General features: G+C 49.0%; 16 protein-coding genes and 1 long non-coding RNA gene across 21 annotated transcripts in view; 8 read left to right on the forward strand and 9 right to left on the reverse strand.

Annotated features, from left to right (window-relative positions):
• The window catches only part of LOC311509962 (protein disulfide-isomerase tmx3a-like), a gene marked incomplete at its 5' end in the record, with an annotated part of 19,592 nt that extends 11,192 nt beyond the window's left edge, over positions 1-8,400 (reverse strand). The window contains 12 exons of the mRNA XM_084575420.1: positions 2,948-3,001; positions 3,088-3,145; positions 3,334-3,432; positions 5,588-5,654; positions 6,501-6,578; positions 6,657-6,756; positions 6,841-6,921; positions 6,994-7,039; positions 7,111-7,234; positions 7,598-7,640; positions 7,777-7,834; positions 8,367-8,400. Of these exons, the coding sequence (XP_084431546.1) occupies positions 2,948-3,001; positions 3,088-3,145; positions 3,334-3,432; positions 5,588-5,654; positions 6,501-6,578; positions 6,657-6,756; positions 6,841-6,921; positions 6,994-7,039; positions 7,111-7,234; positions 7,598-7,640; positions 7,777-7,834; positions 8,367-8,400 (842 nt within the window). The remainder of the gene's footprint in view (positions 1-2,947; positions 3,002-3,087; positions 3,146-3,333; positions 3,433-5,587; positions 5,655-6,500; positions 6,579-6,656; positions 6,757-6,840; positions 6,922-6,993; positions 7,040-7,110; positions 7,235-7,597; positions 7,641-7,776; positions 7,835-8,366) is intronic.
• A 2,125-nt stretch (positions 8,401-10,525) lies between these two features.
• On the reverse strand, positions 10,526-11,919 carry opn4.1 (opsin 4.1; the record flags this gene model as incomplete). Its single annotated transcript, XM_084575407.1, has 1 exon — positions 10,526-11,919. One exon carries the CDS (start codon positions 11,917-11,919, stop codon positions 10,582-10,584), a length of 1,338 nt encoding a protein of 445 aa, XP_084431533.1. The 3' UTR covers positions 10,526-10,581.
• Positions 11,920-13,953: 2,034 nt separating this feature from the next.
• LOC311509956 (uncharacterized protein) lies at positions 13,954-21,217 on the reverse strand. Of its 3 annotated transcripts, none has more exons than XM_084575411.1 (8): positions 20,886-21,217; positions 17,029-17,556; positions 16,326-16,926; positions 16,196-16,256; positions 15,901-15,996; positions 15,620-15,753; positions 14,326-14,466; positions 13,954-14,240 (listed from the first exon to the last, which is right to left on the reverse strand). In XM_084575411.1, the coding sequence occupies exons 2-8, from the start codon at positions 17,521-17,523 to the stop codon at positions 14,044-14,046; spliced, it is 1,725 nt and encodes a 574-aa protein (XP_084431537.1). In that variant the 5' UTR covers positions 17,524-17,556; positions 20,886-21,217; the 3' UTR covers positions 13,954-14,043. The 3 variants fall into 3 exon arrangements, with proteins under 3 accessions (XP_084431537.1, XP_084431539.1, XP_084431538.1); XM_084575413.1 differs by having other exon boundaries at positions 14,326-14,449; positions 20,886-21,210; XM_084575412.1 differs by lacking the exon at positions 20,886-21,217 and having other exon boundaries at positions 17,029-17,845.
• Positions 21,218-23,371: 2,154 nt separating this feature from the next.
• ccr9a (chemokine (C-C motif) receptor 9a) lies at positions 23,372-27,264 on the forward strand. The gene is made up of 3 exons (XM_084575377.1): positions 23,372-24,357; positions 24,964-25,024; positions 25,631-27,264. Exons 2-3 carry the CDS (start codon positions 24,971-24,973, stop codon positions 26,690-26,692), a joined length of 1,116 nt encoding a protein of 371 aa, XP_084431503.1. The 5' UTR covers positions 23,372-24,357; positions 24,964-24,970; the 3' UTR covers positions 26,693-27,264.
• A 738-nt stretch (positions 27,265-28,002) lies between these two features.
• Positions 28,003-31,241, forward strand: bfsp2 (beaded filament structural protein 2, phakinin). The gene is made up of 7 exons (XM_084575414.1): positions 28,003-28,740; positions 29,023-29,105; positions 29,321-29,477; positions 29,558-29,719; positions 29,794-29,922; positions 30,133-30,374; positions 30,708-31,241. The coding sequence occupies exons 1-7, from the start codon at positions 28,309-28,311 to the stop codon at positions 30,793-30,795; spliced, it is 1,293 nt and encodes a 430-aa protein (XP_084431540.1). The 5' UTR covers positions 28,003-28,308; the 3' UTR covers positions 30,796-31,241.
• A 2,112-nt stretch (positions 31,242-33,353) lies between these two features.
• klhl18 (kelch-like family member 18) lies at positions 33,354-45,176 on the reverse strand. Its single transcript, XM_084575424.1, has 10 exons — positions 45,003-45,176; positions 43,758-43,888; positions 43,542-43,682; positions 43,257-43,455; positions 36,913-37,073; positions 36,670-36,806; positions 36,355-36,577; positions 36,025-36,129; positions 35,828-35,939; positions 33,354-34,787 (listed from the first exon to the last, which is right to left on the reverse strand). Exons 1-10 carry the CDS (start codon positions 45,129-45,131, stop codon positions 34,401-34,403), a joined length of 1,725 nt encoding a protein of 574 aa, XP_084431550.1. The 5' UTR covers positions 45,132-45,176; the 3' UTR covers positions 33,354-34,400.
• A 2,279-nt stretch (positions 45,177-47,455) lies between these two features.
• Positions 47,456-55,245, reverse strand: puf60a (poly-U binding splicing factor a; the record flags this gene model as incomplete). Its single annotated transcript, XM_084575410.1, is given in 12 exon segments — positions 47,456-47,762; positions 47,843-48,105; positions 50,735-50,849; positions 50,926-51,116; positions 54,098-54,311; positions 54,382-54,474; positions 54,551-54,712; positions 54,865-54,915; positions 54,995-55,022; positions 55,024-55,082; positions 55,158-55,184; positions 55,186-55,245. Coding segments are annotated over 12 exon segments (1,563 nt in total). The 3' UTR covers positions 47,456-47,462.
• Positions 55,246-59,579: 4,334 nt separating this feature from the next.
• On the reverse strand, positions 59,580-66,597 carry afg3l2 (AFG3-like AAA ATPase 2). 2 transcript variants are annotated; one of them, XM_084575396.1, is made up of 17 exons: positions 66,382-66,597; positions 66,009-66,108; positions 65,845-65,907; positions 65,039-65,253; positions 64,808-64,960; positions 64,650-64,724; positions 64,441-64,562; positions 64,078-64,351; positions 62,682-62,819; positions 62,443-62,596; positions 62,266-62,373; positions 62,053-62,178; positions 61,815-61,925; positions 61,538-61,653; positions 61,256-61,456; positions 60,163-60,357; positions 59,580-60,057 (listed from the first exon to the last, which is right to left on the reverse strand). In XM_084575396.1, exons 1-17 carry the CDS (start codon positions 66,463-66,465, stop codon positions 59,818-59,820), a joined length of 2,475 nt encoding a protein of 824 aa, XP_084431522.1. In that variant the 5' UTR covers positions 66,466-66,597; the 3' UTR covers positions 59,580-59,817. The 2 variants fall into 2 exon arrangements, with proteins under 2 accessions (XP_084431522.1, XP_084431521.1); XM_084575395.1 differs by having other exon boundaries at positions 64,441-64,565; positions 66,382-66,509.
• A 312-nt stretch (positions 66,598-66,909) lies between these two features.
• fastk (Fas-activated serine/threonine kinase) lies at positions 66,910-87,058 on the forward strand. The gene is made up of 11 exons (XM_084575394.1): positions 66,910-67,048; positions 69,331-70,129; positions 70,205-70,520; positions 70,592-70,779; positions 82,955-83,103; positions 83,170-83,386; positions 83,456-83,615; positions 85,334-85,425; positions 85,518-86,274; positions 86,349-86,463; positions 86,616-87,058. Exons 2-11 carry the CDS (start codon positions 69,373-69,375, stop codon positions 86,700-86,702), a joined length of 2,838 nt encoding a protein of 945 aa, XP_084431520.1. The 5' UTR covers positions 66,910-67,048; positions 69,331-69,372; the 3' UTR covers positions 86,703-87,058.
• Positions 87,059-87,516: 458 nt separating this feature from the next.
• ubtfl (upstream binding transcription factor, like) lies at positions 87,517-102,788 on the reverse strand. 2 transcript variants are annotated; one of them, XM_084575398.1, is made up of 20 exons: positions 102,462-102,788; positions 101,371-101,463; positions 96,313-96,488; positions 96,121-96,204; positions 95,884-96,039; positions 95,514-95,578; positions 95,326-95,446; positions 94,277-94,387; positions 93,952-94,079; positions 93,666-93,807; positions 93,557-93,598; positions 93,369-93,476; positions 93,133-93,285; positions 92,932-93,042; positions 90,046-90,125; positions 89,692-89,881; positions 89,562-89,609; positions 88,083-88,220; positions 87,884-87,985; positions 87,517-87,798 (listed from the first exon to the last, which is right to left on the reverse strand). In XM_084575398.1, exons 2-20 carry the CDS (start codon positions 101,429-101,431, stop codon positions 87,724-87,726), a joined length of 2,091 nt encoding a protein of 696 aa, XP_084431524.1. In that variant the 5' UTR covers positions 101,432-101,463; positions 102,462-102,788; the 3' UTR covers positions 87,517-87,723. The 2 variants fall into 2 exon arrangements, with proteins under 2 accessions (XP_084431524.1, XP_084431523.1); XM_084575397.1 differs by having other exon boundaries at positions 87,884-87,988; positions 102,462-102,787.
• Positions 102,789-110,342: 7,554 nt separating this feature from the next.
• On the forward strand, positions 110,343-112,631 carry tmub1 (transmembrane and ubiquitin-like domain containing 1). Its single transcript, XM_084575393.1, has 3 exons — positions 110,343-110,458; positions 110,910-111,401; positions 111,531-112,631. Exons 2-3 carry the CDS (start codon positions 110,950-110,952, stop codon positions 111,880-111,882), a joined length of 804 nt encoding a protein of 267 aa, XP_084431519.1. The 5' UTR covers positions 110,343-110,458; positions 110,910-110,949; the 3' UTR covers positions 111,883-112,631.
• A 130-nt stretch (positions 112,632-112,761) lies between these two features.
• LOC311509941 (dynein axonemal heavy chain 17-like) lies at positions 112,762-116,280 on the reverse strand. The gene is made up of 10 exons (XM_084575392.1): positions 116,254-116,280; positions 116,075-116,180; positions 115,886-115,989; positions 115,687-115,806; positions 115,473-115,616; positions 115,222-115,395; positions 114,901-115,137; positions 113,189-113,358; positions 112,917-113,052; positions 112,762-112,850 (listed from the first exon to the last, which is right to left on the reverse strand). The coding sequence occupies exons 1-10, from the start codon at positions 116,272-116,274 to the stop codon at positions 112,845-112,847; spliced, it is 1,218 nt and encodes a 405-aa protein (XP_084431518.1). The 5' UTR covers positions 116,275-116,280; the 3' UTR covers positions 112,762-112,844.
• A 1,774-nt stretch (positions 116,281-118,054) lies between these two features.
• Positions 118,055-121,386, reverse strand: LOC311509936 (dynein axonemal heavy chain 17-like). Its single transcript, XM_084575387.1, has 2 exons — positions 121,018-121,386; positions 118,055-118,711 (listed from the first exon to the last, which is right to left on the reverse strand). Exons 1-2 carry the CDS (start codon positions 121,317-121,319, stop codon positions 118,513-118,515), a joined length of 501 nt encoding a protein of 166 aa, XP_084431513.1. The 5' UTR covers positions 121,320-121,386; the 3' UTR covers positions 118,055-118,512.
• Positions 121,387-125,572: 4,186 nt separating this feature from the next.
• On the forward strand, positions 125,573-127,258 carry LOC311509935. Its single transcript, XR_014699880.1, has 3 exons — positions 125,573-125,823; positions 126,253-126,339; positions 127,106-127,258. It is a non-coding gene; the product is annotated as an uncharacterized lncRNA (long non-coding RNA).
• Positions 127,259-127,706: 448 nt separating this feature from the next.
• On the forward strand, positions 127,707-130,379 carry LOC311509934 (uncharacterized protein). The gene is made up of 3 exons (XM_084575386.1): positions 127,707-127,837; positions 128,408-128,555; positions 128,650-130,379. The coding sequence occupies exons 1-3, from the start codon at positions 127,769-127,771 to the stop codon at positions 129,984-129,986; spliced, it is 1,554 nt and encodes a 517-aa protein (XP_084431512.1). The 5' UTR covers positions 127,707-127,768; the 3' UTR covers positions 129,987-130,379.
• Positions 130,380-131,232: 853 nt separating this feature from the next.
• ttc19 (tetratricopeptide repeat domain 19) lies at positions 131,233-135,318 on the forward strand (the record flags this gene model as incomplete). The annotated part of the gene is given in 12 exon segments (XM_084575419.1): positions 131,233-131,306; positions 131,619-131,779; positions 131,856-131,947; positions 132,015-132,125; positions 132,197-132,265; positions 132,267-132,335; positions 132,338-132,403; positions 132,483-132,544; positions 132,628-132,722; positions 132,789-132,952; positions 134,639-134,801; positions 134,881-135,318. Coding segments are annotated over 12 exon segments (1,281 nt in total). The 3' UTR covers positions 135,036-135,318.
• Positions 135,319-137,281: 1,963 nt separating this feature from the next.
• Positions 137,282-139,459, forward strand: part of slc4a2a (solute carrier family 4 member 2a) — a gene marked incomplete at its 3' end in the record, with an annotated part of 12,270 nt that continues 10,092 nt past the window's right edge. The window contains exons 1-3 of the mRNA XM_084575380.1: positions 137,282-137,851; positions 138,264-138,427; positions 138,582-138,657. Of these exons, the coding sequence (XP_084431506.1) occupies positions 137,635-137,851; positions 138,264-138,427; positions 138,582-138,657 (457 nt within the window). The 5' untranslated portion in view covers positions 137,282-137,634. The remainder of the gene's footprint in view (positions 137,852-138,263; positions 138,428-138,581; positions 138,658-139,459) is intronic.

A 139,459-nucleotide genomic window follows, 5' to 3' on the forward strand; every position in this document is an offset into this window, starting at 1 on the left:
CACAGTTCCGCTGTTTAAAACAGGCAGTCCGAAAGCTAGAAAGAATTTGGCATTCCACTAATTCTGAAGAAGCTCACATAGCCTGGAAAGATAGTTTAACAACTTATAAAAAAGCTCTCAGTAATATTAGAACAGCATATTATTCATCATTAATAGAAGAAAACAAGAACAACCCCAGATTTCTTTTCAGCACTGTAGCCAGGCTGACAAAGAGCCACAGCTCTGTTGAGCCATCTATTCCTTTAGCCCTCAGTAGTAATGACTTCATCAGCTTCTTTACAAATAAAATTGTTGGCATTAGAGAAAATATTCAAGGAATCCTTCCAACAGCTGTTAAAGATGTAAGTACAGTGACATTAGAAACTTTTGTAAGACCTTATCAACATCTGGAATCCTTCTCCCCAGTAGATCTTCCTGAGCTCTCTTCAACAATTACAGCATCTAAACCATCAACCTGTCTTCTAGATCCAATCCCAACTAAATTGCTCAAAGAAGTTTTTCCATTAATTAACACCTCCATATTGAACCAGATAAATTTATCTTTATTAACAGGATATGTGCCTCAGTCTTTTAAGATTGCTGTAATTAAGCCCTTACTCAAGAAAGCCACTCTAGATCCAGATGTTTTAGCCAACTATAGACCAATCTCCAACCTTCCTTTTATTTCCAAAATTCCAGAAAAAGTTGTTGCTAATCAGTTGTGTGACCACTTAAACAAGAATGGTCTGTTTGAAGAGTTTCAGTCAGGTTTTAGAGTTCATCATAGTACAGAAACAGCTCTGGTTAAAGTTACCAATGATCTCCTCATGGCTTCAGACAGTGGACTTGTCTCTATACTTGTTCTGCTAGATCTTAGTGCCGCATTTGACACTATTGATCATAATATTTTACTACAGAGACTTGAAAGTGAGGTCAAGATTAAAGGAACTGCATTAGACTGGTTTGAATCCTATCTATCTGACAGATTCCAGTTTGTTCATGTCAATAATGATTCCTCTACTTATACAAAAGTAAGTTACGGAGTCCCTCAGGGTTCTGTGCTAGGACCAATACTCTTCACGTTATACATGTTGCCATTAGGCAAGATTATTAGAAAACATGGCATAAACTTTCATTGTTGTGCAGACGACACCCAACTATATTTATCTATGAAACCAGATGAAACTAATCAGCTGGTTAAACTCCAAGCATGCCTTAAAGACATAAAGGCTTGGATGACCTGTAATTTCCTACTCTTTAAACTCAGACAAAACAGAAGTTATTGTATTCGGTCCTAAACATCTCAGAGATTCATTATCTAATCACATGGTGTCTTTGGATGGCATTACCTTGGCCTCCAGTACTACTGTAAAAAACCTTGGTGTTATATTTGATGAGGATATGTCCTTTAAATGTCACATAAAGCAAGTGACCAGGACTGCCTTCTTTCACCTGCGTAATATCGTCAAAATTAGGAACATCCTGTCTCAGAGTGATGCTGAAAAACTAGTTCATGCATTTGTGTCGTCCAGACTGGATTACTGTAATTCATTACTGTCTGGCTCCAAATAGCTCTTTAAAAAGCCTCCAATTGATTCAAAATGCCGCAGCAAGAGCATTGACAGGAATTAGCAAGAGAGATCATATTACTCCAGTTTTAGCTTCTCTTCACTGGCTCCCTTTAAAGTCTAGAATAGAATTTAAAATCCTCCTCCTTACATACAAGGCCCTTAAAGGCCTAGCTCCATCGTATCTTAAAGACCTCATTGTACCATATCATCCCAACAGATCACTTCGGTCTGAAAGTGCAGGCCTACTTGTGGTTCCTAGAATTTCAAAAAGTAGAATGGGAGGCAGAGCTTTCAGCTATCAGGCTCCTCTCCTGTGGAACCAGCTCCCAGTTTGGGTTCGGGAGGCAGACACTCTCTCTATTTTTAAGGTCAGGCTTAAGACTTTCCTTTTTGATCAAGCTTATAGTTAGGGCTGGACTAAACCATCCCTTAGTTATGCTGCTATAGGCCTAGGCTGCTGGGGGACGATGCACCAAACACACATCCTCCACTTTCTTTTCTCTGGCACAGAGCTCTTGCCCTCTAATTTCCTATCTACTACTAGTCATACTATTCTGTGCTATTACTATGTAGAATGTTTACTGCTGTGTGTGTCCCACCCCCCTTCCCCCCCCTTCCCCCCTCTCCCCCCCTCCCCCCCCTTCCCCCCTCTCCCCCCCTCTTCTTGTGAGTATCTCTGGCCTGGAGTGGTGTGTTTCCCGTGGAGCTCTATACTACATCTGTTGTCGTGGTCTCATCATCCTGCCCAGTCTTCATGGAATCCTGCAGTTATCCACTCCTACCTGAATGAACAATTCTCCAACCTGCCTATGATTCCTCTTACATTTTCGAACTGTCATGTAACATCATCAGTTTGTATCATAAGATTTCACATGTACGCTTTAGTCAGATATGTGTATCTATGACAGATGTATGTTTATCTTGCTGTTCTCTTCTCTTCTCTCTTTGCTGTTCTCTTCTCTCTTTCTTCTGTCTGTACCCGGCTGGCCTTAGGCAGATGGGTCCCTCCATATGAGCTGGGTTCTGCTCGAGGTTTCTTCCTGTTAAAAGGGAGTTTTTCCTGCCACCGTTGCCTTCAGGCTGCTCTGGGGGTTTCAGGCCGGGTTTTTGTAAAGCGTCTTGAGACGATTTGTATTGTTATTGACGCTATATAAATAAAATTGAATTGAATTGAATCTCTATGTGTTCATGAAAACCTTTCTAGATGTTTCATCTCTATGTGTTCATCATGAAAACCTTTCTAGATGTTTCATCTGTATGCGTTCAACATGAAAACCTTTCTAGACGTTTCATTTCTGTGTTCATCATGAAAACCTTTCTAGATGCTTCATCTCTATTTCTAGATCATGTACATACACAGTATTCTAATGAGGAGCTTTTCAGAATAAAAGTCTGACCTGCTGTAAGTCTCTCTGTGAACTGTTGCCACCGTCTCCACCAGGGACTTACACCTGGACAGATAATAACATTCATACCTGATGAATGAATGAATGGATTAATGACAGTTGATGAATGGATGAACTGGGATGAGCATTACCTCACACTTCTTTCGCTATGGAGCTTCTCCTCCACCAGAGCCAATAAGACCAGTTTATCTGCAGGAGAGAGGCGGAGTCACTTCACCAGAACCAATGAGGAGCCTCATAGCTGCTCTCTGATGTTTGCTACATGCTGTTATGACGATAAGACGATGGCAGGGACATGTCTCTGGTTAACACGAGAACTGAACCATCAGGTGTAAACCAGCTGTCCTCTGTCCTCTCTGCCCCCTGTCTTGTCTTACCTGTCTCTCCCATGGCGTACAGACTGTAACTGTCGATATGAAAGAAGTTTGGGAACCGTTCTCTGCTAATCCATGACCTCAGGTCGCCATCATGTTCCTCTGAAACACAGAGGACGACATGAAACACTGAGGACAACATGAAACACTGAGGACGACATGAAACACTCAGGACAAGATGAAACACTGAAGCACTGAGGACGACATGAAACAATGAAACACAGAGGACGACATGAAACACTGAGGACGACATGAAACACTGAGGACGACATGAAACACTCAGGACAAGATGAAACACTGAAGCACTGAGGACGACATGAAACAACGAAACACTGAGGACGACATGAAACACTGAGGACGACATGAAACACTGAGGACGACATGAAACAATGAAACACTGAGGACATGAAACACTCAGGACAAGATGAAACACTGAAGCACTGAGGACGACATGAAACAACGAAACACTGAGGACGACATGAAACACTGAGGACGACATGAAACAATGAAACACAGAGGACGACATGAAACAACGAAACACTGAGGACGACATGAAACACTGAGGACGACATGAAACAATGAAACACTGAGGACGACATGAAACACTGAGGACGACATGAAACACTGAAGCACTGAGGACGACATGAAACACTGAGGACGACATGAAACACTGAAGCACTGAGGACGACATGAAACACTGAGGACGACATGAAACACTGAAGCACTGAGGACGACATGAAACACAGGACGACATGAAACACTGAGGACGACATGAAACAATGAAACACTGAGGACATGAAACACTGAGGACGACATGAAACAATGAAACACTGAGGACATGAAACACTGAGGACAAGATGAAACACTGAAGCACTGAGGACGACATGAAACAACGAAACACTGAGGACAACATGAAACACTGAGGACGACATGAAACACTGAGGACAACATGAAGCACTGAAGCACTGAGGACGATATGAAAAATGAAACACAGAGGACGACATGAAACACTGAGGACGACATGAAACACTGAGGACGACATGAAACAATGAAACACTGAGGACATGAAACACTCAGGACAAGATGAAACACTGAAGCACTGAGGACGACATGAAACAACGAAACACTTAGGACGACATGAAACACTGAGGACGACATGAAACAATGAAACACAGAGGATGACATGAAACAACGAAACACTGAGGAGGACATGAAACACTGAGGACGACATGAAACACTGAAGCACTGAGGACGACATGAAACTCTGAGGACGACATGAAACACTGAGGACGACATGAAACACTGAGGACGACATGAAACACTGAGGACGACATGAAACACTGAAGCACTGAGGACGACATGAAACACTGAGGACGACATGAAACACTGAGGACGACATGAAACAATGAAACACTGAGGACATGAAACACTGAGGACAAGATGAAACACTGAAGCACTGAGGACGACATGAAACAACGAAACACTGAGAACAACATGAAACACTGAGGACGACATGAAACACTGAGGACAACATGAAGCACTGAAGCACTGAGGACGACATGAAACAATGAAACACAGAGGACGACATGAAACACTGAGGACGACATGAAACACTGAGGACGACATGAAGCACTGAAGCACTGAGGACGACATGAAACAATGAAACACAGAGGACGACATGAAACACTGAGGACGACATGAAACACTGAGGACGACATGAAACAATGAAACACTGAGGACATGAAACACTCAGGACAAGATGAAACACTGAAGCACTGAGGACGACATGAAACAACGAAACACTGAGGACGACATGAAACACTGAGGACGACATGAAACAATGAAACACAGAGGACGACATGAAACAACGAAACACTGAGGACGACATGAAACACTGAGGACGACATGAAACACTGAGGACGACATGAAACACTGAAGCACTGAGGACGACATGAAACTCTGAGGACGACATGAAACACTTTGGACGACATGAAACACTGAAGCACTGAGGACGACATGAAACACTGAGGACGACATGAAACACTGAAGCACTGAGGACGACATGAAGCACTGAGGACGACATGAAACACTGAGGACATGAAACACTGAAGCACTGAGGACGATATGAAGCACTGAGGACGACATGAAACACTGAGGACGACATGAAACACTGAGGACGACATGAAACACTGAGGACGACATGAAACACTGAGGACATATTAACAAAAATAGCTGCTGAAAGAATTTAATGTCTCACCGTTGTAGGTTAAGTAAATTCCATCTTTAAAAACCACTACAGCAGGAAGAGAAGGAAGAGACACCGCCTGGAATACAGACACTGAGATTAACTACAGACTGAGATTGACTACAGAGATTAAATAAAGACACTGAGATTAACTACAGACACTGAGATTAACTACAGAGATTAAATACAGACACTGAGATTAACTACAGACTGAGATTAACTAGAGACACTGAGATTAACTAAAGACACTGAGATTAACTAGAGACACTTAGATTAACTACAGACACTGAGATTAACTACAGACACTGTAGTTAACTAGACACTGAGATTAACTAGACAGAGATTAACTAGAGACACTTAGATTAACTACAGACACTGAGATTAACTACAGACACTGTAGTTAACTAGACACTGAGATTAACTACAGACACTTAGATTAACTACAGACACTGAGATTAACTACAGACACTGTAGTTAACTAGACACTGAGATTAACTACAGACACTTAGATTAACTACAGACACTGAGATTAACTACAGACACTGTAGTTAACTAGACACTGAGATTAACTACAGACACTTAGATTAACTACAGACACTGAGATTAACTACAGACACTGTAGTTAACTAGACACTGAGATTAACTACAGACACTTAGATTAACTACAGACACTGAGATTAACTACAGACACTGTAGTTAACTAGACACTGAGATTAACTACAGACACTTAGATTAACTACAGACACTGAGATTAACTACAGACACTGTAGTTAACTAGACACTGAGATTAACTACAGACACTTAGATTAACTAAAGACACTGAGATTAACTACAGACACTTAGATTAACTACAGACTCTGTAGTAAACTACAGACACTGAGATTAACTACAGACACTGAGATTAACTGCAGACACTTAGATTAACCTTGGGAAGGACGTCTCTGGAGGCAGAGAAGAAGAATGTGTGAACAATCAGTTCCTCAGCAGCTGATGTGTAGTTTTCCTGAAAACAGAACACAGGTCACATGTATCTCCCGTCTGTGTTTCCTGTTTATGTCTGGTGTGTATTTCCTGTGTGTACCTTTAGTTGTGACGTGGCTCCTATGTAAACAAACATGACGTCATGGCGGCTCATGGCATGATGGAAGAGCTGCAGACTGTTCAGGGATCGAACCAGCGGCCTGAACAATACCACACAGACGGAGTGAGTACGACGTGAAGCTGCTGCTTTGAGTCTGTTCATGTTCTCATGTGTCTGAACTCACCCTCCGACCCGGTTAGCAAAGTCCAGAATTCCTTCTTTGGTTCTTGGCCCTGAATAATTATATTTCATATTTTTCTTCAACCTGCAAATAGAAAACAGCTGCTGATAATAAATAAAATAAAATAAAATAAAATAAAATAAAATGACGACTCACATGAGGATAGCTGGGTAACTTCTGACCCTGAACTCTTTGGCCAAACCTGCAGAGAGAAAACATCAGTCTAACGTCTGACAGCTTCACGTGGATGCTTTTATGTTGAAAGTCACCCACCTGTGCTGACAGTGGCGTCTGATTTGCCGACTTGGACCGGAGAACCGAGACTCCTGAGTTCAGATCCGATCTGATGCCATACAGGATCCAGTTGTTTACAGAGGGAACACCAGGGGGCGTAGAACTGGAGCGAGATGCAGACGGGTCAGTGAGGAGAACAAGAACAAGAAGAACTAGCGCTAGAACTAGAAGAACAAGAGCTAGAACAAGAACTAGAGCTAGAACAAGAATAACTTGAACTCGAACGAGACCTAGAACTACAACTAGGACAGGGACAATAAGAACTAGAACAAGAAGAACAATAACAAAAAGAACTAGAAAAGGGACTAGAACCAGAACAAGGACTAGAATAACTAGAACTACAACAGGAACTAGAAGTACAAGAACTAGAACATCTAGAGCTAGAACAATAACCAGAAAAACAAGAACAAGAACCCAATCTAGAACTAGAACACACAGTATGAGAACAGACTGGTCATAAACTAACCTCTATGAGCCAGATGTCGTCGTCTCCTTTTCTGTCCATGAAGCTGAAAACAGGATTATATGAATAATATTATAGAAAATATTATTCATATAATGTTATAAAACAATATTATATAATATTATAATATATTAATATAAAACTATAATATAATATTTAATAAATCAAATTAAAATCCTCACGAGTCATCGAGCTCCTCCACAAAGGCCGACGTTGACACCAGCGACACAAACAGCAGCGCTGACGGCAGAAAGACAGACAGTCAGTCAGTCAGTCAGTCAGTCAGACAGACAGACAGTCAGACAGACAGACAGACAGTCAGTCAGACAGACAGTCAGACAGACAGACAGACAGTCAAATAAACAGTCAGACAGTCAATCAGACAGACAGTCAGACAGACAGACAGTCAGACAGACAGACAGACAGACAGACAGTCAGTCAGTCAGACGTTTAGAAGCTCCTCCTCCTTCAGACACTGTTGAACATGAAGCTGCTCATGGAGCAGAGGTCTCACTACGATCATTTTCTTTGAGACAATGAACTGATTTGATAAAAAGTCACTTTTATTGATGTCATCAGGAACCAAACTGTCTCAGGAACCAGAACCAGAACCAGAACAGGAACCAGCTCAAACAGAGGAACCATCTGGTCTCAGATCAACATGTTCATCAGGTCAAATGTCAATTTGTTTATCTGAAGCTGATGATTAAATTAGGTTAAATTTAATATGAAATTAAATGAAATTAAAGACAGAGTGTGGTGGGGGACGTACCTGAGAGCAGGACAATGTTCCTCTGGTGCAACATGTTGAGTCTGGATTAACAGCCCTGAGCTAATCCACTAACTGCTAACGGACAGAAACACTAATCTGATGGATTAACAAGCTCCATTCAATCCACTCAAACTTTATTCACACATGCATCAAAGACAGGAGGTTAAAGCTGCAGGAAGAGACGGTACCAGCATGGGGGCTGGGGGATGGGGGCTGGGATGGGTGGGGGTTGGGGGCTGCAAAACACAAAACTGAGAAAAAACTCAGTACAGATCGATACAGTGGCAAGAAAAAGTATGTGAACCTTTTGGAATTTCATTGTTTTCTGAATAAATTTGTCATAAAATGTGATCTGATCTTCATCTAAGTCAAAGGCACTGACAAATAAAATGTGTCTAAAATAATAACACAAAAAAATTCTGATCTTTCATGTCTTTATTGAACACACTCATTCAACATTCAAAATGGCAGTGGAAAAAGTAATTGATGCCCCCCCCCCCCCATCAATAACCTCAACCAGGCGCTTCCTGTAGCTGTGGATCAGACCTGCACGACGTCGAGGAGGAATTTTAGCCCATTCTTCCTGGCAGAACTGCTTTAGCTCTGTCACATTCTTTGGACGTCTCATGTGTATGGCCCTCTTCAAGTCAATCCATAGCATCTCTATTGGGTTGAGGTCTGGGCTCTGACTTGGCCACTCCAAAAGGCAGATTTTGTTTTTCTGAAGCCATTCTGTTGTGGACTTGCTCCGGTGTTTTGGGTCGTTGTCCTGTTGCATCACCCACCTTCTACACAGTTTCAGCAGACGTAGACATTCTCACATTATCCTGAAGAATTGTCTGATATATTTGGGAATTCATCTTCCCCTCAATGATTCCAAGCTGGCCAGGCCCTGATGCAGCAAGGCAGGCCCAAATCATGATGTTTCCTCCACCATACTGGTTGGGATGATGTTTTCATGATGATATGCCGTGCCCTTTCTACACCAGATGTAGTGCTGTGTGTTTTTTCCAAATAGTTCAATCTTAGTTTCATCAGTCCACAAAACATTTTGCCAGTGTCAATGTGCTCTTTTGCAAACTTCAGGTGTGCATCAATGTTCTTTTTAGTAAGCAGGGGCTTCCTTCGTGGTGTCTTGCCGTGGATACCCTGCTTGTTCAGTGTTTTACTTATTGTAGACTCATGAACAGAGATATTAGCAAGTTCCAATGATGCTTTCAAATTTTTGGCTGTTTCTTTACCTCACTGATGAGTCTTCGTTGTGCTCTTGGTGTCTTTTTGACTGGGCGCCCACTTCTTGGTAGAGTAGCAACAGTCCCAAAGTGTCTCCATTTGTAGATTGTTTGCCTAACTGTAGACTGGTGAATTTCAGAATCAGAATCAGAATCAGCTTTAATGACCAAGTTTGTGCACATACAGGGAATTTGACTCTGGTAACTTTGCTCTCTTGTGCATAAACACACAAACTTATATAAGTGTGTTTCTAAAGTCTTTGAAATAAATTTGTAACCCTTGCCAGCTTTATGTAAATCAACAATTCTTGATCGTAGATCCTCTGAAAGCTCTTTTTGGCGAGGCATGGCTCACATAAGCTTTCTTCTTGTGCAGAGCACAAAAGTTTGAGGGGTTTTTATAAGTCAAAGTAGTTGTAGTCTACACCTCCAAACTTATTATCTTAACGAGACTCCAGGTGTGCTAAAACCTGACTCCAATTAAGTTTTTTTGAGGTCATTAACTCAAGGGTTCACATACTTTTTCCACAGGCACTATGAGTTTTTTTTGGTTGTTCTCAATAAAGACATGAAAGATAAAAAAAAAAAAAAATGTTGTGTTATTACTTTAGACACATTTTATTTGTCAGTACCATTGACTTAGATGAAGATCAGATCACATTTTATGACAAATTTATTCAGAAAACCATGAAATTCTATAATTTTTCTTGCCACTGTACATCTGAACATGAACTGATCAGATTCAGGTTCAAACACTTTGAACTTTATTCACAAATACAATCAATCAATCAATCAATCAATCACTGCTTGTAGATAATGAACTACAGCACAACATTCAGGATCTGCAGCATAACCATGGCAACTGAAAGCAGAGTGGTGATGTCATCGTGACATTTCTCATCAGAACCATTGATCGATCAGAAACCATCGGTCTCAGTCTTTGGCATCATTGTTGTGGGCGGAGCCACATCAGAGGGTGTCTGTCACAGCGCCCCCGTCGGGTAAGACGGTCGGTCGAGCTCGGGGACCTCTGTGGACGCCAGCTGGTTGAAGACATTGGACCCAGCGCTGGATCCATCGGCTTCGCTCTCCGTCCAACATGACTCACTGTCAGATGCAGAGGACAGACGGCTCCTCCCCTGGCGTCCATTGCTGTGGACGGCAGCAGCAAGCGGGACGGCCGGCGAGCTGGTGAGCGTCGTGCAGCGAGACGATGCAACGCTGGAGCTGACAGACGAGCGCAGGTCCTTCTCCTGCAGCCGCAGCATGCCGCTCAGCACCGGAACGTAGCGGCCGATGGCAGCCCGGTACTTGGGGTGCTTGATGGCATAGATGATGGGGTTGTGGATGGCAGAAGCCTTGGCGATGACGGCAGGGACTGAATTCATGTATGGAGTCAGCAGATGGGCGTAGCCAGCGGTGGCAGTCAGAGCGACGGCGGAGTACGGCGACCAGGACACGATGAACAGTACAATAACTCCCAGAGCTACTTTTGCCATTCGCCACTCGGTGCGCAGACGCTCGTACGCCTTGTTGGCCTCGCCGCAGCTCATCCGCTCCACCTCACGCCCTGCCCGCCGCACCGCCCGGAAGATAGCAAAGTAACAGCCGGCAATGACGGCCAGCGGGATGAAGAAGATGAAGGTGAAGAGCAGGATGGTGTAGGTGCGCACGGCGGCCGTGAAGCTCATGTAGTCCCAGCTGCAGGATGTCTGCAGACCCTCAGGGACGTAGGCGCTCCACCCGAAGAACGGCGGCAGACTCCAGGCCAGAGAGTACAGCCACACCCCTGCCACCACCGCTAACACCCGCCGCCGACTCAGCCCACCCAGAAGAGCCAGTGGCCGCGTGATGGCCAGGCAGCGGTCCACGGCGATGGCGGTCAGCGTCATCATGGAAGTGATGCCGAAGAGAGCGCCGCAGAAGGCATAGAGCTCACAGGCCTGCTCGCCAAACACCCAGCGGCGATGCAGGCTGGCCACAAAGAAGACGGGAGACTGCGTCAGAGACATCAGGAAGTCGGTGGCCGCCAGGTTGACCACCAGCAGGTTGCTAGGCGACTGTAGAGTCCGACTGCGGCAGAACACGTAGATGACCAGAGCGTTACCCAGCATACCCGTCACCCCCACCAACAGAATGACTGAGCCAATTATGTAGTGGGCGTGGTCAGGGACGTCTACGGTAGGAAACAAGTGAGGCTGCAGGATGGCGCCGACCGTGGGGGCGTGGCCAGATGTTCTGAGGTGGTGATGGTGGTCAGAGCAGTTGTTCCCCAGAGAGCAGAGAGACAAGGACGACCTGCCACTGTCAAGTCGACTCATCTCTGGTTGGTTGTTGATTGGAAGTCGTCTCAGAACCTGGCTGAACTCAATTCACCTGTCCTGGCTGGTTCCGAAGGTGTCTCCGTCGACTCCGTTGACTCTCAGTCGTCTCAGGCGCTGGAAGGACGCTGGCTGGTTCCTGTTGTCTCTCCGTCGGTTCTCAGACACCGGCAGGACGCTGGCTGGTTCCGGTGGTCTGTCCGTTGTCTCGCCGTCGGTTCTCAGACACCGGCAGGACGCTGGCTGGTTCCGGTGGTCTGTCCGTTGTCTCGCCGTCGGTTCTCAGACACCGGCAGGACGCTGGCTGGTTCCGGTGGTCTCTCCGTTGTCTCTCCGTCGGTTCTCAGACACCGGCAGGACGCTGGCTGGTTCCGGTGGTCTGTCCGTTGTCTCGCCGTCGGTTCTCAGACACCGGCAGGACGCTGGCTGGTTCCGGTGGTCTGTCCGTTGTCTCGCCGTCGGTTCTCAGACACCGGCAGGACGCTGGCTGGTTCCGGTGGTCTGTCCGTTGTCTCGCCGTCGGTTCTCAGACACCGGCAGGACGCTGGTTGGTTCTGGTGGTCTCTCCGTTGTCTCTCTGCAAGGACTCAGTCCGACGGCAGCTCTTATTGTGGGTGTGATCGATGGATGACGAAAGATTATTGAGTCGACCTCAAACTGATCCATTAACTCTGCACTCAGAGAACAAATCAACATCTGGACCAGATGTGACCTGATTGTTGGAGGTTAATGAGCTTTTAACTTCAGACTAAACCAGGTCACAGAAATAAACTGAACCAGGTCATTAGTCCAGAGGACACGCTGTCAACTACTACAAGACGGAGGACAAGGACCAGTATGGGCTTCTCTTCATTGTCTCAGAGACCTCATAGAACCATATCAGCCCAGTAAAGTTCTGTCCTCCTGGTGGTTCCTAAATAGCCTGGTCGTTACCATCCTACGTTTCCGCCCGAAATTAGATTTTGGTCTGCACGTTAGTCTGGCCCAATGTAATAGGAATCTGTCTCCGTAATGGGCGGATGCTTATTTTGAGGTTTAAAATCATTGGAGTTCCCTTAACCAATCAGCAACGTTTGGTAATGACGTATATTGTGCGCCGGAGTTCAGGCTCTTACGCTTACCACTTCCGCTTCCAGTTAAATAAATCAAACTTTTCCCAAAGCCAGTTGGAAGGAGAGCTACGACGTCCTTGCCATTTATAAAATTGACAAGACAAGCCTCTTGTTCTGGTTTTAATTCCGTGATGCTCTCGAGAGTTGAGACAACTTCGCGGATGGCTTCTAGCGTCTCTTCCTCCGTCGCCATTGTTGCTATTCTGTTGAACTACAAGCTTCGCTGGACTACAAGCAACTCGGCAGGCGAGTTCCGCTTCATCACTCAACTGTTCGCTGATTGGCTAAGACCGCGCGGTTACACGCAAACCGCAGAAGGGCAATTTGGCCAGACTCCGTGGCAGACCGAAATCAAATTTCGGGCGGAAACGTAGGATGGTAACGACCAGGCTAGTTCCTAGAGGTTCTAAAGTAGAATGTGAGGTAGAGCCTTCAGCCATCAGGCTCCTCTGCTGTGGAACCAGCTCCCAGTTTGGGTTCAGGAGGCAGACACTCTCTCTACTTAATGTTTCAGTTGATAGTGATGCTGCTATACGTCTGTTGGTCCTGTACTTAAACCAGCTCTGATCAGCTGGTTCAGACTGAGATCCTTCACCTCCTCTCCGACATGACTCGGTCCACCACGTCTGTCTCCTGTGTCCAGGTCAGGCACCAGGGGGCGGAGCCACTTTGCATCTGACGCAGTGGGCACAGACACACACTCAACAAGACGGTGAACAACAGGTAACAGAGTAAGGAGGTAGAACCAACCATGTGGCTTCCTGTTTGGGCGGAGCTTAACGTTTCCAGGAGTAAACAGCTGTTTCTACTGGTCCGTCTGAATCAGGTCAATAAATCAAAGTTTAAAGAGTCATGTGTGTCATTGATTCACTCATTCATCACTCTCCACCTTCATGTGTTCATCCAGACACAGAACACCTCAAAAGATTCATTGTTCATTTATTTATAGGTAAGAATCCACAAATAAAAACATTATAAACATGTGACATCATCAGCACACCTAGTGACATCATCAGACCACTCCACCCAACCCCGCCCACCAGCTTAGAGTCCAATCAGATCCCAGCGTGCTGGGAGGGGGTGTGGTGTCGGCGGACGTGTCTCTGCAGCAGCTGGCGGTCTGGACTCGAATAATCACACTGTTGGCATGGAAACGCCTCGCCAGTGTGATGCCGGCGAGCGTGGAGGTCCAGGCTCTTTTTCTGGATGCTAAGAGCAGACAGACACGTTACTATGACAACCAGCAGACAGGCTAACAGCCAATCACAGCGCAGATGTAGTTCAGGTGTGTTACCTGCGGTAGTCACAGTGTTGACAGCGGTACGGTTTCTCCTGACTGTGAGTCCTGATGTGTCGGAGCAGAGAACTACGATCAATGGACGCATAGAGACACTGGGTGCACCTGTAGGGCTTCTCACCTGGAGACACAACACACCTGTCTATTACTAACCTGTCTGTGTCTAACCTGTGTCTGTTACCTGTCTGTCTGTCTGTCTGTCTGTGTGTGTGTTACCTGTGTGTGTGTGTTACCTGTGTGTTACCTGTGTGTGTGTGTGTGTGTGTTACCTGTGTGTGTGTGTGTGTGTGTTACCTGTATGTGTGTGTGTGTTACCTGTGTGTGTGTGTTACCTGTATGTGTGTGTTACCTGTGTGTGTGTGTGTTACCTGTATGTGTGTGTTACCTGTATGTGTGTGTTACCTGTGTGTGTATATTACCTGTGTGTGTGTGTGTTACCTGTGTGTGTATATTACCTGTGTGTGTGTGTGTTACCTGTGTGTGTGTATATTACCTGTGTGTGTGTGTGTTACCTGTGTGTGTATGTTACCTGTGTGCGCTACTTGTGTATGTTACCTGTGTGTGTGTGTGTGTTACCTGTATGTGTGTGTTACCTGTGTGCGCTACTTGTGTGTGTTACCTGTGTGTGTATGTTACCTGTGTGTGTGTGTGTTACCTGTGTGTGTGTGTTACCTGTGTGCGCTACTTATGTGTGTTACCTGTATGTGTGTGTTACCTGTGTGTGTGTGTGTTACCTGTGTGCGCTACTTGTGTGTGTTACCTGTATGTGTGTGTTACCTGTGTGCGCTACTTGTGTATGTTACCTGTGTGTGTGTGTTACCTGTGTGCGCTACTTGTGTGTGTTACCTGTGTGTGTTACCTGTATGTGTGTGTTACCTGTGTGCGCTACTTGTGTGTGTTACCTGTGTGTGTGTGTATGTTACCTGTGCGTGTATGTTACCTGTGTGTGTGTGTTACCTGTGTGCGCTACTTGTTTATGTTACCTGTGTGTGTTACCTGTATGTGTGTGTTACCTGTGTGTGTTACCTGTATGTGTGTGTTACCTGTGTGCGCTACTTGTGTATGTTACCTGTGTGTGTATGTTACCTGTGTGTGTGTGTGTATGTTACCTGTGTGTGTGTGTGTATGTTACCTGTGTGTGTATGTTACCTGTGTGTGTGTGTTACCTGTGTGTGTGTGTTACCTGTGTGCGCTACTTGTGTGTGTTACCTGTGTGTGTTACCTGTGTGTGTTACCTGTGTGTGTGTGTTACCTGTGTGCGCTACTTGTGTGTGTTACCTGTGTGTGTTACCTGTGTGTGTCCTCAGGTGCTGCAGCAGCGAGGCCTTCAGTCTGCTGCTGTATGGACAGTGAGGACAGGTGAACGGTCTCTGTCCATCGTGGACGCCCAGGTGTCGTCTCAGAGTTAACTTGGAGGAGAACTTCCTGCAGAACCAATAAACCAATCACAGTCGTTCACCAGGTAACACACCAGGAGAACTGGGTCTTATGCTTCAGGTGCTCTGTCAGCTCCCACCTGTCCTCTCCTGTGATTGGTCAGAAGCAGCGTTGTAGGGATTGTGGGTAATTTACCTGTCACACAACAAACAGCAGAATCCTCCATGTGTCTCCTCCTCCTCTGGGTTCTCCTTTCTCCTGCTTCTCTTTCTGGTTCCTGGTTCCTGGTTCCTGGTTCAACACAGGAAACACACACACTGCGTTCTGATTGGCTGTTGATTAAAAGAACTCAGATTTCAGACGTTCTGTTGACTTCCTGTTTGGGAACGTTTCAGTAACTCGTTGATAATAAACAACACTCGTCATCATTTCCTTTGTATAACTTCTTTTCACATTAAAAGTCTGCCGTTAATTAGTTGTGTGTGTCTACCTGCCAGGCTGCTCCGTCTCCTCCCCGTCTGTCCGTCCAATCAGCTGCTCCCTCCATTCACCTGAGGGAACCAATCACCATCAGACGTGTTCTCGTTATAGATGACTGATGGTTTGTGGCTGATTCTGACCTGATGAATGTTTCTGAATGTTTTCTGACGCTGTGTTCCTCAACGGACTGTGACCGTCTGCAGCCGCCGTCTTCTTCTGCTTCTTCTTCTCCTGCTGCTCCACTTCTCCTCCTCCTCCTCCTCCTCCTCCTCCTCCTCCTCTCCTCCTCTTCCTCCTCCTCCTCCTGCTGCTGCTGTGACTCCTCCAGTGAGGCTCCAGCTCCTCCCAGCTGTCCACCGTCCAGCTGCAGCAGATGCAACTGAAGCCACCAGACGCTCGGTGAGACCTGACGTGGACATCCAGCAGCCGCCTGGTTGGCAGCGTCAGAGGACACAGGAGACACGGGAGGGGCGGTGTCCTCAATGGTCCTCCCCCCGTCCTGCTCTCCTTCAGGCCGCCCGGCTGGTCGTCAAACGGCGGAGTGTCCTGGACGGGTGAGGAGGAGGTGGGAGGAGGGGGAAGAGATTTGACGGCGGAGATACGACACAGACCCAGAGTCATAAGGTGAGCGGACTGCGCCATCTCCTCCTGGGAGGAGGGGGGGTCAATGGAACAGGACAGATCCACTGAACCCCCCTTCAGAGGGAAGATGGAGGACTCCTCTTCAAACAGAGTGCTGACCTGCAACCAACCAGTCGACCAGTCAGTCAGTGTGTCAGGTGTGTGTGTGTGTCAGGTGTGTGTGTGTGTGTGTGTGTGTCAGGTGTGTTTCAGGTGTGTCACCTCACAGGTGTGTGCAACCTGCAGCGCCCCCTCTGAACTGACGTCACAGGGGGCGGGGCTCATGTTGTCCAGCATGTTGTACAGCAGGAAGTCCTCGTCCTCGTCCTCGTCCTTGGACCCTCCGTTCAGATCCAGCTGATAGGGCGACGCCCCCCGCTGGAGTCCTGTCCCGTCCCCGCCATCAGCCCCCTCCCCCCGATCCGCCCCCCCAAGGTAAGTGAGGGCGGAGGGGCGGTGCCTGAGCAGCAGGTGGCTGCTGATGGAGGTCTTCAGGTCACAGGTGAACTGACAGAGTTTACAGCGATAGAGCTCCACAAGGAAGGACTCCACCAGTCCAGACAGACCCTCCACCTCCCCACAGTACAGACACGAGCTCACGGCCCCGCCCACCTGCAGGGTCACAGGGCTGATGTCATGGTAACGCTGCTTCAGCCACGAAGTCATCACTACATCACCATGACCAGGTGTGTCCTCTGACTGGGTGGTATCTGCCATCAGGTGGAGACATTGACCTCTGACCCCAGTGACCTGAACCAAGAACCAATGATCTTCTGGTTAATGTCAGAAATATATCAAATAATTATTATATAATAAATAACATCAAGAAATTACAATCATCTACTATGTAACATTAATTATATCCCATCACAACTTCAACACGTCAAAAACATTCAAACAAATGTCTCAAATAATCACAAAACATTAGCATTAGCTGAATTAACAGGCGGAGCTAACGGGGCTAATGTGAGCATGCTAGCACTGAGCTAACAGACAGAACTAATAGGTTTAAGTGAGCATGCTAGCACTGAGCTAACACCCAAAACTACCAGGTTTAAGTGAGCATGCTAGCACTGAGCTAACAGACAGAACTACCAGGTTTAAGTGAGCATGCTAGCACTGAGCTAACAGACAGAACTAACAGGTTTAAGTGAGCATGCTAGCACTGAGCTAACACCCAAAACTACCAGGTTTAAGTGACCATGCTAGCACTGAGCTAACACCCAAAACTACCAGGTTTAAGTGAGCATGCTAGCACTGAGCTAACAGACAGAACTACCAGGTTTAAGTGACCATGCTAGCACTGAGCTAACACCCAAAACTACCAGGTTTAAGTGAGCATGCTAGCACTGAGCTAACACCCAAAACTACCAGGTTTAAGTGAGCATGCTAGCACTGAGCTAACAGACAGAACTACCAGGTTTAAGTGAGCATGCTAACACTGAGCTAACACCCAAAACTACCAGGTTTAAGTGAGCATGCTAGCACTGAGCTAACACCCAAAACTACCAGGTTTAAGTGAGCATGCTAGCACTGAGCTAACACCCAAAACTACCAGGTTTAAGTGAGCATGCTAGCACTGAGCTAACAGACAGAACTACCAGGTTTAAGTGAGCATGCTAGCACTGAGCTAACAGACAGAACTAACAGGTTTAAGTGAGCATGCTAGCACTGAGCTAACAGACAGAACTAATAGGTTTAAGTGAGCATGCTAGCACTGAGCTAACAGACAGAACTAACAGGTTTAAGTGAGCATGCTAACACTGAGCTAACAGACAGAACTAACAGGTTTAAGTGAGCATGCTAGCACTGAGCTAACACCCAAAACTACCAGGTTTAAGTGAGCATGCTAGCACTGAGCTAACAGACAGAACTACCAGGTTTAAGTGAGCATGCTAGCACTGAGCTAACACCCAAAACTACCAGGTTTAAGTGAGCATGCTAGCACTGAGCTAACACCCAAAACTAACAGGTTTAAGTGAGCATGCTAGCACTGAGCTAACACCCAAAACTACCAGGTTTAAGTGAGCATGCTAGCACTGAGCTAACAGACAGAACTAACAGGTTTAAGTGAGCATGCTAGCACTGAGCTAACACCCAAAACTACCAGGTTTAAGTGAGCATGCTAGCACTGAGCTAACAGACAGAACTACCAGGTTTAAGTGAGCATGCTAACACTGAGCTAACACCCAAAACAACCAGGTTTAAGTGAGCATGCTAGCACTGAGCTAACACCCAAAACTACCAGGTTTAAGTGAGCATGCTAGCACTGAGCTAACAGACAGAACTAACAGGTTTAAGTGAGCATGCTAGCACTGAGCTAACAGACAGAACTAACAGGTTTAAGTGAGCATGCTAGCACTGAGCTAACAGACAGAACTAATAGGTTTAAGTGAGCATGCTAACACTGAGCTAACAGACAGAACTAATAGGTTTAAGTGAGCATGCTAACACTGAGCTAACAGACAGAACTAACAGGTTTAAGTGAGCATGCTAGCACTGAGCTAACAGACAGAACTAACAGGTTTAAGTGAGCATGCTAGCACTGAGCTAACAGACAGAACTACCAGGTTTAAGTGAGCATGCTAACACTGAGCTAACAGACAGAACTACCAGGTTTAAGTTAGCATGCTAACACTGAGCTAACAGACAGAACTAATAGGTTTAAGTGAGCATGCTAACACTGAGCTAACAGACAGAACTAACAGGTTTAAGTGAGCATGCTAACACTGAGCTAACAGACAGAACTAATAGGTTTAAGTGAGCATGCTAACACTGAGCTAACAGACAGAACTAATAGGTTTAAGTGAGCATGCTAAAACTGAGCTAACAGACAGAACTAATAAGTTTAAGTGAGCATGCTAGCACTGAGCTAACAGACAGAACTAATAGGTTTAAGTGAGCATGCTAACACTGAGCTAACACACAGAACTAATAGGTTTAAGTGAGCATGCTAACACTGAGCTAACACCCAAAACTACCAGGTTTAACTGAGCATGCTAACACTGAGCTAACAGACAGAACTAACAGGTTTAAGTGAGCATGCTAACACTGAGCTAACAGACAGAACTAATAGGTTTAAGTGAGCATGCTAGCACTGAGCTAACAGACAGAACTAACAGGTTTAAGTGAGCATGCTAGCACTGAGCTAACAGACAGAACTAACAGGTTTAAGTGAGCATGCTAGCACTGAGCTAACAGACAGAACTAACAGGTTTAAGTGAGCATGCTAACACTGAGCTAACAGACAGAACTAATAGGTTTAAGTGAGCATGCTAGCACTGAGCTAACAGACAGAACTAATAGGTTTAAGTGAGCATGCTAGCACTGAGCTAACAGACAGAACTAATAGGTTTAAGTGAGCAAATTTAACACTGAGCTAACAGACAGAACTAACAGGTTTAAGTGAGCATGCTAGCACTGAGCTAACAGACAGAACTAATAGGTTTAAGTGAGCATGCTAACACTGAGCTAACAGACAGAACTAACAGGTTTAAGTGAGCATGCTAGCACTGAGCTAACAGACAGAACTAACAGGTTTAAGTGAGCATGCTAACACTGAGCTAACAGACAGAACTAATAGGTTTAAGTGAGCATGCTAGCACTGAGCTAACAGACAGAACTAACAGGTTTAAGTGAGCATGCTAACACTGAGCTAACAGACAGAACTAACAGGTTTAAGTGAGCATGCTAACACTGAGCTCACAGACAGAACTAATAGGTTTAACTGAGCATGCTAACACTGAGCTAACAGACAGAACTAATAGGTTTAACTGAGCATGCTAACACTGAGCTAACAGACAGAACTAATAGGTTTAACTGAGCATGCTAACACTGAGCTAACAGACTATCAGAGCTGAGTATTTGTGACGTTGTCAAGAAGCTAACGTTGTTAGCAGAAGCTAATCAGACTGGACTGAGGGGTCGCTTCATGCCCAGATAATAAACAGAGATAAAGTAGAAGTTAAAGTCATCAGACTAATGAAGCCTTTAATAAACCGGAAGTGCTCTGACGGCGGTAACAGGTTTAATAAAAGCCTTAAAATGGGAAATAATCGAAATATCAAAGTGTGAACGACCTGCTGCTGTCTGGATGTTTACTTCCGCCTTCTTCTTCTTCTGTGGGTTTATTGGCGGCTGAATTCCGCCCCCTGCTGTTCAGAGGGTTGTTCTCCAGGTTCTAGGGATGAGTTTGGTTCTGGTTTCATCTCTAACGTTCTGTGGATGTTCATCAAATAGAAGACTTTCATTCAGACTAAAACTCTTTTTCTGATCAATAAGTTTATTCTTTCATCCTGATCAAACATGAACTGATCCAGCAGCAGCGCCTGAACGCACCATGTGGTGAGTTCACTGTCCAGTGATCATACGCTAAAGCTTTTATAAATCTAATAACGTTGATCAATACTGATCAGCTGCTTTATTAGAGTGGAGGATTCTGGGACATTGAGGGTCTACTCACATGTATGTATATATTTTATTTTATTTTATTTTATTCTTATAGTGCTTATAACAGGAGCTACCCACAAAAGTTCATTATGTTCTCACATAAAGACAATGCAGGGTTCTTGATTCATGATTCATGATTCATGTGATCATCAGTTATGTTTGTTGATCACACAGATACTTTCAAAATAAAAGCTCAAACCTCATTCCAGTTGTTTATACCATAATAATATGCCTCTAACCCACCAGTCATGAGCATGAGGGATTTAAACCTGTGACCCTCTGACCACAGGGCCACAGCTGATGGGGCAGATCAGAGGGCAAAGAACAAAAGTCAAAGGTCAGCAGGCCGAGAGAGAACAACAAGTGAAGTCACTTCCTGTCAGCTGTGTTGTCAGTCAGTGCTCAGTCATGTTCTTCTTTATGTTTCACCAACAGCCAATCAGCAACCGGCATCAGACTGCATCTGAGAAGAAGAAGAAGAAGAAGAAGAAGAAGGAGAAGGAGAAGAAGAAGAAGAAGAAGAAGGCGAAGAAGAAGGAGAAGAAGAAGAAGGAGAAGAAGAAGAAGAAGGAAATACCAGGTCACATGACCAGAGTGTTGTTTTCATTCTAACAGTGAGAGTGTGTGTGGTGTGTTAGTGTGTGTTAGTGTGTGTGTGGTTGTGTGTGTGGTGTGTTAGTGTGTGTTAGTGTGTGTGTGGTTGTGTGTGTGGTGTGTTAGTGTGTGTTAGTGTGTGTGTGGTTGTGTGTGTGGCTGTGTGTGTGGCTGTGTGTGTGGTGTGTTAGTGTGTGTGTGTTAGTGTGTGTGTTAGTGTGTGTTAAACCACATTGCGTGCCAATGTGTTCTCAGAAGCAACGTTGCGTGACAAGCTGCAACCACACACACGTAGTAGCTGTAACATGGTGACTTCAGTCTGTTCAAAGCAGAGACTCACTGATCAGAGACTCATTGATCAGAGGTCATTGATCAGAGGTCATTGATCAGAGGTCATTGATCAGAGGTCACTGATCAGAGGTTATTGATCAGAGACTCATTGATCAGAGGTTATTGATCAGAGGTCATTGATCAGAGGTTATTGATCAGAGGTCATTGATCAGAGGTTATTGATCAGAGGTCATTGATCAGAGGTTATTGATCAGAGGTTATTGATCAGAGGTCATTGATCAGAGGTTATTGATCAGAGGTTATTGATCAGAGGTCATTGATCAGAGGTTATTGATCAGAGGTTATTGATCAGAGGTTATTGATCAGAGGTCATTGATCAGAGGTTATTGATCAGAGGTTATTGATCAGAGGTCATTGATCAGAGGTTATTGATCAGAGGTTATTGATCAGAGGTCATTGATCAGAGGTCATTGATCAGAGGTCATTGATCAGAGGTTATTGATCAGAGACTCATTGATCAGAGACTCATTGATCAGAGACTCATTGATCAGAGGTTGGATCTGGTTAAGGTCGAGAATTTGTTTTCCATGTTTTGCTGGAGTTGAGTGAAGAACAAAGATGTGAATGTTGGAGTTTGAGTTCCAGGTGAACTGATCAACAACTGATCAACAACTGAGCAACAACTGATGAACAACTGAGCAACAACTAATCAACAACTGATCAACAACTGAGCAACAACTGATCAACAACTGATCAACAACTGAGCAACAACTGATGAACAACTGATGAACAACTGATCAACAACTGATCAAGAACTGATCAACAACTGAGCAACAACTGATGAATAACTGATGAACAACTGAGCAACAACTGATTAACAACTGATGAATAACTGATGAACAACTGATCAACAATTGAGCAACAACTGATCAACAACTGAGCAACAACTGATGAACAACTGATGAATAACTGATGAACAACTGATCAACAATTGAGCAACAACTGATCAACAACTGATCAACAACTGATGAATAACTGATCAACAACTGATCAACAATTGAGCAACAACTGAGCAACAACTGATCAACAACTGATGAACAACTGATGAACAACTGAGCAACAACTGAGCAACAACTGATGAACAACTGATCAACAACTGAGCAACAACTGATCAACAACTGATCAACAACTGATCAACAACTGAGCAACAACTGAGCAACAACTGATCAACAACTGAGCAACAACTGATCAACAACTGATGAACAACTGATCAACAACTGAGCAACAACTGATCAACAACTGATCAACAACTGAGCAACAACTGGTCAACTGCTGATCAACAACTGAGCAACAACTGATCAACTGCTGATCTCATCTTGTAATCAGTTTACTCAGAGTTGTTACAGCTGTGATTATTTCCAGGTAGAGACGCTCTGATACGAGACGGTTTCCTGTTTGAGCTTCAGCGGTTGCAGGTGTTTCACAGATTCAGGTCTGTGTTGACGTCACATCCTGTGTTGTCATGGAAACTGAGTGAACAGGATGCAGAGATAAACAGACAAGAACAAAATGTTCTGTGTTTGACCACAGACACCTCAGAACTACAAATACTACTACTAATACCAGACAGCACAGACACCACATCAGCCTGTCAGTCAATACTCAGGGCCAAAGCATCACAGATAGACAAATCGTTGTTGTCATGGTAACCGTCGTCAACAGACAGGTCGAGGTGAAAAGACAGAAAAACACTGAACTTTAACTTGATCCAGGTTCTGATCCAGGTTTGTGTGTATTAGTGTTAGTGTGTATTAGTGATCCAGAACCTGGTCCAGAACCTGATCCAGGTTCTGGTGACTCAGGCTCAGTGTTGGGGGGTTGGTGTTAGTAGTAGTTGGTGTTTCAGTTTGTTTTCTTGGCGCCTTCTCTGCAGCTCCTCCTCTTTGTGTAACTTCTGCTTTGACTCATCAGGTTGAGGTTTAACGGACACAGAGTGAGAAAGAACTCAGAGACGCTGCAGAGACAGAGAGACAGACAGAGACACGCTGTAGAGACAGAGACAGACACTCTGTAGAGACAGAGACGCTGCAGAGACAGAGATACAGTCGGAGACACGCTGTAGAGACAGAGACACTCTGTAGAGACGGACAGAGACACGCTGTAGAGACAGAGACAGACAGAGACACGCTGTAGAGACGGAGACACAAGCGTCTGACGGTGAGTGTCTGTCTTCATTGAGGACTCTTTATCATCTTGAATTAATTATTGTTCCTCTGGAGAGAGTTGGTTTGACTCAACAGCTACAAGTGAATTTATTATTTTATTATTCATCAGTAGAAGTTTGACGTGAGCAGCAACAGAACTGAAACAGTCTGTGACTTAATTCAGTTTTGCATGAAACCACAGAACCCTGAGACGACAGAGGAGGAGGTTAAAAAATAAATCAGTTTATTCACAGAACGAGTCAGTGATCAGTTTAAAGTAAAACCACAGACAAGAGCAATAACCTGATCAATAGAGACCAGTAGATATCAATAGAGACCAGGAGAGATCAACAGAGACCAGTAGAGATCAATAGACATCAATAGACATCAATAGACATCAACAGAGATCAATAGAGATCAGTCGAGATCAATAGACATCAATAGAGATCAATAGAGATCAATAGACATCAATAGACATCAATAGAGATCAATAGGGATCAATAGACATCAATAGAGATCAATAGAGATCAATAGACATCAATAGACATCAATAGACATCAATAGAGACCAGTAGAGACCAAAAGCTAGAGTTTTACAGTTTGTTTGTTTTGTTTTTCAGATTGAACATGAACATGAACATGACGTCCATAGACGACTTCATGGCACAAATGACCACAGAGGTAACACACTCACTTCCTCATAATGTGTGTTCAGATATAATCAGGTGTGTTCAGATATAATCAGGTGTGTTCAGGTGTGTTCAGGTGTGTTCAGGTATAATCAGGTGTGTTCAGATATAATCAGGTGTGTTCAGGTGTGTTCAGATATAATCAGGTGTGTTCAGGTATAATCAGGTATAATCAGGTATAATCAGGTGTGTTCAGGTATAATCAGGTGTGTTCAGGTATAATCAGGTGTGTTCAGGTATAATCAGGTGTGTTCAGGTGTGTTCAGATATAATCAGGTGTGTTCAGGTATAATCAGATGTGTTCAGGTATAATCAGGTGTGTTCAGGTATAATCAGATGTGTTCAGGTGTGTTCAGATATAATCAGGTGTGTTCAGGTATAATCAGATGTGTTCAGGTGTGTTCAGATATAATCAGGTGTGTTCAGGTATAATCAGGTGTGTTCAGGTATAATCAGATGTGTTCAGATATAATCAGGTGTGTTCAGATATAATCAGGTGTGTTCAGGTGTGTTCAGGTATAATCAGGTGTGTTCAGATATAATCAGGTGTGTTCAGGTATAATCAGGTGTACTCAGGTGTGTCATCTCTTCCTGTCAGGATCCGGCCTCGTTCAGCCCATCCCCCACAGGCGATGATGACTACTACGACTTTCCAGACCTCATGTGCGACCGGGAGCAGGTGCGGGTGTTCAGGAGTCACTACGAGCCACCGCTCTTCTGGTTGATTGCCATGGTGGGCGGAGCCGGGAACCTGGTCGTGGTGTGGATCTACCTGAACTTCCCGCGGCGTCTGAAAACGATGACGGATGTGTACCTGCTCAACCTGGCGGTGGCCGACCTACTGTTCCTGGTCACGCTGCCTTTTTGGGCGGCTGAGGCGTCGTACAGCTGGATCTTTGGCACCACCCTCTGTAAGCTGAACTCCGCCCTGTACAAGGTGAACCTCTTCAGCAGCATGCTGCTGCTCACCTGCATCAGCGTCGACCGCTACATCGTCATCGTGCAGACCACCAAAGCGCAGAACTCGCAGATGGAGCGCCGCCGCTGCAGCCGGCTGGTGTGTGGGGGGGTGTGGCTTCTGGCGCTGCTGCTCGCCATCCCTGAGTTTGTGTTTGCCAAGGTGGATGACCACGCCTACTGCAGGATGGTGTTCCCGCCTGACCTGGGGAACCGCACCAAGGTTCTGGTGCTGTCGCTGCAGGTGAGCATGGGCTTCTGCCTGCCCTTCGTGGTCATGGCGTTCTGCTACAGCGTCATCGTGGCCACACTACTAAAGACCCGCAACTTCCAGAAGCACAAGGCCATGCGTGTCATCCTGGTGGTGGTGGTGGTGTTCGTGGTGTCTCAGCTGCCCTACAATGCCATGCTGGTGATAGAGGCGGCGCAGGCTTCCAACATAACCATCACCGACTGTGAGGAGAGGAAGACCTACGACAAGGTGGAGCAGGTGCTGAAGAGCCTGGCTTACATGCACGCCTGCCTCAACCCCTTCCTCTACGTCTTCGTCGGCGTCCGCTTCCGTCGCGACGCTCTGCAGCTGCTGCGCCGCTGCCGACCTCCGACCTCCAAGGCTCAGCTGAGTAAATCGAGGAGTCCGCTGAGCTCCACCAGGATGTCCGTGATGTCCGACAGCGACACCTCGCAGGCTCTGTCACTGTAGACACTCCCACCGTTGCCACTTCCTGTTTGTGCCACGGCTGCGATGTCGACAGACGAGTAACGTCAACAGTTGGAGCTCCTCCTCTTTGTCTTTGAGCTGCTTCCTCTGAAAGTCAGAAGATGTCATCGCGGAGATAAAAAGTTTCATCTCCTCTTCTTCTGCTCTGATTACTTTTCTCAGGACTGAATGTGAAACTCTCTTTTCTACATAATGTGTGAATTAGCTGCTGTGTTTGGAGACTGGTTGGTCACGTGACCTGTGCTACCCACGATTCTCAAACTGAGCCAAATGAATACTTTGTTTTTTACTGTGACATCTCCACCACCGCTAACAGACAATGCTAACAGACAATGCTAACAGACAATGCTGTACAGTTTCCTGTGATTTGGTTGTGATGGTTAACAGATGCTAACAGACAATGCTAACAGATAATGCTGTACAGTCTCCTGTGTTCTTGTAAATACTGTTCTTGTCGGTCATGCTGAGAATTATTCATGAAAAATAAAGTTTGTTGTGTAAAACAAGGGGAAGTGAATCACACTCTTTTCTTCACATCCTTCCTCCTCTCTTCCTGTTTATGTTTTCACTGTTCTGTCAAAGATCGTCTGTTTGTTGCAGTCGTTTCTCTCTTTCATTAAACATATTAGTTTATTCAAATAGTGAAAACCTTGTTCAGATGTCACTCTAATTTAAATATAAAAATATGTTTCAACTGATGAATAATGAATTTAGAACCGTTCACTGGGTTTCATCTAATTTAACTAACACTGAATACTGTTCACGTGATCCAGGTAAAATGATCCCGATCGATTAAAATCATCTGCAGCTCTGGAAACTCAACGTCTGTTATTCTCTCAGAGTGGACATGCTAGACATGATTCATGTCTGAATCCAGAGAGATGGTTTCATAACGTCTGCAACAACAACACGAGGCAGAGAAAGAGGAACTTGACCTGAGATCAGTGTTGATGTTGGTGGTTTGATGTTTCCCGCAGGTCATGAGTTTTTATGACGAGAATAAAAACAACATGTGACCAAGAGAAATGAACCACAGAGACGGACATGACAGGGACACATGGAGGACACTGTCCATGTCTTCACCAGATGTCTCTAAGATGAATGTTTTTGATTCAGCTTTGATTGACGGACTCGTAGCGTCAGTGAAGCCAGGTTATGATCAGTGACCTCCTGTTGTTGTCAAATCTGTTGCAGCTGCGTTGGCGTCGACCACATCCAGAACTTCCTGCAGAGATTCAACCGAAACCATCCAAGCGTGTCAGTGACGTTAAAGCTGCACCTGAACACACCACACTGTTTCCACAGAAACACGGCCTGTTGTCATGGTGACATTAGGGACATTTGTTCGTAGAGAGTGAGCTCACCATCTAGAATCTGTTCATTGACTCAGTGTGTGTCAATGAACCCCCCCGGGTGCTGATGCAGCTAAATGTCCCGTGTGTCCCTGAGGACAAAGGCTCGGTCCAGGACAAAGGCTCGGTCCAGGACAAAGGCTCTGTCCAGGACAAAGGTGGCCATGTTTCCAGAAGTCCGTCCTCTCATAAATCACCGCGGGTCACGGCTCTGAGAGGTTTTGACTCTGGGAGCCGCTGAGCGTCATGCCTCTACCCCGACGTCGCTCATCCTTCCTGGGACAACCGTCCTCGGAGCGCCCGGTCTCCGCCTCCTGTGGGAGGGTGGGCTCCGCTGGCACCGCCGCCCCCCGTGGAGTCTTCGTGGGTTCAGCGCCCCCTCCGACATCTGGCCTGGGGACGCGGGTGTCCCGGAGAGCTCTGGGCATCAGCAGCGTCTTCCTCCAGGGAATGAGGAGCAGCGCGGCACCTGTGATGCCTCGGGAGCGGGCGGCGGGTCACCGAGCGGCGGCAGCGGGTCTGAACAGCAGCCTGATGGAGTACCGGGACAAAGTGAGAGCCCTGGAGCAACTGAACCAGCAACTGGAGCAACAGATCCGCCTCTGCCTCGACAGGAAGGCCGCTAGCGCTGGAGCCTGGGGGCCACTCCGGAGGGAGTGGGAGGAGGTCTACAGACAGGTGGGGTGGGCTGGAATGAATATTTAGAGAAAGTCATGACATTGTTGCACTGAGCAGTTGAAGTGGAAGAGAGTCTTAGTGTGAGTAAACTCTAAAACCATGACCTTTGACCTAAGGAAAAGGAGGAGCAGTGGAGTGGAGCCAACATGGAGGACATCTGTTTTAGTCTCTTAATGTTCCCGACACCTGATTCAGTCTAGCCTGGTACAATGACAGCTGTGTGTGTGTGTGCTGCCCCCTGCTGGCTGCTCTTAGTGTTGTGTTCTCCTACGCTCTCTGTAGGTCAGTGAAGCCATCCTGGACAACGCTCGGCTGATGCTGCAGACGGAGAACGTTCAGGCCAACGCTGAGGACTTCAAGGACAGGTCAGAGGTTAATAGCTCATCAATTAGTCATCAATTAGTCATCAATTAGTCATCAACAGATAGATAGGTAGATAGATAGATATACAACTTTACTGATCCCTTTGGGAGGTTCCCACAGGGAAATTGACAAATAGGTTTTCCCTCCAACCTCAGATGGAGGTGTAGTAATGTTCAGCAGAAGGAGGAGGCGTGTTAATGTGTAGCTCCTCCTGCAGGTTCGAGAGCGAGCAGCCTTTCCGGAGGGCGGTGGAGGAGGAGGTCAGTTCTCTGTACCGAGTCATCGAAGAGGCGAATGTAACGAAGGCAGAGCTTGAGGAGCAGATGGAGGCAATGAGGGCAGAGCTACAAAGCCTGGAGCAGAACCACGAGCAGGTTGCACCAATCAAAACGATCCACTGATCACATGACTGAGCGGTGAGGTCATGTGACCTGAGTACTTTCTTTATGTGCAGGACGTGCGAGGCCTCTATAGTCAGATGACGGGACGGGAGGTGGACGAACCCGATGCCCCCATTGAGACCAGTCTGGACCAGATCCTGGCCTACATCAGGAGCCACTGGGAGAAGGTGACCGAGAGGAACCGGGCCGAGGCCGACAGCTACCTGGACTGTAAGGTGAGAAAGCCTCACCTGCTCAGGTGTCCTCCAGGTGTAACTGGACAGGTGTATGACCTGTGGGTGTCCTGCAGGAGGCGCAGTGTGTGAGTAGAGGGCGGAGTCCAGAGGAAGAGCAGGTGGAGGCACTGAAGACCGAATGCAATGACACCGGCTGTAAGATACAGAGTCTCCAGGCTGAGACGGAGTCCATCAGAGCGCTGGTAAGACAAGCTGCCGATCAATTAACTGATCAATAACTGATCAATGACTGATCAATGACTGATCAATGACTGATCAATAACTGATCAATGACTGATCAGTTATTGATCAGTCATTGATCAGTTAATTGATCAGTTATTGATCAATGACTGATCAATGACTGATCAATTAACTGATCAATAACTGATCAATAACTGATCGATCACCTGTAGAAACGTGGTCTAGAGAGCTCTCTGAACGATGCCCTCCACTGGCGAGACATGGAGCAGCAGAATCTGGGCTCGGTGGTGTCTCGGTTGGAGGCGGAGCTAAACGACGTACGAGCCGAGATCGAACAACAGCGTCGTGACTACGACACATTGCTTAGCAACAAGCAGCACCTGGAGCAGGAGATCAATCTGTACCACGGCATCCTGGACGGAGAGGAGAGCCGCTTCCTGCAGACCGACCCGCCGTGAGTCACCGACCGACTCTGACACAACACGCCATGACAACAACATGCTAACTACATGCTAACTACAGAGCAACCGCATGACAACAACATGCTAACAACACGTCAACAACATAGCAACAATACAGCAATCACACTGACTAACTCGCCAACATCACTCCAACAACAAGCCAGCAACAAGCTAGCAACAAGCTAGCAACACGCAGTAACAACACTGACACAACACAGCAACAACAACACTAAGACTGTCAACAGTAACAGCAGTGCTTTGAACACACCTTCAGGTCATGTGACACCACCAACTAGAACTAGACCTTATATCCTTTACCTGTCCAGGTGTTCAGGTCAGACATCAGAGCAGGCGGGAGCTGCTCCAGAACCCATGACTGACCGTCCAGGACCTCCAGGACCTCCAGGGCCATGATGGAGGAGGATCTGGTCAGTCTGAAGCTCTGCAGAGGCTCTGGATCTTTGTGCTGGTTTAGACAGACGTGGACCGATCCAGACTGGGGAGGTTCTGCAGGAACCAGAACCAGAGAACACTCTAGTAAACTAACCTGTGATGTTTGATTCTGTCTAAATAAAAACTAATTCAAATCATCTCTGTCTGGGTTCTTGTTGGCGCTGCTCTGGAGGTTCTAGGTTCTGGTCCACACTGAATGTCCTCCAATGGTATCCATGACAACCATGGGTAAGACCAATTCCTCCTCCTGAAAGAGGCGTGGCCAGCAGCAGCTCATTTCCTTTAAAGCTACAGACACTAAAACCAGAGATGTCCTCCAACAATGATTCTTCCTCTCATACTGAAGTCAGACATGGGGTTCCTCAGGGTTCTGTTCTAGGACCTTTTATCAGGAAACACTGAGTTACTCTCCATCTAGATATATTCATCTAAAACTCTGACCTGGAACGTGGTACTTCTATTTGTCTCTAAATCGTAGTCATGGACGTGTCCTTTGATAAAACCAGAGACATGGACGTGTCCTTTAACAAAACCAGACATGGATGTGTCCTTTGATAAAACCAGAGACATGGGCGTGTCCTTTGACAAAACCAGAGACATGGACGTGTCCTTTGACAAAACCAGAGACATGGACGTGTCCTTTGATAAAACCAGAGACATGGACATGTCCTTTGACAAAACCAGGTACATGGACGTGTCCTTTAACAAAACCAGACATGGACGTGTCCTTTCATAAAACCAGAGACATGGGCGTGTCCTTTGACAAAACCAGAGACATGGAAATGTCCTTTGATAAAACCAGTGAAATGGACGTGTCCTTTGACAAAACCAGAGACTTGGACGTGTCTTTTGATAAAACCAGAGACATGGACGTGTCCTTTGACAAAACGAGAGACATGGAAATGTCCTTTGATAAAACCAGAGACATGGACGTGTCCTTTAACAAAACCAGACATGGACGTGTCCTTTGACAAAACCAGAGGCTTGGATGTGTCCTTTGATAAAACCAAAGACATGGACGTGTCCTTTAACAAAACCAGACATGGACGTGTCCTTTGATAAAACCAGAGACATGGACGTGTCCTTTAACAAAACCAGACATGGACGTGTCCTTTGATAAAATCAGAGACATGGACGTGTCCTTTAACAAAACCAGACATGGACGTGTCCTTTGATAAAACCAGAGACATGGATGTGTCCTTTGATAAAACCAGAGACATGGACGTGTCCTTTAACAAAACCAGATGGACGTGTCGTTTGATAAAACCAAAGACATGGACGTGTCGTTTGATAAAACCAAAGACATGGACGTATCCTTTGATAAAACCAGAGACATGGACGTGTCCTTTAACAAAACCACACATGGACGTGTCCTTTGATAAAACCAGAGACATGGACGTGTCCTTTGATAAAACCAGGGACATGGACGTGTCCTTTAACAAAACCAGACATGGATGTGTCCTTTAACAAAACCAGACATGGACGTGTCCTTTGATAAAATCAGGGACATGGACGTGTCCTTTGACAAAACCAGAGACATGGACGTGTCCTTTAACAAAACCAGACATGGACGTGTCGTTTGATAAAACCAGAGACATGGACGTGTCCTTTGATAAAACCAGAGACATGGACGTGTCCTTTAACAAAACCAGAGACATGGACGTGTCCTTTGATAAAACCAGACTTGGACGTGTCCTTTGATAAAACCAGACATGGACGTGTCCTTTGATAAAACCAGAGACATGGACGTGTCCTTTAACAAAACCAGAGACATGGACGTGTCCTTTGATAAAACCAGACTTGGACGTGTCCTTTAACAAAACCAGACATGGACGTGTCCTTTGATAAAATCAGAGACATGGACGTGTCCTTTAACAAAACCAGACATGGACGTGTCCTTTGATAAAACCAGAGACATGGATGTGTCCTTTGATAAAACCAGAGACATGGACGTGTCCTTTAACAAAACCAGATGGACGTGTCGTTTGATAAAACCAAAGACATGGACGTGTCGTTTGATAAAACCAAAGACATGGACGTATCCTTTGATAAAACCAGAGACATGGACGTGTCCTTTAACAAAACCACACATGGACGTGTCCTTTGATAAAACCAGAGACATGGACGTGTCCTTTGATAAAACCAGGGACATGGATGTGTCCTTTAACAAAACCAGACATGGACGTGTCGTTTAACAAAACCAGACATGGACGTGTCCTTTGATAAAATCAGGGACATGGACGTGTCCTTTGACAAAACCAGAGACATGGACGTGTCCTTTAACAAAACCAGACATGGACGTGTCGTTTGATAAAACCAGAGACATGGACGTGTCCTTTGATAAAACCAGAGACATGGACGTGTCCTTTAACAAAACCAGAGACATGGACGTGTCCTTTGATAAAACCAGACTTGGACGTGTCCTTTGATAAAACCAGACATGGACGTGTCCTTTGATAAAACCAGAGAGATGGACGTGTCCTCTGATAAAAAACCAGAGACATGGACGTGTCCTTTAACCCGGTCTCAGAGCTGATAACTAGTCCGGTCTGGGTCCATCAGGTTGATCCTATTAAGTCTCTGAAAAGACTCCAGCTGATTGGCTGCAGACAGAGCTCATGTGACGTACATATTTAATGTAAATAAAGACGTAGTGTTTGAACATCTGGATTTAATTAAAGGTTTGTTCTGATCAGATCTAATCAATAACACTCATCAAAGATCAACTGGAACATTTCATCTTTAATGATCCACAAAGACAGAAAACAAATAAATTAATCAATAAAAAGATCAAAGGTGATGATGAAGAGTTATCATATGTAAACATCAGCAGGTCACATGACTCAACACCTGCAGAGGAAGACAGGACACCTGACGGTTGAGAACCAATCACCTCAGACATACTGATCAATACTCTTCAATGAGGTGAACCATTAGTTAATGATCAATAACCTTAAGCCTCCATCTGAGTCAGCGCCTGGGAACCAATCAGAGAGCTCCACAGTCAGCTGACTCAGACGGTCCAATCAACAGACAATTGACTTAAATGTGACTCAGATGTGTTTGATTTGTAGACGGACAGAGATATTGATCAGCTCCAGCAGGATCCTGTTGAGATGAACAGGAAGTCATCAGACTGAGGAGGAGGTCCACTTCCTGTTTACATCTTTAAACAGTGAGATTAGATAAATGTGTCATGATGTCTGCAGTCAGCGGGTGGCGCCAGCTGCACAGACGTGTTGTTACTTCCTGTCTCTGAGAACCTGGTCCCAGAACATCAATCAGAGTGGTCATCCTGTTTCAGCAGCTTTGTTTGGGAGGAAGTGACTTCCTGTCGTGAATCAAGTAGAAATCAACATTGAACATGAATCAGTCCACACTCGTGCTAATAGCACAATGCTAGTAGCTAGCATTAGCAGCTAGCATTAGCAGCTAGCTCTACAGTCTGCGGTGAATCCCAGCGGTGTCGGTCTGAGCCCGACCGTCGTACCATCTTTGTACATCACCGGAGAGGGCGCTGTCTGCAGCGTCAGTAATGCAACAATCCTCGGCCGTGATTGGTCGGTTTAGGCGGGCTGCAGGGGGATGCAGCCGACACCGACCCCGCCCTCGTGGCTGACCATGGGGGCCATGAAGGTCCAGCGGTTGGTATCGGGGTTGTACATCTCCACTGAGCTGAGGTTGGACTGTCCGTCGTACCCCCCCACGGCATACAGGCGTCCCGACGTGGACACCAGTGACACTCGACTGCGCCGCGTGCTCATGGCCACCAGGAGGCTCCACTGTCCCGATGCCGAGCTGAACACCTCCGCCCCACTCAGGAACCCAGAGCCGTCATAGCCCCCGGCCACGTACATGTGGCTGCCCAGAGCCGCCGCCCCGTGACGACAGCGCTTGTTCAACATGGCCGCCGCCGGGTGCCAGCGGTTGGTGTGGTGGTTGTAGTACTCCACCTGTTGGGGGGACAGATTCATCAGTGTTTGGGCGGAGACACGGTTGGTCTGCTGATTGGTCTGCTGTTCGCCAATCAGAGAACCCCACACACTGTGTTACTGTTGCTAGGTGACACAAGGGTATTTCTAGCTCTGGACCTTACGCCATCACCTCACGTTCACCTTCACACAAATATATCCATGTGTCGCGGACCAAACAGGCTGTGATTGGTCCAAAGTGCACGTCCTTGATCACATGACATGATCCAGACAAACACAGGAAGTTGTTCTCTTTCTTCTGAGCTCCAGTGATTTCAGTGAAACTAACTGTTGAGCCACACTTATCTACTTCATCACCAACATGAGTCGCCACTGTGTGAAGTGCAGAGCTACACTCAGCTCACCTTAGCTCACCTTAGCTCACCTTAGCTCACCTGAGCTCACCTGAGTTCACCTTAGCTCACCTTAGCTCACCTTAGCTCAGCTTAGCTCAGCTTAGCTCACCTTAGCTCACCTTAGCTCAGCTTAGCTCACCTGAACACCTGACGCCTCCTAGTGGTTCAGTGGAGGAATTACAGAACAACACAGACAAAGCAGCTCAACCCCCCCACGCCATGGATAGGCCCTCAACGTGCAGCGGTACCGTCAGCAGTAAAACCGTGCTACACACAACAGGTGCGGGTAATGCTATGCTAATGCTAGCATTGTTGCTAACATTAGCGGTCTCATCTGTTACCTGTGAACTGTTATTACTGGTTCTCTTTGTGTTCCTAAAACATGGATACTGTAACCTAGCAACAGTAACACAGGAAGTGACTTGACAAAGGGGAGGAGCCCTGTGATTGGTGGACATCAGACCAATCAGAAGACAAACAAACTTAACAGTCCAGACCTTTACACTGCTGAGAAACAGGAAGTAGCTGGAGCTCAGTCACCTGATTATTTAAAGGCATCATGGGAAATTAGAATTTCAGTTATACTGTTATAAACAATAGAAACACAGGAAGTCTGACAGTTCCTATCAAAATAAAAGAAACCGGAAGTGTTTGTTGAAAACTCACCGTGTTAAAGATCTGGAGACCGTCATGGCCGCCAGAGACAAAGATCCGTCCGTCAAACACCGTCACGCCAGCGGCGCTGCGACTCACGCTCATCTCCGTCACCACCGTCCACCTGCAGAGACAGGAAGTGAGGTCAATGATTCTCCACCAGGTGAAGACGTGATGTCTCCAGGTGAGGACATGTGTCCAGGCCTCACCTGTCGGTCTCTGGAGAGTAACACTCGACAGAGTTCAGAGACGACTTTCCATCGTAGCCGCCACAGACATAGATGTGTCCGTCAATCACAACGGTTCCCATGGCGCTGAGGACGAGACACGTTACTGGTGGTTATTGATCAGAGTATTAATTATTAATCAAAGTATTAATTATTAATCAGAGTATTGATCAGAGTATTAATTATTGATCAGAGTATTGATCAGAGTATTAATTATTGATCAGAGTATTGATCAGAGTATTGATCAGAGTATTGATCAGAGTATTAATTATTAATCAGAGTATTGATCAGAGCATTGATCAGAGTACTGACCTGCGCTGGCTGTTCATGCTCGACACTCGTGTCCAGCTGTCTGTCTCCGGGTTGTAAACTTCCACCGTGCTCAGCCGTGATTGGCCGTCATATCCACCAATGGCGTACAGCAGCCCGTTAACCACAGCCACGCCCACCCTGCTCCGAGCTGTCCTCATTGGCTGACAGCGCTCCCAGAAGTTCCCGATTGGATCAAACACCTCAACCACGTTTAAGGAATCTCCTGCAGAAGACGAACCATCATGAGCTATGCTCAGTGTTTGTCCTCAGAGGACAGGTGAGTGTTTGTCCTCAGAGGACAGGTGAGCAGCGTACCTGAGCTGTTGAGTCCTCCCACAGCGTAGATGAGTCCTGTGATGGACGTACAACACCTCTGTCTGGTTTTGAAGGCGGGAAGATGAGGACGACGTTCAGGCATCAGGTGGAAATCTTTGGCTTCATCAACCAAATCTCTAAAGAACCAGAACCGATCAGGAAAGGGTCAATATCACCGTCAGCTACAGGAAGCCGCTCAGCGTCTTTACCTGAGGAACCAGAGGAGCGCTTGTTTCATCTCACCTGCACTTGTGGCAGCAGCGAACGAGATCATCCTGCTGAACTCGGTCTGACAGGAACTGAGGTCGACACAGAGGAAGTCGTATCTTTGACAGCAGCTCTGGAAGAAGAGTCTCCCTCCGGTCCCGGTCATGATGGACCCAGGCCAACACCGCCTCAAACACCTGCACAGGTACCACACAGTCAAGGTACCACACAATCCACACACCTGCACAGGTACCACACAGTCAAGGTACGACACAATCCACACACCTGCACAGGTACCACACAGTCAAGGTACGACACAATCCACACACCTGCACAGGCACCACACAGTCAAGGTACGACACAATGCACACACCTGCGCAGGTACCACACAGTCAAGGTACCACACAATCCACACACCTGCACAGGTACCACACAGTCAAGGTACGACACAATCCACACACCTGCACAGGCACCACACAGTCAAGGTACGACACAATCCACACACCTGCGCAGGTACCACACAGTCAAGGTACGACACAATCCACACACCTGCGCAGGTACCACACAGTCAAGGTACGACACAATCCACACACCTGCACAGGTACCACACAGTCAAGGACAGGTACCACACAGTCAAGGTACGACACAATGCACACACCTGCGCAGGTACCACACAGTCAAGGTACGACACAATCCACACACCTGCGCAGGTACCACACAGTCAAGGTACGACACAATCCACACACCTGCACAGGTACCACACAGTCAAGATACGACACAATCCACACACCTGCGCAGGTACCACACAGTCAAAGAACGACACAATGCACACACCTGCGCAGGTACCACACAGTCAAGGTACGACACAATGCACACACCTGCGCAGGTACCACACAGTCAAGGTACGACACAATGCACACACCTGCACAGGTACCACACAGTCAAAGAACGACACAATCCACACACCTGTACAGGTACCACACAGTCAAGGTACGACACAATCCACACCTGCGCAGGTACCACACAGTCAAGGTACGACACAATCCACACCTGCGCAGGTACCACACAGTCAACGTACGACACAATCCACACCTGCGCAGGTACCACACAGTCAAGGTACGACACAATGCACACACCTGCGCAGGTACCACACAGTCAAGGTACGACACAATGCACACACCTGCACAGGTACCACACAGTCAAGGTACGACACAATGCACACACCTGCGCAGGTACCACACAGTCAAGGTACGACACAATGCACACACCTGCACAGGTACCACACAGTCAAAGAACGACACAATCCACACACCTGTACAGGTACCACACAGTCAAAGAACGACACAATCCACACACCTGCACAGGTACCACACAGTCAAAGAACGACACAATCCACACACCTGCACAGGTACCACACAGTCAAAGAACGACACAATCCACACACATGTACAGGTACCACACAGTCAAGGTACGACACAATCCACACCTGCACAGGTACCACACAGTCAAAGAACGACACAATCCACACACATGTACAGGTACCACACAGTCAAGGTACGACACAATGCACACACCTGCGCAGGTACCACACAGTCAAAGAACGACACAATCCACACACCTGTACAGGTACCACACAGTCAAGATATGACACAATCCACACACCTGTACAGGTACCACACAGTCAAGGTACGACACAATGCACACACCTGCGCAGGTACCACACAGTCAAGGTACGACACAATTAGGGCTGAAACGATTCGTCGAGTTACTCGATTAACTCGATTACAAAAATTGCTCGAGGCAAAAACTCTGCCTCGAAGCCTCGTTAAATTCCTATGACGCGCACTATACGCGCAGGGATCTGATTGTTCCACACGGACCGTTGTTTTGGAAGCACCTATGCAAGCACACCACTAGCGCGAGATACATTTTGAATTTAGTTGGCGCGATGGCGGAGAGTAAAGATGCCCATAAACGGCAAAAAATGTCTAAAGTTTGGGATCATTACATTCTAAAAAAGGAAGAGAACAAAGTGCAGATACTGCAAAGTAGACCTGGCGTACCACAGCAGGACAAGCTCAAATGATCCAGCATCTAAACAGAAAACATCCACATGCTGTTTCACCAAGCGTCGCTGAAACAATAACGTAACCTAAACCTATACATTGATGTTCGCTGATTTTAATCGCATACTGTATGTAGCGATGTCATGATGCGGTTTGACTAGATATGATGTTTAGCTTCAGGGGCGGAGTGGCAATCGGGACGACCGGGCCGGCCGAAGGATTTACGCAGCGGATCACAAACTGAGCGGCCGCGAGGCGAACGCGACCGGCCTGAGTTTATCAGAATCATTGACGTTACTAAATTCTCTGCACCCTCATCTCTCTCACTCTTCCTCACGCACAGCACGCGTTCACAAACAAACACACAGGTTGCTAGGTTACCATAGCAAATAGGCTCACCCCAGAAATTATGTATTATTTGTTAGTAGCCTAATGGTAAATGCTGCAGGTGTAGAAATCTACATAAAACGGATATTTACTTTGATGTCAGGGCTAGATTACAACATGAAACTTGTTGTGCATATTAATAAATTAAATTGCTTTTTGTTTTGTTCGCTTAACTGTATTGTTATGTAATTGTTGGCACTGGCACTTTTAATGGGTAAATTGCAATACATGGGCTTAGTTTTGGAGCCAAATGTTGGAGTTGGAGTTCTCTGTTTTTTGGAGAAATAAAAGGCAAATGCTTGATCATTTTACAGTCACATAATTTTCGTTATGCATTATTTGTTTTGGTTGTTTAAAAACGTAAAAAAAATATCCGATTAATCGATTAATCGATCGATAAAGTGCTAGATTAATCGATTACAAAAAGAATCGATAGCTGCAGCCCTAGACACAATGCACACACCTGCACAGGTACCACACAGTCAAAGAACGACACAATCCACACACCTGTACAGGTACCACACAGTCAAGGTACGACACAATCCACACACCTGTACAGGTACCACACAGTCAAGGTACGACACAATCCACACCTGCGCAGGTACCACACAGTCAAGGTACAACACAATCCACACCTGCGCAGGTACCACACAGTCAAGGTACGACACAATGCACACACCTGCGCAGGTACTACACAGTCAAGGTACGACACAATCCACACACCTGCGCAGGTACCACACAGTCAAGGTACGACACAATGCACACACCTGTACAGGTACCACACAGTCAAGGTACGACACAATGCACACACCTGCGCAGGTACCACACAGTCAAGGACAGGTACCACACAGTCAAGGTACGACACAATGCACACACCTGCGCAGGTACCACACAGTCAAGGTACGACACAATGCACACACCTGCACAGGTACCACACAGTCAAAGAACGACACAATCCACACACCTGTACAGGTACCACACAGTCAAGGTACGACACAATCCACACACCTGTACAGGTACCACACAGTCAAGGTACGACACAATCCACACCTGCGCAGGTACCACACAGTCAAGGTACGACACAATGCACACACCTGTACAGGTACCACACAGTCAAGGTACGACACAATCCACACACCTGTACAGGTACCACACAGTCAAGGTACGACACAATCCACACCTGCACAGGTACCACACAGTCAAGGTACGACACAATCCACACCTGCGCAGGTACCACACAGTCAAGGTACGACACAATCCACACCTGCGCAGGTACCACACAGTCAAGGTACGACACAATCCACACCTGCGCAGGTACCACACAGTCAAGGTACGACACAATGCACACACCTGCGCAGGTACCACACAGTCAAGGTACGACACAATCCACACACCTGCGCAAGTACCACACAGTCAAGGTACGACACAATGCACACACCTGCACAGGTACCACACAGTCAAGGTACGACACAATGCACACACCTGCGCAGGTACCACACAGTCAAAGAACGACACAATCCACACACCTGTACAGGTACCACACAGTCAAGGTACGACACAATGCACACACCTGCACAGGTACCACACAGTCAAAGAACGACACAATCCACACACCTGTACAGGTACCACACAGTCAAGGTACGACACAATGCACACACCTGTACAGGTACCACACAGTCAAGGTACGACACAATGCACACACCTGTACAGGTACCACACAGTCAAGGTACGACACAATGCACACACCTGCACAGGTACCACACAGTCAAGGTACGACACAATGCACACACCTGTACAGGTACCACACAGTCAAGGTACGACACAATGCACACACCTGCACAGGTACCACACAGTCAAGGTACGACACAATGCACACACCTGCGCAGGTACCACACAGTCAAGGTACGACACAATGCACACACCTGCGCAGGTACCACACAGTCAAGGTACGACACAATGCACACACCTGCACAGGTACCACACAGTCAAAGAACGACACAATCCACACACCTGTACAGGTACCACACAGTCAAGGTACGACACAATCCACACCTGCGCAGGTACCACACAGTCAAGGTACGACACAATGCACACACCTGTACAGGTACCACACAGTCAAGGTACGACACAATGCACACACCTGCGCAGGTACCACACAGTCAAAGAACGACACAATCCACACACCTGTACAGGTACCACACAGTCAAGGTACGACACAATCCACACACCTGCGCAGGTACCACACAGTCAAGGTACGACACAATGCACACACCTGTACAGGTACCACACAGTCAAGGTACGACACAATGCACACACCTGCGCAGGTACCACACAGTCAAAGAACGACACAATCCACACACCTGTACAGGTACCACACAGTCAAGGTACGACACAATGCACACACCTGCACAGGTACCACACAGTCAAAGAACAACACAATCCACACACCTGTACAGGTACCACACAGTCAAGGTACGACACAATGCACACACCTGCACAGGTACCACACAGTCAAAGAACGACACAATCCACACACCTGTACAGGTACCACACAGTCAAGGTACGACACAATCCACACACCTGTACAGGTACCACACAGTCAAGGTACGACACAATCCACACCTGCGCAGGTACCACACAGTCAAGGTACGACACAATGCACACACCTGTACAGGTACCACACAGTCAAGGTACGACACAATCCACACACCTGTACAGGTACCACACAGTCAAGGTACGACACAATCCACACCTGCACAGGTACCACACAGTCAAGGTACGACACAATCCACACCTGCGCAGGTACCACACAGTCAAGGTACGACACAATGCACACACCTGCGCAGGTACCACACAGTCAAGGTACGACACAATCCACACACCTGCGCAGGTACCACACAGTCAAGGTACGACACAATGCACACACCTGTACAGGTACCACACAGTCAAGGTACGACACAATGCACACACCTGCGCAGGTACCACACAGTCAAAGAACGACACAATCCACACACCTGTACAGGTACCACACAGTCAAGGTACGACACAATCCACACCTGCGCAGGTACCACACAGTCAAGGTACGACACAATGCACACACCTGTACAGGTACCACACAGTCAAGGTACGACACAATGCACACACCTGCGCAGGTACCACACAGTCAAAGAACGACACAATCCACACACCTGTACAGGTACCACACAGTCAAGGTACGACACAATCCACACACCTGCGCAGGTACCACACAGTCAAGGTACGACACAATGCACACACCTGTACAGGTACCACACAGTCAAGGTACGACACAATGCACACACCTGCGCAGGTACCACACAGTCAAAGAACGACACAATCCACACACCTGTACAGGTACCACACAGTCAAGGTACGACACAATGCACACACCTGCACAGGTACCACACAGTCAAAGAACAACACAATCCACACACCTGTACAGGTACCACACAGTCAAGGTACGACACAATGCACACACCTGCACAGGTACCACACAGTCAAGGTACGACACAATGCACACACCTGCGCAGGTACCACACAGTCAAGGTACGACACAATCCACACACCTGTACAGGTACCACACAGTCAAGGTACGACACAATCCACACCTGCGCAGGTACCACACAGTCAAAGAACGACACAATCCACACACCTGTACAGGTACCACACAGTCAAGGTACGACACAATGCACACACCTGCACAGGTACCACACAGTCAAGGTACGACACAATGCACACACCTGCACAGGTACCACACAGTCAAGGTACGACACAATGCACACACCTGCACAGGTACCACACAGTCAAGGTACGACACAATCCACACCTGCGCAGGTACCACACAGTCAAGGTACGACACAATCCACACCTGTACAGGTACCACACAGTCAAGCGTGCGTGGCGTCTCACCTGCTCCTCGGCCTTCACGTTGAGCTCGTCACAGCCGACCAGCTCCAGGACCTCCTCCGTCCTCAGACTCAGGAACTCCTCAGACAAGGACACGTCCACAAAGTGCTGGTGGAGGAAGCTGTTGGCCGAGTCGTACAGCGTTGTGCACATCATCGTCTCAGCGAACTGTCGGACGCCGAGACAGTTCTTGGGATGTAACCTGAAGCCCGAAAGCAGAACCAGTTCCTTATTAATTAGGAGAAATAACCTGAGTGTACTGAGCATGTGCAGTGGCGGTGGACTAACCTCTCTTGCAGGAAGGAGCAGCAGGCGTCTTTAACATTCTGCAACTGCAGGAAGCTGGAGCCAATCAGGAGAGACTGGACGTTCTGCTGGTCGATGGCGACGTGGCCGCTGTAGGCGAAGTTGATCAGAGCCTCCAGAGCGCTGCAACACACAGGTGAGTCCAGGTAAACGGTTCTGGTGTTCATGTTAGACTGGGTCCAGTGGAGCAGGTCTTACCTCGGGTCCATGCCCTGCATCAGGATCTCGTCCTGTTTACACTCCACCATGTCGTTGGTGAACATGGCGTGGAAGTAAGGGATGGAGGCGGCCAGGACGATCCGGTGAGCACTGAACTTATGATCCCCGACCTGCACACAAGACCACGTTACTGAAGACATAGTCTGACTTGGACCCTGGCCTCAGCTGGACCCTGGCCTCAGATAGACCTTGTTCTCAGCTGGACCCTGGTGTCACCAGGACCCTGGCCTCAGACAGACCTTGTTCTCAGCTGGACCCTGGACTCAGCTGGACCCTGGCCTCAGCTGGACCCTGGCCTCAGCTGGACCCTGGTCTCAGACAGACCTTGTTCTCAGCTGGACCCTGGTGTCAGCTGGAGCCGAGTCTCAACTGGACCCTGGCCTCAGCTGGACCCTGGTCTCAGCTGGACCCTGGTCTCACCTGGACCTTGGTGTCACCTGGACCCTGGTCTCAGCTGGACCCTAGTCTCAGATGGACCCTGGTCTCAGCTGGACCCTGGCCTCACCTGGACCCTGGTCTCAGATAGACCCTAGTCTCACCTGGACCCTGGTGTCACCTGGACCCTGGTCTCAGATAGACCCTGGTCTCACCTGGACCCTGGTCTCACCTGGACCCTGGTCTCAGATGGACCCTGGTCTCACCTGGACCCTGGTCTCAGCTGAGACCCTGGTCTCACCTGGACCCTGGTCTCACCTGGACCCTGGTCTCAGATGGACCCTGGTCTCACCTGAGACCCTGGTCTCACCTGGACCCTGGCCTCACCTGGACCCTGGTATTAAGATGATTACAGTGGGACTCAACCAGACCAGCTGGAGTCACCTTCACTGACTCACAGACACACCTGTACAGGTAGGACAGAGACTAGAATCATCTAAACTGATAATTGATCATTAATCAGCTGATTCACGTTGTTGTTGTCCTGAGTGACCTGACCTCGGATCAGCTGATTATCTTACTGTGGCTCTCAGCTGTAACAAACACGTGACCCGCTGACTGATCAATAGACACAAACTGACAGCTGATCAGCTGATCGGTGGCTTTGCTGCCTTGCTACGGGGCTCCCCGGCAGGTCAAAGGTCATGCGCTAGCCGTGGTGAACCTGCTGATGCTAGCAGCCTGTCAGCTCTTGAGTATAATCCGTTGTTAGCCTGTTAGCATGTTGTTAGCAGCGGCTAGCTTCGTTAGCTAACAGCTAACTAAAGCCTCGAGCGCCGTCAGTTTTACCTTGAGCGTGACGTCACAGAGTTTCCCCTGACGTCGGATCTCCTCCATGACGACATAGCCTCGTGCCGGCAGGTCGTGCACTGAGAAATGAACCAAATCCTCGAGCTCTTCACAGAGAACGTCACCCATCGTCAGCAGGAGCGGAGCGCGACGCGGACTGAGCCCTCCGAGCCGCCGTACACCCACGGCGCAGGCGTCAAGACAGCCGCGAGAGACACGGACGTTTCCTGCCACCGCCTTCAAAATAAAACACTTCCGCTCTAATAAAGACCCTTCAAATTCTATTTCTATTCTATTCTATTAAAAACGTTGACTTAAAGAGATTGTTGTCGACTTCAGGAGAGGTGACCCCCCAGCGTCCCCCGCTGACCATCGAAGGTGCTGCCGAGGAGACGGTGAGCAGCTCCGGGGTCAGAAGACCTGGACTAACAACACATCACGGGTCTGGACTCAAAGCTCCTCTACTTTCTCCTAAACTGTGAAAGTCCCGCCCTCCATCATGTGTCCATAGGGCACCACTGAGAGTGTCCTAACTGTCTGCACTGTCTCCTGCTGAAGACCCTGCAACACACAGTGAACACAACCAGCTAGTTCATGATGCCCCCCCCCCCCCCCCTCTCAGAGCCATCAGCATTGACAGTGACCCTTCCTAACCCTTACATCCCCTCTTCAGTCTCCTGCCATCGGCAAGAAGGTACCGGAGCCTCAGGGCCCGCCCCACCAGACTGTTAACCAGACCCCCCAAAACCCCTCAAGGACTCTAACCTGACAGTTATCTTCACCTTACTGGGTAAATCCAATGTTGTACATAGACTGTTGATTCACTATATTTATATATATCACTGCCAAATTCCTTCACATGTCGTTTATTTAGGTTTTTGTTCTTATGAGAGAAACGTTTTTTAGGTTTCTCTGTGTTGAGACATTAACAATAAAGAAATCTTGAATCTTATTGACTGTCGAAGCTTCAGCTGAACAAACAGCTGATTAGATAAAGAAACTGTAAACAAACACGTTAATACAGTGAGACATTAAAACTGATTTTATTTATCAGGTGTTTATTGTTTTAGCTTCTATTAATGTTTTGGAGTTTGTCACGTTTCAGGTTTTATTTCTAGGTTCTAGGCTCTGGTGGCTCCTGTGGTGACTGGATGTAACTACTGATCCACAGTTACCTGTGTGACATCATTAGTCAGCTGGGCATTGGCTCCGCCCACATTCTCCACTGTCTCCACAGACACATGATTGACAGGTCCCTGATTGACAGCACTGTAGTAAGTTCATTCATGAACCAAAACATAAAAACCCTTTGTCAGAGGAACAGCTGATCAGTTGTTTGATTTCATCAGGAAGTAGAAACACCTTGTTTGGTTTTCTACGTTATCTTTTATTCTTCACATAAATAAACACACACAGGTAGAAAAAAACTAAAGTTTATTCACATATGTCCATGTTTGACTTTTAAACAACTAAACGTAGCGCGGGCCCTGAACGTAGCACGGGCCCTGAACATAGCACAGGCCCTGAACGTAGCACGGGCCCTGAACGTAGCGCGGGCCCTGAACGCAGCGGGGGCCCTGAACGTAGCGCGGGCCCTGAACGTAGCACGGGCCCTGACCGTAGCGTGGGCCCTGAACGTAGCGCGGGCCCTGAACGCAGCACAGGCCCTGAACGTAGCACGGGCCCTGAACGTAGCACGGGCCCTGACCATAGCGCGGGCCCTGAACGCAGCACGCCCTGAACGCAGCGCGGGCCCTGAACGCAGCGCGGGCCCTGAACGTAGCACGCCCTGAATGCAGCGCGGGCCCTGAACGTAGCACGCCCTGAACGCAGCGCGGGCCCTGAACGTAGTTCATCAGAGACGCTGTGACAGAACCTGGCATCAGGACGTCATGAACACAGGCGACAAACATCCAGATGTTTCTGCTGTTTGGTTGCAAAAACCTGAACATCTGGAACCAAGTCACATCTGGGCCACAGCTGTTAGAGTACCTGTTCCATCTCAAGCCTGGTTCTAACCTGCTTACCGGAGGGTCCCTGAATGCACCATGGAGATGGACCAGGATCAGCGCCAGAGCCAGGACCAGATCCAAGACTAAGACCACGACCACGCCAAGACCAAGACCAGAACCAGGATTTGCACTAGGAGTAGGACCAGGACCAGGACCAGGACTAGGACTGCTCATCTCATGATACAGAACTATTTTACTGATTCACTCTGATCCGGCTCTGGCTTGTTGGAACACCCAGACCATTAAGTGACTGAGGTCTGGTGGATGGACGGGTCAACAAAACACTTTTCCTGTTTCCACGTTTGATCCTGAAAAGTTTGTGTTTTAGAACCAGGACATCCACCTTGGAGGTCTGGAGGAGATTTCATATCAGATGTGTTGATGTGAGCAGGTCTGAATCTGGATCAGGATCAGGTCTGGAACTGGAGCTGAGGCCTCCGGTCTGTCCCTACGCCGAAAGGTCACTGCTCTCAAAGCGGTCCTGGTCGTAGACCTCCGCCGCCACCTTGCGTCCTCCGAACCAGCGGTGGTTGAGAGCGCCGATGGCTCGGTTCATCTCAGATACCTCTGAGAACTCTACGAAGATCTTGACGATGACCTCTGCATCGTCCTCCTCGCCCTGACGCTCCTGGTAGATGACGACTCGCTTCACACGGCCAAACTTCCCACACTCCTCCGTCACTTCAGCCTCCAGGTCGTCGTCGATATCCTCGGGACCGACCATGTTCCTCAGGACCATGACGGAGGACTGACGGGGACAGAACAGAACTTTAGAGTCATTTTACTTCCTGGTTGGTGACTTGCTCCACGGTAGGAGTTGAACCGTACCTCCTGCTTGCGCAGCAGTTTCCTCATCACCATGTGTCTGGCGCTGCTGCCACTGATGCTCATGTGCTCCTGATCGCTAAGTGGCTCCGCGGCTCCATCCAGCCGACGCTCCTCCTCCTCCTCCTCCTCCCTCTCCTCTTCCTCCTTCTTCTTCTTCTTCAGCTCAGCACCGTGGACGGCGGCAGCAGCGGCTGGCGGTGGTGTGGACAGAACTGGGTTCACCAGGCCCACGTGAGGCATGCAGGATCGAGCCGGGGTGACACCTGAAACAGAAAGGACGCAGGAAGGACAGAGGGGTCAGACGGGAGAGTCGCCCCCGGCTGAAGAAGAACCTCTACTGGACCGGGTCGACACCTGGTGCAACCACCGTGTCTGACTTCCACCCATCTGGACAGGAAGCAGTTAGACTCCACCCACACACACACACACACTCCACAAATCACACAGCAGACTCACTGGCCAATAGGGATGAGGGTATGTGCTTAAAGGGAGGGGCTAGAAACAGTCCTCTTCAGGGGTTGGTCAATGTGCAGAGAAAAGGGAAGGGGTGGGTAGAGGTGTGTGGGTGGGGGGGTAGAGGGGGTAGAGGGGGTAGGGGGTGGGGGCAGAAAGAGAGAAAAACAAAAATAAAAGAAAAACTCTATTAGTGAGGACGGTGCTTCAAACGAGGAAATACAGTCAACACCTGGAACAAACTACTTCCTGTTGGAGACAATGTCAGGTTCCTTTAGAGACACTCATCATTTAAAAGGTCTGAACAGGTAACAGTCTACAGGTGTGTCATCAGGACAGGTAACAGTCTACAAGTGTGTCATCAGGACAGGTAACAGTCTACAGGTGTGTCATCAAGACAGGTAACAGTCTACAGGTGTGTCATCAGGGCAGGTAACAGTCTACAGGTGTGTCATCAGGGCAGGTAACAGTCTACAGGTGTGTCATCAGGACAGGTAACAGTCTACAGGTGTGTCATCAGGACAGGTAACAGTCTACAGGACAGGTAACAGTCTACAGGTGTGTCATCAGGACAGGTAACAGTCTACAGGTGTGCCATCAAGACAGGTAACAGTCTACAGGTGTGTCATCGGGACAGGTAACAGTCTACATGTGTGTCATCAGGACAGGTAACAGTCTACAGGACAGGTAACAGTCTACAGGTGTGTCATGAGGACAGGTAACAGTCTACAGGTGTGTCATCAGGACAGGTAACAGTCTACAGGACAGGTAACAGTCTACAGGTGTGTCATGAGGACAGGTAACAGTCTACAGGTGTGTCATCAGGGCAGGTAACAGTCTACAGGTGTGTCATCAGTACAGGTAACAGTCTACAGGTGTGTCATCAGGGCAGGTAACAGTCTACAGGTGTGTCATCAGGACAGGTAACAGTCTACAGGACAGGTAACAGTCTACAGGTGTGTCATGAGGACAGGTAACAGTCTACAGGTGTGTCATCAGGACAGGTAACAGTCTACAGGACAGGTAACAGTCTACAGGTGTGTCATGAGGACAGGTAACAGTCTACAGGTGTGTCATCAGGGCAGGTAAGAGTCTACAGGTGTGTCATCAAGACAGGTAACAGTCTACAGGTGTGTCATCAGGACAGGTAACAGTCTACAAGTGTGCCATCAAGACAGGTAACAGTCTACAGGTGTGTCATCGGGACGGGTAACAGTCTACAGGTGTGTCATCAGGACAGGTAACAGTCTACAGGACAGGTAACAGTCTACAGGTGTGTCATCAGGACAGGTAACAGTCTACAGGTGTGCCATCAAGACAGGTAACAGTCTACAGGTGTGTCATCGGGACAGGTAACAGTCTACAGGTGTGTCATCAAGACAGGTAACAGTCTACAGGTGTGTCATCGGGACAGGTAACAGTCTACAGGTGTGTCATCAGGACAGGTAACAGTCTACAGGACAGATAACAGTCTACAGGTGTGTCATCAGGAAAGGTAACAGTCTACAGGTGTGTCATCAAGACAGGTAACAGTCTACAGGTGTGTCATCGGAACAGGTAACAGTCTACAGGTGTGTCATCACGACAGGTAACAGTCTACAGGACAGGTAACGGTCTACAGGTGTGTCATCAGGGCAGGTAACAGTCTACAGGTGTGTCATCAGGGCAGGTAACAGTCTACAGGTGTGTCATCAGGACAGGTAACAGTCTACAGGACAGGTAACAGTCTACAGGTGTGTCATGAGGACAGGTAACAGTCTACAGGTGTGTCATCAGGACAGGTAACAGTCTACAGGACAGGTAACAGTCTACAGGTGTGTCATGAGGACAGGTAACAGTCTACAGGTGTGTCATCAGGACAGGTAACAGTCTACAGGTGTGTCATCAGGGCAGGTAAGAGTCTACAGGTGTGTCATCAAGACAGGTAACAGTCTACAGGTGTGTCATTAGGACAGGTAACAGTCTACAAGTGTGCCATCAAGACAGGTAACAGTCTACAGGTGTGTCATCAGGACAGGTAACAGTCTACAGGACAGGTAACAGTCTACAGGTGTGTCATCAGGACAGGTAACAGTCTACAGGTGTGCCATCAAGACAGGTAACAGTCTACAGGTGTGTCATCGGGACAGGTAACAGTCTACAGGTGTGTCATCAGGACAGGTAACAGTCTACAGGACAGGTAACAGTCTACAGGTGTGTCATGAGGACAGGTAACAGTCTACAGGTGTGTCATCAGGACAGGTAACAGTCTACAGGTGTGTCATGAGGACAGGTAACAGTCTACAGGTGTGTCATCAGGACAGGTAACAGTCTACAGGTGTGTGGAGGACGTTGTGGGAGGGGCTGACTGGCTGCGTGCTGACAGTTCAGACAGGAGAGTCCTTGTTAACATGGTGGAGGGGCTTATATGTGTGTGGGCGGGGCTGTATATATTCCTACCTGTGATAACACCTGGAGCCTGGGCAGCCATCACGGCCTGAGGAAGTCCTCCCAACTGCTGAGAGAGGAGTGCTGGTCCAGCCAGAGCGCCAAGCACCGACGCTCCCACCGCTTCCTGAATGCACCACGAAAGAACCAGTAAATACAGAGGAAGCACAGCTGTTGTCAGGTGCCGTGGTCAGGTGCCTCACCTGAGCAGTAATCTTGGCGGTGGCAGCGGCGGCAGCCACAGCGGCGGCGGCAGGAAGTCCTCCGGGGGTCGTTGGTGTGAGTAGAGGCATGGGTGGAGTCACAGCCTTCCCCACCCGCAGGTACTGGCCCCCCAGGTCAAACAAGTTCATTGATGCCACAGCGTCCTGAGAAGACTGAGGCTTCTCGTACTCTGGAGACAAAACACCAACAGAACTTCCAGAGGATCACTGACTAAAGTAGAGGATCACTGACTAAAGTAGAGGATCACAGACTAAAGTAGAGGATCACAGACTGAAGTAGAGGATCACTGACTAAAGTAGAGGATCACAGACTAAAGTAGAGGATCACAGACTAAAGTAGAGGATCACAGACTGAAGTAGAGGATCACTGACTAAAGTAGAGGATCACAGACTAAAGTAGAGGATCACTGACTAAAGTAGAGGATCACTGACTACAGTAGAGGATCACAGACTGAAGTAGAGGATCACTGACTAAAGTAGAGGATCACAGACTAAAGTAGAGGATCACTGAGTAAAGTAGAGGATCACAGACTAAAGTAGAGGATCATTGACTAAAGTAGAGGATCACAGACTAAAGTAGAGGATCACAGACTAAAGTAGAGGATCACTGACTAAAGTAGAGGATCACTGACTACAGTAGAGGATCACAGACTACAGTAGAGGATCACAGACTGAAGTAGAGGATCACTGACTAAAGTAGAGGATCACAGACTAAAGTAGAGGATCACTGAGTAAAGTAGAGGATCACAGACTAAAGTAGAGGATCACTGACTACAGTAGAGGATCACAGACTACAGTAGAGGATCACAGACTGAAGTAGAGGATCACTGACTAAAGTAGAGGATCACAGACTAAAGTAGAGGATCACTGAGTAAAGTAGAGGATCACAGACTAAAGTAGAGGATCATTGACTAAAGTAGAGGATCACAGACTAAAGTAGAGGATCACAGACTAAGGGCGTATTCACACCAGGAAGGTCCGTTAGTTCACTTGCTTTGGTCCGGACCAATGTTTTTTTTCTTTTTTTTTTTTTTAGTGCGGTTCGCTTTCACACTGTGATTAATTGCAACCGGACCAGAATTTATAAACAAAAACACATGTGCTAAGGTCGTTCAGCCATTGGCTGGTAAACGTATAGGCGGGGTAAAGAAGGAAGCCAAATGTCCCACGTAAATAGGCTACAATGGAGACTTTGCGTACTGTAGGTCTACTTGTTATTATGCTAGCAATATGGTTTATAAACTGAGCGCTGGAATCCCCTCTCTCTCATTTGTTTACTAAAAATCTTATATACTTCTGCATTTTTATGTGTTTTCTCCAGCATTTGAGATATCTGGACATCTGCCCAGATATCTAGGAGGCAGCGTGTCTCCTCAGAGCTCGGTTAAGCCACGGCTCATCTCTACCTAACCTACCTGCGTTTGTTTGCTTCACGTGTCTCTCTCTGTTGTGTGTGTCACTGGGCTATCCTACATTTCCCATAACTAGTGCAGTGCCCGTCGGAAGTATGTATTCCTATAGTGGGAGCTGAAGAAGATTTTTCAGTTGTGACCATTGTCGTGACCCATGTCTCCTCCCCACATAGACACCTGCCCAGTTTCAAATCAGCGTGCCACAGACAGACAGACAGACACAAACTCACCAAATAAGTTAAAAGAAATTCTTGATTTATAGATAGATGATCAAATCACTCATGTTTTGTCTGTAAACTGTAAAATAACGTTGAGTCTCCGTTGCCATGGTTACCATCTAGCGTTTGAGCCAGCGCAATAATTTAGAACTGTCATCAGGCAACTGAAAATATTAGAGCGGAGAAAATCTATTTTACCGATATATTTTACATTTCTTATCCAAACAACGTCAAACTAACTTAGCAGTGCACATCTTCGTGCCCGTAGCGAGACACCTGCCCAGTTTCAAATCAATCGGGCCAACGGTTCGCGACATATGCGTGCCACAGACACACAGACACACAGACGCTTCTTGATAGATGCGCGAAAACTACGGGAGCTCGTCAAATCCAAAAAGGTAGATTTTTGCAACTTGGGTCGGATCGAGGTCGGGCTGCTTTCACACCATAGGTAGGAACCGCTCCGAGACCACCTCCTCAGCTGGGTCTCGGTCCGCTTGTTTGGTCCGCACCAGAGTTCGAGTGATTGTATTCACACCAGTCAAAAAGGTCCGAACCAAGCAAGGAAACGAACTTGAGTTCGTTTTAATCGAACTAAACAAGGCAGGTGTGAATACACCCTAAAGTAGAGGATCACAGACTACAGTAGAGGATCACTGACTAAAGTAGAGGATCACTGACTAAAGTAGAGAATCACAGACTACAGTAGAGGATCACTGACTAAAGTAGAGGATCACTGACTAAAGTAGAGGATCACGGACTAAAGTAGAGAATCACAGACTAAAGTAGAGGATCACTGACTAAAGTAGAGGATCACAAACTACAGTAGAGGATCACTGACTAAAGTAGAGGATCACTGACTAAAGTAGAGAATCACAGACTACAGTAGAGGATCACTGACTAAAGTAGAGGATCACTGACTAAAGTAGAGGATCATTGACTAAAGTAGAGGATCACTGACTAAAGTAGAGGATCACAGACTACAGTAGAGGATCACTGACTAAAGTAGAGGATCACTGACTAAAGTAGAGGATCATTGACTAAAGTAGAGGATCACTGACTAAAGTAGAGGATCACAGACTACAGTAGAGGATCACTGACTAAAGTAGAGGATCACTGACTAAAGTAGAGGATCACAGACTAAAGTAGAGGATCACTGAGTAAAGTAGAGGATCACAGACTAAAGTAGAGGATCACTGACTAAAGTAGAGGATCACAGACTAAAGTAGAGGATCATTGACTAAAGTAGAGGATCACAGACTAAAGTAGAGGATCACTGACTACAGTAGAGGATCACTGACTAAAGTAGAGGATCACAGACTAAAGTAGAGGATCACAGACTAAAGTAGAGGATCATTGACTAAAGTAGAGGATCACAGACTAAAGCAGAGGATCACAGACTAAAGTAGAGGATCATTGACTAAAGTAGAGGATCATTGACTAAAGTAGGGGATCACTGACTAAAGAATCTAGTGACATCATCAGACGTTGGGCTCCAGCCTCTGAGCCTTCGGCCCTCACCGATGAAGCCGTAGCCTTTGTGGCGACCCGTGGTCGGCTCTCGGGCCAACATGCAGGACTTGATTTTGCCGAAGGCCTCGAAGACGCTCTTGATGTCGCCGTCAGACAGATCCGGATGGACGGATGCCACGTAGATCCTGTTGAAGGCACGAGCTTCCTCCGCCAGCTGGTCAATGATTGGCTGAGCCTGGCCAATGTTACTGGGCCTCCCCACCTGTAAGACAATGAAAAGGAATGAGGCGACAGGTGAGTATGAATAGGTGAAGGGGAGGAGTCAGACTCACCTTGATGTTCCTTCCTCCCAGGACCACAGAGTTCATCTGCTCCAGCGCCAGCTGAGCCGCCTCAGGCATCTCATACTCCACGAAGGCAAAACCCTGCAGAGAAGATGGAGGTTGATCCTCTGAGACCAGGAACAGCTGCAGCGCCACCAGCTCACAGCTCATTGGTCACCTTGTGCTTCATGGTCACCGAGTCCCACGACATGTCGATGCTTTTGATTGGTCCAAAGGGGACAAAGGACTGTCTAATGGTGTCCTCCCCCAGTTCGTAGTAGATGGAGCCCACGTAGACACGACACATGATGGCCAGAGCTCTCTGCCGCTGAGCCGCCACCTGCACCACAGAAGAAGAAGCTGAGCGCCGCTGAGCACCGCTGGGCGCCGCTGGGCGCCCGGCTGAGCGCCCCGCTGGGCGCCGGCCTTGGCGCCGCTGGGCGCCCCGCTGAGCTGCGTTCACCGACAGAAGGTCATCAGAACGTCACTCACCGACTGTAGAGGAGACAGAGCATCGCCTAAACCCATCGTCAGGGACGCCATCTAAGACCACCACAGAAGAAAGACATGAGCAGGCTGTTCTTCATCATGAAAACAAATGTTCACAAGCATCATCACTTACCTGCAGGCTGCTGAGCTGCTGTTGTTGAGGCCAGAGTCTGTTTGACCAGGACGCTCTTGATGCTCTGCTCCATGGCGTACTTCTTCGCCTGAGGAACAACCAATCACAGCTCAGCTTTCAGTTTATGTGTGTGTGTGTGTGTGTGTGTGTGTGTGTGTGGTACCTTCTGCAGCGCCTCCTGCTGGTTGGGTGGTGAGCGGTGGCAGACCCAGCTTGGTGGTGCTCTGTCCATTCTCCATGGTGAGAGCCATGCCTCCCTGTAAACAGCAGCAGCACCAGGTGAATAAAACCAACACACCTGAGTGATCATACCACAGACAGCTGATCACTGATCAGTAACGTTTATTGATCAGAATCACAATCAGCTTTATTGGACAGGTTTGTTTGCTTGTTATGTTTTAACTGTGACACAGATGTTTAGTCTGGGGCGTCAGACTCAGAGTCAGCTCCTTCTCACGTCAGTAACGTTGCCCGTCTGCATATTTCCACCTACACAATATAAATGGTCTCCGCCCCTCCCTCCCTGAACCCTTCATCTCACCTCTTCATCACCTGAACCCTTCATCTCACCTCATCATCACCTGAACCCCTTCATCTCACCTCTCATCACCTGAACCCTTCATCTCACCTCATCATCACCTGAACCCTTCATCTCACCTCATCATCACCTGAACCCTTCATCTCACCTCATCATCACCTGAACCCTTCATCTCACCTCATCATCACCTGAACCCCTTCATCTCACCTCATCATCACCTGAACCCTTCATCTCACCTCTTCATCACCTGAACCCTTCATCTCACCCTCATCATCACCTGAACCCTTCATCTCACCTCATCATCACCTGAACCCTTCATCTCACCTCATCATCACCTGAACCCCTTCATCTCACCTCTTCATCACCTGAACCCTTCATCTCACCTCATCATCACCTGAACCCTTCATCTCACCTCTTCATCACCTGAACCCCTTCATCTCACCTCATCATCACCTGAACCCTTCATCTCACCTCATCATCACCTGAACCCTTCATCTCACCTCATCATCACCTGAACCCTTCATCTCACCTCATCATCACCTGAACCCTTCATCTCACCTCTTCATCACCTGAACCCTTCATCTCACCTCATCATCACCTGAACCCTTCATCTCACCTCATCATCACCTGAACCCTTCATCTCACCTCTTCATCACCTGAACCCTTCATCTCACCTCTTCATCACCTGAACCCTTCATCTCACCTCTTCATCACCTGAACCCTTCATCTCACCTCTTCATCACCTGAACCCTTCATCTCACCTCATCATCACCTGAACCCTTCATCTCACCTCTTCATCACCTGAACCCTTCATCTCACCTCTTCATCACCTGAACCCTTCATCTCACCTCTTCATCACCTGAACCCTTCATCTCACCTCATCATCACCTGAACCCTTCATCTCACCTCTTCATCACCTGAACCCTTCATCTCACCTCTTCATCACCTGAACCCTTCATCTCACCTCATCATCACCTGAACCCTTCATCTCACCTCATCATCACCTGAACCCTTCATCTCACCTCTTCATCACCTGAACCCTTCATCTCACCTCTTCATCACCTGAACCCTTCATCTCACCTCTTCATCACCTGAACCCCTTCATCTCACCTCATCATCACCTGAACCCTTCATCTCACCTCTTCATCACCTGAACCCTTCATCTCACCTCTTCATCACCTGAACCCCTTCATCTCACCTCATCATCACCTGAACCCTTCATCTCACCTCATCATCACCTGAACCCCTTCATCTCACCTCATCATCACCTGAACCCTTCATCTCACCTCATCATCACCTGAACCCTTCATCTCACCTCATCATCACCTGAACCCTTCATCTCACCTCATCATCACCTGAACCCTTCATCTCACCTCATCATCACCTGAACCCCTTCATCTCACCTCATCATCACCTGAACCCTTCATCTCACCTCATCATCACCTGAACCCCTTCATCTCACCTCTTCATCACCTGAACCCCTTCATCTCACCTCATCATCACCTGAACCCTTCATCTCACCTCTTCATCACCTGAACCCTTCATCTCACCTCATCATCACCTGAACCCCTTCATCTCACCTCATCATCACCTGAACCCTTCATCTCACCTCATCATCACCTGAACCCTTCATCTCACCTCATCATCACCTGAACCCTTCATCTCACCTCATCATCACCTGAACCCCTTCATCTCACCTCATCATCACCTGAACCCTTCATCTCACCTCATCATCACCTGAACCCTTCATCTCACCTCTTCATCACCTGAACCCCTTCATCTCACCTCATCATCACCTCTGTACCAGTCAAACTCAGGATTGACTTCAAGATTCTTCTCCACACCTTCAAGGCCATTCATAACCTGGCCCCTCCCCCTCCCTCAGATCCCCCTCCTCTATCCCCCCCTCAGATCCTCCCCCATGCCCCCCCCAGGATCCCCCTCCTCTATCCCCCTCTCTGTGCCCCCCCCTCAGATCCCCCTCCTCTACCCCCCTCTCTGTGCCCCCCCCCTCAGATCCCCCTCCTCTACCCCCCTCTCTGTCCCCCCCCTCAGATCTCCCTCCTCTATCCCCCTCTCTGTCCCCCCCCTCAGATCCCCCTCCTCTATCCACCTCTCTGCCCCCCCCCTCAGATCCCCCTCCTCTATCCACCTCTCTGTCCCCCCCCTCAGATCTCCCTCCTCTACCCCCCTCTCTGTCCCCCCCCTCAGATCCCCCTCCTCTCCACCCCCCTCTCTGTGCCCCCCCCACAGATCCTCCCCCATGTCCCCCCCCCCTCAGATCCCCCTCCTCTACCCCCCTCTCTGTGCCCCCCCCCCACAGATCCTCCCCCATGTCCCCCCCCCTCAGATCCCCCTCCTCTACCCCCCTCTCTGTGCCCCCCCCCACAGATCCTCCCCCATGTCCCCCCCCCTCAGATCCCCCTCCTCTATCCACCTCTCTGTGCCCCCCCCCTCAGATCCCCCTCCTCTACCCCCCTCTCTGTGCCCCCCCCCTCAGATCCCCCTCCTCTACCCCCCTCAGATCCCCCCCCCCCCAGTCCCAGCTGACCCAGACATCCTCACATTGACTCTTTCACTGTGATCATCACACGGTTCCATTTTATCAGGTCTTGTTTTGTGTCTTATTGTTTTTGTTCAGTGTCCTTGTGAGTCTTATAAATAAATAAATTATATTATTATTATTATTATATATTATTATTGATCAGCTGTTTATTGATCAGTTATTATTATCTGATCACGTGACCGTCATCATAACACAAACAAAACAATAGCTCTGGTTGTTTATTTACTTCATCAACAACAACAACAACACACACGTGCATACACACACCTGTCCAACCTGTCTCATCTCTGATCAGTACTTCCTCCTCATGCAGTTAGCTTAGCATCAGCTCAAACCTAGCAGCTAGCAGCTAGCAGCTAGCAGCTAGCAGACCGATCAGACCTGATGAATAGATTACTGACTGACTCTGAACAGCAGCTGATCAGCGGAGCCTCTTGTTAGCATTAGCATTAGCTTAGCATGTTCCGCTCCCAGCGGTCAGTCGGACGGTTCCGGTTCGTACCGCAGAGACGGCCGCCCGCCATGCAGCTCCAGTCCGGTTCTCCGAGCGCAGTTCTGTCCACAGTCTTCTCCAGAACCTGTCGGTCCGTTCGGAGGTTTGAGTCCCCACAACCCGGAACACATTGGCGCTGCGCCTGACGTCACTTCCTGCTCCGCTTCTTCTTCTCCTCTTTGCTACGGTCACAGCGCCTCCTACTGTAGCGGAGTCTTCTCTCTTCTTCTGTGGTTTAAACTAGTGTAAATACAGACTACTTATATGTAGTATTTTTACTGCACCTTCATATTTATTACTTGTGTTGCCCTTATTTCTTTTTTTCTTTCTCAGGTGGTGACAAGAGATGCTGCCACACAGAATGTTGTTGTATTATTATACACTGACAATGAAGCTTCTATTCTAAACGTCTGAATCTCTTCTTCTGTGGTTTAATCGTCTGAATCTCATCTTTCTGTGGTTTAATCGTTCTGAATCTCTTCTTCTGTGGTTGGAACGTCTGAATCTCTTCTTCTGTGGGTTAATCGTCTGAATCTCTTCTTCTGTGGTTTAATCGTCTGAATCTCTTCTTCTGTGGTTTGGAACGTCTGAATCTCTTCTTCTGTGGTTGAATCGTCTGAATCTCTTCTTCTGTGGTTGGAACGTCTGAATCTCTTCTTCTGTGGTTTAATCATCTGAATCTCTTCTTCTGTGGTTTAATCGTCTGAATCTCTTCTTCTGTGGTTGAAACGTCGGAATCTCTTCTTCTGTGGTTTAATCGTCTGAATCTCATTCTTCTGTGGTTTAATCGTCTGAATCTCTTCTTCTGTGGTTTAATCATCTGAATCTCTTCTTCTGTGGTTGGAACGTCTGAATCTCTTCTTCTGTGGTTGGAACGTCTGAATCTCTTCTTCTGTGGTTGGAACGTCTGAATCTCTTCTTCTGTGGTTTAATCATCTGAATCTCTTCTTCTGTGGTTGGAACGTCTCTTGGTATCTTGGTGCTTGGAGCCGACAGACGGAGCTTAGTTTAGTTTAATTTAATCTTTATTTGGTTTTATTTTTAACACACTTTAATTATTACACATCATATTACATGTTTACAGCGACGGCCATAACTGATCAGTAACGATCGATTTCTGATCAGCAGCTAACGCCTGCAGCACGTTACTATGGCGATGAAGAGTCTGAGCGATAATGAAGCAGGTCAATAACTGATGGAGGCGGTGGGGGATGACAGGTCCGGTTCTAGAAGGGCATCCCTCCAGAGATCTGCCGGGCCACCTGCTCATCCGGGCTCTCGTCCCGGTCCGTCCGGTCCTGGTTCCAGTCCTTCAGTCCCTCCGGCAGCGTCGTGTCCTCGTCCTCGCCGCCCGTCCCCTCCACAAACTCCTCGTACGTTGACTTCTCAGCAAACGGCCGTTTCCCCAGCAGCTCCACCATGTCGCTCTTATCCAGAACCTCCTTCTCCAGGAGCCGCAGGGCCACCTGAACCAGAACACAGAACATGGTCAGAACCTGGTCAAGGTTCTACTACCACCCTTTGGTGGGTCCCATGGACCAGCCGGTCCAGAACAGACTTGACCTCGGTACCTTCTCCACCTCTGCCTTCTTCTCTGTCAGCAGCTGCTGGGTTCTGTGGTACGCCTCGCTGATCAGGGTTCGGACCTCGGTGTCAATCAGACGGGCCGTGGCCTCGCTGTACGGCTTCTCCAGAACCATCTCACCCTGACGGGGAAGGTCGAAGGAAACCTGGCCCACCTTAGCATTCATCCCAAACTGGACGATCTGCAGGAGACAGAGCAGGACGTCACGACCAGGACCAGGACCAAGACCAGGACCAGGACCAGGACCAAGACCAAGACCAGGACCAGGACCAAGACCAGGACCAGGACCAGGACCAAGACCAGGACCAGGACCAAGACCAAGACCAAGACCAGGACCAGGACCAGGACCAAGACCAAGACCAAGACCAGGACCAGGACCAAGACCAGGACCAGGACCAAGACCAAGACCAAGACCAAGACCAGGACCAGGACCAGGACCAAGACCAGGACAAATCCCTGAGAAAAACTTAGAGACTCTTCTCCTTGTTAACCTCTGACCTGAGTGTAGGCGCTCTGCGTGACCTCTGACCTCTCTGCGTGACCTCTGACCTCTGTGCGTGACCTCTGACCTGAGCGTAGGCGCTCTGCGTGACCTCTGACCTCTGTGCGTGACCTCTGACCTGAGCGTAGGCGCTCTGCGTGACCTCTGACCTCTGTGCGTGACCTCTGACCTGAGCGTAGGCGCTCTGCGTGACCTCTGACCTGAGCGTAGGCGCTCTGCGTGACCTCTGACCTCTGTGCGTGACCTCTGACCTGAGCGTAGGCGCTCTGCGTGACCTCTGACCTCTGTGCGTGACCTCTGACCTCTGTGCGTGACCTCTGACCTGAGCGTAAGCGCTCTGCGTGACCTCTGACCTCTGTGCGTGACCTCTGACCTGAGCATATGCGCTCTGCATGACCTCTGACCTGAGCGTAGGCGCTCTGCATGACCTCTGACCTCTGTGCGTGACCTCTGACCTGAGCGTAGGCGCTCTGCGTGACCTCTGACCTCTGTGCGTGACCTCTGACCTCTGTGCGTGACCTCTGACCTGAGCGTAAGCGCTCTGCGTGACCTCTGACCTCTGTGCGTGACCTCTGACCTGAGCGTAGGCGCTCTGCGTGACCTTCCGCAGGTCGTCCTGAGCGCCCGTGGTGATGCGGCCAAAGAAGATCTCCTCTGAGACGCGTCCCCCCAGCGTCATGCACATCCGGTCCAGCAGCTGCTCCGTGGTGTACAGGTACTGCTCCCTGGGGAGGTACTGAGCGTAACCCAGACCTTTCCCTCTGGGGATGATGGACACCTGCACAGGTAACATCATCATCATCATCATCACAACTTCTCCTGCTACATTTGAACTCACCTATGACCTCCCGGTTCAGACCTTGAGCAGAGGGTCGGCGTGCTCCAGGAACCACCCAGCGACGGCGTGACCAGCCTCGTGATACGCCACCGTCTTCTTCTCCTCCGGCTGCAGCACCTGAGTCTTCTTCTCCAGACCTCCGAGACAAAGAAGAAGACACGGCAGAGTTAGTTCAGAGAAACTTTGTGTCTGGACCGCAGAACCAGAACCAGAACCAGTCTGACCTGATGGTCTAGATCTGATGGTCTAAGTCTGGTTCTGGTTGAGTGGTCTCAGTCTGGTTCTGGTTCTGTCTCACCTCCGATGACTCTCTCGATGGCCTGCTCAAAGTGTTTCTGGTTTATGGCGTCTGAAAGATGGCGGGCGGCGATCAGAGCCGCCTCGTTGCAAACGTTGGCGATGTCGGCGCCTGACAGACGGAGAACAGGGAGAACAAACCAGGTTATTACCTCATCACGGGTCGGGTCGAACCCAAAACCCCCTGCCAGAACCCCCCGCCCCCCCCCCGCCCCCGTTTTCTTCAGGATACAGTTTACCTGAGAATCCAGGTGTGAGGGCGGCCATCTTCTTGGCCAGAGCGTCCTTGTCCATGTCGGTCTCCAGCTTCAGAGGACGCAGGTGGACTTTAAAAATGGACGCCCGTCCCTTGATGTCTGGAGGACCTGAGAGACAGCGGAACGAAAGCAGACGTCATCGACCTGTCCTCTGAGGAGACGACCCATGGACATGGACGAGTCAAAGTGTCTCACCGATGTAGATCTGTCTGTCGAAGCGTCCTGGTCTCATCAGAGCCGGGTCCAGGATGTCGGGTCTGTTGGTTCCGGCCAGAACTACAACGTTGGTGGCGGTGTTGAACCCTGAAGGACAGAGAGGAGTGAGATGTCTCGTCTCCGGCTGGTTTGAGGACAGATCAGCTGACTACCCACCGTCCATCTCCACCAGGAGCTGGTTTAGGGTGTTTTCCTGTTCGCTCTGTCCCCCAAAGTTCCCTCGTCCTCTCTTCCGTCCTACGGCGTCGATCTCGTCGATGAACAGGATGCAGGGCGCGTTCTTCCTCGCCATCACGAACAGATCTCTCACCTACACAGGAAGTGACATCATCACAGCTTTACCTCTAAGCCCCTCCTCCTCTCCTGGAGTCAAGTGACCAGATGCTGGCGCTCACCCTGGCGGGGCCGACGCCCACAAACATCTCCAGGAACTCGGAGCCGTTGACGGTGATGAACGGTACGTTGGCCTCGCCGGCCGTCGCTTTGGCCAGGAGGGTTTTACCAGTTCCTGGGGGGCCGGTCAAGATGGCGCCCTGCCCAAGGACACACAACAACAGTGATAACACATAGAGCTTAGCCCCCACGCTGCCCGCCCCCCGCCCCACGCCGCCCGCTCCACACCCCCCGCCCCACACCTCACCTTAGGGATCTTGGCCCCCACGCCGCCGGCCCCCCACCCCCCGCCACCCGCCTCACCTTAGGGATCTTGGCCCCCCGCCCCCCGCCCCCCGCCCCACGCCGCCCGCTCCACGCCCCCCGCCCCCACCTCACCTTCGGGATCTTGGCCCCCACGCCGCCGGCCCCCCACCCCCCGCCCCCCGCCTCACCTTAGGGATCTTGGCCACCCCGCCTCCCGCTCCACGCCCCCCGCCCCCACCTCACCTTAGGGATCTTGGCCCCCACGCCGCCGGCCCCCCACCCCCCGCCCCCCGCCTCACCTTAGGGATCTTGGCCCCCCCGCTCCACCTCACCTCAGGGATTTGGCCCCCCGCCCCCGCCTCACCTTAGGAATCTTGGCCCCACCGCCCCACCGCCCCCCGCCCCCCGCCTCACCTTAGGGATCTTGGCCCCCACGCCCCCCGCCTCCCGCTCCACGCCCCCCGCCCCCACCTCACCTTAGGGATCTTGGCCCCACCGCCCCACGCCCCCACGCCCCCCGCCTCACCTTAGGGATCTTGGCCCCCACGCCCCCCGCCTCACGCTCCACGCCCCCCGCCTCACGCTCCACGCCCCCCGCCCCCACCTCACCTTCGGGATCTTGGCCCCCACGCCGCCGGCCCCCCACCCCCCGCCCCCACGCCTCACCTTAGGGATCTTGGCCCCCCCCGCCCCCCGCCACACGCCTCCCGCTCCACGGCCACCGCCCCCCGCCTCACCTTAGGGATCTTGCCCCCCCGCTCCACGCCCACCGCCCCCACCTCACCTTAGGGATCTTGGCCCCCCGCCCCCCGCCTCACCTCAGGGATCTTGGCCCCACCGCCCCACCGCCCCCCGCCTCACCTTAGGGATCTTGGCCCCACCGCCCCACCGCCCCCCCGCCCCACCGCCCCCCCGCCTCACCTTAGGGATCTTGGCCCCACCGCCCCACCGCCCCACGCCCCCACGCCCCCCGCCTCACCTTAGGGATCTTGGCCCCACCGCCCCACGCCCCACCGCCCCCACGCCCCCCGCCTCACCTTAGGGATCTTGGCCCCACGCCCCACCGCCCCACGCCCCCACGCCCCCCGCCTCACCTTAGGGATCTTGGCCCCACCGCCCCACGCCCCCACGCCCCCACGCCCCCCGCCTCACCTTAGGGATCTTGGCCCCCAGGTCCTGGTACTGTTTGGGATTCTTAAGGAAGTTGACAAACTCCATGATCTCCAGCTTGGCCTCCTCGCAGCCCGCCACGTCTTTGAATTTCACATCAATCTCATCTTTCAGGATCTTCGCCGTCGTCTCGCTGACGCTGAACAGGCCCCCCATCCCCCTGCCGGGACGCCCCCCCCCGGCCGAGCCCCTCCGCAGCATGAAGAGCAGGAAGCTGATGATGAGGACGGTGGGGAGCATGCTCAGAAGGAAGGAGCTGAAAGAGACGAGATGGCCTTAAAGCTTCCCGTGAAACCGAAGACGGACCTGTTGTCATGACGACCAGCGTTGCATGGCGCCCCTCACCCGTCGCTCTCGGTGGAGTAAATCACCGGGAGCCGGTTCTCCCCCTCGATGCCGAGCTCATTCTGCACCGTCTCCAGGTTCCTCTCGAAGGTGTCCACGCTGCCGATGTTGAACCAGATGTACTGCTGCAAGACACGGCGCCGATCACACGTCAACGAGGTGACAAAGCAACATGGCGTCATGGCAACAAGGAGGACAGACAGACTCACCCTGTCCATCGGCGCCTTCCCTGCAGAGAACACCACCTTCACATAACGCTTGTTGACGACCTCCAACCGATCCACCTGAACACAGACAGACAACGAATCTCAGATCTACTCATGTCCAGGTGTTGTCCTGGAGACCAGGGACCAGGTGTTGTCCTCACCACTCCTTTGGACAGGTAGTTGTTGACAAAGTCTTTCCAGGTGACCTCCCGACCTCCATCCCTGAAGAACAAGTAGTAGGTGATGGTGGTCCAGAACGCCACGCCGCTCAGCAGGTACATGCGGAACTCCCTGTTGTCCCACGGAACGTCCCCCTGAGACACAGGTGAGACGGGTGAGAGACACCTTCACACCCCCCGAGCCCTGACCCCTCCCTTCCTCCCCCTACAGACCTTCTGCAGACGGCTGTACCAGTGGGACTCCTTACGACCACCACGCTTTCCTCCTCCTTCTCCACCTCCTCCTCCTCCACGTCCTCCTCCTGCTCCACCTCCTCCTCCTCCTCCTCCTCCTCCTCCACCTCCTCCTCCTCCTCCTCCTCCTCCTCCTCCACCTCCTCCTCCTCCTCCTCCTCCTGATGCTCTCTGAGTGTTGGCAGGTTTAGATTCTGAAATGAGACAACGATCAACATGAGAACACCTGAGTAGGTAAATAACAACAAAATCTGTTCCAACACAACAAGAGTTAAGAGGAACGGACAGGAAGGACGGAGGGGACAGGTGGGACAGGTGAGACAGGTGGGACGGATGGGACAGATGAGACAGGTGGGACGGATGGGACAGATGAGACAGGTGAGACAGGTGGGACGGATGGGACAGATTAGACGGATGAGACAGGTGGGACAGGTGGGACGGATGGGACAGATGAGACAGGTGGGACGGATGGGACAGATGAGACAGGTGGGACAGGTGGGACGGATGGGACGGATGAGACAGGTGAGACAGGTGAGACGGATGGGACAGGTGGGACGGATGGGACAGATGAGACAGATGAGACAGGTGGGACGGATGGGACAGATGAGACAGGTGGGACAGGTGGGACGGATGGGACAGATGAGACAGGTGAGACAGGTGAGACGGATGGGACAGGTGGGACGGATGGGACAGGTGGGACAGATGAGACAGATGAGACAGATGAGACAGGTGGGACAGGTGGGACAGGTGAGACAGGTGGGACGAGGACATCAGCTGGTTTATACCTTTGGCTGCAGCTTCAGCTTCAGATTTTTTTTTTTGAGCGTCTGGAAAAAATTTCTCAAACCCTGAGGAGATGAAACAGGAGACAGGTGAGACAGGTGAGACAGGTGAGACAGGTGAGACAGGTGAGACGAGGACATCCTGGACCAATCAGAGCGGTTCGCACCTTTGGGAGGTCTGGAGCTGAGACACCTGTAGGATCCCAGCAGTTCTCTCAGCAGGTTCTGCTCACTCTCCACCTGTCCCAGCACGGTAGAGGACATCACCTGTCCAGGACAGAGAGGACACATGTCTCTGACACATCTGGATTTAACCTGTCCCACAGCTGGACCAGTCAATGTTTTTATCCAGTAAATAAATAAATAATTCGGTTCTTCCTCCGGTTCTTCCTCCGGTTCCTCCTCCGGTTCCTCCTCCGGTTCCTCCTCCGGTTCCTCCTCCGGGCCACCCACCTCTCGTCCCCGGCTTGTTTTGGTCGCGGTCACGGTTAGCATGTTAGCATGTTAGCATGTTAGCATGTTAGCTCGTCCTCCACCTACCTGCCTGGCCGGAGCGGCGGAGGGCTGCAGCAGCCGGAACAGACCCCTGCAGCGGGCTGACAGCCGCAGGTACCGGTGAGCCATCCTCCAGACAGCGGGGACAGAAGACAGCAGGGACAGACACGGAGCTAAACGAGGGACAGACTCAAGGATGATGTTCCGTAACCACTCCACTCCATCTTTACTCTGCTCTTCTTCTACGGCTTCAATGTTTGTGATGACTGCGCCCCCTGCCGAGAGAAAGGACACACAACAGGACCGTCTGTCTTAAACCTGCTCTGTGTCTTCAGGGAGGACAACAGCTTTTCAACTGAATCAAAGACTGAAAATACAACAGATGATTCTAATTAGTTCTAAGTATTTACATTTGGTTTAAACTTCAGGAAACAGAGTCTCAGTTATTACATATGATTGTCTCCGTCCTGCAGGGGGCGGTAATGAGACCATAAAACCACAGAAGAAGACGACGCCGCCGCTACCCCATGGATCCGCCGGGTGTCGCTGTGGGACTCCCCTCCAGGTGCATGCCGGGTAGAGCAGGATGGCGTCCGCGAGCTGTGTGGAGGAATGAAGCGGACGACCGTTGACAGTTTCCCCGGTGAACTCGCGTCGTGAGCGGCCTCAGGAGTTTCATAGCGCGGAGCTGCGGCCCTTACGGAGTGATGAGGTAAACCTTCCCCCGCTGTCAGGCCCCGAGAGGCCGCTAGGCTCGGGCTGGAGCTCGGGCTGGAGCTCGGGCTGGAGCCCGGCTCATGACCCGGTGAACGGGCTGGTGATCTGCAGGGAGAAGGGCAGGCTGACGCTAACCGGCTAACAGGCTAACAGGCTAACAGGCTAACGGAGATCAGCTGGTGGGATCAATGCTAACAGCTAGCTTAGCTTGACTACTAGCTCGGCTTTACCGTGGGTTAGCATGTAGCAGCAGCAAGCTTCAGTGTCGCAGCTCCGAGCCTCTCAGCCGAGCTAGCTGAGCTAAGCTAGCTTCTCTGACAGCGTCATACACGCCGTCCTTTTAACCGTGACGTCATCTCATCAGTGTGGCGTCAGGTGTTACGTACCTGTCCTCGCGCTGATACTATTGCAGGGATTTAACCGGCTCGTTAGCGGACTGGCGTTAGCATGAGGGCCGACAGGTGGAGCTCAGTGGAAGGGTGAGGGACAGGTGAGGGACAGGTGAGGGACAGGTGAGGGACTAGCAGATGTGATTGATTGATCAGGATAGATCCAGCTGATTGATCCTGGGTGGATGTAAACTCCTTTTAAACATGAGATGGGTCTAACTCCTGGAGAGTCCTGACTGGACAGGTGAGTCCAGGTGACTCCTGGAGAGTCCTGACTGGACAGGTGAGTCCAGGTGACTCCTGGAGAGTCCTGGAGAGTCCAGGTGACTCCTGGAGAGTCCTGACTGGACAGGTGACTCCAGGTGACTCCTGGAGAGTCCTGGGGCCTCATGTACTAACAGTTGCGTAGATTTCCACTTAAATCGTGACGTAAGCTCAGATCTACAAGCATTTATAAGCACATTTCCTTTGTACATCCCGATCGAGCGTACCGGACCCCTCTCTGTCCACGCCCCCTTTAAATATGGAAATCATATTTAAATTGACTCTGCACCTGAGATTCCCATCTCTGCGCGATCAGAAAACGAAAACATAAGAATGAGTAAGACGGGAAAGAAGAAGAAGAACTTCACAGAAAGAGAACTGGAGACGCTACTCACTGGAGTGGAGATGCGTAAAATGTCCTCATGACAGCTGTCCTTCATGAGCCACAGTGTTTACTTGCATTTGCGCATCACGTATGATCTGTTGACATTTACAAATTCATGCGATGGCGCTTTTATATCAATGTGTGTGCAGTCCATAGCTCTGATTACATTCAGAAAACCGTCTCTGGCTGCAGATTGCTCTTTAATGTTGACCTGTCCAGATGCATTGTGGGTATCTGATCTACCTGGCTGACATGCGGATAACTCCGTCCCACACGGCTGGCATGGCTCTGCTCAGGGTCGACTGGCTCAGTCCTGATCGGTCGGACTAATAGTTTTCACATTGATGACAGTTTCCCGGCATCACCTCTAAGTGTCTCCAGAGGATCAACATCTGTAGAATCCTACTTACGCCAGCCACGTCGTTGGCGTAGGAATGTACGTAAGTTACGGACCTTTCACTCTTGATACATCTGAACTTTTACGTGAGCGAGTACTTACGTAACGTTTTTGTACTTAAGCAACGTTCGTACATGAGGCCCCTGGTGACTCCAGGTGACTCCTGGAGAGTCCTGACTGGACAGGAGAGTCCTGACTGGACAGGTGACTCCTGGAGAGTCCTGACTGGACAGGTGAGTCCTGACTGGACAGGTGACTCCTGGAGAGTCCTGACTGGACAGGTGAGTCCAGGTGACTCCTGGAGAGTCCTGGTGAGTCCAGGTGACTCCTGGAGAGTCCTGGAGAGTCCTGACTGGACAGGTGAGTCCAGATGACTCCTGGAGAGTCCTGGTGAGTCCAGGTGACTCCTGGAGAGTCCTGACTGGACAGGTGAGTCCAGATGACTCCTGGAGAGTCCTGGTGAGTCCAGGTGACTCCTGGAGAGTCCTGACTGGACAGGTGACTCCAGGTGACTCCAGGTGACTCCTGGTGAGTCCTGGTGAGTCCTGGAGAGTCCTGACTGGACAGGTGACTCCTGGTGACTCCTGGTGAGTCCTGGTGACTCCAGGTGACTCCAGGTGACTCCAGGTGACTCCAGGTGACTCCAGGTGAGTCCAGGTGAGTCCGTTACCGTCATAAATGCCTGATGGAGGTCCAGTGTGTTGCGATGGTCGTTAGCTGAAAGTAGTTTGTTCCTGATTGATCAGCATGTTGTTGTCCTGGGACAGGTGAGGTGTGTCTTCTCATGATGATGACGATGATGATGATGAGTGTTTGATGTGTCTTCTGACCCCCCCCCCCAGGACTGCAGTGCTGTCACCCCCCGGTGGTCTGGCTGTTGGACGATGCTGTGTTTGTCCACTGGGTGGCGTCTCCTGAGCCGCCCCCCCCAGCCCACTGCTCGCTCAGTCTCCATGTACGCCACCCGCCTCTACAGCCCCTCGGGGGGAGGAGGGGTCAAACAGGGGCGAAGAGCGGGACTGGCAGTGCTCGATGCCTCCCACCCTCCTCACCCTCCTCACCCTCCTCACCTCCCTCACCACCCGCCTCCCACGTCCTACCCCATGTACCCGGGCCGCCCTGATGCCCCCCGAGGAGCACACTTCCACCCCCACTACCAACCCCACCCACATCCTCACCCCCACCAACAACCCCATCACTTGGCCCCGCCCCCACTGCCCCCCCACTACCAGCACCACGCCCCCTTCCACACCCATGGGGGCGGGGCTCCGGCGAGCGGCAGGAAGAAGACGTGGAACTTCATCCACGAGAAGATGAGCTACGACACGTTCTTCACCATGAAGCGTCTGATCGAGCGCTCGCGGCGCCCCGATGAGGTTCTACGCTGGGTCACCCAGAACCCCGCCAAGATCTCCCACAACCACTACCCCATCGCCCTGCAGAAGATCGGTCAGCTGCTGCAGGCCACGCCCCCCGCCAGGGACGACACGGACAGCGAGGCTTCTGGAGGCGGCGAGGGCGAAGGGCGACAGATCCTGGAGCATCAGGACTTCCAGACTCTCTGCGCCGCCATCGTCAGTGACTGCGCCAAGTTTGACAACTTTAGCATCGTCAACTGCCTGTACGCCGTGGCCACGCTAGGTAACCCCTGACCTCTGACCTCTGACCTTGTCCCCTAAACTGTGACCTTAACTCTGACTCCTGACCCCTGTCCAGGTCTGCCCAGTGACTCTCAGGTGGTGCAGGTGTTGGAGGCGGAGTCTCAGTCCAGGCTGGCCCAGTTCAACCAGAAGGACGTGTCCATGGTGTTCAGCTCCAGCATGAAGCTCCACCCGGGCAGCCAGCACCCGCTGACGGAGGCGTGCCTGGCCGGCCTGGAGAAGAACCTGGAGAGAGAGCGCCACCCACAGACGCTCTTCCTGCTGCTCTCCTACTACAGACTCAAGTGGCGCTCGCTGCAGGAACCGCCCACAGGAGGCGCTGCAGCCGCTACCACCACCAACCTGAATCCTGAACAGCTGCTCGCCAACAGGTGAGACCTAAACGTAAACTGGGACCACTCCACCAGCTTCTTATTAACGCTGAACGTCCCTCTGTCTGCAGGAAGATCCTGCGGTTGGTCAAACACACCCTGGCCAGCGTCAGCGGAGTCCGTGACCAGGAGATGGCGCTGCTCGACGAGATGTTGGCGGCGAGCGCCCGAGAGGCGAGCAACAAGAGTCTGGAGCTGATCTTCAGCTCTCACCTGTTCTACCAGAACAGACAGGAGCGGTTCATTAGCAGCCTGGCAGGTACCACACCTTCATCAAACCTCAACGTTAGAGAACTTAACGGCTCTGTATCAGGTTTCAGCCAAGTCTGATCTTTAATCGCTATTTATTTTATGTCTGCCATAAACCAAAACCAGGACCCTGTGGGGTCAAAGTGTCAAAGCTAGCCAACCGCCATTAAAACAGAAGAACTAGAACCCTGGTTCTACCATGAAGGTAGTCCTCTGTTAGTCAGTCACTAGTGTACTGTGGATGTGTGGTGAGGTGGTAGTAGTTGATCATCTAAACAGAATCCATGGAGTCCACTCAGTCAAAGGCTGCACCCAAACAATAACAACAAACACTGAACGTTTAAAAGAAGAGAAAAGTTTCCTGGAGACAGCGTCAAGGAGAAACATCTTCCAGAGAGGGTTAGGGAGTTTATGGCAGCGTTGGATGACCAGAACATTTCTGGAGTAGAGAACACAAGGTACCAGCTACCCTCTCCACACTACATTAACTTTGACTGAAAGATTTATTGGACTGAATCCAGTCCACTCTAGGAGAAGACAAGGAAGACAAGGACAGACTTTAGGAAGCTACAGGAGACCAACTCTAGGAGAAGACAAGGAAGACAAGGACAGACTTTAGGAAGCTACAGGAGACCAACTCTAGGAGAAGACAAGGAAGACAAGGACAGACTTTAGGAAGCTACAGGAGACCAACTCTAGGAGAAGACAAGGACAGACTTTAGGAAGCTACGGGAGACCAACTCTAGGAGAAGACAAGGAAGACAAGGACAGACTTTAGGAAGCTACGGGAGACCAACTCTAGGAGAAGACAAGGAAGACAAGGACAGACTTTAGGAAGCTACGGGAGACCAACTCTAGGAGAAGACAAGGAAGACAAGGACAGACTTTAGGAAGCTACAGGAGACCAACTCTAGGAGAAGACAAGGAGGACAAGGACAGACTTTAGGAAGCTACAGGAGACCAACTCTAGGAGAAGACAAGGAAGACAAGGACAGACTTTAGGAAGACACAGGAGACCAACTCTAGGAGAAGACAAGGAAGACAAGGACAGACTTTAGGAAGCTACAGGAGACCAACTCTAGGAGAAGACAAGGAAGACAAGGACAGACTTTAGGAAGACACAGGAGACCAACTCTAGGAGAAGACAAGGAAGACAAGGACAGACTTTAGGACGCTACAGGAGACCAACTCTAGGAGAAGACAAGGAAGACAAGGACAGACTTTAGGACGCTACAGGAGACCAACTCTAGGAGAAGACAAGGAAGACAAGGACAGACTTTAGGAAGACACAGGAGACCAACTCTAGGAGAAGACAAGGAAGACAAGGACAGACTTTAGGACGCTACAGGAGACCAACTCTAGGAGAAGACAAGGAAGACAAGGACAGACTTTAGGAAGACACAGGAGACCAACTCTAGGAGAAGACAAGGAGGACAAGGACAGACTTTAGGAAGCTACAGGAGACCAACTCTAGGAGAAGACAAGGAAGACAAGGACAGACTTTAGGAAGCTACAGGAGACCAACTCTAGGAGAAGACAAGGAAGACAAGGACAGACTTTAGGAAGACACAGGAGACCAACTCTAGGAGAAGACAAGGAAGACAAGGACAGACTTTAGGAAGCTACAGGAGACCAACTCTAGGAGAAGACAAGGAAGACAAGGACAGACTTTAGGAAGACACAGGAGACCAACTCTAGGAGAAGACAAGGAAGACAAGGACAGACTTTAGGAAGACACAGGAGACCAACTCTAGGAGAAGACAAGGAAGACAAGGACAGACTTTAGGACGCTACAGGAGACCAACTCTAGGAGAAGACAAGGAAGACAAGGACAGACTTTAGGAAGCTACAGGAGACCAACTCTAGGAGAAGACAAGGACAGACTTTAGGAAGCTACAGGAGACCAACTCTAGGAGAAGACAAGGAAGACAAGGACAGACTTTAGGAAGACACAGGAGACCAACTCTAGGAGAAGACAAGGAAGACAAGGACAGACTTTAGGAAGACACAGGAGACCAACTCTAGGAGAAGACAAGGAAGACAAGGACAGACTTTAGGAAGACACAGGAGACCAACTCTAGGAGAAGACAAGGAAGACAAGGACAGACTTTAGGAAGCTACAGGAGACCAACTCTAGGAGAAGACAAGGAAGACAAGGACAGACTTTAGGAAGACACAGGAGACCAACTCTAGGAGAAGACAAGGAAGACAAGGACAGACTTTAGGAAGACACAGGAGACCAACTCTAGGAGAAGACAAGGAAGACAAGGACAGACTTTAGGAAGCTACAGGAGACCAACTCTAGGAGAAGACAAGGAAGACAAGGACAGACTTTAGGAAGACACAGGAGACCAACTCTAGGAGAAGACAAGGAAGACAAGGACAGACTTTAGGAAGACACAGGAGACCAACTCTAGGAGAAGACAAGGAAGACAAGGACAGACTTTAGGAAGACACAGGAGACCAACTCTAGGAGAAGACAAGGAAGACAAGGACAGACTTTAGGACGCTACAGGAGACCAACTCTAGGAGAAGACAAGGAAGACAAGGACAGACTTTAGGAAGCTACAGGAGACCAACTCTAGGAGAAGACAAGGACAGACTTTAGGAAGCTACAGGAGACCAACTCTAGGAGAAGACAAGGAAGACAAGGACAGACTTTAGGAAGACACAGGAGACCAACTCTAGGAGAAGACAAGGAAGACAAGGACAGACTTTAGGAAGACACAGGAGACCAACTCTAGGAGAAGACAAGGAAGACAAGGACAGACTTTAGGAAGCTACGGGAGACCAACTCTAGGAGAAGACAAGGAAGACTTTAGGAAGCTACAGGAGACCAACTCTAGGAGAAGACAAGGAAGACAAGGACAGACTTTAGGAAGCTACAGGAGACCAACTCTAGGAGAAGACAAGGAAGACAAGGAAAGACTTTAGGACACTACAGGAGACCAACTCTAGGAGAAGACAAGGAAGACAAGGACAGACTTTAGGAAGCTACAGGAGACCAACTCTAGGAGAAGACAAGGAAGACAAGGACAGACTTTAGGAAGCTACAGGAGACCAACTCTAGGAGAAGACAAGGAAGACAAGGACAGACTTTAGGAAGCTACAGGAGACCAACTCTAGGAGAAGACAAGGAAGACAAGGACAGACTTTAGGAAGCTACGGGAGACCAACTCTAGGAGAAGACAAGGAAGACTTTAGGAAGCTACAGGAGACCAACTCTAGGAGAAGACAAGGAAGACAAGGACAGACTTTAGGAAGCTACAGGAGACCAACTCTAGGAGAAGACAAGGAAGACAAGGAAAGACTTTAGGACACTACAGGAGACCAACTCTAGGAGAAGACAAGGAAGACAAGGACAGACTTCAGGAAGCTACAGGAGACCAACTCTAGGAGAAGACAAGGAAGACAAGGACAGACTTTAGGAAGCTACAGGAGACCAACTCTAGGAGAAGACAAGGAAGACAAGGACAGACTTTAGGAAGCTACAGGAGACCAACTCTAGGAGAAGACAAGGAAGACAAGGACAGACTTTAGGAAGCTACAGGAGACCAACTCTAGGAGAAGACAAGGAAGACAAGGACAGACTTTAGGAAGCTACGGGAGACCAACTCTAGGAGAAGACAAGGAAGACTTTAGGAAGCTACAGGAGACCAACTCTAGGAGAAGACAAGGAAGACAAGGACAGACTTTAGGAAGCTACAGGAGACCAACTCTAGGAGAAGACAAGGAAGACAAGGAAAGACTTTAGGACACTACAGGAGACCAACTCTAGGAGAAGACAAGGAAGACAAGGACAGACTTTAGGAAGCTACAGGAGACCAACTCTAGGAGAAGACAAGGAAGACAAGGACAGACTTTAGGAAGCTACAGGAGACCAACTCTAGGAGAAGACAAGGAAGACAAGGACAGACTTTAGGAAGCTACAGGAGACCAACTCTAGGAGAAGACAAGGAAGACAAGGACAGACTTTAGGAAGCTACAGGAGACCAACTCTAGGAGAAGACAAGGAAGACAAGGACAGACTTTAGGAAGCTACGGGAGACCAACTCTAGGAGAAGACAAGGAAGACAAGGACAGACTTTAGGAAGCTACAGGAGACCAACTCTAGGAGAAGACAAGGACAGACTTTAGGACGCTACAGGAGACCAACTCTAGGAGAAGACAAGGACAGACTTTAGGACGCTACAGGAGACCAACTCTAGGAGAAGACAAGGAAGACAAGGACAGACTTTAGGAAGCTACGGGAGACCAACTCTAGGAGAAGACAAGGAAGACTTTAGGAAGCTACAGGAGACCAACTCTAGGAGAAGACAAGGAAGACAAGGACAGACTTTAGGAAGCTACAGGAGACCAACTCTAGGAGAAGACAAGGAAGACAAGGACAGACTTTAGGAAGACACAGGAGACCAACTCTAGGAGAAGACAAGGAAGACAAGGACAGACTTTAGGAAGCTACAGGAGACCAACTCTAGGAGAAGACAAGGAAGACAAGGACAGACTTTAGGAAGACACAGGAGACCAACTCTAGGAGAAGACAAGGAAGACAAGGACAGACTTTAGGAAGACACAGGAGACCAACTCTAGGAGAAGACAAGGAAGACAAGGACAGACTTTAGGACGCTACAGGAGACCAACTCTAGGAGAAGACAAGGAAGACAAGGACAGACTTTAGGAAGCTACAGGAGACCAACTCTAGGAGAAGACAAGGACAGACTTTAGGAAGCTACAGGAGACCAACTCTAGGAGAAGACAAGGAAGACAAGGACAGACTTTAGGAAGACACAGGAGACCAACTCTAGGAGAAGACAAGGAAGACAAGGACAGACTTTAGGAAGACACAGGAGACCAACTCTAGGAGAAGACAAGGAAGACAAGGACAGACTTTAGGAAGACACAGGAGACCAACTCTAGGAGAAGACAAGGAAGACAAGGACAGACTTTAGGAAGCTACAGGAGACCAACTCTAGGAGAAGACAAGGAAGACAAGGACAGACTTTAGGAAGACACAGGAGACCAACTCTAGGAGAAGACAAGGAAGACAAGGACAGACTTTAGGAAGACACAGGAGACCAACTCTAGGAGAAGACAAGGAAGACAAGGACAGACTTTAGGAAGCTACAGGAGACCAACTCTAGGAGAAGACAAGGAAGACAAGGACAGACTTTAGGAAGACACAGGAGACCAACTCTAGGAGAAGACAAGGAAGACAAGGACAGACTTTAGGAAGACACAGGAGACCAACTCTAGGAGAAGACAAGGAAGACAAGGACAGACTTTAGGAAGACACAGGAGACCAACTCTAGGAGAAGACAAGGAAGACAAGGACAGACTTTAGGACGCTACAGGAGACCAACTCTAGGAGAAGACAAGGAAGACAAGGACAGACTTTAGGAAGCTACAGGAGACCAACTCTAGGAGAAGACAAGGACAGACTTTAGGAAGCTACAGGAGACCAACTCTAGGAGAAGACAAGGAAGACAAGGACAGACTTTAGGAAGACACAGGAGACCAACTCTAGGAGAAGACAAGGAAGACAAGGACAGACTTTAGGAAGACACAGGAGACCAACTCTAGGAGAAGACAAGGAAGACAAGGACAGACTTTAGGAAGCTACGGGAGACCAACTCTAGGAGAAGACAAGGAAGACTTTAGGAAGCTACAGGAGACCAACTCTAGGAGAAGACAAGGAAGACAAGGACAGACTTTAGGAAGCTACAGGAGACCAACTCTAGGAGAAGACAAGGAAGACAAGGAAAGACTTTAGGACACTACAGGAGACCAACTCTAGGAGAAGACAAGGAAGACAAGGACAGACTTTAGGAAGCTACAGGAGACCAACTCTAGGAGAAGACAAGGAAGACAAGGACAGACTTTAGGAAGCTACAGGAGACCAACTCTAGGAGAAGACAAGGAAGACAAGGACAGACTTTAGGAAGCTACAGGAGACCAACTCTAGGAGAAGACAAGGAAGACAAGGACAGACTTTAGGAAGCTACGGGAGACCAACTCTAGGAGAAGACAAGGAAGACTTTAGGAAGCTACAGGAGACCAACTCTAGGAGAAGACAAGGACAGACTTTAGGAAGCTACAGGAGACCAACTCTAGGAGAAGACAAGGAAGACAAGGAAAGACTTTAGGACACTACAGGAGACCAACTCTAGGAGAAGACAAGGAAGACAAGGACAGACTTCAGGAAGCTACAGGAGACCAACTCTAGGAGAAGACAAGGAAGACAAGGACAGACTTTAGGAAGCTACAGGAGACCAACTCTAGGAGAAGACAAGGAAGACAAGGACAGACTTTAGGAAGCTACAGGAGACCAACTCTAGGAGAAGACAAGGAAGACAAGGACAGACTTTAGGAAGCTACAGGAGACCAACTCTAGGAGAAGACAAGGAAGACAAGGACAGACTTTAGGAAGCTACGGGAGACCAACTCTAGGAGAAGACAAGGAAGACTTTAGGAAGCTACAGGAGACCAACTCTAGGAGAAGACAAGGAAGACAAGGACAGACTTTAGGAAGCTACAGGAGACCAACTCTAGGAGAAGACAAGGAAGACAAGGAAAGACTTTAGGACACTACAGGAGACCAACTCTAGGAGAAGACAAGGAAGACAAGGACAGACTTTAGGAAGCTACAGGAGACCAACTCTAGGAGAAGACAAGGAAGACAAGGACAGACTTTAGGAAGCTACAGGAGACCAACTCTAGGAGAAGACAAGGAAGACAAGGACAGACTTTAGGAAGCTACAGGAGACCAACTCTAGGAGAAGACAAGGAAGACAAGGACAGACTTTAGGAAGCTACGGGAGACCAACTCTAGGAGAAGACAAGGAAGACAAGGACAGACTTTAGGAAGCTACGGGAGACCAACTCTAGGAGAAGACAAGGAAGACAAGGACAGACTTTAGGAAGCTACAGGAGACCAACTCTAGGAGAAGACAAGGACAGACTTTAGGACGCTACAGGAGACCAACTCTAGGAGAAGACAAGGACAGACTTTAGGACGCTACAGGAGACCAACTCTAGGAGAAGACAAGGAAGACAAGGACAGACTTTAGGAAGCTACGGGAGACCAACTCTAGGAGAAGACAAGGAAGACTTTAGGAAGCTACAGGAGACCAACTCTAGGAGAAGACAAGGAAGACAAGGACAGACTTTAGGAAGCTACAGGAGACCAACTCTAGGAGAAGACAAGGAAGACAAGGACAGACTTTAGGAAGACACAGGAGACCAACTCTAGGAGAAGACAAGGAAGACAAGGACAGACTTTAGGAAGCTACAGGAGACCAACTCTAGGAGAAGACAAGGAAGACAAGGACAGACTTTAGGAAGACACAGGAGACCAACTCTAGGAGAAGACAAGGAAGACAAGGACAGACTTTAGGAAGACACAGGAGACCAACTCTAGGAGAAGACAAGGAAGACAAGGACAGACTTTAGGACGCTACAGGAGACCAACTCTAGGAGAAGACAAGGAAGACAAGGACAGACTTTAGGAAGCTACAGGAGACCAACTCTAGGAGAAGACAAGGACAGACTTTAGGAAGCTACAGGAGACCAACTCTAGGAGAAGACAAGGAAGACAAGGACAGACTTTAGGAAGACACAGGAGACCAACTCTAGGAGAAGACAAGGAAGACAAGGACAGACTTTAGGAAGACACAGGAGACCAACTCTAGGAGAAGACAAGGAAGACAAGGACAGACTTTAGGAAGACACAGGAGACCAACTCTAGGAGAAGACAAGGAAGACAAGGACAGACTTTAGGAAGCTACAGGAGACCAACTCTAGGAGAAGACAAGGAAGACAAGGACAGACTTTAGGAAGACACAGGAGACCAACTCTAGGAGAAGACAAGGAAGACAAGGACAGACTTTAGGAAGACACAGGAGACCAACTCTAGGAGAAGACAAGGAAGACAAGGACAGACTTTAGGAAGCTACAGGAGACCAACTCTAGGAGAAGACAAGGAAGACAAGGACAGACTTTAGGAAGACACAGGAGACCAACTCTAGGAGAAGACAAGGAAGACAAGGACAGACTTTAGGAAGACACAGGAGACCAACTCTAGGAGAAGACAAGGAAGACAAGGACAGACTTTAGGACGCTACAGGAGACCAACTCTAGGAGAAGACAAGGAAGACAAGGACAGACTTTAGGAAGCTACAGGAGACCAACTCTAGGAGAAGACAAGGACAGACTTTAGGAAGCTACAGGAGACCAACTCTAGGAGAAGACAAGGAAGACAAGGACAGACTTTAGGAAGACACAGGAGACCAACTCTAGGAGAAGACAAGGAAGACAAGGACAGACTTTAGGAAGACACAGGAGACCAACTCTAGGAGAAGACAAGGAAGACAAGGACAGACTTTAGGAAGACACAGGAGACCAACTCTAGGAGAAGACAAGGAAGACAAGGACAGACTTTAGGAAGCTACAGGAGACCAACTCTAGGAGAAGACAAGGACAGACAAGGACAGACTTTAGGAAGCTACAGGAGACAAACTCTAGGAGAAGACAAGGAAGACAAGGACAGACTTTAGGAAGACACAGGAGACCAACTCTAGGAGAAGACAAGGAAGACAAGGACAGACTTTAGGAAGCTACAGGAGACAAACTCTAGGAGAAGACAAGGAAGACAAGGACAGACTTTAGGAAGCTACAGGAGACCAACTCTAGGAGAAGACAAGGAAGACAAGGACAGACTTTAGGAAGCTACAGGAGACCAACTCTAGGAGAAGACAAGGAAGACAAGGACAGACTTTAGGAAGCTACAGGAGACCAACTCTAGGAGAAGACAAGGAAGACAAGGAAAGACTTTAGGACACTACAGGAGACCAACTCTAGGAGAAGACAAGGAAGACAAGGACAGACTTTAGGAAGCTACAGGAGACCAACTCTAGGAGAAGACAAGGAAGACAAGGACAGACTTTAGGAAGCTACAGGAGACCAACTCTAGGAGAAGACAAGGAAGACAAGGACAGACTTTAGGAAGCTACAGGAGACCAACTCTAGGAGAAGACAAGGAAGACAAGGACAGACTTTAGGAAGCTACGGGAGACCAACTCTAGGAGAAGACAAGGAAGACAAGGACAGACTTTAGGAAGCTACGGGAGACCAACTCTAGGAGAAGACAAGGAAGACAAGGACAGACTTTAGGAAGCTACAGGAGACCAACTCTAGGAGAAGACAAGGACAGACTTTAGGACGCTACAGGAGACCAACTCTAGGAGAAGACAAGGACAGACTTTAGGACGCTACAGGAGACCAACTCTAGGAGAAGACAAGGAAGACAAGGACAGACTTTAGGAAGCTACGGGAGACCAACTCTAGGAGAAGACAAGGAAGACTTTAGGAAGCTACAGGAGACCAACTCTAGGAGAAGACAAGGAAGACAAGGACAGACTTTAGGAAGCTACAGGAGACCAACTCTAGGAGAAGACAAGGAAGACAAGGACAGACTTTAGGAAGACACAGGAGACCAACTCTAGGAGAAGACAAGGAAGACAAGGACAGACTTTAGGAAGCTACAGGAGACCAACTCTAGGAGAAGACAAGGAAGACAAGGACAGACTTTAGGAAGACACAGGAGACCAACTCTAGGAGAAGACAAGGAAGACAAGGACAGACTTTAGGAAGACACAGGAGACCAACTCTAGGAGAAGACAAGGAAGACAAGGACAGACTTTAGGACGCTACAGGAGACCAACTCTAGGAGAAGACAAGGAAGACAAGGACAGACTTTAGGAAGCTACAGGAGACCAACTCTAGGAGAAGACAAGGACAGACTTTAGGAAGCTACAGGAGACCAACTCTAGGAGAAGACAAGGAAGACAAGGACAGACTTTAGGAAGACACAGGAGACCAACTCTAGGAGAAGACAAGGAAGACAAGGACAGACTTTAGGAAGACACAGGAGACCAACTCTAGGAGAAGACAAGGAAGACAAGGACAGACTTTAGGAAGACACAGGAGACCAACTCTAGGAGAAGACAAGGAAGACAAGGACAGACTTTAGGAAGCTACAGGAGACCAACTCTAGGAGAAGACAAGGAAGACAAGGACAGACTTTAGGAAGACACAGGAGACCAACTCTAGGAGAAGACAAGGAAGACAAGGACAGACTTTAGGAAGACACAGGAGACCAACTCTAGGAGAAGACAAGGAAGACAAGGACAGACTTTAGGAAGCTACAGGAGACCAACTCTAGGAGAAGACAAGGAAGACAAGGACAGACTTTAGGAAGACACAGGAGACCAACTCTAGGAGAAGACAAGGAAGACAAGGACAGACTTTAGGAAGACACAGGAGACCAACTCTAGGAGAAGACAAGGAAGACAAGGACAGACTTTAGGACGCTACAGGAGACCAACTCTAGGAGAAGACAAGGAAGACAAGGACAGACTTTAGGAAGCTACAGGAGACCAACTCTAGGAGAAGACAAGGACAGACTTTAGGAAGCTACAGGAGACCAACTCTAGGAGAAGACAAGGAAGACAAGGACAGACTTTAGGAAGACACAGGAGACCAACTCTAGGAGAAGACAAGGAAGACAAGGACAGACTTTAGGAAGACACAGGAGACCAACTCTAGGAGAAGACAAGGAAGACAAGGACAGACTTTAGGAAGACACAGGAGACCAACTCTAGGAGAAGACAAGGAAGACAAGGACAGACTTTAGGAAGCTACAGGAGACCAACTCTAGGAGAAGACAAGGACAGACAAGGACAGACTTTAGGAAGCTACAGGAGACAAACTCTAGGAGAAGACAAGGAAGACAAGGACAGACTTTAGGAAGACACAGGAGACCAACTCTAGGAGAAGACAAGGAAGACAAGGACAGACTTTAGGAAGCTACAGGAGACAAACTCTAGGAGAAGACAAGGACAGACAAGGACAGACTTTAGGAAGCTACAGGAGACAAACTCTAGGAGAAGACAAGGAAGACAAGGACAGACTTTAGGAAGCTACAGGAGACCAACTCTAGGAGAAGACAAGGAAGACAAGGATAGACTTTAGGAAGCTACAGGAGACCAACTCTAGGAGAAGACAAGGAAGACAAGGACAGACTTTAGGAAGACACAGGAGACCAACTCTAGGAGAAGACAAGGACAGACTTTAGGAAGACACAGGAGACCAACTCTAGGAGAAGACAAGGAAGACAAGGACAGACTTTAGGAAGACACAGGAGACCAACTCTAGGAGAAGACAAGGAAGACAAGGACAGACTTTAGGAAGCTACAGGAGACCAACTCTAGGAGAAGACAAGGAAGACAAGGACAGACTTTAGGAAGCTACATGAGACCAACTCTAGGAGAAGACAAGGACAGACTTTAGGAAGACATTTAGGACCAGAGAGGGACTCGGTGTCGGGCAGAAAGTAACTTCTCCAGGTTCAGATCTTGAAAGAAACCTCAGAAACCTCAGAAACGTCTTGTCTTTGATCCAGATCTTAGTTTTGAGTCACACATTAGAATCGTAACTAAAACATGTCCAGAGTACGACCGTGTCTCTGTCAGGACATCACAGAGACACTGATGCTTCTATCACCTGAAGGATTGACGACTACGTTCTATTTTACACAAGGACCAGAAAGAGAACACATGACACCAGTTACAGTCTCTGCATCAGCTTCCTGTTTGCTTCAGAACTGGTTCTAAGATCCTTCTGTTGGTTTATAAAGCTCCTAATGGTCTTAGTCTCAGAGTTGCTCTTATCGTATGAACCTCTTAGAACCCTCAGGTCTTCCGGTAATGGCCTTTTAATAGAACCCAGAGTTAGAACAGAAACCCACGGTGAGGCAGCCTTTATCACTACGTTCTCCGTCTGTGGAACAACCTGAAGACCTGGGGTCTGCAGAGAGAACTGAAGACCTACCTCTATAGTCTGGCTTTTAATTGAACCCTAACGATCTATTGACTCTTATTGTTTCAGTAGTTGGCTTTTTTATTCTGTTATCAACGTAATGTTATCACTTTCTCTCTTGTTTGCCTTTTAGCATTTTTATTTATTTCTAGTTAGTTGTTCACTTTGTGCTCTTATGTTTTATTTCCTTTCTACTCCTAGTTGGGGGGGGGGGGGGGGGGGGGTTACTGCTGTGGTAAAACTCTGATTAATTGATTGACATGAGACTAGAACCAGAGTAGAACCTCATTGATGTGGTTGTTCTCCAACAGAGGAGTTGCCCAAAAAGGTGGACAGCATCACTCCGTACACGATGGCTCTGATCGCCAAGTACGTCGCCCGGCACCGCCTCCGAGAAACCCGACTACTCGACACCATCGCTGACTTCCTGGTGAAGAAGGCGGAGTACCTGGACAGCAAGGTGAGGACCGGTCGGACGCTTGTGTCTTCACCGGGGACCAGGACTCAGGTGTGTTTGTCTCCTCAGGTGATCCAGAAGCTGGTGTTCCCGTTCAGCAGAACAAATTACCGTCCATCCAACCAGCAGCTCTTCTTCTCTCGTCTGGAGGAGGTGGTGGAGCTGAAGGCGCTCAGCTCGCCGCTCGCCACCGTCAACATCCTCATGTCACTGTTCCAGCTCGGTCACTTCCCCGGTCTGGTTCTGCACAGAGTGTTCTCCTCGGCCTTCATTAGCAACGTCACCAGTCAGTACCGACCCACCGCTAAAATAGAACCTCAAACTCCAGGCCCGTTTAACCCACCTGTCCCCACAGACAGCCCCTACGCCCTGATCGTCCGCCGGTACCTGTCTCTGCTGGATGCCGCCGTGGACCTAGAGTACCGAGACTACACCGGGCCACGGCTGCAGGACACCTACAAGGTTGTGATGTTTGACCACGCTCTGGCGGCTGACGAGGTCAATCGCAAGTACAGGTAAGGTCAGATGTTCTACAAGGTTCTGACAGGTCTTGACCTTGTTCTGGTTGTTTGATTGGATCACCAGTTTATAGGGCTGGGTATCAATCAAAAATGTTCGATACCGGTACCGATACTTTTTTCGATACCAATTTTATAAGATTATAAGATAACAAAAAGCAAATTACATGACACATTGTACAAATCTTCAGTTTTATTTTTCAGCTTTGGTGATTTTTCACTCCGAGCAGTTTTCTTACAGAAAAAATAAACAACAAATAATTTCCAGTGCAAAAGAACACAAGTTACAAATCAGGACCTTTTCATTTAGCAGTTTTTCTTCAGAAAAATCAACATGTCTGCTTTCTCAGGACACAGACAAGCCGGCTCCTGGCTGATGGTGTCCCCAGCGGTAGAAAGAGTACGCTCTGAGGGTGTGGATGATGCTTGCACACAGAGATACCTGGTTGCCAAGTTTGATAGCATTGGCATAGTGTCCCTCGCATTCCACCACCAGGTTACTGGATTCACTGAGGTTAGGGTAGATGGCAGACCTCTGTACCGCTGTATCTCTTCCTCAATCTTCTCTGTGGTGCTAAGAGTGTTCTCTTGTCTTATTCCAACTGCCATGTCCTCATCAGCAAATAGCTCCTCAAGGGCAGAAAGCTTTGGCTTCTTCTGAGAAGAAGAAGAAGAAGAAAAAGAAGAAGAAGAAGAAGTAAATTTTGGGGGCAGGATGTCTTTGTATATTTTTATTTTACCAGTGTTGTTACTGCAGCTGTCCAGTCTGCTGTTTAACCAGCCGACCCAAATGATGAGCACATCTTAACAAGCTAAGCTTTATCTGTTACTGTCAATCTCTAGTTAGCTTTTGATTTAGCTAACTACATAGCCATAAAATAAAGCTACAGTAATATCTTAAGTTAGCGTCACATGGACCCCAGTTTAACTCACGGCGCGATGCACGTATTAAGTTGCAGTAACATTAAGTAAACGTACCTGTTGACATCACAGACATGGCACCGTTGTTGGTACTCTCAGATGAAGCGGAGTCCGGTGGTGGACATTTTGAATCAGGCCGCTCGGACCCTGTAACGTCCACAGGCGGTTTTGAATGCTGAGAGGAAGATGGCTGCAACTTTCTGCTCTTAAATTGATTCCGTGCACAGTCAGGTGTTTCATCAAATTACTCGTATTGCCAGCCTTAGCAATTATGATTTTTTTTGCATATATTGCATCGTGCAGTATTGGCATCAATCTTGCTAAAATGGAGCCACACTTTTGACCTCGGTGGCATTTTTTAAGCGTTTCAACGACACACAACTACAGTTCACTACAGGTGAACCCCGTCTGTGGGCGTAACCACAGAACGTCTCTGTCTGGTACCACGTATTTATAACGTTACAGCCAATCACAGGCAACATTATCAGGTCTTGATCACGTGATTAACCTCTGGGTACCGAAACTTGGCACCGAAAGACGAGGCATGTTTTGATACTCGGTACTACCGAAGTATTTCGGTCGGTGCCACAAAAGAACCAAAGTTCGGTACCCAGCCCTACCAGTTTATGACCTTTGGTTGGTTCTGACCTTCTGGGAGTGGTTCTGGTGGTTCTAACAAGTATAGTACTGTTGGCTCTATGCCTGGTGTTGAACCGTTCTGACTGGTTCTGACCGGTTCTTCGGGCTCAGCTTTAATTGGATGGTCTGGTTCTGACTGGTTCTGGTTCTGTCAGTTATAAAGGTCTGGTGGCCGAGGCTCTACGACAGCTAGTTGGAGAACAGAACTATAAACAGGATGAAGTTCTGGCTCCAGGATACTACACAGGTATGACCCACAGAGAACCACATCAGTACCACGTTCTGGACCTGGTTCTGCAGAGTCCTGCCCCTCTTCAACCATTTCATGTTTGTTTCCAGACTTCTTGCTGTGGATGGACGGTTCTGGTCGCATCCTGCCCATCAGGACCGGCGCTGGTCTGGCTCTGAGCGTTGGCCATTCTTCCTGTGTTGCCATGGCATCCAGGCCAGGTGAAGGTGCGGTTGCCATGGCGTCCAGGCAGGGCGAAGGTGCAGTTGCCGTGGCGTCCAGGCAGGTCGAAGGTGCGGTTGCCGTGGTGACTTCTGAGTTCCAGAAATTTTCTCCTTTTGCGGCGCTGGAGGACGGCGAGGAGCAGCCGTGTCAGGTGGGCAACGGGGTGGGCGGGACCATGGAGCCCAGGACCTTCCTGCCCCACCACATCCGAAGCCCCCCAGGGGCCCCTCCCCCCTCAGGAGCCCCACGGCCCGGAACGAACGGCACCCCTGTGGACTATGGCCCTTATTACGTCCCCACGGCTGAGTACTACTCCAACCTGGCGAAGGAGCACTCTCTAGAGAGCCAGGACAGCTCCACGCTCAGCAGCCCCCCCTCTGACAGCCTGGCCCCTCCTGGCATCCAGGGACCAGCAGGAGCCCCAGACTCCCTCTTCCAGTTTTCCATTGGGAAGATCCTGGAGGATGAGGGAAGGGCAGGGGCCCCAGGTGTCCAGGGGACAGACTGTGAGCTACCTGGATTCTACAAAGGAGTGGCATACTCAGAGGGTTCTGGGACCGACAAAGGGCCCCCGTCGCCACCGCCGCCCCCTGATCGGCCAGACCCCGACAACACCCCGACGGACCAGAGACAGATCAGGAGGTCAGAGACATCCCAGAGAACCCGGTCATCCGAACGGGCCTCGGTTCTAACAGATTCTGTCTCTGTTTCTGCAGGGTCGTCATGTCCGTCAACGATAAGTGGCACTACTGTCACAACTCTGAGGTTCTGGTCGGGTCCAGGGCCATGAGGGACCGGCACCTGCGGCTGCTGGGGTACATCATCTTACAGGTCAGTCCAGCTTCCTCTCACAGACTCATGTCTGATCCTGATCCAAGTCCAGTCCATGTTCCGGTTCTGGTCCAGATGTTGGCATGTCATGAGCTCAGTTAACTTCCTGTCTGGAGGTCATGTGATGTGTTGTCCTTTGTGTGCTCTCTCAGCTGCCGTACCACGAGCTGGAGAAGCTGAACGGCATCGAGGAGGTGAAGCAGTACCTCCACAGGAAGCTGCTGGACGTCCCGCTATGACACTCTGTGTGTGTGTGTGTGTGTGTGTGTGTGTGTGTGTGTGCGCGTGTGTTCAGGGTCAGAGGTCAGAGGTGACCTGATAAACATCCAACCATTAACTGTTGATCAATGATGGATCCTACGCAGATGGACTCGGACTCCCATCAGGCCGTGCGGCATCGTAAAGGACCATCCCAGTGTTTCATTTAAAGGGACAGACTGACCTGTGATCAGGTGTGTTTGCGTTCAAAGACTCAACCGACCTGTCCAGGTGTGGTCGAGACAGAGGGCTGGTCCTTGAACGCATCGTGGTGATGGTGCAGGCTGTGATCTGATTGGTCGCCGTGTGGATGAACTAACATGATGGTTTTTTTTTTGGGGGGGGGGGGGGGGGGCTTTTATAAAGTTTGGTAACCATGGTAACAAAGATGCATGTGGGACAGTGTCTGGGAACAGGGGCTGATGGGTACTCTAGTTGTGAGTGCACACGGTGGTGAGGGTTGCTATAGTAACGTGTGTGCCAAAGGCCTGGGGGCGGGGTCAGATTATTTATTTGTGTATCAGGTGACGGTTTGAGAAGAAAGTTTGTTTATATTCTAAAAATCTATGAATCAAATATAAAACCTGAAACTGAACAGACTCCGCCTCTTTGTTCTGTGTGATGTCATCGGTCACATGATCAAATGACACCAGGTGAGAAAAAGTGCATTTATTTGTTTATCATTTTCTCAGGCAGGCGGCCGAACACTAACTCCGCCCTCAGCGGGAACTAACAACAACCCGCAGGCTCCGCCCCCTGCCCCTGTACAAACCCCACCCCCACCCCCACCCAAAAAAAACTCCACCCATCTGAAACATGAGTCGGATAAAAACCAACACTCGATAAAAAACTGAAACACACAGGTAACAAAACACTCCATCAGGCTCCGCCCCCTTCACAAGGTGGGTGGGAGGGGCCAGAGAGACAACCTCTCATTGGCCTGTCTTGGCAGATAAGGAGGCGTGGCTTCAACAGCCTGTCCTCTCTAATGAGAGGGCGGAGCTAGTCTGAGTCCGAGTCACTTGAGTCTTCTGAGGACGTCTGATCTTCATCGTCCTCATCTTCATCATCATCATTCTGACAAAACAACAGAAGTGACACAGATCAACCTTTAAACAGGATCCATGTTTGTACTCGGATGAATGAGTGAATAATAAATCACCTCATCGTCGTCTTCACTGTCTGTGCTTCCCGACGTCTCGTCGTCTTCGTCCGAGTCTGACGAGTCGCTCTTCTCCTCCTCCTCGTCCGAGTCAGACATGTCCTGCTGGAAGACACAGTGAGGGACAAAGCGTCTCAACACGCAGTCTGACGGACGACACGTCCACGCCCTTTGTTTTCAGTGTGTTGTTGTGCGTTACCTTGGCTCGGTACGCCATCGCCCTCTTCCCGACTGCGACTCCCGGCGGCGCCGCTCTTGAACTTCCCGCCTTCCCCTTTGCCGTCACACGGACTTTAGCTGCAGGAGCGCTACGGGCTTTAGCGGTGCTGCGACGTTTCTGATCAACAAACACACACGATCAAACCTACAGAAACTGTTAGCTTGATGCTACTAGTCATGCTGCCTAGCTAATGCTATATTAGCCTAAACTTCCCCCAGCATATACTAACGCTACCTGGGCTGGATGCCCTTTAACAGGTCAGCATTAGCCTAGACTTGCTAATGCCATGCTAGCTTTGCTCACTGTAGATGTTGTTGGATTAGCAGTAGTTTTATCTTGCTAATGCTGTGTTAGCACTAGGCTAAGGTTTGATAATAAATCATATTAGCTTAATGGTGCTAATGCCCTGAGTCATTTCTGTTAGCTTGTTAGCTTATATTGAATATCTGAGCATCGTGCTAATGTTAAAGAGTCATTTAATAAACAAAGCTGTGATTTACCATGGATAGTATAATGTAGCATTAGCCTGCTAGCATGTTAAGGTAGAGCTAGCTACAGTGCATCCGTAAAGTATTCACAGCGCTTCACTTTTTCCACATGTTATGTTACAGTCTTATCCCAAAATGGATTAAAGTCATTCATGAAGTCAAAGGAATTGTCTGTAGACGTCTGAGACAGGGTTGTGTTTAAAGGTCCCAATGAGAACAGTGGCCTCATCATCTGTAAACAGAAGAAGTTCAGAACCACCAGGACTCTTCCTGGAGCTGGCTGATCGGGGGGGAAGGGCCCTAGTCAGGGAGGTGACCAAGAGGGTTGGGGTAACTCCATGTGGTCCAGGCAGCCCGTCTGGAGTTTGTCAAACTCTGGTCTGATGAGACAAAGACTGAAGTCTTTGATGTGAATACAAGGCGTCATGTTTGGAGGAAACGGGCACTGCTCATCAGCAGGCCTATACCACCCCTACAGGGAAGCATGGTGGTGGCAGCATCATGCTGTGGGACGGGAACTCGGAGACGAGTCAGGACAGAGGGACAGAGGAACGCATCCTGGATGAAAACCTGCTCCAGAGCGCTCATGACCTCAGACTGGGCGACGGTTCATCTTCCAGCAGGACAACCTCCCTGAGCGCACAGCCATGTGGCTTCAGGACGACTCAGTGAATGAAGGAGCTGGAGAGGTGACAGGTGCGCCAAGCAAAAAGACTAGAGGCTGTAAATGTGAAAAAGGTGCATCAAAGGCTCTGAATACCTCTGTACGTATTATAACGTGATTTATTAGGTTTTTATTTTTAATAAATCTGCAAATATCTCAAAACTTTTTTCACGTTGTCATTATGGGATGTTGTGTGCATAATTTTGTGGAATAAGGCTGTAACGTAACAACATGTGTTGACAATACTGTCCGGATGCTCAGTTTGTTAGCTTAGCATGTGAACTGCTAACTGGACCCTGAACTCACCGTGGAGGAGAACTCCTTGTAGACGGCTCGATCCTGAGGAGAGAGAGACTGGAAGAGAAGAAGAAACACCATCAACACCGTCGTCTGGGCAACGACCACCGGGTGACGATGCTGCAGTCGCCGTAGTTACCTTGACCCAGGCCTCCAGCTCAGCCTTGTACTCCACCTGCTGCTCCTCCACCAGCTTCTTGTACTTGTCCTTCTGCGTCTGGCTCAGCTTCTGCCAGCGCTTCCCGATCTCCACCATCCGCTCCTTCAGGCTGAAGTGGTTCAGCTCGCCATTGGTCAGCAGCTCCTGGGAGAACATCTGGTAGCCGCTCCTATTGGAGGGAGGCAGCAGAGGGAGGGGCTTAGATCCAAACAGACCCACAATGCAACGCTCTGATGTTCCTGAGATCAACTGGCCTCTTCCTGTCGTTTCACAACGTTTGATTTATTGATTTCACGTCTGAAGTTGATCAAATAAAGAACTGATCCAACTCACACCGGAGGCTTCTTTGGCTCGCCGTCAAACTTGGGCTTCCTCTGTCCTGCAGCAGGAGTCCTCATCTCCAACAGCTCCCTCTGCAGGACAGGGGCAGGTAGAGGTCAGAGGTCAGGTAGAGGACAGGGGTCAGGTAGAGGTCGGGGGCAGGTAGAGGACAGGGGCAGGTAGAGGTCGGGGGTCAAGTAGAGGTCAGAGGTCAGGTAGAGGTCGGGGGTCAAGTAGCGGTCAGGTAGAGGTCAGGGGTCAGGTAGAGGTCGGGGGTCAGGTAGAGGACAGGGGTCAGGTAGAGGACAGGGGTCAGGTAGAGGACAGGGGTCAGGTAGAGGACAGGGGCAGGTAGAGGTCAGGGGTCAGGTAGAGGTCGGGGGCAGGTAGAGGTCAGGGGTCAGGTAGAGGACAGGGGTCAGGTAGAGGACAGAGGTCAGAGGTCAGGTAGAGGTCGGGGGTCAGGTAGAGGACAGGGGTAGGTAGAGGTCAGGGGTCAGGTAGAGGACAGGGGTCAGAGGTCAGGTAGAGGACAGGGGCAGGTAGAGGACAGGGGTCAGGTAGAGGTCAGAGGTCAGGTAGAGGTCGGGGGTCAGGTAGAGGACAGGGCTCAGGTAGAGGACAGGGGTAGGTAGAGGTCAGGGGTCAGGTAGAGGACAGGGGTCAGGCAGAGGTCAGGGGCAGGTAGAGGTCAGGGGTCAGGCAGAGGACAGGGGCAGGTAGAGGTCAGGGGTCAGGCAGAGGACAGGGGTCAGGTAGAGGTCGGGGGCAGGTAGAGGTCAGGTAGAGGTCAGGGGTCAGGTAGAGGACAGGTAGAGGACAGGGGTCAGGCAGAGGTCAGGGGCAGGTAGAGGTCAGGGGTCAGGCAGAGGACAGGGGTCAGGTAGAGGTCGGGGGCAGGTAGAGGTCAGGTAGAGGTCAGGGGTCAGGTAGAGGACAGGTAGAGGACAGGGGTCAGGTAGAGGACAGAGGTCAGGTAGAGGTCAGAGGTCAGAGGTCAGGTAGAGGTCGGGGGTCAAGTAGAGGACAGGGGCAGGTAGAGGACAGGGGCAGGTAGAGGACAGGGGTCAGGCAGAGGTCAGGGGCAGGTAGAGGTCAGGGGTCAGGCAGAGGACAGGGGTCAGGCAGAGGTCAGGGGCAGGTAGAGGTCAGGGGTCAGGCAGAGGACAGGGGTCAGGCAGAGGTCAGGGGCAGGTAGAGGTCAGGGGTCAGGCAGAGGACAGGGGTCAGGTAGAGGTCGGGGGCAGGTAGAGGTCAAGTAGAGGACAGGGGCAGGTAGAGGACAGGGGCAGGTAGAGGACAGGGGTCAGGTAGAGGTCAGAGGTCAGGTAGAGGTCGGGGGTCAGGTAGAGGACAGGGGTCAGGTAGAGGTCGGGGGCAGGTAGAGGACAGGGTCAGGGGTCAGGTAGAGGTAGGGGATCAGGTAGAGGACAGGGGCAGGTAGAGGTCAGGTAGAGGTCGGGGGTCAGGTAGAGGTCAGGTAGAGGTCGGGGGTCAGGTAGAGGACAGGGGTCAGGTAGAGGACAGGGGCAGGTAGAGGTCAGGGGTCAGGTAGAGGTCGGGGGCAGGTAGAGGTCAGGTAGAGGTCAGGGGTCAGGTAGAGGACAGGTAGAGGACAGGGGTCAGGTAGAGGACAGAGGTCAGGTAGAGGTCAGAGGTCAGAGGTCAGGTAGAGGTCGGGGGTCAGGTAGAGGACAGGGGTCAGGTAGAGGACAGGGGTAGGTAGAGGTCAGGGGTCAGGTAGAGGACAGGGGCAGGTAGAGGTCAGGTAGAGGTCGGGGGTCAGGTAGAGGACAGGGGTCAGGTAGAGGACAGGGGCAGGTAGAGGTCAGGGGTCAGGTAGAGGTCGGGGGCAGGTAGAGGTCAGGTAGAGGTCAGGGGTCAGGTAGAGGACAGGTAGAGGACAGGGGTCAGGTAGAGGACAGAGGTCAGGTAGAGGTCAGAGGTCAGAGGTCAGGTAGAGGTCGGGGGTCAGGTAGAGGACAGGGGTCAGGTAGAGGACAGGGGTAGGTAGAGGTCAGGGGTCAGGTAGAGGACAGGGGTCAGAGGTCAGGTAGAGGACAGGGGCAGGTAGAGGACAGGGGTCAGGTAGAGGTCAGAGGTCAGGTAGAGGTCGGGGGTCAGGTAGAGGACAGGGCTCAGGTAGAGGACAGGGGTAGGTAGAGGTCAGGGGTCAGGTAGAGGACAGGGGTCAGGCAGAGGTCAGGGGCAGGTAGAGGTCAGGGGTCAGGCAGAGGACAGGGGCAGGTAGAGGACAGGGGTCAGGTAGAGGTCAGGTAGAGGTCAGGTAGAGGACAGGGGCAGGTAGAGGTCAGGTAGAGGACAGGGGTCAGGTAGAGGACAGGGGTCAGGTAGAGGTCAGAGGTCAGGTAGAGGACAGGGGTAGGTAGAGGTCAGGGGTCAGGTAGAGGACAGGGGTCAGGCAGAGGTCAGGGGCAGGTAGAGGTCAGGGGTCAGGCAGAGGACAGGGGCAGGTAGAGGACAGGGGTCAGGTAGAGGTCAGGTAGAGGTCAGGTAGAGGACAGGGGCAGGTAGAGGTCAGGTAGAGGACAGGGGTCAGGTAGAGGACAGGGGTCAGGTAGAGGTCAGAGGTCAGGTAGAGGACAGGGGTCAGGTAGAGGACAGGGGTCAGGTAGAGGTCAGAGGTCAGAGGTCAGGTAGAGGACAGGGGTCAGGTAGAGGTCAGAGGTCAGGTAGAGGTCAGAGGTCAGGGGTCAGGCAGAGGTCAGGGGTCAGGCAGAGGTCAGTGGGAGGTTCAGGTGAGACAGATGACGACTAAGTGACCATACTAGTTAAACAGCGTCTCTTCCTACAGGATTCATTAGGAGAGAACTGTTCTCTGATTGGCTACAGCCCGGCTGGTAGTGGGCGGAGTCAGTGTGTCTGTCTGTACTTCACCTCATAACGCTTCTGGTCCTCCGCGGCCTTCTTGATCCAAGGGATCTTCTCCTTCTTCTCCATTGACTTCCAGGCCGCCTCCATGGCAACCTGAGCCTTCCTGCGGTCGCTCTGCGGGCCGGGTCACGTGACCAGAGACGGGTTAAAACAGGAAGTAACAGCGAGGTATAAAAACAGAGCTGTGTTGTTGGCGGAGCTCACTCTGTATTTAGCCAGGTAGTCTCCGATCACGCTGTGCTGCCACATCTCCTCTGCTGTCTTTGGCGTCTCTGGAAGCTTCGCCGTCTTCTTCCCGTCCCGTTTGTCTTTTGTCGCTCCGGCCCACGTCTCTGGCTCCGCCTCCCGACTACGATCCTGAACACAAACAAACATGGATGCTGTCAGACAGCACAGAGACAGCACAGGACAGACAGGAGAAGAAGGACGTCTTCTCAGACCTTCACTGACGGAGACTTGGCTCTGTGGGGGCTGGAGGCCACGCCCACCTTGGACCCGCCCAGTTTTTCCTCCGTCATCACTCTGTCTCGTTCCTCCTCTGGAAGACTCTGAAAAAATAGACACTCCGTCAACTCTTTCTTTATCAGAGTCAGGTCAGGTTACGATGTGGAGTCCGACGTGGTCTCACCTCCAGGAACCTCTGCAGGTCCACGTCGTACTGCTTCTTTCTCTGTGAAGACACAAACGTTAGCGAGCAGCAGCAGACCGAAGCTGAGCGCTGACGTCCTCATACCAACCTGCTCACAGCGCTTCTGAAACATGTCCTTCTCTTTCTGTGTCATCATCTTCCACTGTTTGCTGCAGAGAACCATCCTCTCTGTGCTCGGGACGTCCTTCATGTTGACCATCAGCTCAGCGCAGTACAGAGAGTAACCGTTACTGTGACACACGTCAACACAGTTAGCCTCCGCTCTGGAGCTAGCTCGGTAGCTTGTTAGCACCTTAAACATTTGCTCTTTGTTTGTTAGCATGCTAGCATCTTGCTTTCATTAGCGTTCGTCAACTGACTAAATTAAGACTTACGGAGGTGGTTTTGTCGGCCGTCCGTCAAACTTGTCCTTTAGTTGTCTCTCAGCTTTGGTGAGGACAGACCGAACGTGATCGTCTGAGTTCACATCTGGATGAGCCTCATGGTACGCTCTCATGCTGTCCTGAAAAACAGAGTCCAGCCATCAAACCCTGGACCAACGCCTGGACCAACGCCTGGACCAACGCCTGGACCAACGCCTGGACCAACGTGGAGCCAGATTTGAGACTCTGACCCAGTCCAGATCATCTGGTTTCAAGCGCTCCACATGGACTGATCTGGTTTGTGTGCGGTTCAGTCTGGTTCTGACTGGTCTGGTACCTCATAGTCCTTCTGGAGCTCCAGGGCCTTGCTGATCCACTTGAGTCTCCTCTTGTCGGACAGTTGGGACCACTGTCTCCTCAGAGCCTCCTTCAGCTCCTTCTGACTGACCTGGAACAGAGATACAGTGAAGGTCTGGTCTAGACCAGGATTCTGACCCGCTGTGTCGTAGTATTTGTGCTGTACTAGTACCAGCTGTGTAGCTCTAGTTGTGTAGTACTACTCGTGTTGTACTAGTTGTGCAGTGGTTGTCTAGAGCTCTGGTAGCTGACGTCACAACACGACATATTGGCAGGAAAGAGCGTTTTGCGTTTTGCTAATCTGTTGACAACTGAGAGCAACTAACTAACTCGTCCTTGTACCAGTCACATCCAAAAATGGTCGACAGCTGTTGTGTCCCAGGACGTCAGAACAGTGTGGGACAAGCAAAGAGGACATCATTTTAAAGGATTCCCAAAGAGACTGTAGATGTATTTCACTGCAATAAAACACTGAAGAAGCAGGAACCATCAAACGGGTTTCACGTTCTATCAGGGACAGAATCCAGCGTTGTCCAAGGGTCTGGTTTGTTCAACATGTTTCTAACACGACGTCCAACAGATTTCTGTTCTGTTAGGTTAATGTTGATAACGTGGATTAGAAACAAACGGTTCAGCACTAAAACTGCTCTCGGTGAGACTCAGGATCAAACAGTTGTAGTTGTAGTTGTGTTACTGTCATGAATCCTTCAGTGTTTGCTTTCACTCTCTGAGCAGGACCAAGGAAAGTTAATGAGGTAGCTGTCCTATATGTCCTATATGTCCTATATGTCCTATATGTCCTATATGTCCTGGTTCTGCAGGTCAGGGACATGTTCATGGCGCCGGCTGATTCACTGCTCAGTAAACTCAGACCTGGTTCACGTTAAGGTCTTGATCTGTTCCCAGTAAACTCTGACGGCCTGAACTCTTTCCTGCCAATATGGCGGCGTCCACAAAACGAGTCACGGGACGTCCCGAGCTCTGTACAACCAGTTGTGTGGCTCTAGTTGTGTAGTACTAGTTGTGTACCTCTGGGTGCAGCTTCATGTAGGTCTTCTTCTCGTGGTTGTACCACAGCTGTTGAGGGGTCTTGGGTTTCTCCGGCAGGTCCGACTTCTTCCTCTCCTCTATCAGCTCTGGATGCTCCTCCCTGCAAGTTAACTGACATTAGCCACATGCTAACAGCTAACAGGAAGTTAGCTTCAATGTGAACTCACTTGAATCGAGCCATGTTCTTCTCAAACTCTTCTTTCTCTCGCTGGAACTCTGTGATGTACTTTTGCTGCAGAACAAATGAAACTGGTCAGAGCAGGAGTTCTGGACCTGGGGGTTCAATTCAATTCAATTCAATTTTATTTATATAGCGTCAATAACAAAACAAATCGTCTCAAGACGCTTTACAAAAACCCGGCCTGAAACCCCCAGAGCAAGCCTGAAGGCAACGGTGGCAGGAAAAACTCCCTTTTAACAGGAAGAAACCTCGAGCAGAACCAGAACCAGAACCAGCTCATATGGAGGAACCCATCTGCCTAAGGCCAGCCGGGTATACAGGGTTCTGGACTAGTCTGGTCCTGGACGGTTTCTCACCTTCTTCTTTTCGGGCAGCTCCTTGTACTTCTTGGACAGGATCTTGGTCAGGTCCAGGTTGCTCATCTCTGGGTGGATTTTGGCGTATTTGGCTCGTTTCTCCATGAAGAAGCGAAAGTACGGAGTCAGAGGCTTCTTCGGGAAATCTGGGTGAGTCTGGGACAAAGGTCAAAGGTCAGAGGTTAGACGATAGAGGACAGGGGACAGGGGACAGAGGACGGTACTGATCCGTCTCACCTTCAGCTTCTTGCCTTTGTACGGGTTCTTCACAAACTCGATGGCGTCTACGATCAGCTCCGTCATCGTTCGGTACTTCCTCACCTGAAACATGAAATCCTCCCGTTACCAAGGAAACAGTCTGAAGGTTGTCATGGTTAGTCGCCGCGGCGGCGTTGGCGGCGTTGGCGGCGGCGGCGGCGGTGGTCGTACCTCTGACGAAACTTTCTGCCACTTCTGGCGACACATGTCTCCGGTGAAGCTGCCGAAACAAACTTTGTCCCAGTCGAAGTGAGACTCTGTGGTTTTATACTTCATGCCGTCGGCGTCCGGCAGGAGACACCGAATCCTCTCCAGCAACATGAGACAGTCCTCCTTAGTCCAGTCATCTGAGGAGAGGACAACCAGAGACATGTTGACATCCAGAGACACCAGAGACACGTCGACAACCAGAGACATGTTGACAACCAGAGAGATGTTGACAACCAGAGACACGTCGACAACCAGAGACATGTTGACAACCAGAGACACCAGAGACACGTCGACAACCAGAGACATGTTGACAACCAGAGACACCAGAGACACCAGAGACACGTCAACAACCAGAGACATGTTGACAACTAGACACACGTCGACAACCAGAGACACGTCGACAACCAAAGACACCAGAGACATGTCAATACCAGAGACACCAGAGACACGTCGACAACCAGAGACATGTCGACAACCAGAGACACCAGAGACATGTCAACACCAGAGACACCAGAGACACGTCCACAACCAGAGACACCAGAGACACGTCGACAACCAGAGACATGTTGACAACCAGAGACACGTCAACACCAGAGACACCAGAGACACGTCGACAACCAGAGACATGTTGACAACCAGAGACATGTCAACACCAGAGACACCAGAGACACGCTGACAACCAGAGACACCAGACACACGTCGACAACCAGAGACACCAGAGACACGTCGACAACCAGAGACACCAGAGACACGTCGACAACCAGAGACATGTTGACAACCAGAGACACCAGAGACACGTCAACAACCAGAGACCTGTTGACAACCAGAGACATGTCAACACCAGAGACACGTTGACAACCAGACACACGTCGACAACCAAAGACACGTTGACAACCAGAGACACCAGAGACATGTCAATACCAGAGACACGTCAACAACCAGGAACACGTCAACAACCAGGGACAGGTCGACAACCAGAAACACCAGAGACATGTCAACACGAGAGACACGTCGACAACCAGGGACGCGTCTACAACCAGGGACGCGTCTACAACCAGAGACACGTCTACAACCAGAGACACCAGAGACACGTCAACAACCAGAGACACGTCGACAACCAGGGACAATGTCAACAACCAGACACGTTGACAACCATGGACACCAGAGACACGTCAACAACCAGAGACACGTCGACAACCAGGGACACGTCAACAACCAGACAAGTTGACAACCATGGACACTAGAGACACGTCTACAACCAGGGACACGTCGACAACCAGGGACACGTCTGCAACCAGAGACACGTCGACAACCAGACACGTTGACAACCATGGACACTAGAGACACGTCTACAACCACGGACACGTCGACAACCAGAGACACGTCGACAACCAGGGACACGTCTACAACCAGGGACACGTCTACAACCAGGGACACGTCTACAACCAGAGACACCAGAGACACGTCAACAACCAGAGACACGTCGACAACCAGGGACACGTCAACAACCAGACACGTTGACAACCATGGATACCAGAGACACGTCAACAACCAGAGACACGTCGACAACCAGGGACACGTCAACAACCAGACACGTTGACAACCATGGACACCAGAGACACGTCTACAACCAGAGACACCAGAGACACGTCAACAACCAGAGACACGTCGACAACCAGGGACACGTCTACAACCAGAGACACGTCTACAACCAGAGACACCAGAGACACGTCGACAACCAGAGACGCGTCGACAACCAGGGACGCGTCTACAACCAGGGACGCGTCCACAACCAGGGACGCGTCTACAACCAGAGACACATCTACAACCAGAGACACGTCTACAACCATGGACACCAGAGACACGTCAACAACCAGAGACACGTCAACAACCAGGGACACGTCGACAACCAGGGACACGTCAACAACCAGACACGTCTACAACCATGGACACTAGAGACACGTCTACAACCAGGGACACGTCTACAACCAGGGACACCAGAGACACGTCGACAACCAGAGACACCAGAGACACGTCTACACGTCTACAACCAGAGACACGTTGACAACCATGGACACCAGAGACACGTCTACAACCAGGGACACGTCTACAACCAGGGACACGTCTACAACCAGAGACACCAGAGACACCAGAGACACGTTGACAACCAGAGACACCAGAGACACGTCGACAACCAGGGACACGTCGACAACCAGAGACACGTCGACAACCAGGGACACGTCTACAACCAGGGACGCGTCTACAACCAGAGACACGTCTACAACCAGAGACACGTCTACAACCATGGACACCAGAGACACGTCAACAACCAGAGACACGTCGACAACCAGGGACACATCTACAACCAGACACGTTGACAACCATGGACACCAGAGACACGTCAACAACCAGAGACACGTCGACAACCAGGGACACGTCAACAACCAGACACGTTGACAACCATGGACACTAGAGACACGTCAACAACCAGAGACACGTCGACAACCAGGGACACATCTACAACCAGACACGTTGACAACCATGGACACTAGAGACACGTCTACAACCAGAGACACCAGAGACACGTCAACAACCAGAGACACGTTGACAACCATGGACACCAGAGACACGTCAACAACCAGAGACACGTCGACAACCAGGGACACATCTACAACCAGACACGTCTACAACCAGAGACACTAGAGACACGTCTACAACCAGACACGTCTACAACCATGGACACTAGAGACACGTCTACAACCAGGGACACGTCTACAACCAGGGACGCGTCTACAACCAGACACGTCTACAACCATGAACACCAGAGACACGTCAACAACCAGGGACACGTCAACAACCAGACACGTTGACAACCATGGACACTAGAGACACGTCTACAACCAGAGACACCAGAGACACGTCGACAACCAGGGACACGTCAACAACCAGACACGTTGACAACCATGGACACTAGAGACACGTCTACAACCAGAGACACCAGAGACACGTCAACAACCAGAGACACGTCGACAACCAGGGACACGTCGACAACCAGGGACACGTCTACAACCAGAGACACCAGAGACACGTCGACAACCAGGGACGCGTCTACAACCAGAGACACGTCTACAACCATGGACACGTCGACAACCAGGGACACATCTACAACCAGACACGTTGACAACCATGGACACCAGAGACACGTCTACAACCAGGGACACGTCTACAACCAGGGACACGTCAACAACCAGAGACACGTTGACAACCATGGACACCAGAGACACGTCAACAACCAGAGACACGTCGACAACCAGGGACACATCTACAACCAGACACGTCTACAACCAGAGACACTAGAGACACGTCTACAACCAGACACGTCTACAACCATGGACACTAGAGACACGTCTACAACCAGGGACACGTCTACAACCAGGGACGCGTCTACAACCAGAGACGCGTCTACAACCATGAACACCAGAGACACGTCAACAACCAGAGACACGTCCACAACCAGAGACACGTCCACAACCAGGGACACATCTACAACCAGACACGTTGACAACCATGGACACCAGAGACACGTCAACAACCAGAGACACATCTACAACCTTGAACACCAGAGACACGTCAACAACCAGAGACACGTCCACAACCAGGGACACATCTACAACCAGACACGTTGACAACGTTTAGTCAGATATGTGTATCTATGACAGATGTATGTTTATCTTGCTGTTCTCTTCTCTCTTTCTTCTGTCTGTACCCGGCTGGCCTTAGGCAGATGGGTTCCTCCATATGAGCTGGTTCTGGTTCTGGTTCTGCTCGAGGTTTCTTCCTGTTAAAAGGGAGTTTTTCCTGCCACCGTTGCCTTCAGGCTGCTCTGGGGGTTTCAGGCCGGGTTTTTGTAAAGCGTCTTGAGACAATTTGTATTGTTATTGACGCTATATAAATAAAATTGAATTGAATTGAACCATGGACACCAGAGACACGTCAACAACCAGAGACACGTCGACAACCAGGGACACGTCAACAACCAGACACGTCTACAACCATGGACACTAGAGACACGTCTACAACCAGGGACACGTCTACAACCAGACACGTTGACAACCATGGACACTAGAGACACGTCTACAACCATGGACACCAGAGACACGTCAACAACCAGAGACACGTCGACAACCAGGGACACATCTACAACCAGACACGTTGACAACCATGGACACCAGAGACACGTCAACAACCAGAGACACGTCGACAACCAGGGACACGTCAACAACCAGACACGTTGACAACCATGGACACTAGAGACACGTCTACAACCAGAGACACCAGAGACACGTCAACAACCAGAGACACGTCGACAACCAGGGACACGTCAACAACCAGACACGTCTACAACCATGGACACTAGAGACACGTCTACAACCAGGGACACGTCTACAACCAGACACGTTGACAACCATGGACACTAGAGACACGTCTACAACCAGAGACACCAGAGACACGTCAACAACCAGAGACACGTCAACAACCAGGGACACGTCAACAACCAGACATGTCTACAACCATGGACACTAGAGACACGTCTACAACCAGAGACACGTCGACAACCAGGGACACGTCGACAACCAGACACGTTGACAACCATGGACACTAGAGACACGTCTACAACCAGAGACACCAGAGACACGTCGACAACCAGGGACACGTCAACAACCAGACACGTTGACAACCATGGACACTAGAGACACGTCTACAACCAGACACGTCTACAACCAGAGACACGTCGACAACCAGGGACACGTCGACAACCATGGACACTAGAGACACGTCTACAACCAGAGACACCAGAGACACGTCGACAACCAGGGACACGTCAACAACCAGACACGTTGACAACCATGGACACTAGAGACACGTCTACAACCAGACACGTTGACAACCATGGACACTAGAGACACGTCTACAACCAGGGACACGTCTACAACCAGAGACACGTATCAGGTGAGTTACCTGGTTCGGTCTTGATCCTGGAGCTCTGAGCCGTAGAGACGCTGCTGCTGCTTCCGTTCATCCTACAGCCACTGATGGAGAAGACTCCGCCCCCTGAACACATTAGAAACACCTGAACACACCTGTAGTCAGTTTATTGATCACTGCTAAAAATGGTTGTGAATGTTTTATTGGATGCGTCTCTACGTTTGTTATAAGCAGAATTTAAATTTAATTAACAGTTAAACTCAGAACGAATCATTTTATAAAGGAGATAAATCATCGGGACGCTCGGACCCCCGCTGCCCGGTCCAGGTGACCTTTCACCGGCTGTGGATGCCAGCACGTCCCGCTGAGAAGGTCAAACCCGGGGCTAGGAGCAGCAGATCTATGTTGTCTAGATCTATGCTGCTCCACCAGAGTCCGTTCAAAAAATAGTGACTTTAAGGGGGAACAGCTGCGGTTCATCAGGAATTCAGATAAAATAATAAAAACGAGCTTTTTGAGAGAATCAAACATTAACGTCTGAACTTCCACTGAACACGTTTACGTCCTGATTACCGATCCTCTCCGATCAGTCGGGTCTGAACAGCGGAGTCGGCGGAAAGTCACCGGGGTCGTTGTTACCGGAGAGCAGCGGGCCGTCTGGCTCCAGCTGCCCGGTAATGGCGCCCGTCCTCCGGCAGGAGTCAGCACGTAGCTTCCGCTGCCACGGAGCGAGACGACGCAGGAGGTTTGAGGTAAAAAGATGAAAACGAGATAAACCAAAAGTCAAACGAGGCGAATGAACGCGGAGCTGCCCCCGGAGAGAAAGGCGGACACGTGGAGCCGATAATCGCATTATTTAAAAAAAATACCAAAACGGTAAAAACCGTCGACAGCACAGAGATAATTATTGTTTTGTTTATATTATCTGTGTTGCTGGACTGGTCTGCAGGGATCGGGTTCTCCGGTTAACTGCTGGCTTGTCTTATTTCGGGGCTGAGCGGAGGGCCGAGCCGCGGCTGCCCCACAAGCCTCCACTGCGAAGCCGCCATGAATGTTTTGGAGACTCGGGGACAAACGAGAAGAAAACCCCAGAAATCTGCTTCAAAACGTGGCGTACTGCTCACCTGCTGGTTCAGACAGAAACCCGGGGTCTTCCCGCACACCTCGGCGGTCGTTCGGGTTCTGGAGGTACTTTCAAAGTATGTTTTTTTCGGCCGCAAACCCCGGGGAGTCAGGTCCAAACGAATCCGACAAAAGGAGCGTCTAGTCCGGTATGAAACTCCGCCCAGCGCCGCAGGGGGAGGAACTCCGGGGGAAAGCATGAGGACAAAGGCGGAGGATGAAACCAGAGACAGCGGCTAAAGCTGCAGCCAAGCCCGCTGGAGCTGCTCGACGTGTCCCACTATAATAACAGTTTACTGTCATTTACACAGACTGGCTCCTAGACCCCCGCCCGGACTCTGCTCCACATGCTCAACCGGCGGGGAGACGGAGCACCGGGACCCGGAGACCAGCTGCTGATGCTGCCGCTTGGAGGAGGGCGCTGCCCGGAGCTCCGGGCCCCGAGAGGAGGAACCGGAGGACGCAGAGAGTCATCGGGTCTGGCAGCGGCTCGGGACTCCGTCCCCGGCCTCATGCGGTGCGCGTCAGCGGCGGCATCCCGCGGAGGAGACCCGGTCCCCCGGTCCGAGCTCCACCAGTCACCGAGAGGTCTGATCGATTACTGATCGACCAGAGGCTGATTCAGAACTTAACTTAATAAATGAATGAATCAGTGAGGGGCCCCTGAGGGCCAGACTTCAGGGGCCCCTCACTGAAGTATTACCCACAGTTCACAGCGCTGTGACGTCAAACATGTTCACAGAAGACGAATGATTAATAACTGATTAATAACTGATTAATAACTGATTAATAACTGATCAATAACTGATCAATAACTGATCAATAACTGATTAATAACTGATTAATAACTGATCAATGCAGCGGCCTGAAGGTGAGTGATGAGGTCACTGTGTCGTCAAGGAAACCACACATGGCGCAAACACCCTTTTAACAGCAGCACTCTGACGTCATTGTTCAGGTGAATGTGACATCATTATTTAATTATGTCAGGTGTTATAACTGATTCTTTAAACGTGGCCCTTAAATCATAGAATAGAACAGAATAGAACAGGACTTATTTCTATTTCTTTTCAGTATTATATTAACTGGCATCTTTAACTTTACTGTACATCATTCTCTAGTAGTTTCAGTAACCATATGTTCTTTTATCTACAAATCATAATCTGTTTTTATTATTATTATTTTGTATTTTAATTTATTTTATGTTATAATTATTTTATTTTTTGTCATTTATATTTTTGTTTTTATTACTTTATATATTTTATTTCTGTGAGCACCTTGGGTCAATTACATTGCGTTTAAGTGTGCTATATAAATAAACGTGACTTGACTTGAGAGCAGAGCAGAGCAGAGCAGAGCAGAATAGAATAGAATAGAATAGAATAGAGCAGAACAGAGCAGAGCAGAGCAGAGCAGAATAGAATAGAACAGAGCAGAACGTCTGTATTGTCATTTTACCACATGAAGCTGACCCCAGGTCTCTCAGGTGCCGTGAAGGTAAAGGAATAAATACATATGTACTAAATATAAAACACTAACATGACACAACCTGTTCACACATAAGAAGAAGTCACTGTTATTACACATCACATGAAATTATTGCACATTATTATTTCTTTAATGTTGAGTTGTTCAGTGATTCTGGTTCTTGTCTAGAATCCGTTCCTTAGTCTGGGTTAGGGTCTGGGTTAGGGTCTGGGTCTGGGTCAGGGTCTGGGTCTGGGTCTGGGTCTGGGTCAGGGTCAGGGTCTGGGTCTGGGTTAGGGTCTGGGTTAGGGTCAGGGTCTGGGTCTGGGTCAGGGTCAGGGTCAGGGTCTGGGTCAGGGTCAGGGTCAGGGTCTGGGTCTGGGTCAGGGTCTGGGTTAGGGTCAGGGTCTGGGTCTGGGTCAGGGTCAGGGTCTGGGTCAGGGTCTGGGTCTGGGTCAGGGTCTGGGTCTGGGTCTGGGTTAGGGTCAGGGTCTGGGTCTGGGTCAGGGTCTGGGTCTGGGTCAGGGTCTGGGTCAGGGTCAGGGTTAGGGTCAGGGTCAGGGTCTGGGTCAGGGTCTGGGTTAGGGTCAGGGTCTGGGTCTGGGTTAGGGTCAGGGTCTGGGTCTGGGTCTGGGTCAGGGTCTGGGTCAGGGTCAGGGTCTGGGTCTGGGTTAGGGTCAGGGTCAGGGTCTGGGTCTGGGTTAGGGTCAGGGTTAGGGTCAGGGTCAGGGTCTGGGTCAGGGTCTGGGTTAGGGTCAGGGTCTGGGTCTGGGTTAGGGTCAGGGTTAGCCTTCAGTGTCTCTGAACCGTCCAGCCTTACATGATTCATAATGAACGTCTCCCTCGTCCTGTAACACCTGTAACACCTGTAACACCTCTAGTCTCTGTCTCATTATCTGTTTTTCTCAGTGAATGTGTTTGTTCCAACTTTGTCAATAAAGATATAAAACTATGTGGTGAGTGTCTGCCCCCCCCCCCCCCCCGCTTCATTAATTATCAGTAATGAAGAAGAGTCCGGTACGAGAAGGAGACGGAGGAGACGGAGGAGTGTTAGAGGTTTACCTGCTGGAGGAGGAGGAGAACAGTTCCACATTTAATATTTTATTTTATTTATTTTCACCAAATAAAATTCCTTTTATGTACAAACACTTGGCAACAGATGGCTCTGATTGTGAAACAGTGGCGGAGAACAACCTGAAGGGGGCAGTAATGAACCAGAAGAAGAAGAAGAAGTATCGCGGGACTTCCGGTTAAGGAAGCACGAGGAGAGTGGCGGTTTGTTTGAATCTCCGAGAGATACTTTCGTTAATATTAAAGTTTGTCTGGCGGTTTGGCATAATCTGATTTGTGACTGGGTCTGAATAGAATAATGGAGGAGGATGAGGGGAATGAGGATTGGATGGAAGGTCTGGAGGATTGGAGGGGTCGGGGTTGTGGACGGGGTAGAGGGAGAGGAGGATTGAGCAATGCTAGGTCTGAGGGAGGGGGAAGGGACCGTCGAAGAGGAGTATTGAGGATGTACCCGATGCGGTAAGAGATGTGCGTAGGAAGGTAAGTCAGGAAGAGGATTTGAAAGTAGTTGTTAAATTTAAAGAGGGGCATGATATAGGCGAAATTGGTTTTGTTTTTTTTGACTAATGGATTGAAAAAGGCAGTAGGTGACATAGTTATGGCAAAGGTGTTAAGAGTTGGCAGACTACTAATTAGATGCAAGGATATTGAGCAAAGAGACAAGGCTATGAGAATACAATCGGTGTGTAAGAAAGAAGTGAGTGAAGTGCGACTCTTCGGAGGTATAAGAGCAAGAGGAGTGATATCGGGTATACCGATTGGGGAAAAATTGGATGATCTTAAAAAGAATATTAAGGGAGGAGCAGTAGTGGATATAAAAAGATTACAAGCAAAGCAGAATGGAGAAAAAGTAGATAGCACTTCCATACTTTTGGAATTCAAGGATGAAGTGTTGCCAGAGAAATTAATGGTGGGTTATTTGAGCTTCAGGGTGCGGGAGTATATCCCTCCTCCAATTTGATGCTATAGATGTCAAAGGTATGGTCATATAGCTAAAGTTTGCAAAGGGAAATTAAGGTGTGGGAAATGTGGAGGAGAGCATGAATATGGGGAATGTGGAGAGGGGGTTGAGAGGAAATGTTGTAACTGTGGTGGGGATCATACGGCTGCGTATGGGGGTTGTCCTGTAAGTAAAAAGGCAGTTGTGGTGCAGCAGGTACGGACTACACAAAACATTACATATGCTGAAGCTGTAAAGGTTGTCAATAAGGAGAGGAAAGAGACACATGAGATACCGGTAACACAAGATAATGAAGCTGAAAGCAGAAGGCCTGAGGAGGATGTGATAAACTCAGAGAAGCTGATTCTGTTTATAGCGTATGTGGTTAATTGTGCTGATCAAGCTAAAACAAAAACTGAGAAAATAAAAATTATTGTTAAAGCTGCTGCAAAATTCTTGAATATGGAGAATTTATCATGGGAAAAGATACAAGCTAATCTCATACAGGGTGAAACAAGTGATCCAATATCAACACCTGTAACAACTTATTGATTTTACAGTGGAATGCAAGAAGTCTTATAGCAAATGGGCAAGAATTAAAAGGTTTTATTAACAATTTAGAGATAAAACCAGATGTAATTTGCATTCAGGAGACATGGCTTAAACAATCATTAGATTTTGTTATAAAGGGGTACATAAGTGTTAGAAGGGATAGAGTGGAGGGAAATGGTGGCGGGTGTGCTACATTTGTTAAAAGAGGGATTCAGTTCAGAGAGGTTAAGAAGGGTAGGGATTTGGAATATATTGTAATAGAAATATGGACAAATAGGGGTAGTATGGGTCATCAGTTTTTACAATCCATGCAAACAATTAGAAGTTGAGCATCTGGATGAAATGTGGGAGAACTTAAATGGGAAAGGTATTTGGTGTGGCGATTTTAATGCTCACAGTACTCTTTGGGGGGATAGGGATGATTCAAATGGAAATGTGATTGAGGAATATTTAGGTGAGAAGGGGTGAATATGCTTGAATGATGGATCAGGTACGAGAATAGATGTAGCAAGGGGGTATGAATCAGCTATAGATCTGACTTTAGCTACAAAGGCAGTAGCTGACAAGTGCAACTGGGAGATATTGAGGGAAAGTACCATAGGCAGTGACCATTTTCCAATTGCTATTGGTGTAGGAGTGGAGCTGGTAAGAGAGCATGTAATGAGTGAAGGCAGGTGGATGTTAGAAAAGGCTGACTGGGAAAAATTTAGAGAAGTTAGTGAATTGATTGGGTGTAAATAAGGATCAAAGTATTGAGAATTTATGTAGGGAAATCAGCAGCAGCCTGGTAGATGCAGCAGAAGCAGGTATTCCAAAAACTAAAACTAAAAATGTCAATAGAATTGTACCATGGTGGTCTAAGGAATGTAGCGAGTGTATTAAGAATAGGAATAGATGATTTAGAATTTTAAAAAGGACACACAGTTTTCAAAGTATGATTGAATACAAGAGATTGCAAGCAATTGTGAGACAAACAATAAAGAAGGCAAAGAAAGTTTACTGGGAAAGGTTTTGTGATTCTATTGGTAGGACCACGCCAATACAACAAGTGTGGGGAATGATAAAGAAAATGAGGGGTATTGGGAGAGAATATGAATATCCTGTGATGATGGATGATAACAGGAGTATTACTAATAGTAGAGACAAGGCTGAAGTTATAGCAAAAACATTAGTAAAGGTACATAGTGAAGAAAATTTAGATCAGGAAGAAAGGGAAGGAAGGGAAGTTACTTTAATAAGATATAGAGCAGAGTTGGGTAACAATATTGAGGAAGGTGGAGTGATGGATGTAATATTTACAATGAAGGAATTGAATTGTGCTTTGAAGAAAGTGGGTAAATCTACACCAGGAAAGGATAAGGTTTACTATGCTATGCTAGAGAATCTAACTGATAAAGGTAAGGAAGTTATATTGATTCTTTTTAACAAAATATGGGTGGAAGGGGTAATTCCATGTGCTTGGAATGAATCAATTATTATTCCTATTAGAAAGCCTGGTAAAGATGCTAAATTGCCTAGTAGTTATAGACCTATTGCACTTACATCCCAGTTGGGCAAAACCATGGAAAGAATGGTAAACGATAGATTGGTATTCTTACTAGAAACTAGAGGTGTGTTAAAGAATTACCAGAGTGGTTTTAGGAAAGGTAGGGGGACCATGGACCCAACTGTGCTGCTTGAAGATGCTATAAGAAAGGCTCAGGTAAACAAAGAAACTGTTTTAGCTATATTTTTTGATATAGAAAAAGCGTATGATATGATGTGGAAGGAGGGGCTTCTTATCAAATTATATCAGTTGGGAGTAAAGGGGAGAGTGTTTGCGTGGGTAAAGTCATTTTTATCTGAAAGAAGAATTAAAGTCAAAATAAATGGGGTACTGAGTGAGGAATATGAGGTAGACAATGGGACTCCTCAAGGCAGTATTATTAGTCCATTACTATTTTCATTAATGATAAATTACATATTTAACAATGTAGAAAGGTCTATTGGTGTGGCTTTATTTGCAGATGATGGAGCAATGTGGAAAAGGGGGAGGAATGTCCAGCACATTGCAAGTAAGATGCAACAAGCAGTGGATGTAGTACATAAATGGGCAATTGAGTGGGGATTCAGGATATCTGTTGAAAAAACAAAGATGATTTTCTTTACTAGGAGAAAAATAAGTCAGGAGTTAAAGATCCAAATATCAGATAAGGAATTGGAAAGAGTAGAGTGTTTTAAGTATCTTGGGATGTGGTTTGATAAAAGATTAACATGGGCAGTACATATTCAAAAGATGGTAGAGAAGTGTAAAAAGGTATTGAATGTAATGAGATGTATGCGTGGGGTAGAATGGGGTGCAAATAGGAGTGCTATGCAAACAATGTATGTTGGAATGATTAGGTCAGTTTTTGATTATGGATGTGTTGTATATGGGTCTGCTGCTAAGACTGTGTTAAATAAATTGGACAGAATACAGAGTCAAGCTTTAAGATTATGTTGTGGAGCTATGAGGACAACCCCAGTGGCAGCCATCCAAGTTGAGATGGGGGAGATGCCTCTAGATCTCAGAAGGGACCAGCTCAGTCTAGTGTACTGGACAAACCTTAAAGGTCATAGGATAGACCATATAAGTCAATCAACTCTGGTACAGTGTCAAGAGAGACAGAAAGGTACAAAGAGTAGTTTTGGGTGGATTATTAAACAGAAAGTAAATGAGATGGAAATAGCCTCATTAGATCTAAGTCCTACAGTAGTGTATTCAAGAGTTCCTTTATGGACTCTTGAAGATCTTTCAGTTGATCTTAGTCTATTGGAAGAAGCTAAGAATGAGGATATAGATAATTATGTGGTGCAGGGGTATTTAAGGGAGAGATATGGGGATAGAATTATATTGTACACAGATGGGTCCAAAAGGGATGCGGGAGTGGGAGTGGCTTTTGTTATTCCAAAGTTAAAAATAACATCACAAAATAGAATTAATCATAATTTAGCAGCATATACAGCAGAATTAATTGCTATTTTGATGGCACTTTCTTGGGCTAAGAGCAATAGGCCAAGAAGTTTAGTAATTGCTTCAGATTCCGCTTCAGCTCTGATAAGTATTCAAAACATAAATTCACAATCTAGACAAGACATTGTTCTAGAAATAGTCCAGATGGCAAACAAGATATTGAAAGCTGGAATAAATGTTGGTTTTGTATGGGTTCCTACTCATAAAGGAGTGACCGGGAATGAGTTAGCTGATAAGTATGCAAAAAAGGCAACAGAACTGGATCATATAAGTTTAAGTATTAAGTATAGTAAGGCTGAAGTTGAATCCATTATTAAGGGAAAGATAAAGGAGAAGTGGCAAGTCTTGTGGGATACTGGTCAGACAGGTAGGAAAATGTATAGTATTCAAAGAAGAGTGGGGGTGAGTAGAAGTACTTGCAGAAATACACAGGAAGAGAACATAATTTCACGAATGAGATTTGGGCACACAGGACTAAATAGTACATTATTTCTAGTGGGAAAACATGCTGATGGGAGATGTAGTGTATGTAACACTCAGGAAACCATAGAACATGTAATTGTAGAATGTACTAGATATGGTAAAGAGAGGCAACAGTTAAGCCATCAACTAGAAGAGGAAGAGACTCCTTTAATATTAAATGATATTTTACAAAAGAAATCTGGAGATGTATGTTTTAAGTTTCTTTTTTCTTTTCTTAGAAGAACTGGTCTAATAAAGATCATTTAAGCATAGGGACATATAGTATTCAGACCCACACTCCATTTCAGAAGGTGGCGGTAATGCAACCAGACGTTGTTTGCCAACTGCCATAAAACAAGAAGAAGAAGCAGAAGAAGAAGAAGTATCGCGTCAGCACCACAACACCACAGAAGAAGAGGAGGAGGAGCGGTAGCAGGAAGTGAAGAGCAGCAGACATTAGCCTGTTAGCTGTTAGCTGGCTGACGCTGTGTACTATGAAGCTTCTAAACTGAACCGTGAGTTTGATTCCTTCTTGTTTCTGACTTTAAACGTTTGTGTTTGTTCACCGAGCAGCAGCTACGTCCGCTGTTAGCATCAAGCTAAGCGTTAGCTAACTTCCTGTCCTGGCGCTTTCCCCGCAGCTAGCTCCGAGTTTAGACTGTTGATGTGGAGCTGGACACAAGTGGTCTGAGCCGGGGGGGGGCACATAACCCGGGTTAACCGCTGCTAGCCCGGGACCCGGGTTCACCACTACTAACCTGTGCTAACTTCTGATAACCCGGGCTAACAGCTGCTAACAGCTGGGTCAGGTGAGCTGTCGCTCCACCTGTATGTGTCAGTAAACACAGGTGAGGTCTCAGGTGAATGGTCAGTCTCAGTCTCAGCAGGTTAGTAGCAGGAGGGGGCGTTACCCTGAGCCACGTTGTTCCAGTCAGACTGCTGCTAAGCCCCGCCCCCTGTGTGCAGGTGTGTGACCCGTGCTGACCTGTGTGAGCTGCAGTGGGCGATGGCTCTGATCGAAGGAGTTGGAGATGAGGTGACGGTGCTGTTCGGCTCGCTGCTGCTGCTGATGGTGCTGCTGCTCGCCTGGATCTCCACCCGCACCTCCGAACCCCCAGAGCACCTGTTCACCTCCTCCACAGGCTCCGCCCCCTCACAGAGGACCAGCCCCACCAACCAGGACTCTTCCTTTTCCTCTGCCCCTCCATCATCAGCTTCTTCTTCAGACTCCACCTCCGTGAATGACAGCTCTGTGACGGGGGCCCCGCCCACAACCACGTCCACCCAGGAGCAGGAGGGGGAGGGGGGGACGGGGGAGGAGGGAGGGACAGATGGGGTGAGGAACCGAGGAGAGACGTTGTCGTCTCAGAGGAACATGGTGGTCCGACTGAAGTTCCTCAACGACACAGAGAGAACAGCTCAGGTCAAACCCCAGGACACCATCGGCTACATCAAACGGTAACACACAGTAGTACACACAGTAGTACACACAGTAGTACACACAGTAGTACACACAGTGGTACACACCCCCTGGCATTGAACCCGTGTGTGTTCTGACCCGACCCGTTCTGTCTCCTCCTCCTCCAGGACCTACTTCGCGGGCCAGGAGCAGCAGGTCCGGTTGATCTATCAGGGTCAGCTGCTGCAGGACGATGCTCAGACTCTGGCGTCTCTGAACCTGGCCCATAACTGCGTCCTGCACTGTCACATCTCTCAGCACGCCAGGCGGGGGGCGGGGGGCGGGCCGCGGCCTGCCGACCAGGTGCAGGTGGCGCTGAACGTGGGCAGCCTGATGGTGCCGCTGCTGGTCCTGATGCTGTCGGTGCTGTGGTACTGTCAGATCCAGTACCGCCAGTTCTTCACGGCGCCGGCCACCGCCTCGCTGGTCGGAGTCACCATCCTCCTCAGCCTGGTGGCCTTTGGGGTCTACCGCCGCTAGCTGCTCTCTGATTGGCCGCTGTAGACGAAGGACGCTGACCATAGTTCATGTTTGTTTCTGTTGCTATGGAGACGCTGAGTATAAACAAGGACTTCAATGATGAATTTTAGGACACGTGTCTCTGTAGGTTTCTCATCATCGTGCCTCTTTGAGTTTCTACCTGTCTGTCTACCTGCCTGTCTGTCTGTCTGTCTACCTGTCTGTCTACCTGTCTGTCTGTCTGTCTGTCTACCTGTCTGTCTGTCTGTCTGTCTGTCTGTCTACCTGTCTGTCTACCTGTCTGTCTGTCTGTCTGTCTGTCTGTCTGTCTGTCTCTCTGTCTGTCTGTCTGTCTGTCTACCTGTCTGTCTGTCTGTCTGTCTACCTGTCTACCTGTCTGTCTGTCTGTCTACCTGTCTGTCTGTCTGTCTGTCTGTCTGTCTGTCTGTCTGTCTACCTGTCTGTCTGTCTGTCTACCTGTCTGTCTACCTGTCTGTCTACCTGTCTGTCTGTCTACCTGTCTGTCTACCTGTCTGTCTGTCTGTCTGTCTGTCTACCTGTCTGTCTGTCTGTCTGTCTGTCTACCTGTCTGTCTGTCTGTCTACCTGTCTGTCTACCTGTCTGTCTGTCTACCTGTCTGTCTACCTGTCTGTCTACCTGTCTGTCTGTCTGTCTGTCTGTCTACCTGTCTGTCTGTCTGTCTACCTGTTGAATGAAAGTCATGTCTGAATTTCAGCTTTTGAAGAAAACTGATTAAATCATTTATTTATCTCGTTGTTTCTTCTTGTCTCTGAACATCAGACTCTTGAACATGTGACACAAATAGAGACGTTTCCATAGCAACTAAAGACATCAGTCATGGAGACAGTCATCTGGTATCATGTATTATTTTAATTTGAAGTCTGACGCTGCAGGAACAGGAAGTAAAATCAGCTGCTGTTAATAACTAGAAGACTCTGGGTCCTCTGAAGACGTCTCCTCCGTCAACACTGGAAGACACACAGACAACAGCTGATCAGTCCTGTTTCAGAGTGATGTCAGAGTGATGTCACTACCTGTAGCTGAGCAGCCAGGTGTTCAGGAAGCTCCACAGATGCAGCTTCTAGCAGAAGGATGGTTTGAGTCAGAGGGAACCTGGAGGAAGACGACGACTTTTCATCGTCCACATCACGCTGGGTCACCTGCTGCAGACTGAGCACATGTACACATGTTCTAAACGGGTTCTAAACGGGTTCTAACTCTGTAGAATCGTCCGATTTCTGAATGGACCCTGGTCCATCAGATCAGTAGAGGCAGCTATGGATGAACTGGACTCAGGTGAGTTTACCTGTCGCTCACTGAGGTCAGCAGGTACTCGGTGTACATGTGTTTCCAGTCGTAGATGATTGACAGCACGGCGTCTCTGAAGGGTCGCAGGTCGACCTGCAGCCAGCCGCGCAGAATGATGACATCATCCAGGTGAGTCACATCAGTGCTGAGTCTGTGGAGTGACTCAATCTGGATCAGAACCAGAGAGAAACTGGTGTCACCAATGGGACAGGTGAGGACAGGTGAGGATGAGTAAAGACAGGTGAAGACTGATGAGGACAGGTGAGGATGAGTAAAGACAGGTGAGAACAGGTGAGGATGAGTAAGGACAGGTGAGGACAGATGAGGACAGGTGACGATGAGTAAGGACAGGTGAGGACAGGTGAGGATGAGTAAGGACAGGTGAGGATGAGTAAAGACAGGTGAGGACAGATGAGGATGAGTAAAGACAGGTGAGGACAGGTGAGGATGAGTGAGGACAGGTGAGGACAGGTGAGGATGAGTAAAGACAGGTGAAGACAGATGAGGACAGGTGAGGACAGGTGAGGATGAGTAAAGACAGGTGAGGACAGATGAGGATGAGTAAGGACAGGTGAGGACAGATGAGGACAGGTGACGATGAGTAAGGACAGGTGAGGACAGGTGAGGATGAGTAAAGACAGGTGAGGACAGGTGAGGATGAGTAAAGACAGATGAGGACAGATGAGGATGAGTAAAGACAGGTGAGGACAGATGAGGATGAGTAAAGACAGATGAGGACAGGTGAGGACAGGTGAGGATGAGTAAAGACAGGTGAGGACAGGTGAGGATGAGTAAAGACAGGTGAGGACAGATGAGGACAGGTGAGGACAGGTGAGGATGAGTAAAGACAGGTGAGGACAGATGAGGATGAGTAAAGACAGGTGAGGACAGGTGAGGATGAGTGAGGACAGGTGAGGACAGGTGAGGATGAGTAAAGACAGGTGAAGACAGATGAGGACAGGTGAGGATGAGTAAAGACAGGTGAGGACAGATGAGGATGAGTAAGGACAGGTGAGGACAGATGAGGACAGGTGACGATGAGTAAGGACAGGTGAGGACAGGTGAGGATGAGTAAAGACAGGTGAGGACAGGTGAGGATGAGTAAAGACAGATGAGGACAGATGAGGATGAGTAAAGACAGGTGAGGACAGATGAGGATGAGTAAAGACAGGTGAGGACAGATGAGGACAGGTGAGGATGAGTAAAGACAGGTGAGGACAGGTGAGGATGAGTGAGGACAGATGAGGACAGGTGAGGATGAGTAAAGACAGGTGAGGACAGGTGAGGATGAGTAAAGACAGGTGAGGACAGGTGAGGATGAGTAAGGACAGGTGAGGATGAGTAAGGACAGGTGAGGACAGGTGAAGAAGGGTGAGGACTAGGGGTTGTACCGACAAGCCGGCTTCACTTCTGTACCGTGACTCTTTAAGTGTCAGACGAGTCACTGATCATGTGACCATAACAACATGGCCGCCTCCTAGATGACAGGTGAGGAGCCACGATGAAGCCCATACAACCGTGTCAGGTAGGACAATATGTGTTCAGGTCATTACTTTCTACTGTGATGTCATCGACTAGTCCACGTTGACTTTCACCACATATTAGTCAACTTTAAAAAATCTGAAGTCGTTCAACCCCTAGTGAGGACAGGTGAAGACAGGTAAGGACAGATAAGGACATGTATGGAGAAATGGGGACAGAGTGTCTCACCTCTCTCTGGAAGTCCTTCAGGGTGGGTGGGGTCTCCTCAGGCTCCAGCTCCTCAGGTCCCAGCTGTCTGCTGTAGGACAGGAACTCTTGAAACACTGCCGTCCTGTCGCTCTGCCACAGGTGAGAGTACCTGTCCAGCCCCGCCCTTAGATGCTCCGCCTCCTCCTCCGCCTTCAGAAGATGATGAATCACTTCCTGCTCCAATGCACAGAGCTCTGGATTCTGCTGAAGGGACACCTGAGAGACAGATGAGAGACATACAGACAGGTGAGAGACGGGTTCAAGAAGCCTCAGTGGCTCAGAGTATGATGTCATGGTCACCTGGTAGTTGCCATGGCAACTGACGGAGATCCTGGGCGGGAGACTGGCTGCGGCGTAAATGTCACTAATGACGGACTTCAGGAAGTCTGACAGGCCGCCGCCCACCGACGGCTCAAACACACTTCCTGTTTCCTGCAGATGAAGACTGACTGCCAACAACGGAGCGCTGCAGCTCTACAGGGACACAGACAGAGACAGACAGGTAGTACACAGGTGTGTGTACAGGGGTGTGTCTGTACAGGTGTGTGTACCTGTGGGTTCATGTGGTCAGACAGGAAGTGCAGTTCTCTGAGCAGCAACCGATACAGTCCGTCCTGGACCTCACCATCGATGTAGTCCACATATGAGCTCCACGTCTCAGAGGACACATCAGCTCTGTACAGACTCCAGTTCACCTGTGGACAAGTCAACAGAGACACGTCAGAGACAGAGACATCACACATCACCAGGTGATTCCTTTCCTACCTGTGTTAACCTGAGCAGCTCCTGTCCTTCGTCTCTGATGCGGTTGCAGGTCTCTTCTGTAGCTCCGCCCTCTAACAAGGAATCAGCTGAGAGCTGCAGCAGGTGAAGCTCCGCCCACCCCTGCATACACAGAATCACACCTGAGCACAGACAGACGGAGTCCAGACAGACGGAGCTCAGACTGACGGAGGGAACTCACCTGGATGAGGTCCATCATGGCGGCCATGTTGGCTCTAGCCTCTCTCACTGTGGAGTGGATGATCAACACTGTGTGTGTCTGCTGCTGCACCAGCTGTTGAACACCTGTACACAGCAGAACACCTGCAGCTTCAGAACCTGACCTTTGACCCTGGCCCCTGACCCGCCCCCAAGGAGTCCTCTGTGTCACCTTCACAGCTCCAGGTGTTCCCCTGGAGTTGGGACAGAATCTGGTTCAGCTGCTGAAGCTGCTCCCGGATGAGAGGCAGCTCTACCTGTAGGGCGTCTGTCACCACCTGAAGGAGGAGCACAGTCCGAACCTCAAACCTCGCTTGGACCACCCTCACCTGGACTAGTGGCAGGACGTACCTGGTTGTAGCAGGACACCATGTGACTCAGGTCGAGGTAGATCTTTCTGACGTCCTCTCTGCTGCTGAAGAGTTGAGCAGCATGGGGGCGGAGATCCACGTCTCTCTCCCTGCTCACGTACCTGAGCCCCCTCAGCGCCGCCTCCACCTGGAGACATGAGTCCAGGTGAGTCTCAGAGTTTCACCCGTCATCTACAATAAGGCCTGACCTTCATGACCCCTGGACGTGTCTCACCTTCAGGCTACAGCTGACCTCCAGTGGGCCGAGCTCCGTGACTTGGATCAGAGGATGTTTCAGGATGAAGCCACAGTCCGAGTCCAGCTGAGAACTCCAGTTTGACCTGATGTTGTCCATGAAGTCCTGCAGGATGTCCCCCATCTGCTGGAACCTCTGCAGAACCAGCTGGGCCTCAGGTGAGTCCGAACACCTGAACACGGCACAGAGATTTGTATTACAGGTTCCAGGATTCTGGTCAGATGTTATGAGTGCAGGTCTCACAGGTGTTGGACCGTCCGGTAGCTCTTCAGAGCTTCTTCAGCTCTCAGGTGGAACTGCTGAGTCCAGCTGAGCCGAGCTGCAGCCGTAGGACAGAACCTGCCAAAGGTTTTGGACTTGTCTCTGTGGTTGTGGAACAGCAGTTCGGTCTGATCCAGCTCCTTCAGGACCAGCATCACCAGCCGGGTCAGCTGAGGGTGCAGCTGATCCCGGACCTGAGGTCGGTCCAGGACAAACCCAAACATCTTCATCAGCTGGAACACAGATCAGACCGGATCAAACCAGACTGGGTCTAACCAGACCAGACTGGATCAAACCAGACTGGGTATAACCAGACCAGACTGGATCAAACCAGACCAGTTACCCTCAGAGTGACAGTGGCAGGCCGGTACCTTGGCTCCAGATGTGGGCCCGCTGCAGGCATCCAGGGCCCGGCTGAGGACCGACACCAGCCGAGTCTCTATGTGGGACACCTGACACTGGAACTGGTCCAGGTGCAGCTGGAAGCTCTGAGGGAGGAGTCACAGCTCAGACAAGACAACCTCACATCACCTGACTGTCACCTGCTAGACTCACCTGGTCGTCCGGGTCGGTTGAGTCACAGCTGCAATCAGACAGGAGCTTCACATGAACCAGGAAGTCCTGATACACCTCCTGGACCACATCAGTCCACATCCTGCCATCGACACTGGACAGAACCGTCTGGTCCAGCTGCTCCAACTGGAGGGTGACACAGAACACCTCCTGGAGGAAGGGTGAGGAAGGGTGAGGAGAGGGTGAGGAGTGGGTGATGCTGTACCTGGACAACAGGTTAGAACCAGACTCTTGTGGAATCGGTACCTGGATGCTGTGCAGACGTCTGAGGAAGTTGTCCAGGTGGAAGAAGACCAGGTGTGAAGGGAAGTCCCAGCTGGCTGAGCCCTGCGGAGACACATCAGACCAGCCATGGGACTACAGTTCCCAGAATCCCCTGCAGTTCTCAGACTCAGTTACCTGCTTGAGGCTCTGGTCCAGCAGAGTCTGGTTCTGAGTGTAGACCTCTTTCAGGGTCTGCAGAGTCCATATCACCAGTCTGATGTTATCCAGAACCAGACAGGGCTCTGACACCAAACCACGCATCACTTCCTGTCCCCGCAGGAACTTCCTGCTCTGCAGAAGAAGACAGATTCTGGTTCATGTCTTTAAACCCTAGGATAGACCAGAACCAGGACCAGGAAGAGGTACCATTTGGATGAAGAGGTTGCAGATCTCCTGGAGAAGAACCACCATCCTACAGGGACTGCAGTAGAACTCAGACCGGACCCACAACAGCCGCACCTCCTCCATCACTGCAGCTATGTGGTCCTTCAGCTGTCAATCACACAGTTTAGTCACACCTGTCCAAGACTAGGACATGTCTCTATGTCGCCATGTCTCCATGTCTCCAGGTTAAACACTACCTGCTGGAACTCCACTTGCTGCACCTCCTCCAGCTTCACCTGGACTGGACGCAGGTTCATGGTCACGTCCTCGGCCTCCTGCAGAGCTGAGAGGACAAAGGACAGGTGTGTTTGTGACTGCAGGTGTCTCTGTGCCCTACATGTCCACGACATACCTTCCTGAACGTCTCTGTAGATGTCTCTCAGAGTGGACCAGTAGACGCTGTCTGCTCTCTGGACGATGGATGCCACCAGCTGAGCTCTGGGACTCATCAGCTGACAACAACAACAACAAACAGGTGTCCTTTAACAACAGGAAGTCTCCTGTCACCATGACGATCTGGAGTCAGTAGGTCACCTGCTGTTGGATGAACTCCAGGTTCTTCAGTCGGTTCCACCAGAAGTTAAACTCCTCTGAAGGAAGCGGCTTCAGTCCATCCAGAACTGGTCTGGACCAGTCCTGCTGTAGGAACTCTGACACTAGCTCCGCCCACTCCACGATGGAGCCGTCACAGGCGTGGACGAGCTTCGAGTCTGACCACTTGCTGTCAGGACAGAAGAAGAAGAAGAAGCTTAGTGTGGGACTTCCTCTCAGGACATCAGATCATGACACACCTGTACACACACCTGTACACACACCTGTACACACGCCAGTACACACGCCAGTACACACGCCAGTACACACGCCTGTACACACGCCTGTACACACACCTGTAGACACACCTGTAGACACGCCTATACACACACCTGTACACACGCCTGTACACACGCCTGTACACACGCCTGTACACACACCTGTAGACACGCCTGTTCACAAACCTGTACACACACCTGTAGACACACCTGTAGACACACCTGTACACACACCTGTAGACACACCTGTACACACGCCTGTACACACACCTGTACACACGCCTGTACACACACCTGTAGACACACCTATACATACACCTGTACACACGCCTGTACACACACCTGTAGACACACCTGTACACACGCCTGTACACACACCTGTACACACGCCTGTAGACACGCCTGTACACACACCTGTAGACACACCTGTAGACACACCTATACACACGCCTGTACACACACCTGTACACACACCTGTACACACGCCTGTACACACACCTGTACACACACCTGTACACACGCCTGTACACACACCTATACATACACCTGTACACACGCCTGTAGACACACCTGTAGACACACTTGTACACACGCCTGTACACACACCTGTAGACACACCTATACACCTATACATACACCTGTACACACGCCTGTACACACACCTGTACACACGCCTGTAGACACACCTATACACCTATACATACACCTGTACACACGCCTGTACACACACCTGTACACACGCCTGTACACACACCTGTAGACACACCTATACACACACCTGTACACACACCTGTAGACACACCTGTACACACGCCTGTAGACACACCTATACACCTATACATACACCTGTACACACACCTGTACACACACCTGTACACACGCCTGTACACACACCTGTAGACACACCTATACACCTATACATACACCTGTACACACGCCTGTACACACACCTGTACACACACCTGTAGACACACCTATACACCTATACATACACCTGTACACACGCCTGTACACACACCTGTACACACGCCTGTACACACACCTGTAGACACACCTATACACACACCTGTACACACACCTGTAGACACACCTGTACACACGCCTGTACACACACCTGTACACACACCTGTACACACGCCTGTACACACACCTGTAGACACACCTATACACACACCTATACATACACCTATACACACACCTGTAGACACACCTGTACACACGCCTATACACACACCTGTACACACACCTGTACACACGTCTTTACACACACCTGTACACACGCCTCCACACACACCTGTACACACGCCTGTACACATGCCTGTACACACGCCTGTACACACACCTGTAGACACGCCTATACACACAACTGTACACACGCCTGTACACACACCTGTACACACACCTGTACACACGCCTGTACACACACCTGTACACACACCTGTAGACACACCTGTACACACGCCTGTACACACACCTGTAGACACACCTATACACACGCCTGTACACACACCTGTACACACACCTGTACATACACCTGTACACACGCCTATACATACACCTGAACACACGCCTGTAGACACACCTGTAGACACACCTGTACACACGCCTGTACACACACCTGTAGACACACCTATACACCTATACATACACCTATACATATACCTGTACACACGCCTGTACACACACCTGTACACACGCCTGTACACACGCCTGTACACACACCTGTAGACACACCTATACACACACCGATACATACACCTGTACACACGCCTGTACACACGCCTGTACACACACCTGTACACACACCTGTACACACACCTGTACACACGCCTGTACACACACCTGTACACACACCTGTACACACGCCTATACACACACCTCTACACACACCTGTACACACGTCTTTACACACACCTGTACACACGCCTCCACACACACCTGTACACACACCTGTACACACACCTGTACACACACTTGCACACACACCCTTGCTGATCAATGAGTCTTCAGAAAGTGTATCCCAGAATGCATTTCACCTGAGCCAGCAGTGAATTTTGATGGACATATCTGGCACTGTAACCATGGTGACAGTAACAGCTGATCAGCTCATTACAGAACAATAATAACCGATTGATAAAATATAAGTTCAACAGACCAATGACAGCCAGTGGTGAAATGCATGCTGGGAGTTGTGGTTCAGTGCTGATAAGTGTCCTACTGTTCTCTCCCGTCCACATGAAGACCGTCGTCATGGTGACCACGGCTACTGTCATCTTGGTAACTGCTGTGTAGAGGGCCGTCGTCACGGTGACCTTCCTGGCTGAGAGTGTCAGGTTGAGGTAGAAAGGTGCGTCCCTCTACCTGAGCCTTCATCACCTGAGCCTCGTTCCTCTGCCTCTTCATGAACCTCATGGCCTCCTCAGCTACACCTGGAGCCCAGCAGCTGCTCGTCTCTGGGTCGCTGAGCAACACACACGTCACCTGAGCAGGTGAGCAGGTGAGCAGGTTAGCGTTAACCATAGCATGCCAGCACTTCAGCTACACCTGGAGCCCAGCGGCTGCTTGTCTCTGGGTCGCTGAGCAACACACACGTCACCTGAGCAGGTGAGCAGGTGAGCAGGTTAGCGTTAACCATAGCATGCCAGCACTTCAGCTACACCTGGAGCCCAGCGGCTGCTTGTCTCTTGGTCGCTGAGCAACACACACGTCACCTGAGCAGGTGAGCAGGTGAGCAGGTTAGCGTTAACCATAGCATGCCAGCACTTCAGCTACACCTGGAGCCCAGCGGCTGCTCGTCTCTGGGTCGCTGAGCGTAGCACTAACCTCAGGTTTAACCTTAGCATGCTAATAGCAAACCATCATGGCAAACCAACATTCACGTTTGTATGCTAAGGCTAACCTTAGCATACTACCATTAACCATAGCATGCTAACCTTGGCCTCCAGCTAGCGTTAGTCTTCTATTAGTCTTAGAAGACATTAGCTTTAACCTCCTGTTAGCCTCCAGTTAGCCTCAGCTGAAGTTAACCTTAGCTTGCCGTTAGCGTTAGCTTGCATTAGTCTTAGTTTCCCATTAGCATTCGCCTACTTAGAGTAAATTTGCTTGGTCACAGTAAAATGAGTTAAAATAAGATTAAAATAAAATAAATATATGTAAAAATCTATTAAAATAAAATAGTATGAGCAAAAAATTACAAACATACAAACAATTAACATTAACATATGAACAAATGTACAAGAAACAGACTATCCTTAGCTAATAAACGCTAGCTTAGCATTCGGTTAGCTAGCTTTAGCCTCCAGTTAGCCTTAGCCTACCTCCTCGGTGAGGGCAATGACGCAGCTCAGGACGTCACCTCCGTGAACTTCGCGGATGGATAAGATGTTTCTGACGTTTTCTTTGGTGACGGCTTCGCGGCTGGTCTTGGACACACACAGGACTTTGGAGCGGACTCCTGGGGGGAAGTCGAGGCTGACGGAGAGTCCAGAGTCTGGGCTCCGATAGAGGAACAGGTGGCTGAAGTCCTGAGCGCTACAGAAGCTGTTCACGGTCACCATGTTGTCTTCCTCCGAGATGAACTCACACCAGGTCTCAGGGTCCAGTCTGAAGCTGGACAGGCTGAAGGACCGGATGGGGTCCAGCCGTCCGTCCTCTTGACCCTCCATCTGGTTCTGGTTTTCTAGTTCTGTTCCTAATCCTGGTCCTGATCCTGAACCTGGTCTTGGTCTTGGTTTTCTCCTTTGAAATGAATCGAACCAAAATAACCGTTTCAACCGTTAATTGTTTTGTAACGGCAAATTAACGGTGTCTGCCGTTATTATATTATATTATAATTATTATATTATATTATATTATATTATATTATATTATATTACATTATATTATATTATAATATAATATTATTATTATATTATATTATATTATATTACATTATATTATATTATATTACATTATATTATATTATATTATATTATATTACATTATATTATATTATAATATAATATTATTATTATATTATATCATATTATAATATATTATTATTATTATATTACATTATATTATATTATAATATAATATTATTATTATATTATATTATATTATATTATAATATATTATTATTATTATATTATATTATATTATATTATATTATATTATATTATATTATATTATTATATTATTATATTATTATTATATTATATTATATTATAATTATTATTATATTATATTATATTATAATACATTATTATTATTATATTATATTATATTATATTATATTATATTATATTATTATTATATTATATTATATTATATTATATTATAATATATTATTATTATTATATTATATTATATTATATTATTATTATATTATATTATATTTTATTATATTATATTATATTATATTATATTATATTATATTATATTATTATTATATTATATTATATTATATTATATTATAATATATTATTATTATTATATTATTATTATATTATATTATATTATATTATATTATATTATTATTATATTATATTATATTATATTATTATTATTATATTATTATTATATTATTATTATATTATATTATATTATATTATATTATATTATATTATATTATAATTATTATTATATTATATTATATTATATTATTATTATATTATTATTATATTATTATTATTATATTATATTATATTATATTATTATTATATTATATTATATTATATTATATTATATTATATTATATTATATTATTATTATATTATATTATATTGTAATATATTATTATTATATTATATTATATTATATTATATTATATTATATTATTATTATATTATATTATATTATATTATTATTATTATATTATTATTATATTATTATTATATTATATTATATTATATTATATTATATTATAATTATTATTATATTATATTATATTATATTATTATTATATTATTATTATATTATTATTTTATATTATATTATATTATATTATATTATATTATATTATTATTATATTATATTATATTATATTATGTTATATTATTATTATTATATTATATTATATTATATTATATTATATTTATATTATATTATATTATAATATATTATTATTATTATATTATATTATATTATATTATTATTATATTATATTATATTATATTATATTATTATTATATTATATTATATTATATTATATTATATTATATTATAATTATTATTATATTATATTATATTATATTATATTATTATTATATTATTATTATTATATTATAATTATTATTATATTATATTATATTATATTATTATTATATTATTATTATTATATTATATTATATTATATTATATTATATTATATTATATTATATTATTATTATATTACATTATATTATTATTATTATATTATATTATATTATATTATATTATTATTATATTATATTATATTATATTATAATATATTATTATTATTATATTATATTATATTATATTATATTATATTATATTATATTATATTATTATTATATTACATTATATTATTATTATTATATTATATTATATTATATTATATTATTATTATATTATATTATATTATATTATAATATATTATTATTATTATATTATATTATATTATATTATTATTATATTATATTATATTATTATTATATTATATTATATTATATTATAATTATTATTATATTATATTATATTATATTATATTATATTATAATTATTATTATATTATATTATATTATATTATATTATATTATATTATATTATTATTATATTATATTATATTATATTATATTATATTATATTTTATTATATTATATTATATTATATTATAAAACACTACCTGGCCAAAAAAATAAAAAATAAAATAAAAGGTCCCTCTCTACTATCTGGTTGGACCTCCTTTATCTTTGATTACATTCATATTCTCTGTCTCATTGTTTCTATAATCTTCTCCAATGTCTCCAGATTTATTTCCATCCACTGTTTCATTCATTGTATTGATGATGGAGAGTCTGACCACTGCTCAAAGCCTTCTCCAGCACATCCCAAAGATTCTCAATGGGGTTCAGGTCTGGACTCTGTGGTGGCCAATCCATGTGTGAACATGACGTCTCATGCTCCCTGAACCACTCTTTCACAATCTGAGCCCCATGAATCCTGGCATTGATATCTTGGAATATGATCCATTGATGGAATAACCTGGTCATTCAGTATATTCAGGTAGTCAGCTGACCTCATAATGTTGCTGAACCTAGACCTGAGCAACTGCAGCAACCCCAGATCATAGCACTGCCCCCACAGGCTTGTACAGTAGACACTAGGCATGATGGGTGCATCACTTCATCTGCCTCTCTTCTTCCCCTGATGCTTCTCCACTATCCTTCCAGTTTTTAATAATGCCTTGGACAGTTCTTAACCCAGTTTTAGTAGTTTCTACAATCTCCTCTGTTCTCATCTCTGCTTGATGCATGCCAATGATTTGACCCTTCTCAAACAGACTAACATCTTCTCCACGACCACAGGATTTATCAGTTGTTACACACAGTCAACCTTTTTATTTATGTTGTTTAAATCCATGAAAATGCTGAAGGATTAAAATTAATACGTTTAAGTTTCGCACGTCGCTGCTCATCGACAGGATCAGTGAGCGGAGGAGCCTCCTCCACCGTCCACAGGGGGCGCTGTTTTTCTCTGCTGCTTGTCAGGCGACAGTAAAACGCCAGAAGAAGAAAAAGCGGAAGACGCTGATTGGTCGGCGGGTCTTTAAAGACACTATGGCGGCAGCTCGCTATCCGAGAGGAGACGGGAGCGGTTGGGACGTGGGTGTCCTGAAACGGTTCCAGATTAAAGATGGAGATGTGTTTGTGTGTGTTGACGGCGGGAACCCCGCTGCTGATTAATGGAAGATGCTACGAGAAGAGACTCTAGCACCGAGTTAACGGTCTGACATGCTAACTCTGCTAGCAGCCACGAAACATGGCGTCAGTGTGGCGGGAAGGACGCGGAGCTTCTGTGGCAGGTAACAACCTTTACATCCGGGATTTAAACTCAGAAAGGTGTTCTGTTCTGTTCTGTTGTGTTGTGTTGTGTCTGGAGGTGATGAAATAAAAGGCCGACTGAAGCCCCGGCAGTCTGTTCACACCGGGGCCGTGACAAAACCGGACTGAAGCGTATCCTGATCCAGGCACCTCATGCTACATGCTACATGCTACATGCTATACACACAAGCTTCATCCGTACGTGCTACATGCTGCGTGCTACATGCATGCTACATGCTACGTACATGCTACATGCTACGTGCTGTAAACATACAGGCTACATATATGCTGGCTACATGCTACATGCTACAAGCAGCATACCCACTGCCTACACTGTGGTACATATACATGCTAACTACATGTATCATACATGTCACATGTTAGCAGTGATCATGTTCTTTGTGTTTCAGATGAGCATGTACCTGCTGACTGACTCTGCTCTCTGATTGGATGCTGACCTTGTCTAAGCCAACGTAATCAGTGATGTCACTGTGACGGTGAGTATTCTGTGTATGGACGGTGTGTCTCCTCTTCCTCTCATTGGTCAAACTGACTCTTTGTTCCCGGGGATACGGGCGGCGCCATCTTGTGAGTTTGTATCCAGAGTCTGATCAGTCGGTCTGAGGGCGGAGCCACGTGGAGCCGTGATGCCCCGCCCACATGACTGGTGTTTTAGCTTAATGCTAGCTCTGCTCTGCCTCCACCTGTTAAGATGATGGGCCGTACACTGGACTGGTTCTTACAACTCTGTCCCACAGGAGGCTTTAAGGGAGCGGTTGGCATGGCAACTGGTAGTTGATGTCACATCCTGTTTCTATAGCGTCAAATAACTAAAATGAAACTTATAAAAACTTAACATGCATCAGTATTAACTATGTAAAATGAGTTGGCCCAAGCCCCGCCCACTACCATGGAGGGGGTGGAGCTTATGGCCTATACTGCAGCCAGCCACCAGGGGGAGCTCTAGATTTGGCTCCACTTTACAGCAGCTGTTCCTCCTCTATGGCACACTGGGTTAAATCCAGTCAGGTGATGGAGGAGGTCACCTGACAGCGTTACGTGTGTGATGTCACAGAGGGGGTGGGGTCGTTGGGAGATGATGTGAACAAAAGGCCGAATTGAAGCGTCCCGCCAGGCAGTGTGTTCTGAGAACGGGACGCTGTGACAAAGACCGACCGAAGCGTTCATCTGATCCCAGCTGACCCAGAGTCACATGACCCAGATACCTGAGACCCCCACTAACACCTGTCTGTTCCTCTGCAGGGGCCCGGGCCACTGATGGGGGCGGGACGGCCCTGGATGAAGATGATCAGCTCTGTCGCTACCGCAGGAGTCTGGATGAGTGAGGTCATCAAGTGGCGACGAGGCTTCATGATCAGATGTCGTCATGACTGAAAAATAAATAAATAAATCTTTATTAACTAATCAATGAGTGGTTTAATGGGTGTGTTGAGTTCTTGATGTTCCAGATGTTTTAATCTGTAGAACGAGCTCCATCAGCTGATCCGGTCACGTTGTTACACGTGTCCACCTGAAGGTGGCGCTGCAGCAGAGCCGCTGTTAACCTTAAATAAAGTCTGTCCGGCTGTTTCACTGAGCTGCTGCTGCTCAGGTTGGTTTAGTTTATAGTATATAATGTTTGTGTTTAATTTATAAAATATACAAGTTGATGTAACAACAGTTTGTCCCGAGACGGAGACACTGAGGACACTGAGGACAGTCGTCAGTGGTTGAGACGAGCAGCAGACACCTGTAGGAGGACACACCAGGTGACTACAGGTGGTCCGTTACTCTCCCCCTCGTGCACGCTCCGTCCTTTCCCGTTGGGGGCGTGAACTTTCCCCGGAAGTGGACCACTGATCCCGGTTCGGGCTCAGTCTCGGTCCTCTTTACTGTCAGAACCGGATCCAGCGGCGGGAGCGGAGGATGGACATGGACACGACCCCCCCGGGACACAGGCCGAGCGGTCCGCCGACCCCCCTGCCCCCGGACACGGTCAGTGCTGTTAACGGGGCTAAGCTAACAGAGCTAGCCTCTGGATGCCGCCGAACTCCATTCAGAAAAGCACCGATTCTCCTCAACATAAACCTGCTGCCTGAACCGAACCCGTCCTCTAGTTCACTCGGTCTCATCCGAACCGAACTCTGCACCGGGGGATGTCCGGTCATTGCTCGGTTCATTTGGACCGGAGGTGAAGCGCGAGGAGCAGAGTCCAGGCCGACTCAGAGACACGGCAGCCGGACTGTGGAAGCTAGAGGCTGCACTGTCCTTAAATCCACTGGATTCTGAATGGAGTTTGGTTGAGGCTCCGCAGGGACGATAGATCAGTTATTGATCAGCTGTTCGTCTGAGGGTCTGGTTCAGTGTTGATCATCGTTCTGTCTCATTCATCACTGATTGACTGATCAGTCAGCTGGTTCATTACTGACAGACATATTGTCTCCACCATGATTGTGTCTGAGGTCGATCAGTATCTGTGATCGTTGAACGTCTCCTGCATGACTCTGTTCTGGGTTCCTCTTTCCTGATCGATGCGTCCATCGTCTGATCTGGTCTGTTTTAAAGATGGTGGATGAAGAACTCTGTGGCGTTGGCGTGAAGGTGGAGCCGGACGGAGACGTGGAGATCCAGTCGTACCCGGTCCTGAAGAACCTCCGGGTCCGACTGACAGACATTGGTTCCTGGCTGGGGGGACGGGACTTCCTGTGTCTGGGTGAGAAGTTAAAGTTCATAATAAAATAAAACCATCTCAACAGTGAACTGGTTTAGAGAGAAGCCCTGAACCCTGACCTCTGACCTCCCTGCAGATGACCTCCCTCTGTCCTGGGAGCTGAGCCAGCAGCACTCCGCCCCCAGCAGGAAGATGGTCTACTGCCCCGAGTGTAAGAAGGGTTTCTACAAGGCGTCTCACCTGGAGGCTCACCTGTGGACCCACCGAGGTCAGAAACCCAACGAGTGCTGGCGCTGTGGGAAGATGTACCCGACCCTGATGAGCCTCGTCATCCACCAGCAGATCCACGACCGTAGCGAGCCCTACCGCTGCTCCTACTGCGACAAGACCTTCGCCCTGAAGAGGGACTGGAAGACACACCACCGGACCCACTCCGGTACTAAACCCTTCAAGTGCTGGTTCTGTGGTGATGGCTTCAGTCTGCAGGACGAGCTCTCCGAGCATCTGGTTGTCCACAGCGGCGAGAAGTGCTACCGCTGCTCTGTCTGCGGGAAGATGTTTGTGTCCTACCAGGGCTTCAACTTCCATCGCAAGTCGCACAAGAGCCCGAAGCCGCTGCCGTGCCCCGAGTGCCCCAAGACCTTCACCAACCCTCAGAGCCTGAAACAGCACCAGGTGACCCACTCCCCCGGGAAACCGCACCAGTGTCCCACCTGTGGGAAAGCCTTCAAGCTGCTGAGCGGCATGCGTAGCCACCAGCGGACTCACGAGGACCTGAGGGCCTATCGCTGCTCCGAGTGTGGGAAGTGTTTCTCCAGCCTGCAGGGCCTCAAGCTGCACAACCGCACCCACACTGGCCTCAAGCCCTACCACTGCCCTGAGTGCGGGAAGAGGTTCACCCAGTCGCCCCACCTCAAGTCGCACATGGTGACTCACACCGGCGAGAGGCCGTTCCTCTGCACCACCTGCGGGAAGAGGTTCACCCAGTCGTCCCACCTCAGGTCCCACATCACGCTGTTCCACGTGGGCGAAAAGCCATTCACCTGTGATGACTGTGGCAAGAGCTTCACCATCGCTCACTACCTGAAGATGCACCGTCTGAGCCACACCAAGGAGAAGCGCTACCAGTGTTCGTACTGTCACAAGTCCTTCTCCTACCACAACTCGTGGAGAGCCCACGAGAGGATCCACACTGGTGAGCGGCCCTTCAGCTGCCAGGACTGTGGCCAGAGCTTCATCACGTCGGGATCGCTGCTGAGCCACCAGAGATCCAAACACACTGGAGAGAAGAGCCACTACTGCTTCACCTGTGGGGAGTTCTTCTTCACCAGCTCGCTGCTGCGTATCCACCAGCTCGATCACACCGGCGAGCGGCCGCACGCCTGCAGCTGCGGCAAGACCTTCAAGACCAAAGGAGTCCTGCGCTACCACTTGAAGAGGTTCACCCAGCACCAGGGGACGTCCGCCAAGTGACGGGACTCAAACTGAAGGCGGCGGAGCCGGAGACAGGTGTGAAAATAACCTGAATGATCATGAACAACTTCTTCTGCAGCTGTAATGTCAGACAACGGCTTCTCAACTAACAACAGACCAACAGGAGAATCTGTCTGTGGGAACAGTTCCCTCCGTCTGTTCATCAGCAGCTGCTCTAATCAACGTGTTTAAACTCATCATGGAACAGAGTGATGCATCTCACCCAGAGACAATCTCTGAGGTCGGACCTCATCAGTCGGCGTCCATGTTGAATCACAGGAAGATCCAACATCTGGACACATGTTCAAAGTTCTTGACATGTAATTAGTCCTGAGCCTGACATTTACAAAATAAAAGCTGTTCATTCAGTCATCCTGTTTCACAATAAAAGCCTGATTCTGATGTGTTTCACATGTTTTTAATTTACGGGAAATTCTAAATTATATATAGAAGTCTAATGTTCTGTAGACTTCCCATGACGTCATAAAATAAATCAAATTATTGATCAGATCAATCAGAAGTATCGACTCCTCCCACAGACATGTCCTTTATCACACGTCTAAGACAACTGACGACGTCTGATTAGAGTAGAGCTGCAGGTTGATCCAGTCCAGACCTGGTCCTGACCCGGTCCAGACCTGGTCCTGACACGGTCCAGATCTGGTCCTGATCCAGTCCAGATCTGGTCCTGATCCGGTCCAGACATGGTCCTGACCCGGTCCAGACCTGGTCCTGACCCGGTCCTGACCTGGTCCAGACCTGGTCCTGACACGGTCCAGACCTGGTCCTGACCCGGTCCAGATCTGGTCCAGACCCGGTCCTGACCCGGTCCAGACCCGGTCCTGACACGGTCCAGACCCGGTCCAGACCTGGTCCTGACCCGGTCCAGACCTGGTCCAGACCCGGTCCAGACCTGGTCTTGATCCAGTCCAGATCTGGTCCTGATCCGGTCCAGACATGGTCCTGACCCGGTCCAGACCTGGTCCTGATCCGGTCCAGACCTGGTCCTGATCCGGTCCAGACCTGGTCAAGACCCAGTCCAGACCTGGTCCTGACATCTTGTATTGTTTTATCTCTATACTGAGAACCACATTGAATCAATATTTATTTCAGAATCACTCAAATATTCTTTTATTTTGAAGTTTTTACACTTTTTTTAAAACCGATTTTTTGTACTTCCGTCGCTTTTATTGTGAAGGCGCAGAGTGCCGGTTCGTGACTTCCGCTCGTTATGTACACAGTCAAGATGGCGGCCTCCTGCGGGCTCCGAGCCGTCCTCCGTCAGACTGTGAGCCGCTGCAGGTGGTCAAGAGGAAACAGGTGAGTTCAGACCAGAGTCCATTCACAAATCGGTTGATTTTACTCCTCGTTCATCAACTTGATCATTCATTCATCCGGGTTCCTCTTTGACCCGCCGTCTCATCCACTACACCAGACTCCATTCATAATTTAGATGTTTTAACTGGTTCATATCAGACGTCTTCTTCTTTTCTCCTAATAAAAAGTGTTGATGATCAGGTGGGTGTGTACAGGTGGAGGAGACGTTCAGGTATCACCGCTGTCGGAGAGAATGTTGTTATTGACAAGTTCAATATGAAACTAGTGATTTATTAACAGTTTGATTATCTTCAGTCTGATTCAGCATCACAGCCAGTCTCTGAGCTCAGGGTCTGTGGAGGCAAAACACTCAGCATGCTGGGTAACGGCGGGCAGACATGATGCCACCAGGAGAAACTTCCAAAACAGAGGAGGAGGAGGAGGAGGAGGAGGAGGAGTGCTGTGGGCAGCAGTTGGTACGTTCCAACCAGACTCCAGCCAGAAATAGTTTGATTTTGGCGGATGTGTCGTGACTCCTCTGTGTGTCTGCAGCGTTCTCCCTGTTTGGCAGCAGTGATGAAGACCAGCGGGACGAAGCTCAGAGGAAGGAGGACGACATGATCCTGCTGCTGAAGAAGGCCAAGGTACCAGAACCAGAACCAGAACCAGGCCTCACTCTGACCTGGTTCTGATGCTGTCTCTGTGTTTCAGCTCAGTCTACATCGGGGGCAGCTCCAGGCTGCTTCAGGGTTCCTCCATCAGGCCGTCGCTCTGGCTCATCAGACCCACAACAACCAGGCCATCATCTACACCTACAGCCTGGTAACCCCTGACCCCTGACCCCTGACCTCTCTGTGTTGATGTGAACTAAACTTCCTTTGGTCTGTTCTCAGATGGCGAACCTTGCTTACGTCCAGGGTCAGCTGGACAGTGTGAGTATCAGCCAATCACTGAGCCTCAGGTAGACACACCTGTCTACACCTGCACTCAGGTGACCCAGGTGTGCTCTGCTCTTCAGCCTCTGCTCGTCTTCCTCCTCTCAGGCTGAGAAACTGTTCAAGGCGGCGATGAGCTTCATGCTGGCTGGAGGAACTCCTCAGGTGAGTGTCTCTGACCCTCAGGTAAAAACACACCTGGTCTCCTCAACTGACTTCCTGTCTGTTGCCGTCATGTTTCCAGGACGACAACGCTGTCATCGAGATGTCCCTGAAGCTTGCCACCATCTACGCTGAGCAGAACAAGTGAGGACAGATCAGTTGACCGGAGGTCAGAGGTCAGAGGTCAGAGGTCAAGGCTGATTGATGGCTATTGTTTGTTGTTTGAGGGCGGAGCTTGCCGATCACGGGTTCAGGTTCTGCACCGAGTCTCTGCAGGTCAAACTGGTCAAACAGCTGGAGCTGCTGGGAGACGAGAGGACAGGTGAGACACAGGCAGAGCCCAGAAAGTGTTTGAAACTGTCCCCTGACGTCTTCTTGTTGTCCTCAGAGGAACAGGAAGCTCTGAGGAAGGAAACCAGACTCCTGCTCGGCCTCTGCCTCGACTCACGGGCTCGATACCGAGCAGCAACGCTGCACCTGAAACAGGCTGCGCAGGACTACAAGGAGGCCCTGGACATCTGCCGTCAGGAGCAGGGAGAGACACACCCACAGGTAGACACACCCACAGGTAGCCAAGTCCCACAGGTAGACACGCCCACAGGTAGCCAAGTCCCACAGGTAGACACACCCACAGGTAGCCAAGTCCCACAGGTAGACACGCCCACAGGTAGACACGCCCACAAGTAGACACGCCCACAGGTAGAGACACCCACAGGTAGCCAAGTCCCACAGGTAGACACGCACACAGGTAGACACGTCCCAGAGGTACACACACCCACAGGTAGACACACCCACAGGTAGACACGCACACAGGTAGCCAAGTCCCACAGGTAGACACGCCCACAAGTAGCCAAGTCCCACAGGTAGACATGCCCACAAGTAGACACGCCCACAGGTAGAGACGCCCACAGGTAGACACACCCACAGGTAGACACACCCACAGGTAGCCAAGTCCCACAGGTACACACACCCACAGGTACACACACCCACAGGTAGACCTGCCCACAGGTAGAGACACCCACAGGTAGAGACACCCACAGGTGTCTCTACCTGTTTTCTGAATCTGAATCTGAATCTGAATCACACCCACAGGTACACACACCCACAGGTAGACACGCACACAGGTAGACACGCCCCACATGTAGACACACCCACATGTAGACACGCCCCACAGGAAGACACGCCCACACGTAGACACGCCCCACAGACAGATACGCCCACAGGTAGACACACCCACAAGTAGACACACCCACAGGTAGACACACCCACATGTAGACACACCCACATGTAGACACACCCACATGTAGACGCGCCCACATGTAGACGCGCCCCACAGGCAGACACGCCCACATGTAGACACGCCCCACAGACAGACACGCCCACAGGTAGACACACCCACATGTAGACACACCCCACAGGTAGACACACCCACAGGTAGCCAAGTCCCACAGGTAGCCAAGTCCCACAGGTAGACACGTCCCACAGGTAGACACACCCCACAGGTAGAGACACTCACATGTAGACACGCCCCACATGTAGACATGCCCCACATGTAGACACACCCACATATAGACACGCCCCACAGGCAGACACGCCCACATGTAGACCTGCCCCACAGGTAGACACACCCACAGGTAGACCTTCCCACAGGCAGACACGCCCACAGGCAGACACGCCCACAGGTAGACACACCCCACAGGCAGACACGCCCACAGGCAGACACGCCCACAGGTAGACACACCCCACAGGTAGACACACCCCACAGGTAGACACCCCCCCACAGGTAGACACGCCCCACAGGCAGACAAGCCCACAGGCAGACACACCCACAGGTAGACCTTCCCACAGGCAGACACGCCCACAGGTAGACACACCCACATGTAGACCTTCCCACAGGCAGACACGCCCACAGGTAGACACGCCCACAGGCAGACACACCCCACAGGTAGACACGCCCACAGGTAGACACACCCCACATGTAGACACACCCCACAGGTAGACACACCCCACATGTAGACACACCCCACAGGTAGACCTTCCCACCGGCAGACACGCCCACAGGCAGACACGCCCACTGGTAGACACACCCACAGGTAGACCTTCCCACAGGCAGACACACCCACAGGTAGACACGCCCACAGGTAGACACGCCCACAGGCAGACACGCCCACAGGTAGACACACCCCACAGGTAGACACACCCCACAGACATGTCTTCCATTGTTGTGTCTCGTGTCAGACTCTGGTGCTGATGAGCGACCTAGCCACCATCTTGGATCTTCAGGGTCGGCATGAAGAGGCTTTGGTGCTGATCCAGAAGGCAGTGGATATGAGCCGCTCTGTCGGACACCCGGACCAACACGTGCTGCTGGGAAACATGGCCGGCATCCTGCTGCACTCAGGTGAGGTCAAAGGTCAGGACTGTACCTGTGGGGACGACCTTTGCTCTGTGGGTCTGATCCAGTCTGGTTCTGTCCCCAGGACTGATGGAGGAGTCAGTCCGGGTCTACCAGGAGGCTCTGAGTCTGGCTCGGGAGGCCAGAGACCAGGAGGCCATGGATCGGATCCAGGAAGGACTGAAGGAGGTGAAGAAAAGGAAGGAGGAGAGGAAGGAGGACGAAGACGGACAGAGCTGAGGACTGGGGTCTGGATCTGTCCACTCAGGACAACTCTTTCTCTGACAGGGTCTGTCCCTGTAGGTTGGTCTTCAGAGACAGACGTGTCCACAAGAAACCAGAGACTCACTACCATCATCAGAACCAGTGTCCCGTCTGGAAGACCCAGAGAACCGTCCACTCTGTCCCAACATGTCCCAACTTGTCCTCTCTGTCCTTAGAGTCCAGAACATTCTCCGTCATCTAAAGTCACCTCCAGGTGTCAGTGAATAAAAGACTTAAAACTGAACCTGTTGTTTAATCTGTGATGACTGCAGGTGTGTGTGTGTGTGTGTGTGTGTGTGTGTGTGCGTGTGTGTGTGTGTGTGTGTGTGTCTGGTTCCCACAGAGTGTGACGCAGGTGAACTTCCTGTTGTGTTTACTGAACATTTCAGAATAAAAGCAGAGTGATGACAGTAAACAATCAGCAGACACACAAACATGAATCAGCAGCAGCAGCTATGGCAACAGCAGATTAACACACACACACAGGTAATGAGACAGGTGATGACATGTAAACACACCTGGACACAGCCATGTTGAGGTGAAGCTGTGTGAACTTAGATAATTATTGTTGTGCTAACAGGCTAATTAACACACACACATGAACACAGTCCTGTTATAAAAGCAGCTGTTTCTGTTTCTGCTGGACGACGGTGACTCGACACCGACCAGGTAAGAACTCATTCAACATGTCACCAAACTAAACCGAGACTTTAGTTCAGTTTTTATTTGGACTTATTATTTAAATGTTTAAATGTGTTAAATGTCGTGTTGTTTGGTTTCTGTCTCATATCTCTGGTTCTCGTGTGGAGTTCCTCAGGGTTCTGTGTTAGGACCAGTACTCTTCATGTTATACATGAAACGTCCACCTCCGTCTCTATGCAGATGACGCCCAGATATATTTATCTATCAGCTGATTAAACTCCTTAAAGACATAAAGGACGACCTTTTAAACTCAACACTAGTCATTGTATCGGACCAGAAACCAGGACATGTCCTTAAACTGTCCCACAAAGGGACCAGGACTGTCTTCTGTCTCCTGCATCAGCTAGGTCAACGTCAGGGACGTCCTGTCTCTAGATGCTCAGACACTAGTTGATGCTTTAGTGTCATTCATTACTGTCTGGATCCAGATACTTTAAACTGCTGCAGTAATGAACCAGAGACCAGATGAGACCAGGTTCAGCTTCAGCTCCTCCTCCTTCCATCCAAGGTCCTTAAAGACCTCACTGGACCAAAGTTCAGGTCTACCTAGGGTTCCTAGAGGTTCTAAAGTAGAATGATAATAATGAAATGTTAATATCTCTTCTCAACTGTCCTGTGTCCCACCTGGTTCTGGTTCTGGTTCTAGTTCTGGTTCTGGTTCTAGTTCTAGTTCTGGTTTTGGTTCTAGTTCTGGTTCTGGTTTTGGTTCTAGTTCTGGGTCTGGGTCTGGGTCTGGTTCTGGTTCTGGTTCTGGTTCTAGTTCTGATTCTGATTCTGATTCTGGTTCTAGTTCTAGTTCTGGTTTTGGTTCTAGTTCTGGGTCTGGTTCTGGTTCTAGTTCTAGTTCTAGTTCTGGTTCTAGTTCTGGTTCTGGTTCTGGTTCTGGTTCTAGTTCTGGTTGTGGTTCTAGTTCCTTCCTGTTTTCTTATTGATTCTTTATGAATAAAGTGAGTTGAACTGATCAGCTGATCAGAAACAGGTGGGAGTTACCTTTCTGTGTGATGTCATCAGAGTGAGACAGCACTCTGTCTGCAGCTGTGTGTGTGTGTGTGTGTGTGTGTGTGTGTGCGCTGCCAGGAGGCGGGACTAACCCTGACTGACAGTTTGGTTGCCATGGTGACCTTTAGCCGATCAGGTTTCTATAGAGTTGGACTTCTCCTTCATCCTGCCTCCTCTTTCTCTCTCTCTCATCCTTTCATCCCTTCTTTCTTTTCGTTTCCTTCCCCTCTCTCCAAACGTATCCCCCCTCCCCTACTGCCCCCCCCCCCCCGTCCTGCGCTCCCCCCACCCCCACAGTTGTCCCTGCGCTGGGTTCAGTCTGTGCATTATAATTTCTCTCTTTCAGGGCTGAGGACGCTGAGGTAGGATCCAACTCTCTTCCTGTTTTCACTCACATTAAAACTGAACCCTGATCAGCTGAGTGATCTGACTGATCAGCTGAGTGATCTGACTGATCAGCTGATCAGAGACGATCATGTGTGATCAGAGTCTGAGGTTGAGACAAGTTGCTGAGTCACTCTGGTCTGGTCTCTGGTCTGATGGATCGAGACGATCATTAGAGCAGAGTTAACCTCTGACCTTTGACCTTTGTCTGTCCTTTACTTTGAAATTGTGAACCATTAAAAACATCTTACTTTGAAAGGGCATTGATGACAGGATGATTAATCATTGTCTCCAGGTGTTTGTGACCCATCATCTCCAGCGACCTTTGACCTCCAGGTCCTCTGCTGACCTCTGACCTCTGACCTTTGACCCTGAGGACCATGAGTCATCGTCAGACCTCGGTGGGTCCGTTCAGACCGATCAGTGATCAACAGAAGTGATCAGACGATTAGGAACCGTTTGACTGAAGGATGACTCTGGTTTGTTTCAGATGACGCCTCCCCATACTCCCCCTACTCCTCTTGCTCCTCCTGCTCCTCCTCCTGCTCCTCCTCCTGCTCCTCCTCCTGCTCCTTGTTGTCGTGGTGATGAAGAAGAGGAGGACCTGAACAAGGTGTTTGATGTCCAGGGTTTCCAGCAGATCCTCCTTCCTGCCACTCGCCATCCTCCAGAGAAACACAGAGTCTACGATGAGCAGGACATTAAAGGTGAGAACAAACCAAGAACCAGAACCAGAACAGGAACCAATGGATGAGGCAGATCTCTGGGTTCTGTCATCTGCAGGAAGCTGATGGGCTGGTTCTAGTGAGGGCTTCTGAGAAGGTTCCTAGGGTTTAGAAGGTTCTATGGAAGTAAGGGTGGTTCTCGAGATGGTTCCATGTTGTTATCTGGGAATAGTGTATGAAGGGTTCCACTGCAGGGTTCTAAGAGGTTCTCAGAGGTTTCTTTGAAGATTCTGAATCATGGAATCATGGCTGATCTTTAGTTCTGGAGATGACCAGATGGACGTCAAAGTAAAGCTCTGGGTTCTAGTGTGGAAACAGAGGCTGAGGAGGTTCCATTGGAGGTCCCAGGTTCTAGTGCCCAGACCTCCTGGTTCTGATGTTCTGTTTTATCCAGACCACCGCTACTCTTCTCTCCACCTTCATCATCCTCTCTCCAAACCACCGGCCGACAGTCGGAGGAGGAGAACCAATGAGGGGAAGGAGGAGGGCAGGAGAGGCTCCGCCCCCAGCACAGCGACCACCATAGAAGAAGACCGAGGGGAAGAGGAAGAGGAGGAGGTCTACACTGATGGAGAGGAGGACACCAGGTGAGTGACACACCTGACCACGGACTTCTTGTCTGTAATATGTCTCGTACAGACGTGTAGCTGCTTCCCTTCACAGAGCCCCACCCACCACATCGACCAATCACAACGGCCTGTCACCCGGTCACACCCTGACGATGGTTGCCCCCGACGACGCCGACGAGGCCGAATCTCTGATGAGCGTGGACCTGGACGGCATCAAGAGTGAGAACGTTTCCTCTGTTCAGACGGAGTTTATAAAATCTGAAATAATAAAACACAGAGAGTCTGTCTGCCTGGGGGGGGGGCGGTACGGGGGGGGGGGGGGTACGGAGGGGTAAGGGGGGGTAAGGGGGGGTACATGAAAGAGTTTTGTGTGACTGGATGTTTTCATCATGTGACTGAACACAAAGCTGTCGTCCTACGCACTGAGCCCACGGCCTCTGTCCACTGTTACTGACTCAGTCCGGGACTCTGGCTCTGGCTCTGGCTCTGGCTCTGGCTCTGGCTCTTGCTCTGGTCCTGGTCCTGGTCCTGGTCCTGGTCCCGGTCCTGGTTCAGGTCCTTGCTCTTGCTCTTGCTCTGGTCCTGGTCCTGGTCGTGGTCCTTGTCCTGGCTCTGGCTCTGGCTCTGGTCCTGGTCCTGGTCCTGGTCCTGGTCCCGGTCCTGGTTCAGGTCCTTGCTCTTGCTCTTGCTCTGGTCCTGGTCCTGGTCGTGGTCCTTGTCCTGGCTCTGGCTCTGGCTCTGGCTCTGGCTCTGGTGCTGGTGCTGGTGCTGGTGCTGGTTCAGGTCCTGGCTCTGGTCCTGGTCTAGTTCTGGTTCAGGTCCTGGAGGACCCTGCCTCAGAGGAGCATGCCGTGGCTGTGATCAGACTGGTCTCAGTGAGTACTCTGTTTAATTCTTGTCAGGTTTTAGTTGAGAGGGGTTTAAAGAGACCTGAACAGAACCGACAGGTCCGACATGTCTCTGGATCCATGTGGTTGATGAACACATTAGTCACATGTTGGTTCTGAAATCCTTCTTGTGT

Source organism: Chelon labrosus (genome assembly GCF_963514085.1).
Source record: "Chelon labrosus genome assembly, contig: SCAFFOLD_39, whole genome shotgun sequence".
In the NCBI taxonomy this organism is placed as follows: domain Eukaryota; kingdom Metazoa; phylum Chordata; class Actinopteri; order Mugiliformes; family Mugilidae; genus Chelon; species Chelon labrosus.

What these genes read in the sequence shown, in the direction of transcription:
- LOC311509941 (XM_084575392.1), bottom strand. Translation starts at nt 116,274, where the DNA reads ATGGTGTCCTGCTACAACCAG. An exon ending in AGCTGCTCAGGTTAACACAG is followed by an intron (nt 115,617 to 115,686) that starts GTAGGAAAGGAA and finishes ACTTGTCCACAG; the next exon opens with GTGAACTGGAGTCTGTACAG. An exon ending in CTGACCTCAGTGAGCGACAG is followed by an intron (nt 113,053 to 113,188) that starts GTAAACTCACCT and finishes ACATGTGCTCAG; the next exon opens with TCTGCAGCAGGTGACCCAGC.
- LOC311509936 (XM_084575387.1), bottom strand. Translation starts at nt 121,319, where the DNA reads ATGGTTAACGCTAACCTGCTCACCTGCTCACCTGCTCAGGTGACGTGT. An exon ending in CATGTGGACGGGAGAGAACA is followed by an intron (nt 118,712 to 121,017) that starts GTAGGACACTTA and finishes CTGTCCTGACAG; the next exon opens with CAAGTGGTCAGACTCGAAGC.
- bfsp2 (XM_084575414.1), top strand. Translation starts at nt 28,309, where the DNA reads ATGCCTCTACCCCGACGTCGCTCATCCTTCCTGGGACAACCGTCCTCG. An exon ending in GGGAGGAGGTCTACAGACAG is followed by an intron (nt 28,741 to 29,022) that starts GTGGGGTGGGCT and finishes CGCTCTCTGTAG; the next exon opens with GTCAGTGAAGCCATCCTGGA. An exon ending in GCTGAGGACTTCAAGGACAG is followed by an intron (nt 29,106 to 29,320) that starts GTCAGAGGTTAA and finishes CTCCTCCTGCAG; the next exon opens with GTTCGAGAGCGAGCAGCCTT.
- ccr9a (XM_084575377.1), top strand. Translation starts at nt 24,971, where the DNA reads ATGAACATGAACATGACGTCCATAGACGACTTCATGGCACAAATGACC. An exon ending in TGGCACAAATGACCACAGAG is followed by an intron (nt 25,025 to 25,630) that starts GTAACACACTCA and finishes TCTTCCTGTCAG; the next exon opens with GATCCGGCCTCGTTCAGCCC.
- ubtfl (XM_084575397.1), bottom strand. Translation starts at nt 101,431, where the DNA reads ATGAACGGAAGCAGCAGCAGCGTCTCTACGGCTCAGAGCTCCAGGATC. An exon ending in AGCTCCAGAAGGACTATGAG is followed by an intron (nt 94,080 to 94,276) that starts GTACCAGACCAG and finishes TCTGTTTTTCAG; the next exon opens with GACAGCATGAGAGCGTACCA. An exon ending in TTCAGAAGCGCTGTGAGCAG is followed by an intron (nt 93,599 to 93,665) that starts GTTGGTATGAGG and finishes GTGTCTTCACAG; the next exon opens with AGAAAGAAGCAGTACGACGT.
- tmub1 (XM_084575393.1), top strand. Translation starts at nt 110,950, where the DNA reads ATGGCTCTGATCGAAGGAGTTGGAGATGAGGTGACGGTGCTGTTCGGC. An exon ending in ACCATCGGCTACATCAAACG is followed by an intron (nt 111,402 to 111,530) that starts GTAACACACAGT and finishes CTCCTCCTCCAG; the next exon opens with GACCTACTTCGCGGGCCAGG.
- fastk (XM_084575394.1), top strand. Translation starts at nt 69,373, where the DNA reads ATGCTGTGTTTGTCCACTGGGTGGCGTCTCCTGAGCCGCCCCCCCCAG. An exon ending in GAGGTCAATCGCAAGTACAG is followed by an intron (nt 83,616 to 85,333) that starts GTAAGGTCAGAT and finishes TGGTTCTGTCAG; the next exon opens with TTATAAAGGTCTGGTGGCCG. An exon ending in GACCAGAGACAGATCAGGAG is followed by an intron (nt 86,275 to 86,348) that starts GTCAGAGACATC and finishes CTGTTTCTGCAG; the next exon opens with GGTCGTCATGTCCGTCAACG.
- afg3l2 (XM_084575395.1), bottom strand. Translation starts at nt 66,465, where the DNA reads ATGGCTCACCGGTACCTGCGGCTGTCAGCCCGCTGCAGGGGTCTGTTC. An exon ending in GGAAGGCGCCGATGGACAGG is followed by an intron (nt 64,566 to 64,649) that starts GTGAGTCTGTCT and finishes CGTGTCTTGCAG; the next exon opens with CAGTACATCTGGTTCAACAT. An exon ending in ACGCCGACCCTCTGCTCAAG is followed by an intron (nt 61,457 to 61,537) that starts GTCTGAACCGGG and finishes TTACCTGTGCAG; the next exon opens with GTGTCCATCATCCCCAGAGG.
- LOC311509934 (XM_084575386.1), top strand. Translation starts at nt 127,769, where the DNA reads ATGGACATGGACACGACCCCCCCGGGACACAGGCCGAGCGGTCCGCCG. An exon ending in CCCCCCTGCCCCCGGACACG is followed by an intron (nt 127,838 to 128,407) that starts GTCAGTGCTGTT and finishes TCTGTTTTAAAG; the next exon opens with ATGGTGGATGAAGAACTCTG. An exon ending in ACGGGACTTCCTGTGTCTGG is followed by an intron (nt 128,556 to 128,649) that starts GTGAGAAGTTAA and finishes ACCTCCCTGCAG; the next exon opens with ATGACCTCCCTCTGTCCTGG.
- LOC311509956 (XM_084575411.1), bottom strand. Translation starts at nt 17,523, where the DNA reads ATGGCAGATACCACCCAGTCAGAGGACACACCTGGTCATGGTGATGTA. An exon ending in GCACCTGAGGACACACACAG is followed by an intron (nt 14,467 to 15,619) that starts GTAACACACACA and finishes AGTAATAGACAG; the next exon opens with GTGTGTTGTGTCTCCAGGTG. An exon ending in CAACACTGTGACTACCGCAG is followed by an intron (nt 14,241 to 14,325) that starts GTAACACACCTG and finishes GTCTGCTCTTAG; the next exon opens with CATCCAGAAAAAGAGCCTGG.
- klhl18 (XM_084575424.1), bottom strand. Translation starts at nt 45,131, where the DNA reads ATGGGTGACGTTCTCTGTGAAGAGCTCGAGGATTTGGTTCATTTCTCA. An exon ending in GGGAGGACTCAACAGCTCAG is followed by an intron (nt 36,578 to 36,669) that starts GTACGCTGCTCA and finishes CGTCTTCTGCAG; the next exon opens with GAGATTCCTTAAACGTGGTT. An exon ending in GTCTCCAGATCTTTAACACG is followed by an intron (nt 34,788 to 35,827) that starts GTGAGTTTTCAA and finishes TCCCCCCAACAG; the next exon opens with GTGGAGTACTACAACCACCA.